The 144,179-nt window shown below is 34.4% G+C and overlaps 2 long non-coding RNA genes across 8 annotated transcripts; one reads left to right on the plus strand and one right to left on the minus strand.

The window, feature by feature from the left end:
* Positions 1–8,162: 8,162 nt before the first annotated feature.
* Positions 8,163–95,446, minus strand: LOC112641006 (uncharacterized). 7 transcript variants are annotated; one of them, XR_007411569.1, is made up of 8 exons: positions 95,257–95,446; positions 59,028–59,149; positions 57,055–57,150; positions 49,897–50,023; positions 26,444–26,511; positions 25,678–25,702; positions 20,679–20,759; positions 8,163–8,358 (listed from the first exon to the last, which is right to left on the minus strand). It is a non-coding gene; the product is annotated as an uncharacterized LOC112641006 (long non-coding RNA). The 7 variants fall into 7 exon arrangements; XR_007411572.1 differs by having other exon boundaries at positions 20,631–20,759; XR_007411570.1 differs by lacking the exon at positions 25,678–25,702.
* LOC112641008 (uncharacterized) lies at positions 33,504–118,793 on the plus strand. Its single transcript, XR_007411574.1, has 5 exons — positions 33,504–33,657; positions 52,236–52,334; positions 74,620–74,739; positions 103,426–103,599; positions 118,181–118,793. It is a non-coding gene; the product is annotated as an uncharacterized LOC112641008 (long non-coding RNA).
* The last annotated feature ends 25,386 nt before the right edge of the window (positions 118,794–144,179 follow it).

Raw genomic sequence — 144,179 nt, forward strand, 5'->3', positions numbered from 1 at the left:
GAGGTTGTCACCGCCATGGATCAGAGGGAATTGCACGTTTGCGATGCGGTGGGTCTGCTCGCTGTGGCCCTTTCATCCTCTACCGCTGTAGCTGCCTCCTCTTGTGGGGTGAGTCACACCGAGAAAGCTGCTTTTGAACCCAAGGCCAGACTGAGGCAAGCTTCTCCCAAAGGTCTTGGAGCCCAGTCGATTGCCCCAAGGGTTGCAGCTGCCAACATGACAGCTGACTCCTGGGCCTCCCCTTGGGGCCCCTCCTGGTCCAGGCCCACACCAGGCCCTGGGCCTCCTGGCCCCGATCACTGGTCCTCTTGGTACTGAGTGTGCAAGAGCCTGGGGTGGGGAGGGGAATACAATGACTAATCATTTCTTTTGCTGACAGAAGTCTTATTTCATCTTAAAGCAGTTGTGCTTCCATCCTAACACTGTCATCATTCCAAATATGGAGTCAGGGAAAAAGCGAAAAGCCTTTTGTTCCCGTCCTTTGGTCGAAATTTGTTTCTAGCAAATTGACTTTATAAAATTTGCGAAGCCTTTGATTGCACTCAGAGTTCATTTTTATTCAGTGCTTTGCATAAAATAAAGGCATGTTGTTTTGAACTGACAAAATATTGTTCTCAATTTCTTTAAATGCCTCAGAGTAGTTATTGGCTTATTTGTTTGGGAATATGTGGTGGATGTTTGATGTATTTCCTTCTCAGATATTTATTGTTGTTTATGGAAAATCAAATGTGCCCTCTCATTCTAACTTATTTTTCTCCCTTTATCCCCACTACTGTTTCTTCTCACAGGCCACTCCTGTTCTCGTGCTCTGAAGCGCAGTGCTGACAACCAGGAATAATCGAGTGCACTTGGACAAGTCCCATAGCTTACAAAGTCTTCCCCACACCCGCTCTTTTTTTTTTTTAATTTTTTATTTATTTATTATAGTCACACAGAGAGAGAGAGAGAGAGAGAGAGAGAGAGAGAGAGAGAGAGGCAGAGGGAGAAGCAGGCTCCATGCACCAGGAGCCCGATGTGGGATTCGATCCCGGGTCTCCAGTATCGCGCCCTGGGCCAAAGGCAGGCGCTAAACCACTGCGCCACCCAGGGATCCAACACACCCGCTCTTATTTTAGGTTTCTGACCACCGTGAGGAGGCCAGAATCAGATACAGTATGTGCATCCTAAGGCTAAGGAAACTGAGATATACGTGAGATTAAGAGACTTGTCAAGGACCAGGAAGAGGGAAATGGCTTAAGGGGTATGGAATCGCAGTCATCCTCACTCCACCCTTGGTGTCTCGGCTGGGTGGCCTAATTGAACAAGCATGGGCTTCAAGTCAGAAATACCTGGATTTGGGATCTGGTTTCACCTCTTTAACTGGTTGTACTACTTGGGGATACCTACCGTTTTATCTTACCTGAGAGTAGAAGACTGAAGATAGTTCAGCAGAGATGGAGTTTAATAAAATATGAAGCACAAAAGCAAAAATCAACACAAAATAACGAGGGCTTTAGGTGACTGGTAAGAATAACCAGCAATTATTGGCTTGGCTGTATTCTCTCTCCTTGCATATTTCTACATGGGCCTGCTATTCAAATAAAAGTACAGTGTTTGCTACCATATGGAACTGCAAAGTTTTAAAGAGCAAACGGTCAAGTATCAGCAACTCCATATGGTTCCATCTAATTCTTACAGAGGCTTGAAGCTGTCATCTTCTCCCCAGCTTTCATGATGCTTTGATTTTGTTTTTTTGTTTTGGCTTTGATATTGATTTACTTTTTTTTTTCTTTTCTGATAGGTTTCACATACATGTTCTAGAAAAAAATTAAAAGGTTCAAAACACTGTCCGGGACAAATTAAGTCTTTCACTCATCACTGGTCTCTAGTCACCACTTTCTCCTTTTGAAGCAATCACTGACAGAAGGCACGGTGCTTTCCAAAGATGCTTTGTTCATTGACCAGGAAACATTATATATCAGTTGTCTGTTTTCTTTTTACCGTATGTTTGTCTAATACGTACATTTTACCTCTTGACCAAATAAGGCCAAACAAGCTCAGTAGGTATTCCCCACAGATGCATGTAGTTTAGGCGAAGGGAATTAATTTCCCAGTAGAAAATTGATGCAGTATTCTTAAAGGGAGAAGGGATGCGTCAAAAACAACAGATGTTGACTTCTAACCAAAGGCCCCAGGCTGAGAGAGTAGGACCAAACCGGTGTTCCCAGAGCCTCTTTAAAAGCAAGTGCACATAAAATGCCACATATATGACAAATTCTCCCACCAGACTTGGGAGCTCTCAGAGGGTAAAAACTTGAATTTGTTCATCCCTGTACCCACAACACTGTGTACTTAGTTCTTGACAGATAGAAGGCATAAATGCATTCTGAGGGCATAAACCAATATTTTGCTACTAACTGAAAATTTTCTCAAGTTTTTCAGTAAGACCACTTAACATTGTCACCGTATTATCATCCAATGTTTATCTTTCCTACACAGATGTTTTCCCACGTGTAACTTAATCTGTTTTGCAATTCTTCTTATTTCTCCAAATCTTAGTAAACAATCTAAATTTCATGTACTTAACTTACGAGACTGCAGTGCTTATTTCTTTTGAATATATGTTACTGGCAATAAAGGCTTCATCTGGCAATATATATATATATATATATACATATATAATATCTGTTATTTATATAAATATTATATGCAATATAATAGATAATATTTTTTTATATAAATATTTTATAAAAATACTTATATTTGTTATATTGTATATATATAAATGCAATTTATACATATAAATATAATTTGTATAAATGCAAATATTTATATTTGTTATAAAAATAAATATTTAAATAAATATACGTAGGGGTGCCTGGATGGCTCAGTTGGTTGAGCATTGACTCTTGGTTTTGGCTTAGGTCACAATCTCAGGGTTATCAGATGGAGCTCCATGACAGGGCTCCATGCTCAGTAAGGAGTCTGCTTGATATTCTCACAACCTTTCCCTCTGCATCTCCCCTCCTCAACTAAATAAATCCTTAAAAATAAAATAAAATATAAAATGATGAAATAAAATAATAGTCTCAGAAGCCCAACCATAACTACTGCTGTGAGCTGCAATTAGGCTACTCTGTCAATGAGGCATCTGGTTCCAACCCTGTTGCTTTCACCCTAGGTCTTCAAAATGTAAGCTATAGAGGACAAAAGGGGATCATTATATATGTGGCTAGAACAAGAAGTACACTGTATAGGTTCTGAAACATTTCAGCAATTTCATAAATGGCCGGTAATTCAATACATCAAAACTTTCTTAGTTTCATTTTGGTTGAGCTATATAAAAGAGTTTGTTTCCTACTAAATCACTCATGTCCATGTTTTCCACTATTTTAGTGATAGTTGTTATCATAATGATGATGGTCTCTATAATAATTATATTAGACAAGTTCAACCATTCCTGTAACTAATATTTTTTTACATTAGACAAAGGATTTATTTTCAAACAAGCTTTCTTTTAAAATATATTGCTTTTGCATTCTTTTGTTTTTGTTAACTCCGAGATTAGTAAATCATTATTCATGGGTCCATTATTACAGGACCCATGTCATACAGGACTATGTCAGCACGTACTTCTTACATAATGTGCCCTCTTCCCCCCTCACACACACAGTTATGATACAGTTTCATATGCTTATTGGTTATGTTTTAAAAGATAATATAGGAAGGAAAGTAAAAAACTGTTAGCAGTATAGTTTAATCGACTTAAAAGATTAAAGAAAAAGAGTAAAGCTGGTATTGAGTTTAGTGCTACATTCTTTGTTGACTTTAAGCTTGTTTGTTTCCTAAATAATATTTACCTTCAGGGCTGTACCTATTTGTGATTTTGTAGTACATAGAAAATTATTTCTAATGGAAAATCTATTTTATTCTTTAAAGACAAGATTAACAGATGCATCCTTGGTATCACTATATAATAATATATAGTAATCTAGGAGGTACTATTAGATTTTTAAGTGATGATGTAATATAGATATCATAAATTGACCAAAATACATACTTATATGTGTTTGCTTTTCTGTCAGCATATACCAGTGATGGTAAAAAAGAAAAACACAAAAACCCCACATTTTTTAAATAAACCTCCAAGCCCCTGAACAATAAGCAGGAACTTATTTTGACATGTAATTTATCAAGCTGTGAGACTTCTACTACTATAAACAAAACAAGACAAACATAAAGGGTAAAAAAAAACACCAAAAAATGAATAATAAGAGTGCAATCTTGGGGAAATTTCTTTGAACAAAATGTGAATTTGGGTATTTTTGTTGTTGTTGATATAAACTCTAAAGCTGCCCTATAAAATTTAGCCTTTTATTTTTAGGTAAATAATTGAATAGCAGTAATTGGAAATAGTTGCCCTATATTTTCACTAAGTGTAGAGGAAGTCAGCTTTTGACCATGTATTTCTTTGTAAATCCTTTAAAAATGCTGATATTTCTCATAAACCTCTGAAATTAATCCTTAATACTTCAGAGTGCTAAGGCCAGATTGGCATAGGGTTTGAAACAGAAGGAAATTTAGCTGATTTTGAAAGGATTATTTTCTACAGCCTATACCAATGTTCACCACACCAAGTATTTCCTTGATGATGTTTATTCCTCTGTGCTACATAGTCTGTCTTCTGGTTAGATAATCACAGCTTAAAAAAAATCTCCTTTTAAATGATTCAAATCAATAATGCTGACTCTGAATTTGAATCATGTCATTATAGTATGAGGATTCAGCAGAAGGGTAGGGTTCCAACCCTGGTTTTGTTTGTTTGTTTGTTTGTTTGTTTGTTTAATTTGGGTTCTAGCTATCAAAATGTTGCCCTTATTTTTATGAATTCCTTCAGTTTTCTAAATAATAGTCAAAATGGAAAACTAGGACTCTTGGTAAAGCATCAGTTGGATATTATCAGCCTTGGAGAGTTGGTTTCTCACTTCTCAACAATTCAATTTTTCCTCTCCTTCAAGAAAAGAGCAAATAAGCTACCATTTTATGAAAATATTCTTTGTATTTGGAGGATTTTTACTAAATGTATTAGTCTTCTGTTTAAATCACATTCTAATTATGGAAGCTCATGTAATATCCAAAGGTCCCCTCATGGTCATTTAGGATGTTTTGGTGAGCCTGCTAATTTTAAGAATTTAATGGCCCATGATATTTTCTTCAAATCCGCTGTGATCTATGGCATGAGTATTCTGGAAAGACTATCTTTTTTTTGACCTTCCATTCTTTAGAGTTAGCCCAGCAAACACCTGTGTTACACAAATCTGAACACTAGACTGTATAGCCATTTTTAATTCAGTAAAATGAAACTCTTGGTTTATTCAGATTTCATATTCAGATTTGATTTATATGGATGGAGAAGGCAAGAATAAATTGACCTCACTATTAGATATGGAAGTGTCTCAGGAATTTCTCCTGATATGGCCTAATTGTATGCAGTTCTAGATATAAAATGCAACCTCATTAGTGCAGCTATTTGGAGAAGCTAAAGACCCAGCAGTCTGTGCTATGCCCCAAGTAAATGTTAGCAACCTCTCTCAAGAGTTGTGGAACTTACTCTTCGTCAAATGTATTAAATGCAAAAAATAGAAGCAGAAGACTCCCAGAAACAACTTCCCCACTCTGTAATTGGGGATGGGTGTGTGTGCCATGTGATGAGTTTATATTTATTATTTCCTATTTAAATATATTTGTGTTGTAGATGGGTGTGTGTCCCTGTGAGTGGACGCATCAGCGTTCCTTATTGAAACAAACATAAGTCAAATGTAAATATTCCCGAGTCTATTTTTCAGAGAATTCCATTTCTATTTTTTAAAGGTTATATTTATTTATTTATTTATTTATTTATTTATTTATTTATTTATTTATTCATGAGAGACACAGAGAGAGAGGCAGAGACACAGGCAGAGGGAGAAGCAGGCTCCCTGCAGGGAGCCCGACATGGGACTCGATCCCGGGTCTCCAGGATCACAACCGGGACTGAAGGCGGCCCTGAGCCACTGAGCCACCTAGGCTGCCCCAGAGAATTCCATTTTTTGCAAGTTATTCCAAGTAAGCATCAGGCATTGCGGCATGGTGTCTGGCACTACGTAATTCCTTATTTAATAGAAGAACAAGAGAGCATTTACAGTAAAATATTCATAAATTGTCAGCACATCTGTTGTTACTGCCCCCAGGGCCACATTCATTTAAGCCTCCTGTTTTCCAGACATTTTTCTATTTTCAAATATATGCTGCACTTTGATCTGGCACGTAACCAATCAAGCTGCCTTTTATAACCTGGCTACACCTGTTTCGGCAGGTGTGGTAACTAAGAAAGGGCATTTTCAGGATGGAGGGGAAGGACTGCCTGGGATTCATTTTGAGCTAGCCATTTCCTCACTGCAACCCAGCAGGCAGTTTGTGGGAATTTCTCATGAAGCATATTAGTAGAATTTTTCACTTTCCTATCAAGGTGGCTTCACTTACAATGAGAACGTCTTCTATAATGTTTTTCCAATGAGTTATCTATGACTCAGAGAGCAGGTATCTTAGAAGAATTATTATTTTTTTCTTTTTCGTGACATTTTGACTTCATTTTACCCCCTCTGGATTAATATTGTCATATGTGACTTTGTGTGCTAGTTTTTTTGAGTGTGTAAATGGCTTTTATATTACCACATTATTCAATTTTACATTATTTCATCCATTTATTTACTTATTTACTTACTAGTTTTTGCTGGTGGTGCGTGATCGACAGTAACACTCATAATAGGGCTAATTTTACCTGGCCTACATTTGATATGTTACTCCAAGATCAGGCACATTTCTTTCCTGCTGTAAAGCATGCTTCCAGGTGCTCACAACACACTGAATATCTGCAGCCATTTCATTGCCGCTAGTACATCTGTATGACTGTGCTTCTGCCAGTTGAGTTGTGTGTTTCCTGGGAGTTAGAAGCATTGTTTCAAACCATTTATACCATTGGAACTTTCTATACAATTAGGTAAACATGTAAACCATTGCATGAACTTAAAAGAGAAAATAAAGAATGTGACATGTTTGGTATTTTTGCCCATTAAAAACTCAAATGTTTTGTAATGGTCCTGCAAATTCATGCCACTGTCCCAAATGCTATTTAATTTAGATATGAAACAGTAGAGTATTTGATGGGGTGGGGGTGGTGAGTTGGGAACATCTAAATCCATACAATAGCCAGTGGCCACGTAGAACTCTTCATATTCAAATTCAGATTAATTAGAATGAAATAAAATTAAAAATGTAGTCCCTCAGTTTCTATGTTCAATAGCCACATGCAGCTTGTGGTTACCAGATTGAACAGCACAGACGTCTGTACAACATTTCCATTATCACAGAAAATTCTATTGGACAGCACTGAAGGGAGACTCAATGTTCAGATAAATCTACCATTGTCTAATTCCTTGCCCCAAATGAAAAAAAAAATCAAAAACAAAAACTGTGGATGAATAATATCTTTGTGTTTTGAATGATTCATAACTCTAAAAGATTGGCAGAGTGTACATGTATATATTTTAGGTTTAAGAATGTAAAAAGAATATTTTGTGTTTCTCCATTTTAACCCATGTTTCAATTAATTTGTTATTTATTCCTCATGCTACTACCAGATAAAGCACTTTTACTCAGATGTATGGGATAGTGATTAAGCATATCTGCTTCAGAGAGTGGTGATTGTGCTGTGGCTCTTTCACTAATGCCTTGTGACACTCCCGGAAGGTTTTGTTTCCAAACTTTTGTATCTTTACTCACAAAATAGGAATCTTAATAAAACTTTTGTGACAGAGGTGTTATAAAAACTGAGTTAAAGATTGTAAAACACTTGTCTATGACTAACATAGAAAGGGGAATGAATAACTAAAGGATTGCAAACAATTTGAAAAATGTATCCTTTATATTATTTCAGCTAATTCTCAATTAATTGACTTTGTTATTTTAGATAGAAAAGCGGTCCTACAGAGCTACAGTGAACTGCTAAGTTTGATGTTTGGTAATTCATTTCTCCGACTTCAAAATCTATATCATGTTCTTCTTGTGTAACACTTCCCCTCATGAACTACTCAAAAAAAAATAAGTACACTACTAAATTATTTTCATTTGAATGAAGCCTTCTGGTTTATTGTTCATTTACAGTTTTTATCAATAATAAACATGATGGCAAAATGTCACGATTTGAGTCACAGAAGCCTAGTAGATCTATTTCACTTAATGTTGCCTAGTCAATAGAGCAACTCAGTTGTGTTTTGAAACAGAGAGAATAACAAAATCATTTTCTTCCAGCTGATCATTCATCAATGAGTTTATGCAAACCTATTTTAGAACAGCAGAAAACAAAGAGAGTTTGAATCCATACTTATCTTAATTTTAAATCATATACTAGCTCTAGTATAAGGCTTTTAAAAAATTTTATTTATTTATTCTTGAGAGACACAGAGAGAGGCAGAGACATAGGCAGAGGGAAAAGCAGGCTCCTTGCAGAGAGCCTGATGTGGGACTTGGCCCCAGGACCTGACGATCATGACTTGAACCAAAGGCAGAGACACTCAACCACTGAGCCACCCAGGTGATGAAAACCCAGGTTTTCTATACCAAATCACCTAGATCCTTGCTGATAAAGACAGATATCTACTATAAGCCAGGTTAATATCACAATAAAGGAAAAGACAAACTCTGCAAGTGGCAGTGTTTGAATGTTGATTTCCTCACTGATACTGAAAAACATAATTTATCCCTGATATTTATGGTTTATACTAGTTGTCTCCCTCCCAGAAAGCTACAGACTAATGAGAAGAGATAGGACTTTCAAAAACCGCTATAATGCATTGAAGATTATGTTAAATCAGTAAGAGACGTGTGAGTTTAAACAACATGGAGTTTGCATTGTATTAGGGGCGTGAGATTGAAATTCATGGAATAAGTGGCCTTCAAGGTAAGTATAAAGACGAAGTAAAATGTGAATTGGAAGAGATAAGAAAAAAGCTGTTCCCTAATGTTTGGGTGAGCTAAATTTTCTTCTCATCACTTCTGACATTGTCTACATTTTTCCTGTATTTCAGAATCTGAGAAATTGAATTTCTCAGATCTCCTTGCCACCAAACTTCTGGTTTAAATACTACCCACGGGAGACCATCACGTGCAATCGGAAGGCAGAAGGTATTTTTCCCCCCACTTTAGTACTAGTGGCTGCAGTAGGCAGGCCCAGTTTATACTCATAGGGCAGTAAGAGCAGACCAGCTAGAAGGCCCCACAGCCTCGAAGTGTGGACTCCTAATGTGGCCTCCCCCAAGGAATGCAGATGCAGGCAGTAGCGCTCATTGCTTCCTATACAGCTCCTGGTCTCAGTAATAACACTCCACCTTTCGACTCTTTCCAACAATTTTATATCCTAGTTATCTTTCTGTTTGAAATGCTTAAGCAGATTCCTGTTTTGCTGATGGAACACTTAATGATGGAGTTAGGGAAAAGAAAAACAAAAAAAGCAAAAGCAAAAGCAAAATCCACTCGTGTAAAAAAAGAAAAATTGGGACATGTTTTGGAAAAAAAAAAAAAAAATCCTGGTTTTGCCTAGCAATTAAACTAGAAATGCACTTCAGAACTGTCTTAAATAGATATTGTAATGCTCAACTGTTGAGTTTAAGATTTAGTAGTTTTTGGTCCTACATCTCTGGCCATTTCTTTTTTAGAGTAAGTGCTTCTCATTTTATTAAGCCTCATTTTGTTTAGGTTTAAAAAGATGAGAGCTCATTAAATCTAAGGTAACTCGAATAATATTCAAAGAAATATATATCCATAAAAACAGGAAAGAAAGGGCACCTGAGTGGCTCAATTGATTAAGCATCTGCCTTCGGCTCAAGTCATGATCCCAGGGTCCCGGGATCCAGCCTGTCTTCTGGCTCCCTGTGCTCCTCAGGGAGTCTTCTTCTCCCTCTTCCTCTGCTGCTCCCCCTACTTGTGTTCTCTCTCTCTCTCTTTCTCTTATTCTCTCTCTGTCAAATAAATAAATAAAAATCTTAAAAAAAAAAAACAGAAGAGAAGATAACAAATTAATGCCTATGATTTAGCTCAATGAGTTTATATACTGAAGTGTGGACACAGTACAACTGGCAAAGTGTCATAAGAAAATTGAAGCCCAGAGATGTGAAGGAAATCAATGTTGATTGTAAACAAAATTTAAACAATATAAAATGAAATCTCCAGATAATATTCACAGTGGTTTGTGGGTTAGGTAGGGCAAAAAGCCAAAGTAAGTAAAAACATTCCACAAAACTTGTTTTGGTAAGAGACAGCTATAGATACACATTAACATTTGATGTTTGAAAAAATACAAGTTGAAATGTTTTATGTATTTAGGGATACAAAACAAAAGATTAGAAGAGGGAGGTATACCAATCAAACTATTAGAATGAAAAATCAATTCAAAGAGCACTCAGCACTTGCTGAGCCACTAACAATAAGACATGGCAAATAGAAAACACCAAGTAAGTATCAGTTGGGATAGAAAAATATTATGAGTACTCATTACAATTGTTAATAAATTAAAACCAACATTTCTCAGATTAAATAAAAACAGAACAAAACAAACAAAAAATTCACAACCAAATTCAAGGCCAAATGGCCTAAATCTGTAAAGAGATAAAATATATATTGCTAGAAACAGCAACATACTAAGATGATGCAAAATCACAAATATGTGTGCCCCTAAGGAAAAAAAAATCCTTAAAATTACTTTAAAATTTAAAAAGCAAGAGCTAAAATGAAAAATTGAAATCTTTAGTAAGATATCTTATTGCATTTTTTTCAGAAGCCAATAGCTCAAATAGAATAAAAAAGAAACAGCATATTAAATATCTCAATAAAACAACTGAGTCATCAACTGTAGTAGTAGATATGTTTTATTTCAAAACAAATAGAAATTTCACACTTTATAAAAACATGAAAACATTTTTGATACGTTTCAATTAACAACAATCTATGCATTTAACAGATAGTTACCAGGTATGTTCTATGTGCCACATACTGTTCTCTTTCTGGAGAAACTAATTATATTATAACTTTAATTTTAATAAATTATTAAATAAATAAATTATGACAAATGCCTTGGTAAAAGATTGGAAAAATGTGACCTACTTTACATTTCAAAGGGTTCAATCTACAGCAGTGGATCTTAAACACAATTTTAACATAAAAGTTCTATAATTTTTTTTCAAAATTATATAAAATGTAAACTAGAATAGAAAAATATGAACTAGAATATAAAATATATAAACATATATAGACTAGAATATTTAGCACTTCTCCATAACTTAGCTCAATTATCTTATATCGCAGGCAAGAGATACAATTTTTCTGACTGACTTATTGGAAGAAGGAAGGAAGGAAGGGAGGATGGAAGGAAGGGAAAAAATGTTCTGTCCTTGATTTCTCATGTAGAACTAAAGACGAGTAAACAATACTTAAACAGATTAAAAATAACATAGAGACATTGATAAAAACTTCTATGGTGTTGTATATACAAAGCCAATATATTTTTAGAGGTAAACTTTCTTCAATACACTATTTTCCTCTTCCTTGATGACTTTAGAATTTAACCCTCAAAAAAAGGCAAAATATTGTTTGTTTTCAATATTTACAAATGAAGTTAACTACTTATGGAGTAGAAAAGAGATCTCTTTTGGAAGTTAATTAAAATATGTATTTTCTTATATAGCGGCATGATTGAGCCATTCCAGTTCTTGATCTTCACCCTAGATATATGGTCATAAATATGAAGACAGGGAAATATTTACAAGAAAGATCATTCTAGTATTGTTTATAATGAAAAATTAGAAGCAGACTAATGCCTTTTAGTAGGTGGGTGCTTATATAAGTTATGGCATTTTCTTATCATAGAACAGTATGTAGCAATTAAGAATGAGGAGTAAAATGGAAAGGTCTTCATGACATATAGAGCAGTCTGTTTCACATAGTTTACCACTATTTAAGTTAACATAGGCACATATGGATATGTGTAAATGCATGAAAAATGTTACAGTGGATAAACACCAAACTAGTAACAGTAGTTACATTTGGAAAGTGATCTGGTATAGTGGCATAAGAGAGAGAAGAGTCGAAGGGGAAAGGATTTAGGCTTTATTTAGATTTAGGCTTATCTAGAATACTATTTTTTTTTTTCTCATCCTATCATTCTCATAGGAATGAGGCACTCACAGTATAGAAGGAACTAGAACAGACTTGTCAAGTATAGTTTCAAAGATTAAAAACATGACTCTCCTACAAATATAGAATGGACACATGTCAGCTGTTTTATCAAACTCTTTAATGAAAAAAGTAATATGATAAAGCTGGTTTCAAAATTCTTTGAGGATTGAGGTTTATATGGCTATCAGAAAATATATTTTTAATATGGATATTAAAATAAAGTTAAATTATATACAAAATCGATGAACGTCCTATAAGGCATTCGTTAAAACCACAACCTTTGGAATTATTTTATTCTACTGGGTAGAAGTCTACAAATAACATGGAATTCCAATCAAAGAGCAAAACCAAACACATACATTCACTAAGATTAAACAGTTCTTAAATGTGCTTGTAAAATAATAAACCAACATAACATTAAAAGTATGTGCCACACCCTTTTTTGCTTATCTCCAAGTTTTGGATTACTTTTTTTAATAAAGCACAGAAAAACAGTAAGATGCTGCACCTTTAAGAATGGTATTTGAAACAGACATTATTTTAATCATGTTTAGGGAAATGTGATTAATTCCAGGAAAAATCATGATAGAAGTATCCAAATACAGATGGTGGAGATATATCAGTATAAAAAAATATATTATCAATTGTAGAAAATAAAAATTCATCCCAGTTGATGTATAAGCCCTGATACAAGAAAATACCCACTCAAATGCCAACAAGGACATAACAGAAAAACATAAAAGTTTTCAGAGAATATTAGAAGAAATTGCTGTTAGCTACATGTAGCTCCTTTATTCCCAGTGAATGAGATTTACTGTCATTATGGAATCTATTCTGTATGTTATTTTTAGTTTATACATTTTCACAATGAAACTAATTATATAGTAAATTCCCATAGGTCATTCCACACATTGTGTATGTATGTGTGTGTGTGTTTTACACATTTTTCTGTCATAATCAGAACATTATAAATGTCTCCAGTTATAGATAAACCTGGATAAACCAATTCCCAATTACAATAAGATTCAGGTGACCACTTTGAGTTCTCCATAAGAAGAATGAAAAACTAAAAAATTTACACCATGCTTGGTGTGGCACATATCAGATAAATGTAAAACATTTGTTTAAAAAGTTTTCCCATAAATTACATAAACCACTATCTTCAAATATTAGGCTTAAATCAGGATTAGCCTAGTGAAATACTTCCTTGTACATTTTTAGTGAGCTTCTTACGTCTTAATTACTTGAAGAGATTTTGTTTAATAGTCTGTAATACAAATAAAGGTTGACTCAATGCAAAGAGATAAAAAGAACCCTACAGGTTCCTAATAATAAGGAAATATTAGTGTCTTTACATCCCGTGATCTTATTGAACTTTCTGATATGTTTATCCTGCATGCTGGAAATCTAGCAAGAGAGGCTATCAAAGTCACTTAATAAAAGCAGGGCATCAGGTTCTATCCCAAAAATGAGAAAAGAAAAGCTGAAACCTGCCTCCTATGAAAGTTAGTTGGAGGGCTTAGCATTATTGTTACAGGGTTGCTTTAAGTATCAAAGGAGATTCTTTCCCACTAGTATTGGAAGACTCAAGGAAAGCTCTTCTAAAATAAAGAATCTTGAAATCATCCCTTTCAAGGAATCTAGGGCACGCATATTTATATTGCTTTACAGAAAAAAAAAAAACAAAACCCACCCACAACATTGATTTACATAAATTTGCATATACTACTTAAGTATGTAAAACTAATTAGTACAACTGAAAACAATGTATTCAAGATTCACATTTAAGGTCATTCAAAGAATTGAGGTCAACCAAGATTTGCAAATTAGTAAATCTGACTCCAGCAGGGTATTTCTCCCAAAGCAGGGATCGTTTTCAAAGTGCTTTTGCCAAACAGGCAAGGGCTTCCAAGATGATGACTCTGTAAAAACAAATGTCTACTTCCCCAGTGTTCAGTAAGAACCCCCTAAACATTTTTAGCATGCTTGGGGCTGCTAATCTCATTGACTCCCTCTTGTCTTGAGATGGCATGGTAGAGCACTCAGTCTGGTGTCTGAGGAGGCTAAGTGAGCTGCCTTGACTGATCAAGTCCCTGATAGGAAGCATTCAGTGCTCTATAAATGGCACACAACCCCCCAAAGAGTCCAAAATTGTCAGCTCCACTTGTAAGCCTTAGTGGCTTAAGCTGTTTATAAAGGATCCTAAAATAAGAAAGTTTTCTGTTTTAAATAGATAACCTATGAAGTTTTAAAAGGTGCAATATTTGGGCATTATATTTTCTTTCCCTGAGTTATGAGGGAACTTTAATAAAAATGTCAGTAATCTCAAATCCATTTAAACTTGCGTCCTGGGATGTGCTGATTTACAGAGCCATGATCTGCCAGTGATGGATCATAGCTGATCAGGTCATTTGCTGATAAACATATTTCAGAGGATTTTCCTTTCCATTTTCTGTTGAAATTCTTACACTGTAATATGGTATGTCCTTGTAGTCTGACCTGACTCCCAACTTTTCTTCTTTCAAGAAAAGTCTATTTTCTGGAAATATAGCTCATCCTGTCGAACTACCTTTGCTATCTATTAAAGACTGGGACCCTGTTAAGGTTAATATGGTGCTAAACTTTGAGATTCAAAATACACTTAATCAAGCAGTCAACTTTTTGAGCTCATTGATGCTGTTCTGGGATATTTAAGATCATTAAGGTACTTGGAAGGAACTTTCTCTTTGCTAGGGGATGAGGTTTTTGTTTTTGTTTTCCTTGACCTGGAATTTAAGTATATGTTTTCTGATTTTCTGATTTTTTTTTTAAAGGGCTCCTTTCTCAGTCCATTATTGGCACTACCACCAAAATACTGCATTTATCTTGCTACCACTCCGTTTAAAAACTTTCAGAGGGGCCCTATTCATTACTGTTGGGGAGGAAAACATTTTCCTCCACCCTCTTGGGGTCACTGGCAATGTCAGAAAATTAAAATAGTAGAGACATATTAATACAAACAAAGCAGAAAGAGCTACTTAATATAATTTTTCAGAACATGGGAGCCCTCATAAGGATATGAAGATGTAAAGAAGCTATTAAACCTGAGTACTTTTAACGTTAGGTTTTGCTGAAGAGTGGACAGTGTCAGAGAAATAAAGTAGGGCAAAGGGTAGGAGCAGGCATAGTGAGCTGAGGAAAATTAGCTGTTTGTTCCTTCAGATTTTTCTTGGCATCCCTTTGTCTTCAGAGATAAGGATGCTCCTTTTCTGGAATAAAGGGAGGGCACCTCTCACATGGGGATTTTACACCTTTATCAGGGAAGAAGGACAGGGAGAGGGGAAAGTCAGAGTGACTCTCCTCCTTCTGCCATTTTGTCAATATCATTCGTTCAGCTTAAAATATTCAGTATGCCATGGTGCCTACTTTGGGGTATCATGTTCTGAACCCCATCACTACCTGTACACTCAAACCCCACTGTCTATCATTAGGAGGCCTCCATCTTCTGTCCTTGTCAATCTTTCTTTAGAACTTACTTTAGGCTTCTGCTGTCTAAATACCTTCACTAATTCTCCTCCTACTCCAATTCTTACCTATTTGTTTTAGGGTACAACCTACTTTCTACTTTCTATAAAAGACTTCCATAGCTACTTTATTTCATCTTTATCTTAACCATCTCTCAGGTCCCAGCTCACATTCTCCCTTTGTAATAAAAGACACTTCTGACTCCTCTTCTTTAGCCATATCATTACCTACAATAATATAGTCTCCCATTTATAAGCCACAGATTATATGGTTTTATAGATGAGAAACTGAGGTATAGGGAGATTAAGAAGACTGCTCAAAGTAACAAAGCTGGGGTTCACGCCTGTTTTGTTTTGGTTTACTCTCTACAAAGTCCTGCTTGTAATCACAATAAACCTACTGACTTCTGAAATAGTATTCATTCATTTCACCTTTATTAACATGCTATTTTTATCATCTAATAAAAGCTCTGGTTTTGTTTAGTAACACCTGTGCTTTGATGAAATGTTTACTACATCTTATGCTTCTTTTTGTTTTCTAAAACTTAGGCACAAAGTGACACAATAAAACATTAATATGTTTCTTAGCTGCATTAGTCATTTCAAAGTAGTGATATGTGCAACATAAGAAAATAAATAGGAGAGTATTGGGGTATCTTATAAACTACCAAAAATTTACTGAATTTTCTTATTTCTTAGATATTGCTGATTATAAAATTAATCATAAATTTAATAATATTTTCAGAAAAGAATCCTGAAGCATTATAAAAACACTTTGGTAATAAAATATACACACACACATGCATGCGTACACATACACATACATACATTTGCAGAACATTTGCTAATTAAATAGTGTTTAGAAAAATGGAAAGATAGTAACTAAAAATGACATTTTTCAATTTCTACCAGTTCTTTTGACTTATGTAAAGAATTTTTAAAATAAAAAATTTCCCCTCAAGTTCTGTATATTATTCATGAATAATATATCAAACTCGGAGTTTCCTGATTATTCCTGCCTGGGCACATAATATATCTTTAACTGTCATTAAGTGTTGTAATGAACAGTGTGAAAGAAACAGATGAAGGAATGTATCTAACTTCTCTAATTCTCTTCAATTTCATGTAGATAATATTGACTTCATCTTCCTTTGATGCTTATAAAAATATTAACTTCTGGATTCTAGAAGCAAAATCCTAGGAGGCCACAGAGCTGCAAAAGAACATTTTATCTCTATATTTCTGGTACTCTGTGTCTTTCTTAATCCTTTTGATTTCTTTCTCTATCTTCGCTCTTTTTCTTTATTGCTTAAAACTAATGTTAGCATACAGTCCAGTGTTTGTCATGACAAGTACCCTCCTGAATCCTCATCACCTCCTTAACCATTTTTATTTTTTAAAATTTTAACTTAAATTTTTTGAGAGAGAGAGAGTGAGCACATATGCATGACTAGAGGGTGGAGGGGCAGAGGGAGATAGAAAGAATCTTAAGCAGGCTTCCCACTCAGTGTAGAGCTGAAAAGATGTGGGGCTCAGTCTCATGACCCTGAGATCATGACTTGAGCCAAAATAGCTTTAGGCCCTTAACCGACTGAGCCACCCAGGGGCCTACTAATTTTTTAAAAGATTTTATGTATTTATTCATGAGATACACGGGCGAGGGGGCCCAAAGATACAGGCAGAGGGAGGAGCAGGCTCCATGAAGGGAGCCCGGGACTCCAGGATCACACCCTCGGCTGAAGGCAGGTGCTAAACCACTGAGCCACCCAAGGATCCCCCCCTAATTTTATTGTCAAATTCAATAATTGTATTTTGTCTCTTAATTATTAGCTTAGAGAACCACTAAGAAAATATTTGAAAAATTTTGTATATAACAAAGAAATATTACCTACGTATGTAAAGAACTCTCAAAACTCAGTAAGAAGCGAACAATCCAATTATAACATGAGCAAAAGACATGGAAGACACTGGAATTCACTGAAGAATATAGTAAACAAAGCATATGAAAAAGCATTCAATATCTCTAGTCATCAGGAAAATGCAAATAAAAACTATAATGAAATATCATTAAAAGCCCACTAGAATGGCCAAAGTGAAAAATAGAAATAATACTAAATGAGGATGCAGAGAAACTGGATCAATATTGTAAAATGGTACCACCACTCTGGAAAATAATTTGGCAGTTTCTTAAAAAGCTATATATTAAATTATCATATGACCCAGTTATTGCACTCCTGTGCTTTGATCCCAAAGAAATAAAAACACTCTCACACACACAAAAATGAATAATCCGATTTAAAAATGATCAGAAGACATGAACAGACATTTTTCCAAAGAAGACATACAGTCGGCTAACAGACACATAAAAAAGATGTTCAATATCACTCACCATCAGGGAAACGCAAACCCAAACTACAATGAGATATCACCTCACACCTGTCAGAATGGCTAAAGTCAACAACACAGGAAATAAATGTTAGCAAGGATATGGCAAAAGAGGAACCCTAGGAATGCAAACTGGTACAACCACTTTGGAAAAGAGTATAGAGGTTCCTCAAAAAACTACAAATGGAACTACCCATTATCCAGCAATTGCATTACTAGATATTTGCACAAAGAATACAAAAGTACTAATTCAAAGGGATACATGCATGCTGATGTTTATAGCAGCATTGTCTATAATAGCCAAATTATGGAAAATGCCCAGGTGTCCAAGAAGATGTGGTATATATACACAATGGAATATTAATAATAAAAAAGAGTGAAATCTTCCCATCTGCAACAACATGGATGAAGCTAGAAAGTACAATGCTAAGTGAAATAAGTCAGTCAGAGAAAGGCAAATACCGTATGACTTCACTTACGGGTAGAATTTAAGAAACAAAACAAATGAGTAAAGGGGAAAAGAGAGAGAGAGAGAGAGAGAGAAAGAGAATCATATCAAGAAACAGACCCGTAACTATAGAGAACTGATGATTACCAGAAGGGAGGTGTGTGTGAGGATGGGTGAAATTAGGCGTTGGGGATAAAGGGGTATATTTGTGATGAGCCCCAGGTGTTGTTTGTAAGTGTGGAATCACTGTATTGTGCAACTGAAACTAATATGACACTGTGTTGACTAATTAGAATTTAAATAAAACCAAAACAAAACAATGCCCCCCCAAAAAATCACACATTCACACAAAAACCAATATGTAAATATTCACGTAAAGGATGGTAAGCAGCCCAGATATCCTTCAATTGATGCGTAAAGTGTGGCACCTAAACACCATGGGATACTACTCAAAGATAAAAAGGAATGAATATTGATATACACAACACGAGAATCATACTGAGTGAAAACAGCTATTCCCGTAAGGTAATTATACTGTATGATTCCATTTATATAAGATTTTGAAATGACAACATTTTGGAAATTTAGAACAGATTGGTTAGGGAGTGGGCACGGTTGGAGAGTAGAAGTTGTGTTCATAAAAAAGCAGCATGAGAGATTCTTGTGATGATTGAATTGGTCCATATCTTGACTGTTTGGGGGGGATGCATAAACGTCTACATGTGATAAAGTTGTAGAGATTTAAATATACACTCTCGCATCCCTCACCCTTGCACACACAAATATACACGAGTCCACGCAAAAACTGGGAAAATCTAATTAAAATCTCTAGGTCGCATCAATGCCAAGATCTTGACTGTAATATTGCACTGTAGTTTCATATCTTCTTATTCTATATATTATTTTTACAACTGCATGTGAATCCACAATTATTTCAATAAAATTTGATTTAAAAAGAGTAAAATAAAAATATTTTACTTTATATAATATTTAATAAAAGTATAAAAAAGAATAGGTAAAATCATCAAATAATCATAATTCTGTGGTTCATTCTCCCTTCATAGATATTGGTTTTTAATAATAGGAACATGTATTGAGATATCCATTTTATAGGGCTAGAGCCAATATCAAAGTCAAGGGTAGATTTCGAAGTATTGCAATGCCAAACACATATACTGCGCGAGAGTAGGAAAAGAAAAAGTTTAGGATAAAAATGTAAAGGGTGTCAAATGAATCATTAAGAGATATTTAGGTCAGTGGCTCTGAAACTTTACCATGCCTACAAATTACTTGGAAGACTTGCTAAATATCCGGGGGCTAGGACACAACTCCAGAGGTCTTGATTCAGTAGATCTGTGATGGAGTCTGGCATCATCCATGGTGGTGGCATCAGTTCACAGATAACAATTTAAAAATCATTGATTTACAAATAATTAATTGCAGGACAATACAGAATGTATTTCTTAAGTTGGTAGAAATATATAGATGGTTACTACCATTAAGGACTTTAACATCAATTGAATCCTAAAATTTTGATTGAAAGAAATCTGTAATTTAACTACAGATTATACCTGTGAATAAATAGAACATCATATCTACTGATTTCATTAGAAAAGAAATGAAAGGCTGTATCTTTACATCAGAATTGCTTTTGTTTTTTTTCTGAATTTAAAATAGTCTGCTCCGTCTAGAAAAGTATGAAATTTTAATGGCTGGTGTCATAAAAATAGAATTGATAAATACTCAATTGATACTAATTCTGAAAGATCTAGATATAGTAGCTGATGAACAAATTTATTTATGACTATTTTCTAGACCAGATTCTGAAGCAATCAGTAGACCTGTTATACAAACAAAATAAGCACAGAGCTTTCATGTACAAAGTACATGGACATTTTTCTCTATTTTTTAGAACTTTATACTTTTGGGGATTTTTTTTTACACCTACATTTGTTTTTGAATATAAATGTACATTTATTAGAATCTCTTTTAGTAGCTATCATCACTGTAATACTGAAGAACAAATATCCCAAAACATAGTGGCTTACATTTATTATTATATTTATGGGTTGCAAGTGATCTAGAATAGTGCCAACCTGGGCAGGTCTGCTTCAAGAGGCTGATAGGTAGGTAGACTAGAACAAGTCTTCTCCACATGTCTCATTTCAGGACTCTATCTGGGAACAGAGGGAATGTTTTTCTCATGACAATGACAGAAGCATAAGAGGACAAGGCCAACCATATAAACGCATTTTTAGCATTTGTTCACCTCAGTTCTGCTAACATCCCACCGACCAAAATGAATAACCTGACCAAGCTCAAAGTCATGGAGCACAGAAGTTTGTTTCAACTACAACGATGTTATGGCAAGAAGGGAGGACGTATAGTTCTATTCCTAGGGAGTGTAAATTTAGGGGAGGTCATTAGCTCAAGTGACCAAAGGATCACATTCTCGGTAACAATATTATCATTTGGACATAACTTATTTGGGAATTATAAGAGATACCATATTTATTTCAATTGTTTGTTAACACGTGATTTTTATAATTAGTTCTTTAAACATATTATATTTTTTAAAGATTTTATTTATTCATGAGAGACACACAGAGAGAGAGAGAGAGAGGCAGAGACACAGGCAGAGGGAGAAGCAGGCATGTAGGGAGCCCAATGTGGGACTCCATCCTGGGACTGCGGGATCACATCTTGAGCCGAAGGCAGGTATGCTTAACTGCTGTGCCACCCAGGCGTCCCCAAAATATATTTTTTTAAGATTTTATTTATTTATTCATGAGAGACAAGGAGAGAGAGGCAGAGACATGGGCAGAGGGAGAAGCAGGTTCCCTGCAGGGAGCCCGATGTGGGACTTGATCCCAGGACCCCAGGATCACGTCCTGAGCCACAGGTAGATGCTCAACCACTGAACCACCCAGGCACCCCTAAAAATATTAATTTTAACTAAAATCAACTTTGAGCTTCTCACTCCACTCCATCTTTTACCCATGGAATACTTGCCCTGTATAACATTTGTATCATTTATCTTTTGCAATGTAACACGTCATCCCAACGTTAATGACATAAAACATTGATTTTTCTATATGCTTATGATTCTGTGGGTCACAATTTGGGCTCTGCCAAGATTGGATATCTTGCTAGTGTAGGGCCTCCACTGGGATGGCTGAGATGGCTAGGAAGACTGAGTCCCTTTCTCCACATGTCTCATCTCTCAACCTCAGAAAGTCTAGGTAAGACTTGTGTTTCTGGCAACAGTGTTCCAGAAGGACAAGAGTAGAAAATGCAAGACACCATGAGGCCTAGGATCAGAACTCACATAATGACACATCCATTACATTTTATTGATCAGAGCAAGGTACAAGGCCATTCCTGAGATGGAGAATGAACAGTTATGTTCCCTTGTATTAATGTGCTGATATAAACTAGGTGATTTTGATAAATGAAGTCTATAAAATGTCCTTATGTCTCGTACTTTTTCAGGCTTCTTGAGCTAGCATAACATTGTTAAAATACTCCATTCTTCAAATTTTCCCCAGTGGTTTTTTTTCTATACTTTACACCTAGAGCTGAATCTTTGATCAGAGATGTCTAAAAGTTTGTAATCATGTTTACCATCAAAATTCTTTTTATTTTCATCCCATACAAAATACGTAATATATTTAAGAATTACATATTACCAATAAAGCATATGTTAAATGGCAGTAAAGTTTTCTTCCTTTCAAATTAATAAAAATATTTGGAAGCTTTTACATATTTTCATTCCTTCTCAACAGATTATTTTGTTCATCCCTAGGAAGACCGGTGTGTTAGATTATGGCTTTCCTAATAAGCTAATTCTCAAAATGAGTAGGTATATTAATCTGGATAGGCTAACTATGGTCAATAGTGAATCTGAAAGTATCTGATACTTAACACAATAGAATGTTTTTCTGACTTACATAAGGACTTCTAGTGATTGGCAGGTGGTCTGTATAATAATGTCAAGATCAAGCTCCTTTTATATTATTTTTCTGTCCTCTTCTAGCTCATCTTGGTACTCTAGTCATCTGGTGGATGGATTAGAGGGGAAAAAAAGATACATGGGAGGAGATAGTCCAGGCCTGGAAATAGCACATATCACTTGTTTCTGTATTTCACTGGCAGGAACTAATTTGCATGGTCACATCTAAATGCAAAAAAGGCTGATAAATGTGTTGCAGCTACATACTAAGAGGAAAAGGACATGGCCTTTGGTGAAGGCATGACACACTCTGCCATGGTGGGAAATAAATGGCAAATTATCCTCTACTCTTACTAGTAATCAGTGATGTGTAAAGCTATTGCTATGTCCTTGAAGTTTGTCTGTCTGATTGTTCAACTCAATGAGTAGAACTTTTTAGAGACAAGGCAGGATATAAGTCTAGCCACAAAGAATTCCCCTCCATGTATGTTTCCCGGGACTTGTTAAAACAGACCCCAGCTGCTATTCTTTAGACTATAAAGTAAGTTTCTCATTAATTCTGCCCCTTTAGCAGCTGACAGGCAATTTGACTGCTTGGAAAACACACTGGGTTTTTATGACCCACACGTAAGTAATCATAACCAGCCATATGTAAAACCACAAAGCATAAATTGATGGAACTAATACAATTTTAACCAACAATATTACAGGTTATATTTTAGCACTACAAAGTCCCTTTTAACATTTCAGGATTGTCCTATAGAAGTGCACTGGATTTTGCTTTCCTACGAGAAAGATACACAGTTTTACTAAAATTGCTCTTTTTTTCTGTTTAACTTTTATTTTTGCCTTACAAATGTTTTATTTTTAGATTGCTGTGTAGTACACATTGAGAGCTTGTGTAAAAATATAATAATTAATATATAAACATTTTAGAGCTATTTCAGAGAGGAGTAATTGATATATAAATTCAATTTCCTGATTTCTTTTTTTTTTAATTTCCTGATTTCTGTCCAAGTATTATCTTTTTTTCACCTATTGTTTTTAGAACAAGTAACTCAGATATTTCACAGATTTTCATCTTGGTTTAAAACAAGTAGTTTTGAGAACAAGGACTCATTGATAATAGGGCCATAGGACATTATGCTATGAAAAAATACATATATATATGGGGTTGAATTGTGTGTCCCCAAATTCATATTTTGAAGCCCTAACCCCCAATATCTCAAAATGTGATTGATTTCAGAGATAAGGCCTTCAAAGAAGTGATTGAATTAAAATGAAGCTATTAGTGTGGACTCTAATTCAGTCTTGTGAGAAGAGGAAACTTGAACACACTGAGACAGACACGAGTGATGAAGACGCAGAGATGACGATGTGAGGACACAGCAAGCTGCCATCTACAGACAAATAGGAGAGATTTCATAAGAAACTAAATTTGCTGATACCTTCATCTTGGCCTTACAGCCTCTAGATCTGTGAGCAAGTAAATTTCTGCTGTGTAAACCACCTAATCTTCAGTATTTTGTTATGGCAGTTCTAGCAAACCAATAGTAAAAATATATGCTAATATTATATACGTATATGAAGAGCGAGCGACAGATTCTATAAGAAAAAAAGTGTTAAATATAATAAATATTTAGTAGCTAAAGGCCAATTCAATTTTGTAAAACCTTTTGGATATTAAATATTTGCAAGATGTTAAAGTTAGTTATTTAATAGCTGAAGTTAGTAATAAGTTTAGTTGCATCGCAGAAAAGAAATGGTGAAATTTAACAAGATGTCTAATGTTACCACAGATGTATGGAATTGTTGGTAATTTTTAGAGCAAATTGTTACTGATCTAACAATGTCTGACCTAACAGAAAATGAAAGAAAAATATAAAATACAAATTTTATAAGGATTTTATCTCTAATCCAATTTTAAGACTTGAACGCTGTTTAGAATGAACTCCTTCACATACACAGAAGAAAGTAGTTCTATAAAAACAAACACATTGGTGGAAAAGGATAAACCACTTATATATCCATTCCTAATCCCATCTACAGAGACCTGTGACTCTTTCAGTTAATAAATTTTATAGCAACTCTGCTCAAATGTTACCTACTCTGCTCAAATGTTACCTATCAAAAGAGACTGCCTGAAAGAAAAAAAAAAAAAAAGAGACTGCCTGCCCATCCCATCATATTTTGATCCTTATTCATTCTCAGCTTTCTTATTGTATTTATTTATTTCTATGTGATTTACTTGACAGCATATTATATGCTTGTTTATTTGTTTCATATTAGGGAAAGAAAGGAAAACAAGGATTTTGTGATTGCCTTACCCCTACATCCTTAACCTCTAAAAAAGTTTCTAGTGCAATGAAAATGCTCAATAATTATTTACTGAATTGATAGATTAATTAGTATTTACTCGTTGTTGTTTATGCTTATTTAAGTCAGTATACTGGTAATAGTCACAGAGTTTCCTAACTAAATCCCACCTAAAGCATGAAGATCACAATCTAATTGGTAAGATTAGAGGATGAATGGACTAGGATAATTCAATTTTTAAGAAGTGTCCTAGGGGGATCCCTGAGTGGCTCTGCGGTTTGGCACCTGCCTTCGGCCCAGGGAGTGACCCTGGAGTCCCAGGATCCAGTCTCACATTGAGTCCCACATGGGGCTCCCTGCATGGAGCCTGCTTCTCCCTCTGCCTGTGCCTCTCTCTCTCTCTCTCTCTCTCTCTCTCTCTCTCTGTGTGGGTGTCTCTCATGAATAAATAAATAAAATGTTAAAAAAAAAGAAGTGTCCTAGGTATCCACAGTCATATGGAAAATGGCAATTCCTTAATTATTGAAATATAATTACGATATAATCCAGCATATACCCAAAATAAATGAAAGAAGGGGCCCCAACAGAAATTTGTACAACACGCTCAGGGTAGCATTATTCACAAGAGTCAAAAGGTGGAAGATACCCACGTGTCTGTCAACAGATAAAGGATAAACACAATGGTATGGACATTCAATGGAACACTATTCAGCCTTTTAAATGGAAGGAGGTTCTGACACTTGCTATAAGCTGGGTGAAACCTGAAGGCATTATTTTAACTGAAGCAAGCTGGTTACAAAGGACTGATATTATACAATTCCACTTACATGAGTCATTTGTAGTAGTCAAACTCTAGTCAAACACAAAGTAGAATGGTGGTGCCAGGGTTTGAGAGGAGAGACAAATGAGGAGTTGTTATTGAACGGGTATAGAGTTTCAGTGTTGCAAGATGAAAAAGTTCTGGAGATTGGTTGCGCAACTGTAAGAATCTACTTAACACTACTGAATTATACAGTAAATGAGCAAGATGGTAAATATATGTATTTTACCACAATTTAAAAAAGTGTGCTATCCAAAAATGAATCTATGTGGTTCTTAAAAGAGCAAGATAGTTCTGCTCTGCCATTTGCTCTTAAAGAGTGGGACCAAAGATCTTATAAACATAATACATTCATTCCATTAAAATGTCCATATTAAGATCCAGGAATACCATAAGTTTTCATACCTTCTACTGGATTATGATTCCAATACACAAGGAAGAATGAAGTTGAATGACTCATAAACAAATACATTTTGCATCTCCTAAAAATAATTGTGTTTACTAAAATATTGAAGACTATTACATTTGAGCTTTTAAAAATTAAATGGATGAGTAAAGTAAGGCCCCGACTCTAAAGTCAGTTGAGATGAACCATAAAAACTAGGTCTCCAGACTCACAAATTCTTTCCATTAGAGATTACCTTTTTTAACAATATAAGAAAATAAGAATTAGAAGTTCAGATACATAATTTAACATGCATTTGAAATTTACAGTGTTATTAATACTTTTCATAATCATAAATGTTTTTGTTATTTTCAAACAGACTACTAACCAGCATATTAAGATGAACTCCAAACTGCTTCTAGATGTATTTATGGTGCTATCATTGGGTTATTGAAGCTGAAAAATTTTTTTTGAATAATTATTTATTTGAAATGAAAATAATTTTAACAATAATAACAATAAAATAGATCTAATATACAATCATTGTCATTGTTAGATTCTAATTAATAAATAGTATTTCAACAGATAGTTTTCCACTTGCCATTATACATGGTTTTCCTCTTAGGTCAATAAAAACATTTGAATATTACCATCTCACAAAAAAGTATAGTAACAGATTACATATTTTGCTACTTTTAAAAATTTTATGTCTCTCATTTTTTTTAAATTTTATTTATTTATTTGACAGAAAGAGAGAGAGAAAGAGAGAGCACACACACAAGTGACTGAGCCACCTGGGTGCCCTCATATTTTGCTACTCAAATCTGATTTTGAATAGATATTTTTTATTTTAAAATCTCCAGGAGGGAAGCCTGGGTGGCTCAGTGATTGAGTGCCTGCCTTCAGCTCAGGGCCTGATCCTGGAGTCCCAGGATTGAGTCCTGCATCAGGCTCCCTGTGTGGAGCCTGCTTCTCCCTCTGCCTATGTCTCTGCCTCTCTCTTTCTCTCCGGGCTTCTCATGAATAAATAAATAAAATCTTAAAAAAAAAAATCTTCAGAAAGAGGGGCACCTGGCTGTTCATTTGGTAGAGCACATGACTCATGATCTCAGGGTTGTGACTTCGAGCCCTACAATGGGTGCAGAGGTTACTAAAAAATAAAATAATAATAATAAAAAAAATCTCCAGGAGGAATAAAGCTAATTAGAGGTTTTCCTAGAAAACAAGTGTAGGTATAAATATATGCCATCATTGTAAATATATAATGATGTTGCATAAGGAAGAGATCAAGCCACAGGCTCAGTATTTGAGGCCAAAGTCTTCCTATTCGATTACAAAATTCTCTGACCTAAGATCTGTGCCTATGATAAGACCTTTGCCTTAGAGTGAGAGAGAATCCAGCTTCAATTCAGAACTCTCCTAGGCTTTCTCTCTAGTCTTGGAAAAGTCACATGGGAACATTCTGAAGGACGACCCCATGACCACGTGCAAGTCATCCAGGAGAAGCCCTTCAGTTCAAATAGGTTTCTGTTATTAAGATCAAATGTTGCCAAGATTACCTAATGCAAAATTGTTAGGACCCTTTGAAGACCACGAGATCAAGTGCTAAGTAAAATCCACTCTGAACATGTTTTGAAGACACCAAGCACATTTGGCAAGTGGAAATGTCTTTCTTCTCTTCAAATCGTCAGTACAAGTAGTATCTTCTTAATCAAGCCCTATGTTTCATGATGATGACAAAAGTTATAAGTGAGTCAAGTAAACTGTAACATCAGGAGAGAAAAACAACCAGACTGGGGACCAAGAATTTCAAAAATCTATGCCAGTTATCCAGTCTGGGGATATTAAGTCTTGCTCCTTCTCATGTTTGCTGTTTGCTCCATATCATTGATGGATAAACACCATCATCATCATCAACAATAGGAAAAAAAAAAAACTTAAAACAGGAGAGAAAGGAAGAGTAGCTAAAGGCAGCTCTTAAAATAGAATGGTTCACTCAAAAGAATTTACTCAAATGTAAGCACCTGAAATAACAAGTGGCAAAGCTCCTAAATAATAGATAACAGTAAACCCTAGCCCTGGTGTGCAAGCAACACAGACTACAAAGCAAGGAGAAGTCTTACCAGGAGTATCCTGTATTATCTAGAACTTATGATTTACACATATTGATTTCAGTAGAGAGGGCGATCGTCATATAGTATACAGGTAGATACACAGAGAGCACACGTACACACCATAGTGTACATAGAGGTTACATGTTTCCAACATAACTAACAGTAAGGGTTACTCTGCACAGTCATTCATTACATAGACCCCTAGATATGCGCCATATAACAAATAGTCCCTGTTTGTTTTTTATGCTAAATACAGGCAATGCACTCTGAACTTTGCTCTTCTCTTTAATTTTTTTTTTTTTTTTAATGTTGATGGAGAGCTACTAGTTGAATTCATGGTCCATTAAGGGATTGCCACAGTTGTTTGAAAAAAATAGTGTATACGCATTAATGTGAGCCAAATATGGATTCCCCTAAGTCACCTTCTTAAATCATTTTCAACTTATATGAAATTATGAGACATAAATTGCTTAATATTAAAATGTTATGCAAAAAACCTTCATTATGCTATTATTTTCAGTTCCAAAGTCTCCCTAATGAAGATTCCATCCCCTCGATTCACCCTTACCTATATCCACAATCAAAAGTACCCTTTGTCTCATTAAAATTCAAGAGTAGTATAATGGGCTTTTCTCTTTCACTAGGCACTTAAAGATCTAGCTTTTAATAAATCAACAGGTGTATTTGCCTTCTTCATTAGATCATAAGCTCTTTAGGACTTAATACACATTGTGTAACTCAACTTTGTATTCCTCGTGGTACTAACGTGATGATTTCCATGTAAGCACTTAACACATGTTTAGTCGATTCAATTTAGGAGGCAAAGAAAGAGCAAATAGTGAATGGCCATATGGAGATTTCAGAAAGTTATGATAAGTAAGAGTGAATTTTAAAAGGTCAGAATTAGGATTTCATTTTCCCCCATTTTAAGTACCTATAAATGTTCTATCTGAAGACTTTTTAAAGCCTCTTTGTATGTGAACATACTTTTAGGTGCTTCCTCATGATTCACATTGCACTACTCTACTTCTACATGGTTCACATACGAGCTCACACAATTTAGAGTTGCTTTTTTCCCCCCACCTCAGTAACCTGATCGTCCTCTCACTGCTGCCCTGCTATATTAATGACACCTCCATTCAATATGGAAAGCCGTTACCTTCCTTTGCTACCTGACTCTCATAGATATCTGACATCAGTCTTTTTGGTTTCAAATAACTCATTATGCAGGTATTAACTGATTATGTAGAGCCATATATAGATCTGTAACTGCTAAAATGTCCACATATTATCAGTTTCTTATTCCCAAAACAATTTCATTCTTTTAAATTACACATTTTGACAACAACTGGGATAAGAAAGGATGGTTTAAATAATCAAATAGGTTCTGAATTTACTTTATCTGTTTGTTTTACAGATCTATATTTCCAGGTGGAATATGTGAATATTCTGGTTAAATTGACTTATATAGTTAATTCATTTTGGGAGCCAAGCTATGTCAGACCCTTAGGCTCTTACTGACATAGGATGTGCACAGGATGAGCATAACTGACATCCAGTACTCAGTGATCGATGTTGGGTCATGAGAGAATTATGCCAAAGATCAAAAATAATTTAAAAGGAAAAGATACAGTAGGGGTTAAACCAAAATCGAAACAAAGCAAAACAGAAGATGGGCCCTTAACTTTGACCCAAGAGGACAGAAACAACTATTTAGGGAACAGTTGGAGTTCTATTCAAAGCATTGAAGGAATGATGTGGCATCATTCAAAATTAATCAAGAAAAAAAAATCCCTCCATCTATTTCAAGTAGAAAGGGGTTTAATATAGAAAATAATGTACTTAGGGCACCTGGGTAGCTCAGTGGTTGAGCATCTGTCTTTGGCTCAGGTTGTGATCCCCAGGTTCTGGGATCGAGTCCCATATCGGGTTCCCTGCAGGAAGCCTGCTTTTCCCTCTGCCTATGTCTCTGCTCCTCTCTCTGTGTCTCTCATAAATAAATAAATAAAATCTTGGGGAAAAAAGAAAAGAAGGTACTTCAACACATTAGGAAACATGGAGAACTAAAAATCTTCATGGGCCCTGAATCAAGGTCCAGCTATGGTCCAGGGAGTTGTTACCTTTATAAAGGTTAGGAACCTACAGAAAATTGCAGCTGACACCACAGCAGCTCAATCATGCATGACCTTCTGAGTACAGAAATTCAGTTAGAAAAAAAAAAAAAGAAAGAAAGAAATTTAGTTAGAAACTGAATAAAACTCACATCTATCCAAATATCTGCCGTATCTTTCAGAAGAAAAAAAATATGATTTCTACCCCTCCCTCTGTCTTTTAAGTAACTCATTGCATTTCATGTTTAGCAGAACCCGAAATATATCAGGAATTCTACAGGAAATTGGAGCTGGAGGGCAGTCGAGCAAACAAAGGCCAACGATGGTGTACACAGGAAGCCTGTTGGTGAGAACTCACAAAGACAGAGTGGTAGCAGATATGTGGGGGCCCCTGTTGCCATGGAATTCTAGGGGTAGCACACAGAAATCGAGCAGGGACAAAGGTGAGATTTTCAGGAAGAGGCTCTAAGCTTCAGCTGTGGGGGGGTTTATTAGAGAATCTAATTAGGAAAGTTACAGCAAGATGAGAGACAAGGATGCAATGGCAACGTGATGTGTGAGATCCTTGGCTGTAGTCTTCTCCTTTTAGCTCAACATACATGGGATTGAAAGCACTAACCCCTCACCTGGTATGATCAGGAGGCTGTGTGCAGGTCTTGTGACTGCAGGTACAAAATGTGTTGAGCAAATTGCATCTCTCATTGTCTTATCATGACCCAGTGAGTACTAGCTCCCTTCTTGGTGTAACTAAGGGAGCTGGAGTCCAAGTATTGCAACTGACCAGGATAGAGTGCTTTAATTATTGGGAGAGTAGCTGGCTTCCATGAAATCAGGTCTTTTCATGTCTTGGACAAGTTACTCTTTATTTTGTTCTTTTCCTTCCAACCTATATTTCTTTTATCTGTGAAGACTTGTGTTTCAGGAGCAGGTTGAAATTTTCCTTGCTTAAGATAGCATTATCATGCAAATAGTATGACTTAAGGCAAGTCTTCAAATCTTCCATTCCTTATCTATTCTAGAACTGTTCATTCATATCTTATGACATGTAACTGTACCTCCTGCTAGGAGGGCCAGAGTATATTTTCTTACTTTTTTTGCTATTGGACTTGGCCATATAACTTGCTTTGACCTGCAGAATGTTGGCAGATATTATGTAAGAGGAAAGCTTAAATATAAATTACTATCTGTAGACTGATGTGAGAAAATCATATTCCAGGGGAATATCTTGCTACCCTTTTAGCCTTGTTTCAGAAAACTCAAGAGAAGACCTAAACCCTTCCTGAACTATGGATCCAGCCTTGTTCGGTTGAGTTTAGCCCTGATCAGCCTAACCTCAGTAGACTTAAATACCAGGGAACATGTGAGTGTGACCTTTGTTTTTGTTAGCCATTAAAATTCTTGGGTTTGTTGTTCTTGTTTTATTATTACATAGCAAAAACTAATACAGTTTTGTTGGTTGCACTGACTGCTTTAGTCTTCATTTATCTTCACCTTTATTTTTCCTCTGCATCTGGTAAAAGGCCTCCTTCCAGGGTATTTTGAGTATCTGGCTAAGTACTTCTTGTATAGTAGTAACCTTACTTGCTGAGATAATCAGGATGAATTATTTCAACCAGTCATTTTTTTTTCCTACTAGTCTAGTGTCATGAGAAATCCAAAAAGTGTCAGTCTCTTTCTACTGCATGGGAGCATTGTTGTGTCTTCTGGTGGAATCATTCTTCTCTTGGTGATGATGGTCTTTGTGGCAGAGAAAATTAGGGCCAACAGATATTAACACCCTTCCTTGAAGTTGACTTAGGGCTTTGCAGTTGAGTTCTGGCTATGGAAATGTGATCGGAGACATATCACAAATGGTCTGTGGCACTTTAGTGATGACATGTTTTCTTTATTGTTCTTGTCCTGCTGTCAGCCAAATGTTGGAAGCCATGTATTATGAAAGAAGTGCTACAAAAAGGTTAGAGCCAGTCCTTCCACATAATAATATAGAAGACAGACTCTACCAAACTTTACACAAACAAGAAATAAACCTTTGTGGAATTAAGCCAGTGGTATTTTGGAGATGTTTGCTATATGACAAAATAATAAGCATAATTGCTATAAAATCTAACCTAGCAAAGTCCAAAGTTTTGAGGACAGTGAGCAAAAAGAAATATTTAATGAGTTATACACTACAGCTATACTGACTTCCATTCTTTGACACCCAGAAAATTATACTCTAACTGTTAAAGAAAGATTACCATATGTTAGTTTCTCATTTAGACATATTTGGAATGGCACCTGAACTTCCAATGTTTTTCTCCTAATTAGGACAGTAACTGAGTCTTCAATAAGCTTATTTCAATAATCTTTAGGGCCAGCTACATCTGGGTAGTGGAGTAAATCTTAAGACCCATATATTGTTTGAGATGAAATGCTTGCTTCATTTATTTTGCTCTAAAATCAGTTCCTTGAACAGAAGCAGAATTTTTCATGTAAAACTATAATGATGAACTATTTCTATAGATGTTAGAGCTAACAAAAGCTTTACAGGAAGAAAAGGCAAATACACATCCAGAATAATTTTCCTTTATAGTGAGGCATAGAAATCCTCTCTATGATTAAAGGAGTCAAATTCAATTAACTTGCCTACCATATGGCTGTCTAGTTCCAATGTTTAGAGAGAAAGTAGCAGCTAATCCAGTGCAAGTGATGATTAGCCCAATGTTATTACTTATTGGCTCTCTGAAGAGATTAATAGTTAATAAAATAATCATAAAAGTTTATTCCACCTTGATTATCCAGTATTTATTTTGGGAGATCAAGATTATTGGGTTTATGTGCTTGGTGGATATCTTATTAACTGAATGTGGGAGAAATGGGTTAGCTATTTCTAACCAATCTGTTTCTTGCTAGGCACACAGCTGCATTACCGTGGCAAGTCACATTTTCTAAAGATGATTGCAACAATATCTCCCATTGCCCATACTCTCATTATCTGTGATCTCGCCACTCTCCTATTGAAAAAGTGGTACATATTTCTCTAATATTGCCAATAAAATATGGCAGAGGCAACACTGTGCCAATTCCAGGGTAATTCTATATTGAACAGGAGGTTTGCTTTTTCCTGTTCCTTGGAATACTTGCTCTTAGATGTTTCCTCTAGGAATTTAGCTATAATCTTACAAGAATCTTATGTCACATGAAAAGTCTACTTGTGGATATTCTAATCAACAGCCACAGCTGAGCTACCAGTAAACAGCCAGTATCAACTGCCAATTATGTGAGGAGGCTATGTTGAATTCAAAGCCCATTGGCTAGCCAACATCAAATTACAACCACAAATGACTCTACATAAAAACCAACCAGCTGAATCTGGTTAACTTTCAGAACCATGAAAGGTAAGAATGAATCCTCCCTTGAAGGCATTACAATTTGGGCTGGTTTGTTTAAGATTTGGGGTGGTTTGTTAAGCAGTCATAGATAACCACAACAACTACCTTCTCAACCACCTACATTGTGCAGTATGAGTCTGGCCATAGGACTGTGTTCTGGCCAATGAAATATTCATTGGAGATGTTAAATACTATTTTCAGACTTGGCCCACTAAAAATTTCCATGTAATCCAATACTCTCTCTCTTTCTGAAAGTTGATACACAAGATTAATCTGGAAACCACATGGAGAACAAATGCGAGTCTAAGTTACCCTGGGGCTTTGAGAAACTATGTAAAGCAGAGCCCCTACCACCAGCACAAATAAATCTGGGACTAGCTTCACAAAGCAATTTTTGGGAGATTAAACAGTTAATATTTGAGGGTGTATATTATAGCAGATAGAGTTATACTAACGTATATTAACTTGTATTATGTGATAGTCTGGCATCTCCACTAACTTCCATGTCCACAACGTGGAAATAATAAGCCCTGACCCTCATGCATCACTGGCTTCCTATAAATAACCAATTGGGTACAGGTTCTTAAGATGCTTTTAAAGATAAAAAGTAGAAAAAAAATTAAAAAATGAATAAAATAGCAATCGTATTGATAATTATGGTTCTTGCTCTTGAAACGAAGTCTTTTAGAAGGGCCACAAACATGGACTTTGGAATCAAATGTATTTGATCCATCAATCCTTACTGTGTGCCTTGGGAAGTTATTTGGGGTTTTTGTCGAAATATAGTAATATTATAATGTATCATTTGTTGTAATTAGAACCCATTAGCCACTCAATGTATAAGCATTTCTTTCTTCAAAATAAATATGTCGATTACTGAAAAGAAATGTTATTAGCACCCATGGTCTTAATGGCAGAAATCCTAGTTAACTATGAGGTTCAGAACTTAAAACTATTCTGAGAAATCCTCACTTGACTTCAGTACCCCCCCCCTTTTTGTGGCTTAATTTCTTCTTTTTCATTGGGAACTACTAGAAAATAAATGAATATGAATTTTGTTTTTGATTGAACACTTCTGTAAACAGGGATAAAAAAAGAAAACAATCCAATATTTCACTCTTATCTTAGCAAAAACAGTATGATATTATTCTTCATCAATCTAATAAGTAATTAAATAATGCTGTATAAACAGAAAATATTGGTAAATGAGGGAAAGCCATTGTCATGAGGGTTGCAAGTCTGGAGAGATTAGCATCCCTCTGTCAAACACAATCCCTAAGGAAGAAAAGGAGAGAGTCCTAATTTGGGAAATCAGTCTAGAAAACAAACTGGAAAAAGGGTTATGTAGAATAAAGACATTTACTTCAGAAGAGGTATGCATTTAAAGGAGTTGGTTTTGAAATGAAAAAAGAAATACAATGTTTGGGATTTCAAGGAGACTGAATCATGAGTTATTGACTCATTAAAATGACTGTAGGTTCCCATCAATGCTGTTTTAATCTACAATATGACAAATTTTCAAGCTTATAAATATTTAACAATAATTTAAGTGATCATTATAAAAACTATGGCCAATTAAAAAAGTGCTATAGACTGTATAATACAGAATGCAGCAACTTTTTTTTTCTTTAGTTTGAAGTAATGGTATATTGCCAATAGTTTGTGACTCTACCTGAATAAAACATTTTAGCATTTTGTGTCATTTCACATATAATTAGGGAAAGGAACACTTGTTCTTGATGTGTGGAGCAGTGTAGAATCCATTTTATATGTGTGGTCTCCCTAAAATATTTTTAATTGGAAAGATACTTTACAAATTTAATATCTCTTCATCTCTGTTTCATAATTAACTTGAAAATGGGAGTCCATATGGCAGATGAGCAACATTTAATAAAAATAGCTGACTTGCTTGCCAGAAATGGTGATGTTATAGTGAAAAGATTTGCACATTACATAATTCATGATTTTTATGGGAGACATAGGGTTAGTCATAAGAACAGTTTTGAGTTTAGAACCTAACCAAGATACACCACCGTTTCAGTAATGAATAATGCAGATAACACCTACCTTCCCTGAACTACAGAGCAGAGAAAGCAGCTATCTACAACATCTCATTAGGAAAAATAAATAAATAAATGTGAAGAACATCTAGCTTGATGGAACCTGATGGAAATCTGAAAAGATTTTTTGTTGTTGTTGTTCTTGATTAATCTGTAAAAACAAGTTTGCACATTTTCTAGTTCTTAGAGTCTTTGGCAAACTAAAAGCTAATTAAGCAAAATGATTTTTTTTTCCTTTTCTTCAGATTATCTGATGCAGTATTTTATCATGAAGTTTTATTAGTGCAAATGATACAGGCCATCAACATGAAGCTTTTAAAAATAAATAAATAAAAAGCCTGGAAAGACACAATGAGCCCCACTCATTATGGTGCCTTCCTAGCACCCGACTGGGGTTTGCGTTGTGTCAGCATTTCCATGATTCCTGCTTCTGTTGATTACATGAATGGAATTCAAAGATTCATTTCAGATTCCAACTCAGACTTCAACAAACAAAGTGAACTTTTTTGGTCAACTTCTTGGGAAATTCAGAATATGGAGCATTCTCTTGTTACTATAAATTTGAGAAAGCATAATTCTTCCGCCCGAAAAAGCAAGGGCTTCCCTCCAAAAAGACAAAATTATTTTTTTCTCTATAGCCTTATTTATTGGATAAAATTTGTTAGTGTTTAAAAGTAATTCTATGTTTATTTATAAAGAAAAAATTAAATGGCACATCGAGTCATTGTCCAAAAATGTCTGTTGACAATTGTTGAGATGCGGTTTAATAATCCAGACATCACAGACAGATATCAAAAACTGTCTCCCTCCCTCCATACTTTTCCAAAAAGGTAAAACTGTTGATCAACATCTTTGCAGAACTTTTGATATACATAAAAAGGAATCACACTAGATGCACTATTTCACATCTTGCTTTTTTAAGTGCCTATTATTTTCATCCTTCTGTACCAGTATATATATAACTATGTGGCTCTTTTTAATGACAACATAATATTCTGTTGGTGGTGGAAATGTCAAAATTCATTAATAAGTACTATCCAGATGGATGATTTATGTGGATAGTGTTTCTTTTGTTGTTATGAGCAGTGATTTGCTGACCATACTTCAAAATCACACTACCTTCTGATTAGGATGTGAACTTGTCAGTTGGTTACACGTACTGTGTCAAAGGACCTTATTTTCCTTGTTAACCTTTCTCTTATCATCCCCCAAAATATCTCTGTTTCACAGGTGAACTTCAACAAACACTATATATTGGTAGGAAATACATTCATATAATTTATGTGAATCCTAGTTGAGTAAATTTCCAGCAGAGAAATCTAACTCAGTTGGTACATGCATCTTTAATTTTGATAGATATTGCCAAATTTTCCTCCAAATAGCTGGCACCAATAGTAGTTGAAACTGTATATTTCTCAATTCCTTCACAAGCTCTAAATATTATCAAACATTTGCATGTTTCTGCATGTCTTTGGTAAAAAATAAACAATAAAAAGAATATCTAATTTATATTTGCATTCATTAAATTTCAATGAGTTGAAAATACTTTCTAATGCTTACTGAACATTTGTCATTTTTTTTTTAATTCAACAAATCTGTTTCTCTGATAGGCTACTTTTCTTGAACGCATTGTAAACTTAATAAATTCTTTGTCAACATTTTTTTGGTGAGTTGTGTGTGTGTGTGTGTTTTTTTTTCTATGCTCTTCATTCCAATATTTATGTTTTTTCTTCTACACAGAGTATGTTATATAAATTGAATTTTTTCTCCTACTCATTTCATTTTTATGAAACATATACTTATTGACTGCTTTTATGTGGCAGATACTCTTCTGGATGCCTAGGATACATTACTGAATAAAATAAAAATGTTTACTGTTGTAGGTAAATATTTATTACATCAACAAATATGTGTCTTGATATTAGGAATAACATAGGAAACCCAGTTTAACCTTTCCCTAAAGTTGGGTTGTCTATATTTCAAAAAATATCAACTGAATTATTCTCATTAATTAGAAATATCTTTTTATTATAAATTAAATGTATTCTGACTATTTATAGCTCCCTATTTTGTCATAATTTCACGGTCAGCAATATGAAATCTAGAAGATTCATAAAACATTTTAATATATGGAGGTGCTACTCTTTCCTAATTATGAATCTTATTTTTCAAGATTTTCTTGCTTACATCTGTATTTTTTGTCTAAATAAGCCTCAATACTTTTTTCATTTCCCCCAAATATGCAAAAAGTTAATTTGTTATTTTTATTACGATAACAGTAGATGGATAAATTAATTTCAAGGGAATTATCTCCTGTTTCCAACTATGACTTTCTAACAAAAAACATATTATGACTTTCTGATTATTCAAAAGTTGTATATTTTTCTCATTAGTGTTTTAAAATTTTGCTCAAATATGTATTAGACATATCTAAGCAAGGCTAATTCTTAATTACATTTATTAAATTAAATTTTAACTTTTTATTTTATTATGAGTAGTGTTTTTCTTCCCCTACATTTTCTTCCTGGTTATTATATATATATGTAGAAAAATATTTACTTTTGTATTCTACATCACGTAAAGATATATTCATTTCTAGAACTACTGTAACAAGTTACCAAAAACCAGTGGTTTAAAACAACAAAAATTTATTTTCTCTCAATTTGGGAGGCTAGAAGTTCAAAGCTGTGATGTCAATAACGTTGCCTCCATCTGAAAGCTCCGAGGGAGAGTCTGCTCCTGGTCTCTCCAGATTCTTCTGGTGGTTAACAATCCTTAGCATTCCTTGGCTTGTGGGGTACATCACTCTCATCTGTCTTATCACATGGCCTTCTCTCTGTCTCTTCACAAGACTATCTTACTTGAAGAGCAGTTATAAGACTAAAGGCCCACCCTAATCCAGTATGATACCACTTAAGTAACTACATCTGAAAAGATGTTATTTCTAAATAAGGTTACATTAGGAGGTTCCAGATGGTCATGAATTTTGGAAGAGCACCATTTACCAACACATCATACCTTGTACTAAAGTTTTTTGTTGTTGTTTCATTTTGTTCTTTATTTATTATTATTATTTTTTATTTTTCTCTGTGCCTCTTTTCAGTGAAAGCCGCTACCCTAGAAACCACAGGTTTGCTTTATAGAACTCTAGATAAGATTTTCCTCTTCTAGAGTATCATATAAATTTTTCCTATTTTATGTCTGGCTTCTTTAACATTTTCTGCAACTCATCCATGTTGCTGGGTATATCAACGATCTGTCCTTACTAATGCTGAGAAGTGTCCCATTTTACTGATAGGCCACAGTTTATTTCTTCATTCACGAACTAAGCAGAATTTATGTTGTTTTTAATTTTTGTATATTATCAATAAAATTGCTAGAAATATTCATGCATAGATCTCCATGAGAGCATAGGTTTTCATTTTTCTTGGGAAAACTAGGATTGATAGTTATATAAGTATCTTTTACATTATAAGAAACTACCAGACTGTTTTCCAAAATTGTTGCATGATTTTACATTCTTACCAGCAGTATATTACAGGTCAGTTGATGCTGCATATTTATTTTACCATAAGAATCTGCATAATCTATAGTTATATACATTAATTTTATAATTATCTCCATGATTGTATATAAGTTTTATAAAGGAAAATAATTGGCTATTTTTTTTGTTTAGTCTAGTAAAATCCCAGACATGTTGTAATAATTCCTTGTTAATACAGAATGAGCTGGATCTAAATATTGACATCAAAGTTGAGGTGATGATGTGTTTTCAGATTAAAAAAAATACTTTAATCTCTTAGGTTTGATGTTTTCCACAGGTAGTAAAAAAATAATAATTAAAAAGCCTGGTCTTGCCTAAACTGCATTTGAAACCAAACTTGTGGCTTTAATTGTTAATCTTAATTGTATATTCAGTGTGCAGAGTATGGTTTGTGCAGCTCATCTCTTATTTTCTTTTGGCCATAACATACATGTCCAAACACAAAGATAATCATAAGCAACAAAGGCGTTGATTTCAAATTAGAAAATTATATGAATATTTAGAGATAATGAATTCAATCCATGAGATTGCCACCTAAAGTGCCTTGAAATGGTTATGATTATGGCACTTGTATGGGAAATTTTACCAAGAACAATGATAAAGTAACTAATTGAACTACTATTTATACCAGAATATGAGAGATGTATGTCAAACAGCTAAATAGTGATTTTAGAGCCAGCACTCCACTGAAAGCCTTCTTATTTTAACTGTGTTTTTTTTTCCCCTACAAAACAGTTTTTCTTAGGGGAAAAAAAGTGCAAATGTTTATTGAATAGAATTGTGTTTTACATGATGTTTTTTATACCCATGGCAACACTGAACAATTCAAGAAGTGACTTACTGAATAAAAATAGCCATGATTATCTGCTTAGTCACAGGACAGAAACAGCATTAAACATTATAAAAAATGTGTTTGAAGAGATGAAACCCTCAAAGAATACTTAAATCATTAATAATGCTATCAGGAGCTACTTTATTAAGTGTGTGCCATGACACTGGTGTTACTCACATTATTTCTTTATGTACCATGAGATCTTTAATATCTGCCTAGAGAATCATAGTAAACTGTTATCAATTTACTGACATATATTTAGGCCAAGTCTTGAAACAATGCAGAACTTTTCTCCCCCTTTACTCTGAAGTCTCTAGTAGACATGAATTCACGGCTTCATATGAATTTCAAACAAGGAAATAAAATTCCAAAAGAATGTCAGAATTCTTTGTAATTAGGTGTATGTGTCTGTGTGTTTATAATATTTGCTGCCTCTACTAGTGATTTTGAAGAGGAAATATGCTATCTTATTAATTTTACACTATGAGCACAAAGATTAGTCAGTAAACTAAATGTTTTAGCATACATGCTAAAGAGAATAGCCTGATTGATTTAAAAATGATATAATTTGAGAAAGTATATAAATTCCCAAAATATTGGGAATTGATAGTTAATTAGTAACCTGTGTGTTTTATACACATTAGAAGAAAAATCGAATACCCATGATTTAGATTAAGAGGTCTGTGTCTATAGACACAGATATAGATGATATATGTATCCAGTTTTTAAATTTACTTTTCTGCCTCATGAGATTCTTTTTTTCATCTTTGAGAATGAAAAACCAGATAAAAATATACATTGGGTACATTCAGAATATAAGAAATGCAACAAAAGAAATAAAAGAAAAAAGATTGGAATCTCCAGTTTTCTGAGTATTTCATTCATATATAAACCCTGTGAGTTGTAAATTCAGGACAGAGGTTGTAAAAGGCAAGACAATTTCTAAATATGTAATTTTATTTGTTTGTTTATTTTTAAAAGATTTTATTCATTTATTTGAGAGAGAGAACACACGAGTGGGGAAGAGGGGCAAAGACAGAGGGAGAAGCAGACTCCCCGCTAAGCAGGGACTCTGTTGTTGGGCTGTATCCCAGGATACTGGGATTATAACCTGAGCTGAAGGCAGATGCTTAATCAACTGAGCCACCCAGGAACTCCCTCTAAGTAATTTTATATGCTAATATTCAGGTGTACCAAAGGGATATTTTCATTTGAAGATAATTTTCTTTTTCTTTTTTCTTTTTTGAAGATAATTTTCTAATGTGTTGCCAATCTGTTGTCTTGAGCAACACACACCCCAAAAAATAGGAGTTGCAAGATAGTTCAAGATAGAAGTGTAGGTAAACAGGACTGAAACATATATTAGACATAAAAGAAAAGTGCCTTCAGTTAGTCTGGAGAGAAGAGTACAGTGACCAATTTCCAGTTATAGTGGTGGTAGTTATAGTTTTTCAGTGAAATCTCAATGCCTTACATACTTAGTGTGGGTTTTCCACTATAAAGATCCACGTGTACTGAGACATATTATCAGTAGTAGTAATACTGCATTTAAGTGTGTATTTGTAAAGGTGATGAGTTAATTTTCTCAGTCTTTTTTTCTCTTCTAAAGTTGCTAAATAATATCCTGTTTTCAGTGCGCTCAGAACATTCTCCAGAATAGATCACATATTAGGTCACAAAACAAGTCTCACCAGGTTGAGAAAGATTGAAGTTGTATCATGCATCATTTGTGACCACAATTCTATGAAATTAAAAATCAATCACAAGAAAAAAATCTGAGAAGAGCACAAATACATGCAGGTTAAGTAACATGCTACTAAATAATGAATGGGTCAACCAAAGAATCAAAGAAGAAATTTAAAAAAATTACCTGGAAACAAATGAGAATGGAATACAATGGTCCAAAACCTTTGGGATACAGCAATAGCTATTTTAAGAGGGAAGTTTATAACAATATGGCCTACCTCAAGAAACAAGAAAAACTTCAACTAACCTAAACTTACACCTAAAAGAGCTAGAATAATCGGAGCAAATAAACCCCAAACAAGCAGAAGGAAGGGAATAATAAAATTTAAAGCAGAAATAAATGATATAGAAACTAAGAAAACAAAACAACATCAAAACAAGCAATAGAGCAAATCAATAAAATCAGGAACTGGTTTTCTGAAAAGATCAACAAAATTAATAAACTTCTAGTTAGACTCATCAAAAAAAAAATGAGAGTCCTCAAATCACAAACGAAAGAGGAGAAACAATAACCAATACAATGAAAATATAAATAATTGTAAGAAAATATTCTGAAAAACTATATGCCAGTAAACTGGGCAGCATAGAAGAATCAGATAAATTCCTTTAAAACACACACACACACACACACACACACACACACACACACACACACATATAACCTGCCAAACTGGAGACAGGAAGTAACAGAAAATTTGAACAGACTGATTACCAGCAATAAAATTGAAGCAGTAATCAAAACACTCCCAATAAACAAAAGCAAAGGACCAGACAGCTTCACAGGCAAATTCTACTGAACATTTAAAGAAGAATTATTATCTATTCTACTCAAACTATTCCAAAAAATACGAGGAAGCAAAACTTCTAAAATTCATTCTCTGAGGCCAGGATTACTCTGATAGAAAAGCCAGATAAAGAAACTATAAAGAGGAATATAGGTAGATATATCTGATGAACATAGATACAAAAATCCTCAACAGAATACTAGCAAACCAAACCCAGCAATAGATGGAGGTTTTAAAAAAAAATACATTCACAATGATCAAGTAGGATGTGTTACTATAATGCAAGTTTGACTCAATATTCACAAATCAATCAAAGTGATACAACACATTAATAAGAGAAAAGCATTTAATCATTTCAATAGATGCAGAAAAAGCATTTGACAATGTACAACATCCATTTGTGATAAAAACCCCTTTACAAAGTAGGTTCAGAGAAAACATCACAACATAAAAAAGGGCATACACAAAAACCCATAGCAGACACAATATTCAATGGGGAAAAATTGAGAGTTTTTTCCTTAAAATCAGGAGTAGAGCAAGGATATTGAGTTTCACTACTTTTATTCAGTATAGTATTGGAAATCCTAGTCACAGCAATTAGACAACAAAAAGAAGTAAAAGGTATCCAAATTGGTGAGGAAGAATTAGAACTTTCACTATTTGCGGATGACATGACACTATATATAGAAAACCATGAAAAAAAAAAAAAAAAGAAAACCATGAAGATGACACCAAATATCTACTAGCACTGATAAATCAATTCAGTAGAGTCACAGGATACAAAATCAATGTAAAGGAATCTGCTGCATTTCTATACACTAAGAATGAAGCAGCCTAATGAGAAATTAAGAAAACAAACCCTTTAGAATTATAATAAAAATAATATATTTAGGAATAATAAACCTCTGAAAACCATAAAACATTGATGCAAGAAATTCGAGCTAATACACAGAAATAGAAAGACAGTCCATGCTCATGGATTGGAAGAACAAACATTGTTAAAATGTCTATATTATCCAAAGCAATCTACAGATTTAACACAAACCCTATGAAAATACCAGTAGGAGTTTTCACAGAACTAGAGCAAACAATCTTGAAATTGATATGGAACTCCAAAAGACCCTGAATAGCCAAAGTGATCTTGAAAAAGAAAACAAAAAATGGAGTCAAAATTTCAGACTTCAAGTTATACTACAAAGCTGTGGTGATCAAAATGGTATGGTACTGGCACACAACTAGACACATAGACACAGAGATCAATGGAACAAATAGGAAACCAGAAATAAACCCACAAGTACATGGTCAATTAATCTTCAACAAAGGAGGCAATAATATGCACTGGGAAAGACACAGTGTTGGAAATGGTGTTGGAAAAACTGGACAACTATGTGCAAAAGAATGAAACCGGACCACTATTTTACACTGTATACAAAGATAAACTCAAAATGTATTAAAGACCTAATTAAGACACCTTAATCATAAAAATCCTAGAAGAGACACAGACAGTAATTTCTCTGACATTGACCCTAACAACTTCTTCTAGATATGTCTCTTGAGGCAAGGGAAATAAAAGCAAAAATAAACTATGGAGACTACATGAATATAAAAACCCTCTGCACAGAGAAGGAAACAATCAACAAAATGAAAAGGCAACCTATTGAACTAGAGGTGATCTTTACAAATCATATTTCTGATAAAGGGTTAGTGTGGGAAAATATATAAAGAACTTACAAATATTCAACAACCCCCCCAAAAAAAAATAACCAAATTAAGAAATGGGCAGAAGATATGAACAGAAGATGTCCAAAGAAGACATCTAGATGACCAACAGACACATGAAAAGATGCTCAGTATCATTTGGTATCAGGGAAATGCAAGTCAAAACCACAATGAGATGTTACCTCACACCAGTCAGAATGACTAAAACAAAAACACAAGAAACAACAGGTGTTGGTGAGAGTATGGAGTAAAAGAGATCCTCGTGCACTATTGATGGGAATACACACTGGTGCAGCCACTCTAGAAAACAGTATGGAGGTTCCTCAAAAAGTTAAAAATAGAGCTACCCTCTGACTAAGCAATTGCGCTATGAGGTATTTACATAAAGGATACAGAAATTCTAATCCAAAGAGATACATGCACGCTGATGTTTATATCAGCATTATCTACAATAGCTGAATTATGGAAACAGCCCAAGTGTCCAACTGATGAATAGAAAAGGGAGATGTGCACAATGGAATACACAATGGAATATTATTTAGCCATAAAAAGAATGAAACCTCCCCATTCGTAATGACATAAATGGAGCTGGAGAGTGTAATGCTATGTGAAATAAGTCAGCTGGAGAAAGACAAATACCATATGATTTCACTTGTTTGTGGAATTTAAGAAACAGACAAATGAGCCAAGAGAAATGAGAGAAAAAGGCAAACCAAGAAATGTCCTTAACTAAAGAGAACAAATTGATGGTTACCGAAGAGGAGGTTGGAGGGAAGATGGGTGAAATAGTTGAAGGGAATTAAGATCATACATAGCATGATGAGCACTGAGTAATGTATAGAATTGTTGAATCACTAAATTGTACACCTAAAACTAATATAACACTGTATGTTAACTACACTGGAATTAAAATTAAAAATTGAATAAAAAATAAAACACACACAAATAATATCTTCTTTTGTTTTCAGATAATATTATTAAGACTAGATCTAATCCAATTCTTCACATATGAAATATCAATTTAATGAGCAACATACATTCTTCCTTAAACAAATTCTAAAGTTGTGTTTTAAAGTTTTAGCACTTTAACTTTTTAAGTAGCAGTTCCTTTTCTGGATAAGGTGATCTTTCTGACCGTGTTGTGGAATGAATATCCTAGTAAGCTGTAGAATATGGTCTTATTATTACATCTACTGTAATGGTTTATCGGCCAAAACTTAGTAGTGTTTGGGGCAGGGTGAGAGGGGAAATATTTTTGAGAATTGTTTAAGTCACATCAAAGGAGATTCTTGAGGGCAGGGATTTTGTATGAAATGAATGGATGGAAAATAAACCAAATGAACGTTGGATGGTGATAAGACTGATAAGTAAAATCAATAGACTCACCTGACTTTAAAATTTAAACTCTCTTCCATATTTTCTCTTTGTTCACAATGTTAATTCTTACACTGCAGCATATTTCTCTCATTTCTTTATTTGCTTAATGAAACTACGGAATTACACTATAAATTATTCTCATTTGCAGTTCAATGAATATGTCCTTTGTATTGCTTACCCTTAAGCCATGGTAAATTCCTAAGTATATGGATTTTTCTATTTCTTATGTTGCATTTCCCAGATGCATTAACTATATGCTTAAATGAGCACACATACAAGAAATATTTCTTGATTATAAAAACCAGCATCTGGTTTTTAGAAGGCAGAGGAGAATAACCTCTCAATGTCTCAAGTCCCGCCATCAAACAGAAGTTATTCAATTTTGGATATGGCATCTGACTCTTGTATTGTTTTCTAATAACTTTTCTCCTTGAGCTCTGACATTATTTTAATTGAGTAGTAAGAATTTATTTAAATACTACTACATGTCTGGAAGTATACACAAAAAACATCATGAAGTTACATCACCGAGATGTACTGCAACCTAGCTATACAAAAAGAGGCTATCTACATAAAAGTATAACTTCCTCAGAGAGTTCCTCACCTCTGACCTCAATCTCTCTGAGCTTTCTTATTCATCACTGATAAATGAGATTTCTTAAAACAAAGCTCCAGTCACAATAACTAGCTGCTCAAAGATCTTCAAGGTCTATACTGAGTGTAAATCCAATTAAGTGTAAGTATCGCCTTTGGGAATTAAAAGCTTCAACAGAGTGAGCCAATATATTTTCTATGTAATTTCCCTCCCTTCCGCAGACAAAGCTGTGATGTAGGTAAAGTAGGATTTTCTTATTCTTTCAACATTTTCAGTAAAGTTCCACTTTCCTGCTTAATTCTTATGTTTTTTTCTTCTTTCATTCTTCTATATGCCTTGTGTCTATCACTTCTTGTAAAAGCCTTCGTCAATCGTTCAAAATGGAAAAGTACCACATTTTTTGAATCTCTGTTTCCTCAAAATGAATGTAGTACTATTTCTTTACCCTGACCTCCGCATTTTTATTTTCTTGTAGCCATCTTTTTCTTTTTGTGAAATTATTTTATCTACCCATAGTAGTTTGCATCCTCTTTTCTAGAGCACGGGAGAGGAAAATATTGATTTTCAGACTTAAAGTAAGCAATTGATAAGATGAAGTAATATGAAGTATCAAATTAAAGTTCCACTCAGGAAGAAACATGATTACTAAAACAAACAAAAACAAACAAACAACAACAAAAAAAACAATAAAAACATTCCTTCAAGACAAAATCATCACATAAAAAGTATCCTTTCACAAGATTCTTCAGCCATGTGTATAGTTTTAATTGTTGGAAAGTTGCAGAATAAATTTCAGTTAGTTAGAGACCATATACATACAACTGTGAAGAAGTAAAGCAGAAGGCAGATTTGTGTGACAATGAGAACCTGATATTATTCGAATGGATGGGAAGAAACGGACAATTATCAAATACTTGCTGGGTAATAAGTTAAATTTGTTATATCATTGTGTTGAATTTTATTGTCTTTTGGAGTGAACAGTTAATGTAACAGAGGACAAATATGCAATATTGCCAGACTAGAAAGGTTGATTCGGAGAAGAGTCAATACCATGATGTGTTCTTTCAGGAAGAGTTAGCTGATGGACAAAATTGTTATTTTTTATATAAGAAGTCTAGAGATTAAAAAAAAAAAAAGAAGTCTAGAGATAAAATTTTTAGGCCAGGGTGATTATAAGAAATTGTGAAGACTTGAGTCTTCTTTTAGGCTGTTCCACATTCTCTTGACTCCAAATCAGGATCCCTAACTCAAACCATCATGTTCATACAGCCAGTATCAATTTCAAGAAAGAAGGACTGAACCTTTGCTCTGAAAGAAATGTCTTAGAAATATTTCAAGACATCTATGATTGAATCCCATTGACTAAATTCAGTGAGATGTTAAGTTCTATGTTCACGCTTAATTAAAAGGGAATTGAGACATGTGTTTATTCTGGGTTGTCATATACCTAACTAAAAATTAGAAATTTTCTTAATTTTAAAAGAGAGAATCTATTAAGGGATATCTTGCCATCTGTCAGAAAGAGCCACTGGGTCTTTTTTTTTTTTTTTTTTGCCACTGGGTCTTATAAGAAGATATCTTTTGATATCGTTGAAAGTATGTTTTTAGTAAAATGATAAAAATAAAATTGTGGAAATATTAAAGAGGGAATAGTCACAAAAATGAGGTATCACATCCTCAATGAAGAAGACATTTGCTTATGAAAGAATAACAAGAAATAGGAAGGCTTCTTAGGGAGGGCCTCAAGATTAAGGAAAAAGAAGAGGACTTTGCATTTCTGAAGGAAGTGCAGTTGGAGCTGTGAGGTACAGTTGGAAACTTGGCATGGAAAAGGATCTGAGAAATATTTCCTGTGGATAAATTGGAAAGGACACATATACAGACTAAAACATGTTGAAAGGAGGAGGATGATAGTTTGGTAGATTCTATCAGATAGCCAATATCGTCTCAGTTTAACAAAAGCATAAGTCATATATTATTAGTGAGGGGAAAGGGAAATAAAATAGCCCATGGAGTGAATGGAAAATATTTGAAATACAGATACAGAAGTTAAGTAGCTCTCTAAATAAAATCAAATTATCAGGCATGATTCTGAATATCCTCAGCTAGGCTGGGTAGGAATTGCCTCATCTAGTCTTTGAAGGAAACCCACATGTTTATTAAAAAAGTACTTTATTGAAGATTTTACCTGACTTCAGTTGCATGGATATTGCACAACTTCAAGAAATAAGCTCGTAATAAAGATATATATTTTACAAAACTGCAATTGGCTTCCTACAAGCACTGTTATTGTTTAATTACAGATTTCTCAAAAAAAAATTCTCCTTGAAAATCTTGCTGTCAGAGACAAATACTTAGCTGGCTTTGGAATGTAATGTTGGCTTCCTAAGCATAAAGCAAGACACACAAAATGTTGAAAACACACTACTAGCTTTTTCATTGAAACTATAAATAGCATCTATATTGTGCTTTGGAAAAACAAGCAGGGATTCAAAACTTGATTAAAAGTTATTTTTTCCCCTTAAGCTGCTATGTAACTCACCAATAGGCTGAAACTCATAACTTACGTTTTATCCTTAGCAGACAAAGATGAAAGCAATTGGTTCGTCTGACTATGCATCCACCCCCCAAAATATGTTTGGAGGTAGGCTGAGAAAACTTCTAAAAAGTTAGGTGACAATATATCTTTTCTATTAATCTTTAAATATGATTAGGGTCCAGTTTTTAAATAGCATTCTCCCTATTTCTATGTTTTCTGGTTGTTCCCTAATTGTTTATAAAACAGGAAACCGATTTATTATAATGTATGCTATTCTCCTACAGGTAATAAAAGAAATATGTCCTTTAATTAATCTATCCCAGACAAGATGAATATATTATTTAAATAAAAAAATATATTTCTTTTTATAACTGGCCCAAAACACCTGAGAAATAGCTGTTCAGTTTTGAATGGTGCATGAATGAAAAAACTGCCACCATTTACAAAAAAAAAAAAAAAAAAAAAAAAAAGGTTGTCACAATGTATTATTTCTCTGACTCAAAGTTTATCATTAAAATACTTGAAACCAATGCAGGAATGGAGTATTTGTGTATAAGGGATGAAAAAGAAAGACAAAGGGGGAATACAATTATAGTTACAAAACCTCAAGCAATAGGACTTGTTTTAATGGGTTATCTTTTCACCTACCCACTCCCTCTTACATCCAATAAATTTATTGGGAAAAAAGAAAGCCTCTTGATTCCTTTAATATAGTTTTCTTTTGAATTTAATAGAATTAAATTCACTCTATATATTTCTGACCCAAATCTCAGAAAATCTAATCAAAAAGAATCCATTTCCTCAAGAAGATAGGAGCAAATATCTGGTTTTCTTAGAGCTCATATAAAAAGGTATAGTCAGCACAATACATCATATCCTCACCGAAGGCTCATTTAGAATGAATTTGGAGCAACTGACCTAGAGGAAGAAGGCAGCTGTGCATGGAAGAGACTGGAATCTTGACTCTTTTGAAATAGCAAAAGAAGTGAAAGGAAATAACCCAGACTTTTGTTTGGAGTGCGGGATATGGTTTTTGAAGTGTCATTACCTTGTTATAGAACTAGCTGCTCCATTTTCTAATTTCGTTGTTCTGCAGTAGAGATTTATGCTAGGAAGTGGTTGAGGGACTTGTGCTCAGTTTCTAGATAGGCAGCAAAGTTTTATCACGGCAATTACTAAGAAAAAGAGAAACAGTTAAAAGGATAATCGTTTTTACATTATTTTGGAACTCTGAAAGGAGCTAGATTTGGGTACATTAATAAATTAAAAATAAACCTACAATTTCAGAATGCATTATTTTGTTATACCAAATATCACATTGGATTGCAATTATTTACTTACATTTCTTTCTCATTCAGACTTAGATGGTAAGAGAAAATAATGTGCTGTATTCATTTTTTATTTTTAAAAATTTTTTTGTATTCATTTTTTATTTATTTTTTATTTTTTTAATTCATTTTTAAATCCCCAACCTGATACACAAATTCTTGGCAAAAATATTTGTGTAATAAACTAACCCGTCTGTGTTTATCTTCCACTCTTTGTTTTGCTTCCCCAGCTGCTGCTGCTGCTGCTTCTTCTTCTTCTTCTTCTTTTTCTTCTTCTTCGTCTCCCTCTTCTTCTTCTTTTCTTCTTCTTCTTTATAGGCTTTTTCTCTTATAATTCACTAGTCTTAGATTTTTGCTTTTAGTGAATTTGTTTTTCATTTTATGAGAGTAGTTAGCAAGTATAGAATGTATATAGCAGGAATGAAAGAATGATAATGATATAAAAACCGCGTTTTATGAGGAAACAGTACACAAATGAGTCCAGTCAGTGCAGTGACAGGACGTGAATGAATGGTCTTCAAATTCCTGAAGGGCTGTATTATGAGAGAGCAGAGTCTGTACCTCTTAGCAAAAGATACATTCACAGGGGAGTTTAGATCAATCTAACAGTTGTCCACATATGTAACAGCCGCCTTTTAAGGTGTGAGATTCCTCTCCTGGTGGGGTAAAATGGAGACTGGAGGGTCTGTTTACAGGGATAATCTCAAGAGCATTTCTTCCCAGGAATGAAAGAAAGAATTTGTTGATTCTCTTACCCATTCCTCGTAGATATAATAGTTATCTCATCACTTGACCAGCTGCTAGCCACCTCATGATGATGTTTATGAATGTATATCTGATATAGACAATTAAAATGCTATTGCCATTCACTCTATATGTACTTTTATTTTGAGGGTGGGGAGTAGGTTTCTGTCTTTTTATTGTTGAGTTGTAAAAGATATAAGTACCTTGTCAGATATTTTCCTGCAAAAATTTCTCATTCTCTGGGTTATCTTTTCACTTTAGTTAACATAGAGTGTTAGTTTCAGGTATACCATATAGTGATTCAACAATTGTATACATTACTCAGTGCTCTGGATAAGTACTTTTGATAATCGCTATGCTAAGACATGGGGGACACAGAGATTAATGAAGATACTTTTCTCTTTGGATGTTCAGACTTTACAGTGAGAGGAAAGGTACAAAACATAATTTATGATGCAATGAGCACAATATAAGCAAACTTGTCCTCTTGTCATCCCCCCATCTTCTGAATACTTTGTCTGCCAAAAATATTGTTGTTCTGCAAATATAGGTGGACAATGCACATATCTATTCTTTGCAGACCTCCTGGGTTTTCTGTGTTCTGTTTTCAGGAAAGAAACCCCTTGTTAGAATGTTGTTGTGAAAAAGGGCTTTTGACTAAACAGACAATTAAGTATATGTTCATATAAGGAACCATACTTCACTTCCATACAGATACAATGAGTTTTCTAGAATCTGATTTTGGGATGTAGCAATGAAAGATAATTCAATCAAGGCAGAAAAATGATGGGCAAAATCAGGCAACAAAGTCAATATAAATTTATTGGATAGGTGACACCTTGTTTCTTAGAAAAGCCAAATATGTATGTTATTTTCCTATTGTAATATAAATTGATGCCCTACAGTCCAGTATTTGCCATCATATTTTAATACATTCTTCAATGTGGTAAACTCTCTTTTAACTTATGGACTTTGAACTTGTAATTCTCTGTTTTGAAGTTCTATCTCTCCCCAATTCTTTGCTGATACAACTCATCAGAGCTTAACCCTTCCTGCCCCTCATAAATTAAGCCTGATCTCTACTAATTGCTGCAGATATTGTTTCTTATCGTGATTTTCAAATATACACGTGGAGGGGAGGAGTTTCATATTAATAATATGAAGTAGAAAGCTATATGTCTATTTTTGGTTGTATCTTAAAAATCCTATTACGTTAGCAAGTGATTAGTACTCCATTTGAAAGCTAAATAAAAACAAATTCATTGCAGGTAAACTGATTTACTCTCATATGCACTGTTAACATTATTCATTTCAGTTACAGAGACTGTATTTTCTCAACTGTACAAAGAGGTGCTTCGACTAATGAACCCTAGTTCCTTACCTGGTTTACTATTCTGTGATACTACAAATTTCAGTAAGCTAATTTTATGTTTCATCTACATGCTAAGAATATCATAGCAGATAAATAACATTCTAGATAATTGTATTCTTTGGCTATTTAAAGTTCTCTGTTAATGAGAATGAAGATAAATAAATGATGGAGAAATCAACTCTTATATCTATTCTATGTGTCAGTAATCAGAGAAAGAAAATCTACATTATCAATTAAATAATAAAACATTAGCATTTTGGTAGAAGCCTTAATGTCTTTCATTAAGACATATATTGATATTCATCAATATAGGTTCTCCGTACTTCTTTTGAATACCTCTTATCAAGTTTACTATGTTATGATCGCAAGATCCATTCTTTCTTTTTACTGAGTATCATGAGGTCTTATCTCCCTGACCTACGTGTAGTGAGGCACCTCTTCCCTATTGGCCACAAGACAATTCTTGCCATGGGTTTGATTTATTACAAAGCATAAAAAAGAAACCCTTGTATCTTTGTATTAAGTATCTGGAGCATGGGCATATTCAGAATCCAGCTTGTGAATGCTCCCCAACCTTTCTGTAACAGCTGCAAATGTTAATAAACAAACAAAGGGTGGTTTAAAATCTAGATCTGTAGTCATCCATAGATTATTTGTCATCACATACTCCAAATACCTTCTATTTTACTTTCATGTAAAAGGCAAGTTGATTAGGCCAGATGATAAACTTCATTCTGTGAAGGTAAAAACTGATTGATCTCAAAGAGTGTAGATAATATCAAATCATGTTGAAAATGATTGTCTTATTATTTCATATGGCGTGACCTCAGATTCTTTGTGTTTTGAACTGCAATAAATCTTTCTCATATATATTATGAAATAACAAATGATCACTTTCAGAAGTCTAGGTAATGCATATTCTCTGTGTATTTCAAGTCCTGCATACATATCATATTCTTCCTAGCTAAATAGGTGTACTTAAAATTTCCATTTATTTTGGGAAGATCATTTAAATGTTTAGGAAGAGAATACTTTGATCATCTTGACATTTTAGTTATGACGCTTGACAAAAAGTATGAAATTCCAGAATATCATTAATCTTAATAATTTGACAACTTTCTAAGAAATACATCTAATAATATAAATTGGCTTTAATTTCTAAAAATACAGCTTGTTTGGTGTTTTTCAAGATATTTCCTTTAGAAAAAATGCAGATAAGTTAAAGAGCATTGCACTGTTAGTATTGCCCAACCAGTTGAATCAAGAAAAAATAATATGTGCCAAACATATTGGGATTATTTTTGGAGACTTATCATATGGAAGTTGTTTCTGGACCAAAATTAGTGACTAATGTCAAGTGAAAAAAATACTGAAAATAATATTTAATTTGTTTCTTTCTCAATGACCTAGCACATTCTAATCACATTTTTCATAGATCATTTCTAGTCCCAAATTTATATCATCCTATTTCTTATAAAGGAAACCTTATGATTATATTTCATTTATTTTATGGTATTATTAATGATGAAAATATATTATGTATTAATAATATATTCCTCAAAATTAAAGCTTATATCAGTTTTGGGAAAATGTTGTAATATTTTCTACAATGTCTATGTTATAAACTCTTCATTTGTTTCATATGCAATTATATAACAATCTAATAATGTTGGAATATATACATTTGTGTGGGTTTACTAATAGTACGATGAGGTCTGTAAAAGGTAAAGAATGTTTGTTTATAATCATGCTATATACTTTTACCCGGGTTATTGATTAAAGTGAAATCAAGAAGTGACAGTAATCTTTTACACAATACACTTCCCAGAATAAGAAAGAAGATGAGTAAATTAGTCTTTCTAACCCCCAGTAAAATTCAAGCAAGATTGATTTCATCTAAAATTTTCAGAGGCAAGATTTTTATAGAAGTTCAATTACAATATTGTCATTTTCTTGTACTGCATATTGTATTTACAAAATGAATATTATGAATATTTCAAATAAAGCATAAGCAGTAATATAATTTATGTGAAACATTATATTTTGCTTGCAAAACTGTCAGAACTTTCACTATGGCTATGAAAATATCTGATGATTATACTTTGTATTATTTAAAGTTTGTGGTAAAAATGAATGATGTTTATTTGATTATATTTTAGTGTTAAGATGAATGAATATTAAACCCAAATTTTTATGCATCAGAGAATCAGGTTTAAAAAAACTCTGGTTCTTGTACTAAACTGCCTATAAAAGTGTAAAATGTTGACTTTTGATCAAAACAGGACTTTGAAATACACTTTTTTGCATCTATTCAATTATTTTAATCTGAAGAGTTCTAAAAGCAGATAGAATCCAGATTTAAAGTACTTTCTTAATTGAACTTTACCTGTTTTAGAGTATCAAGAAAATAAGAACAAAAGCCAGGTTGAAAGAATGACACTAGTCTTAAACTTTTCATAAGGCCCATATCTTCTTCATAAGAGTCAAATGCAAAAATATTTCTATTTACAAAGAAAAAGGGAAAGTGGGTGGTGAGAGGGGGAGAGAAGGAGACACGGAGAGAAACAAAAGCACAAACATTATCTTTTAATTTAATCCAATAAATCTCAATTTGCACTTAGTTTGGAGTACCAGAAAATCATATGTCTTTGTCAGACTTCTTGGTGAGGTGATGATTATATTCATGGAAAAACATAAAGAAAAAAACACCATCCAATTAAAAGTGTAATCAGATGCCAAGAGAATATTAGAGCAAATATTGGTAGATAGTCAAATCTATCCAGCAGTACACAATTATGGAGAGTCTACTACATACTAGTTACAGTGCATGTGATTGGTAAGTGTTTCTAATCTCCACCTGGATAGTCATTAGGGTCTCATTTTAACCATTCATCTAGGAGCTCATTCGTTCAGCAAATATTTATTGTCAGGTCCTGTACTATTTAATGTGGATACGATAATGATGAAAAACAGACACATTCTCTGCATGCTCTGAATTCACAATCTACTGTGGTGACAGTATTTATCAATAAATCACAAAAGTAAATTTATACTGTGAGAAAAAGATGAAAGGAAGCAATGTGCAATAAGATTGTAAATTAGAAAAGCTAATGTTTTTAAAGAGATGGGGAAGGTTTCTTTAAATATATTGCATTGTTTTTTTTTTTTTTAATAAAAGTTAATAAGATGAACAAAGTTTAGGAGCTGAGAGAAGCAATTCAAAGAGAAGAATATGTAAAAACTCTGGCCGGAAGGAGATTAGAACTTCTCCCAATATGGGTAATCAGAAGCCACACTTAGTCCTACACCAGAAGGGTAAAAGAGAAAAAAAAAAAAATCCACTAACTTGTTAGGTAAGGTTGGCAGACATTTGAGTAGTGTTAGTGGTTGAACCTTTCTCTTTGGTGCAACCACATTGTGGTGACTTTTGCATTGAATGGCACTGAAGGAAACAGATGAAAGTTTAAGCTGAGATCACCAGTGTTGGAAATCACTTTTAACATGATCCAAGTACAACTGGCGTTGTGATATAGATTCTCACCACCTAGTCATGTCTGGAAATTGCTAATTAAAAATAACATTCTTAAACTACAGAAGGATTTAGGATATAATTAAACATTTGTCAATATCATTCCTGCATATTCTTACCAACGAAGCATGCTTCTAAATAATTTTATTTATTTAAATGAACTTTCATAAAGTTCTATAGTAGAAAAGATGAGTCATAATTCAAAATTTTTATTGGGAGAGTAGTAAATTCTTTATTGTATCATACTAATGTAGGATGTTAATGATATAGGAAACTGGGTATTGGGGTATATAGGAATTTTCTATACTGTTGTCACTGTAAACCTAAAATCACAATTCAGGAAGCACAGATTCAGGTGGAAACTTGAAGTGTCTGGCTTGTAATGTGGAATCATGGTTTTTTCTAAGGAAAAAAGAATGGGTGGAGCCACTATTACATGTATTAAGAAGAGAGAAAAAAATAGGACTTTAGGAACCTAAACTATTTTGGCTTATACCTCCATTGACTACCGACTCTCTCTTCAAAACCTCCACAACCTTCAGTCTTAGGGTCTGAGTGCCCTGTTTACTTCTCAAGTAATTGCTGAGAACAATTGTCATTTTGTCCAGTCCAAAGATTTGGTCCCAGTTTCTCTGCAGTGGCCACCCTGGCTCAGTTTTAAAATGGCACCATTCATGTCAGTTTTTCATGCTGGGAACTATAAGGAATGGGTTCTTCTTTTGCACTAGATCTGATTCTGAGACACCTAGGCTCTTACTGCTACACATATCTTGTCACCACAACAGAATGGGAAAAAAACAGAAAAGCAAACAACAAAAACAAAGACAAAAGGAAGGAACACCACTGATTGAGAAAGAAGGAAGGAAGTGCGGACACCTGGGTGGCTCAGTCAGTTAAGCCTCTGCCTTCGGCTCAGGTCATGATCTCAGGTCCTGGGGTCAAGCCTGGGATCAAGCCCCACGGGATCAAGCCCTTCATCTGGCTCCCTGCTCAGCAGAGTCTGCTTCCTCTCTTCTGCCTCTGCTCCTCCTCAGTCTCTTTCAAATAAACAAATAAAATCTTTAAAGGAGTCTTAACTGGCACAGAGGGATTTATAGTTAAGCAAAAGAAAGAAGTTCAGGTCATTGTTCAAACTTGGTTTCCTCAAAAATCTCTCAGACTTTTCCATACTTAATAAAGTCTAGTCATGTTTCTATTTCTCTTCTCATCTCTTCACTTCTCTTTTCTTCTTACCTCCCACATTCATATTTATTTCTAATGAAGAGCAAATGATGTCTCTTCTGTTGTGTTTTTATCTCATCTTCTACCTCATGAAGCTTACTTACTTTTCTGGAAGACAAAACAAAACAAGAAAATCCCAGAGTTACCTGAAAGGAATTGTGATAACAATTAAGGTACTACATTTTTCACCTGCTTCCTACTACACATTGTTGTTGATTTATTTGGGTATATCCACCAATAAGCTATAAATTCCTTTAGAGCAGGGACTCTGTTGTATCTGAGTTTTACTATCAATCCATAACATATCATATTTCCTGAAAAATAAACAATATTTGTGAGGTTGTACATTATCATCCAAGAGCAGACAAATAAATAATAATGTTTAGTGAAAAGATATCTGAACAGACTTGATTTTGCTGTGATGTTGCTGTACTTTATTTATGTAAAATAAAATAAATAATCCATTTTCTTCATTTCTGAAATAAAGTATTCAGGCAAAAAAATTATGGCTACTACAATTCTAAAATCTATGAATCCAAAAGCCTTTCAGGCAGCCTTTACTCCTTTAGCTATGATTTGGTGACTACAGGTTTATGCAAGTGAAAGTATTCCATTTTTCTCTATTCACTAGAGTCCTGACAATGCAAAAAGACTGGGGATTCCAAGAGTATTTTTAGAACAGCATATGCAGTACTTTTCACTTGCTAGCTCTAATTCTTCTAGAGCCAACATGGAAAATGGAAACATAATCAATGTATAGCCATTAGTTTCCATAAGATCAAATAAAAATAGTTATTCAGGAATAGCATGCTTCTTACTGATACTGAAGTCAGAATTGATTTGTTTAATGCCTCCTCCTGGAAGGTGGTATCAGGAAACAAATATCCCTATGCCCTTCAAGATCTTTCTAGTCAGAGTTAAGAATCAAATTTACATCAGAAAGACCAACAGGAGAAAATCATATTTAATGGCATATGTACAGGGAATCCATACAGACACAGAAATTCCAAAGACAGGCAACATGAGGTATAGATGTGATTCTGAACTAAAGAGAGGGAGGTAGGGGGCTGGGACTTCAAAGGGAAGGAATATAATTCACAAGAACATGGAAAACAGTAAATGTTTGGTAAATAAAGATTTGCTGAGCCTCTGGGAAACACTGAGACAGAGATCTTTGATAATCCCTGCTAGACCTTACTAGGTTACTCTCTGTCTACATACCAATTTTTTTTAATTTATTTTTTATTGGTGTTCAATTTATGAGAGACACAGGCAGAAGGAGAAGCAGGCTCCTCGAAGGGAGCCCAATGCAGGATTTGAACCCAGGACCCTGGGATCATGACCTGAGCCAAAGGCAGATGCTCAACCACTAAGCCACTCCGGCATCCCTACCATACCTAGTTTATATCATAATATATCCATGGTGCTAGCTCTCTTCCTGAAGCACGTTCTCTATCTGAATTGTTTTATGTCAGTTGAGGGAAATGGATAAAGAACATTTCCTGAGTCTGCCAAGTTTTGATTTTTTTTTTTTTTTTTTACTCAAAATAATCTTCATACCAAAGTGGCCCATCTTGGGACATCCTGCCCTTGGCCCCTATAGTGGGTAGAGAGACATGGGATACTTTATTCATAGACTATTTAAAAAATATATAGCAACACAAAATAGTCTGACGGCACCCAAATAAACAAGGTAATAAAAACAAATGACAGTAATACATTTTATTTCACAGATGCATTTTTTAATGCCTGAGATTCTTAAGATTCCATTTTTTATCTATAAAATGAGAAAGGGAACTGTACTTTCTAGTCTTACTGGGGAAAAGTAAATGAAATAATGCAATAAAGCATTTAGGCATGGCCTGGTTAATTGTTAGGAATCGTTAGCTAGTCCCTAAGATGATTAAAAACAAGTACCCAGATTTGGAATGATTTGACTTTAAACCAAATATTTTTTTCAATGCCTGGAATAATATTTATAGTACCTAGAAATAATTTCTTTATCTTGCTGATTGCTAACTTCTCAGTGCCTTTAGTGTGCTAACATGCTGTTGGAGAGATAACATAATTTTCCCTCTACCCTTCTAGGTTCTTCGCTGAGATACATCTGTAATAATAATAAAAAAAAGATTAATAGGAGACAAACAGAAGTTTAATAGCATGTGTACCACCTGTATATGAGAGATGGTTAGGAAAACCGAATAACTGCCCAAAACATTCCAAGCTGTCAGCTTAAATAACATCTTCAGCTAAAAACAAAAGAAAATATTGGAGGTGAGGAGTCAGTTATGAAGGTTAGTAGGAAAAGCACAGTAAATAAAGGCAAGGTTGTTGTGCAGATTTAGGTCATTGCCCTCTCCACCAGTAAGAGTTTTAGAAATTTAGAGTCATTTTTCTCTTCCTGCTACAGAGAAGGAGACAGTCTAACAGATGGAGATTGTACATTTCCCTATACATGTAAATGTCTCTTACAAAAGGGTAACTTCTCAGTTTTTAGATCATTTCCTATGCCAGATGTTTCTTTAAAATCAGCCTAAAATAATGCTTATGCCAAAGAGACATAGCTTGGGTGGTTATACCCTGCTCCCCTTCAGTGCCTAGCTCTTTTGGAGAAGCTATGGAATATATATGCACAGACTTCCTACATGTTTCTGTTCAAAACCCATTTTATTCAGAACATCAAGAATTCCTTAGATACATTTAGGGCTTTCTCACTAGAGGAATGGATGGGTAACATATCCTTCATAAAATACACCAAAGATCTTGTTTCTCTCAGCTATTTTTTAAAAAATGAGTTACAGTGATTTCGAGATCGTACTTCATTTAAGTAACAGGAGATCACATAGCCCATCTGACATTTGACCATATAGTGATATACTGCATTCATCAGTACAGTTTGAGGTAGGATAACCATTCTCTTGTGAGAAACGAAGGCTCTAGTTAAGCTACCTCAATTCTATTAAAAATAAGATAAAAAAAAAAAACTTAAAAAAAAAGTGGGATCCCTGGGTGGCACAGCCTTCAGCCCCGGGCGAGATCCTGGAGACCAGGAATCGAATCCCATGTCAGGCTCCCAGTGCATGAAGCCTGCTTCTCTCTCTGCCTATGTCTCTGCCTCTCTCTCTCTCTCTCTCTCTCTCTCTGTGTGTGTGACTATCATAAATAAGTAAAAAAAAACTTAAAAAAAAAAACTTAAAAAAAAATAAGATCCAAAGTAACATCCATAAATAGGCCTAGAATTTGCTTCATAGCACTAATTAGATTTTACTACAACAAGAGAAGAAGAATCATAAATGGCAAAATGTCCACATCAAGAAGAAAATGTAAGTAAAACTGAGATATGTCATAACGTCAGATGTGGAAGATGAAGAACTGGTATAAAAATGATCTCAAGTAATTTTTATGGATTTCAGTACCTGACCTAAATTATAAAACTGGCCAAAATGTCCTAATGCTTTCCTTCCTCCCTAGTTTATACAGATTCTGGAAGTCTTGACAACCAGAGTTAGATGCTTTATTGATATCTTGCTGGTGGCATGTCTACTCAAGTTTAACTTATAGTATCACCCATTTTTAACTCCGTTCCTCCTAATTGGCTTATCAAATAATGTGAAGTTGAAAATAGGTGAAGGATCGACCTATAGTTCTCAAACTCCTGTAATTTGCTACTCAGTGTGTGATCCATGGCACGGGAACATTAGCCCCATCTAGAAGTCTATTTAGAAATACTGAATCTGGGTTGCTGGGTGGCTCAATTGGCTAAACATCTGCCTTCAGCTCAGATCATGGGCCCAGGGTCCTGGGATGAGGCCCACGGCTGAGCAGGGAGCCACCGTCTTCTCCCTCTCCTCCTCACTTGTGCTCTCTCTTGCTACATGTCTCTCTTGAATAAATAAATAAAATCTTAAAAAAAGAAAATAAGAAGAAATGCTGAATCTTTGGACCCCTCCACAGAAAAACTAGTCATAATCTATATCTATCAAGATATCAAAGTGGTGTGTATGCACACTGAAGTCTGAGACGCATCACTTATTAAAAATTCAGATTCTTGAGCTGCATACCCAGAGATTCTGTTTCAGTAAGTTCCCAGTAGTGTCCAGGAATTTGCAACCAATCACCCTAGTTGATGAGAACTCTGGTGGTCCAGAGACAACACTTTCAGAAACATGAGCTTATTGTGAGGGTCATCCTAGCTGCATTAAAATAAATATGTAGGGCATTCCAGGAACTCGGCTTTTTAAGCTAAACTAATGCATCTCAGATGGCATGCGCAGTACTCCCAGAGCTGAGGGAATATTTTTAGCTGAAGCTACTTTCTTTCATGTTCTTTATGACTTGCACTGATACAGAAAGCCAGCTCAGTGGCAGTGAACAGTATAGGCCCATGCCCAGTCTGAGCAAATGTACAATCTACTTTGATGGAATCTCTCATGCACATTTTGTTCAATGAAGAGGATGGCTTGTGGGCAAAATTAGAAAGAAGCTTATAATAACATTCAGTTAAATAACAATCCCATTTTTCAATTTCGCCTCCATCTACTCTGATCTTGCCTTTTTTTTCTATTCTTTCCTTTAGCCAATCTGTGAGGGACCCAGAAAAATTCTTTGTTGTTTTGCATTAGAAGCACCTGATTTGTTACTTTCCTTATCATAGAAAACCATGTAGTCATGAAAGCAATGCGGAAGTGAGGGAGGAAAATCCCCTCGAGTGCTGTAAAAATGTGATACTATTAATTCCCAGTCCCAACCCCACCCCAAAGCAAATTAAAACTGCAGTGTTGGTTCCCTTCTGGCAGGAACATAAATTGATACAACCTTCCTGAAAAGCAATTTGGCATTATGTTTCAAAAACCTTTAAAATGTTCATACTCTTTAAACTAGCAAGTCCCCCTAAAGTAATTTTTCCTAAGGTGATGGGAGCAAAGATTTATGGACAAAGACTTTCATGGCTATGTTATTTGTATGAACAGGAAATGGGACATTACCTTATATTCAATAATAAAATAGTGGTTAAATATTGTGGTAGACACATGGCTGGGGCATGGACAATTATGTTAATTGATCTATGACAGACTTGGTAATTAGAAAGAAGGGGGACCAGTGTCTGCTCTAAATGGGAGAATAAAAGCTAACACGGATATGGGATGGATAAAGCAAAATGTTAGTGGAAAAAATACAGGGTTTGGGTTAAGAACTCTGTTCTAGTCTAGGCTCCAGGATATACAATCTCTGGGACTAAATCTAATAATTTATCAATGCGGAGACTCAATCTCTTACTTGAATTATGTGAATACAACCTACCTTAAATGTTTTTAAGTCGCTGGATCATCTGACCTGGCTGGACATCTTCCATATATGAAAGTTTATTTAGGTACAGTGTTCTGGGAATGTTTTAGCTGAGTGATAATGCTTATGAAGATTTGGAGTGCAGAGGGAAAACTACAGGTTGGGAGAATTTGTAGACTATAAGAGTTCTGCAAGTGATACTGGGAAAACCTGACAAAGTATAGCTATATTAAGGAGATATATTTATTACAATATTCCTACACTTATCAGGGCCACTGATGGTAGCAATTCAGGTCGGTCCCCGAATATGGCAGATAATAGCTCAAAACAAACATGCCCATTTTCTCCCCTTTTGGTCTGTGTTCTTGTGTTATAGTTGATTTTAATTGCAACATTCAAAGCCATTATATTTTGGCCTGCTTAGATGACAGATGATTATAGCTAATACTACTGTATTGCATACCTGAAAGGTTTTAAAAGAGTAGATTTTAAATGTTCTCACTGTGTGCATGCACACACACACACACACACACACACACACAAATGGTAACCATATGAGGTGTTGAATATATTAACTTGACCTTATTGTGGCAATAGTTTCACAATATGTATATGTGTCAGATCATCAGATTGTACATCTTAAACCTACACAGTGTTGTATGGCAATTATATCTCAAGAAACCTGGGGGAGTTGAGGGGTGGGGGCATGACCCAACCGGAGAAAATAGTTACAATGACTCTTTTGTTTAGGTTGTTGAAAGAAAAGATTTCCAGTTCCTGCCACCAGGCTTAACCCTGGTGCACATACTTGGAGCAACCCCCAGCCAGTTTGCTTTCATGTAGCACCTGGATGTAAAACAAGTGTGGGAGAGAGCTTTGTCAAAAGATGGAGGGAGATGGGTTCTTGTGATGTCATTTGAGTCAATCCTTCCCGTGCATCAAACTTTCCTTTTTATTCGAATAAACCAGCAAACATGTTTCTATCATTAGCCAATTTGAGTTCATCTTTTACCCCAAGTGTCTTAACTGACAATATAATATATAAATACCAGTTATTATTAAATTTAAAAGAAGATTCCTTTCATAAACATAATATCTGTGTAACATAGTGAATGATGTGATAGACAATTTATAAAAATATAAATTCATCAGCAAACATTTTATAAAAATAAATATCCAGAGAAGCCCAGTATAACCCCACAGGACAAGTCATAAAATGACTGAAGACACTAATTTTGCTACTATTTAAGAAATCTATAAAACTTCTCTAAAAGAGTTAAAGAAAATAAGAGAAAACAAGGGATAAATTAATTTAGTGACTATATTAGAAACCCCCTGGGAGACCTTATGGTCCAAGGGGAAGGCTTATGACTATTTCTGCTACATGCGAATCAGCATCTCTGAACTTCAGTTTCCCTCTAGGAAATCACGTTTAATTAAAATGTCTTCAATGTTTGAGTTCGTTCACATGAAATGCAGAGGGCAATGCCAAGTATGCATGGAAGCAGCCTCTGCTAGGTACTCAATGAGTCTTAATTTTCTCATCTCTTTCCAGCAGTGCTGTAAACATGTGATATTCTGACATTTAGAAGAAATCTTAGCACTCATTTACCCTTCTATTAATTCTGTATCTTCTCCCAATGCAGCACTTACCCAATATTCTGAAGGGATAAAAAAATTCAATATATACTTGTGGAAAGACCTTTCACATTTGAAATTCACTAAAAATGTATTGACAGCTCACATAAAACAGGTAGAATTTTCTTATGGATAAATGTGGATTAAGCTCTTTGAAATGAAGAGTGTATATTTCTCCAGAGGAAACAACTTCATAGCAGGGTGCTCCAGATGCTGATGGTAGGCAAAGGGCAGTTAGAGCCTATGAGGGATCTGAAGGATGTAGTAGACAGTGAGGTGTTAAATTTCTGCTGATCACCACAAATTATTTAGAGTAGTGAAAAAACATGCGGGATTATGAGGAAATCCAGAAGGATCTAATTAAACTGGGTGATTGGGCAACATGAAAACAGATTAAATATAGTGCAGATAAGTGCAAGGTAATGCATATTGGGGAACATAATTTAAACTTTCCATGCACACTGATGGGTTGTGAATTAGCCTGAACCTCTTAGGGAAAGCATTTAGAAGTCATTATGGATAGTTCAATGAGAAAGCTGCTCAATGTGCAAGAGCATTTAAAGTAGCCAATAGAACACTTGTAGGTATTAATTGGAGCATGTGGAATAATATGAAAACTATTAACATGAAATCACATGAATCAATGGAAGTCTCATACTTAGCTATATTTATTTCAGGTACTTTGACAGAAAACACGAAGGAACAACTGACAATGTGTTCAATTGTTAAATTAAAAGTGGACAAATAGATTGTGTATTTGTTTAGAAATACAATAGCAGCAAGACACAGATTTAATAGCCTCAAAAAATAATGAGTGGTTCAGCAAAAATCTTTGGAACATTTCTTTTCAATAAGTACTAAAATATGAGGATAAGATGACATTGGGGGAGCTAAAATCTACATTTTAACAGAAATACCTTTAATATGACTCAGAATCAATCTGTAATTCACTATTGAAGTAAATCATTGAGGCAAATAGCTTGGCAAGATTCACAGGGATTAGATATTTATATGACTATGAATAACATTTTGCAGTCATACTAACTATACCAGGTTCAGATGTCACAGCATATATCACTCCTTTTGCTCCACAGTTTAGAGAAGTTATCTCAGAGGCACAGGGGAGATTTGTTTTTCTCAGTTTAATAATGTAATTCATAAATGACTGGAAAAATAATGTAACAATTGGTTGTCACATTTATTTTTAAAGTAAAATATTTTAGGTGTCTTACCATATGAATTTATGTTTTTAAAAGTAACTGTGTAGTCATGTAATATATAATCAGGAATAAAATTGCTGATGTAGGTATTGCCCACCGAACTATAAAGATGATGGCAAAAATTTCCAATCACCATACATTCATGGGACAAAACAGTGGTATTGAAACTAAATGAATATAAAAGTAAAAATTATATCAACATTATTGTTATAGTGCATTCATTTAATAAATCTGTATTAAGCATATACTTTGTTCCAGGAAGTACAGAAGTTACTAAATACATAAAACAAAGTCCTTATGTATCATAAAGTGGACTATAAGCAAAGCATTTAAAACAGGTGCAAGTCTATAGTACAGGACCAGTGATAAAATGTTTACCGAGTTTGGACATAATAAATGGTCTAGTCCAATCTACTTGAGAGAGAAAATAATTTTTGAGACAAGAGCTAAAAGAATTTTTCATCAAGAGACGGAAAAGGGCATTTGGGTCAGGGAAAATAGTCTGAGAAACACTGGAAATCAGGTGTTGCAGGTTTTGAAGAACTGCATGTATCAGTAGACTGATTCATACAATGAAAGTCTTAATACTACGGTTATTTTCTTATAACACTTAATTTACCTGGTTCTGAACAGATAATTCACATTTTAGAAACCACTAAAAATCAAACATGTTAATTAAGACAATATTAATGGCCATGTTTTAGAAGTTCATTGTTCAACTCCCCAAACTACCTTTATTGACATACTTCTGCTGAAAAATGTTGGTGGAGGATGTATATTTCTTAGGCCCTTTGTCTGGTATTGACCTCGGGGCCAGTTTGGAGGTAATTACCAAGGTTTTCTAAACTTGACTTGTATTTGTCTGGAGAATCCTGGACCCAGGTTGACTTTAAAAATCAGCATGTCCAGGGTGAGAGACCAGTATTTATCACAGGTGTCACAAGGAATTTTGGAAATAGCTCCATTAGTATTTACCAGAGTTCTGTTTACACATGGCTATTATACTCAATACATACTTTGGTGATCCATTCCTGAAATTCAAATGTTCTGTGAAAATATGCTAATGGGAAGCCAGTTTCCTTTTAAAAAATGTTTATGTACCACAAAAAAAAAATGTTTATGTCAATCACAAATCTAAATATGAAAGAAATGTGTCATAAAATACCTATATATGTAAATAAATAATCATATTGGAAAATGAAGTGCTTCAAACAACCACTTACTGATTACCAAAAAATAATATGACTGTTAACAAATTGTTGACTTTTATACTGTGATATCTTCTTTTCCATTATAATGGCTTTCCTCATACATTTTGTTTTATTCTCCACTACTTTCTCCAACCATTTCCAAATCTGAATTATCTGTTCAGAACCAGGTAGCATCAAGAGCCAAACATTAAAGGCATTATGGAAATGTGTTCCAGAAAAGCACACATTGACAGAAGAGCTCACAGAGCATGACACTGTGGCCTTGAAAAGTTTTTATAACATGTCCGAGCAAATAGAACCTTCTGCCAATTATATCGATAAGGTAATTTGAGACTTAGTTTTGCCCATCCTTTTGTTTAAAATGTAACATTCGGGTGTATAACTATCACCATACATTCATGGGACAAAACAGTGGTATTGAAAAATATGTGCCTTTTGTAAAATTTGCCTATTAAAACTCAAGAGGTATTGGCGAGAATAGGCAAATCTTCCTTTCAGAACCCCTTATGTGTGGGATGCACAGTGACTTTCTTCCAGAAAGCATATTATGAAAACAGCACATTATGAAAAAAAGGAAAAAAAATAATTTTATAGCAAAGAAACTTTACAAACGCTACCTCAGCCAGGGATTTGGTCAACGTCAACAGAGATAATGCAATGTTGGCAGCATGAGCCCTTAATGTGATGCAATGAAACTGGTATTTCCACTGAAACTCTGTGGCCTTCCTCCCTACTCCCAGTGTAGTCAGGAAAAACACACCCAACAGACTCCAGGGGAGGAACATTCTACAAAATATTTTGCCTGTATTCCTCAAAACATGGTCCAGGTCATCAAAAACAAAGAAAGTATGATGAACTGTTACAGTCTAGGAGTGAAGGCAATATGACTATTAGATTTAATGTGGTATCCTGGATGGGATTCTGAAATAGGAAAAGGACATTACACAAAAAGTGAATAAATCTGAAAAAAAAAACATATGAAACTTAGTTATAATGATTATTATTATTGGTTTGTTAGTTAGGAGACCTGCTCATATTGATGTGAGATAATAACAGGAGGACCTGGGTCTGAGCTAGATGAGCACTCTCTGGAACCGTCTGTGGCTCTAAAACTATTCTCACATGAAAAGTTTATTAAAAGAAATAAAGTGACAGTTTACAGGGATACTTGTATTTGGTTGGACATTTCTGTGCGTCTCAAGCATCTTTATCCTATAGCTCACCTAGAACATTTACAAGAGGGAGTGAAAAAGTCTGTGTGTGGTAGAGGGGAGTTGTCACAGGAAGGGAGCGATGTTGGCAGACAAATCAACACTAGGTCACCCATTGCACTTTTTGTTCACCTCAACTTTTGTGAGGTTTGCTAGAAGAAACAGCAGTAACTTTTAAAGTGTAAAATGATCATGACTTTTCATTTCCTTAAATTAGCCTTTAATCTGTAAAATACAGACTCTACCAATTTGGAGCAACTCTTTTGTATTCAAGTATAAAAGCTCGACATTAAAAGCTGAAACCTGGATTCACTTGAACACATTCGTTTGTTAAAGCTTTTCACATTGGAAACTTGCTTAACCTTTTAAATCTCAGTTTCTTCATCTGTAAACATGAGGATGATATGCATCTCTAATGTAGTTATGAGGACTATGGAATTTGTTACATTCTTAGTGAATTGACTTATGTTTAAGACAAGTAAGTTGAATAGTGTTAACTCTACTGATTTTTATTGTCTGCTTTTTGGTATACTTCGTAGAAAGGTAAATTTAACCTGTATTTCCAAATACCTTATGCACATTTCATAAGTCTAAGGTATTACATAATGAAAATTTTCTTCCTCCCCCTTGGTTTTACACATTAATTTATAAAACTGTTAATGGGTACTTATATCCATATAACTAAGCCTGAATATAGATATTCATATAGAGATAGAGTTGCATCTTGACATAAATCACAGAAGGAATCATTAACATCCCTCATAATTCTTTTACCTAATGGTTAAATAATCTCTGCATTTACTGCTTCCATGTCCTAAAACATAATTTTGAGTCTGGAGGAACTTGCTGTTCTAATGGAATTATGTAATCACAGGCCCTCATAATTGGAAGGGGTCTATAAAATCGACCACTTTGATCTATTAATAATAATAATAGCTACTTTTTTCAGACCTATGTGTTGTAGTCATTGTGATAATTATTTTACAGCTCTCACTGAATTTCACTTAAGCTTCACAACACCCACAAAGGTCATTAACTTCTTTATTCAATGGAAAAATTTAAAGCTTAGAGATGTTGAGTATCAAGGTCACATAGCTATAAAATCTCTTAACTTGGACTTAAATATAAGTCCCTTGGTCCTTCTGTCTGTGTCTCAAAACTGTGGTCCTAATCATCATGCTGGCTGTTCCCTGATGGTTTTCCTCTACAATACGTATGTCAAACACTGCTTCTCCTGATCTCGCCCCATCCTGCAGGGTCGCAAAACTCATTACTTGTAGAGACAGTTCATTCTATCTTTGGACACTTTTGTTCTATTTTTTTTTTTTGGACACTTTTGTTCTTATGTTGGAACTGTCATCCTGTAGTTTATAATAATAGGTTCTAATTCTACCCTGGAAGAGGTTATTCACTATACCATTCATAGTAAAACCAACCCTCTAATGTTTGGTAAACAGTCATGGTAAAAACAAACAAACAAAAAAACTCTTAAAGATTTATGAACAACAAAAGAATACATCCCTGTGTCAAAGTTCTCTTAGCAAAGCTTCTCAAGCTTAGAACAAATGCTTGAAGTGTAGAAACTTGAAGATATGTTGCAGTGTTAATCTGAAGACAGGGACAAGGTTGAGCTAGCCATAAATGTGAAGTGGACATTACGTGCAGTAGTGCTATGATGAATGTGAACCAGATTACAGGGAACATGCTGCAAAAGTAAAATTATCAAGGTAGTAAAGTTTTATAAATTCAGAAGGAACAAGCTATGAGGACGACAAAAAAATAAGTTCTAGCTTAGATGGTAAAAGAAATAATAAAAAAGTTTCCGTAGAGAAAGAAGCTCAGAAGTGTGAGCTTATTGCTAAGAAGTCTAAAGCAATAGTGGAGAACTCTCGTATTACCATCAAAACATGATAAGTAATATGAAAATCACAGCAATGAAAGAAAGAATAATGTTAAAAACCAATGAGAGGACAAAAATATGCTTGTAAGTCCTGATTCCAATACACTTGATAACAACATTTATACAAAAATTGTAGTAAAACTGTTCTTCATTAACAATGACAACTGTTCTACATGAAGTGTAATTTGTTGTAAGTATAGACAAAAATATTAAACAACATAATAAAATGATAAAGATTATACATATATAATATGTAGAATATACATATATAAATAATGAGTGTTATATATATTATTTTTATCAGCCAGGATCCAAGTAGACAGAAAGAAACTATTCTGACTACTTCAAATAGAGAGAATTTGATTCAACCGTACTACCTCCCCTCCTCTGTAATTTTATCCAAAGGCATGGCTTACCATATTTAACTTGCAAATTTCTCACTGAAGCCTAGACTTTTCTTTGAAGTGCAAACTCATATATCCCACTAGCACCCAAAATCTCCACTTGGTTGTCCCAAATATAAATTTTTCTAAAATTAGCTTGTTCTAAAGAGAACATTTGGTTCTTCTATCCCCAAAAAATGTTTCTTGTGATCTTTTCCATCTCTTATTGATTTAGATTTTTCTCTACATTTCAAAAAGCTGACCACCCAACCATAATTCTTTGTTCTTGAACTCCTGACACAAATCTATTAACATCACCTTTCAGCTCTACTTCCAAACTATATGTAGAGTATAAGTATGCTTACCTTCTCCATTACTCCTAGTCCCTGTCAAAACCCTCTCAGCCACTGGGTGTTATATGTAAGTAGTGAATCACTAAATTCTATTTCTGAAAACAATATTACACTATACGTTAATTAGCTAGAATTTAAGTAAAAAATTTGAAATTAAAAAAAGGCTCATCTCTCACTAGGATCAGTGCAAAGCTTGCTAACTAATCTTCTATTTCCATTCTTGTCTCTTTATAGATCATTCTTCATACAATAGAGTAATATTCTAAAATGTAATTAAGATTATGTAACTCTCCTGCTTATGATTTCTTATTGCACTTAGCATAAAATGCAAACTCTTTAACATGACCTATAGAAATCATTCAAAGATGGTAGATATCCTATAGATAGTTTTTCCCTAATCAGATTTTTCCTTCTGGACATTCCTAGAAACAACAACTCACTAAATTTCTTTATCCATATATAGGTCTCTTGACCTAATTGCCTTCTTAAACTCCATATTTTTTAAAGATAATTTTTAAAAATAATCCAAAACACTTTAAAGGCAAGCAGCATGGCCCCATATCTTAAATTCCTTGAGAGAGAGAGCCTAGCAGTAGAACTTGAACCAGCTCTCCATTAACAGAGGTATGCCTTTATGAAAAGCAAAAAAGTAAGTTTGTTTGTTGGTTTCCTAGCTATCATTTTCAGCACTTAATGATGCAATTCCAAGGACTTCAGGCCCAAAAGCGATATCACCCCCATGTTAAAAGCAAGGAAATATCAAATGGAGATGAGAGAATTACATGAAAGATTACCTGTGACTGTGGCCTGCTGCCACTTGGTAGGACAATCAACATGCATGGGGGATTAAGCTATATAAACTCAGTTGAATTGAATCAGCTGTCTTAATGGGCCAGAAAATCAACCAGTCCGAGTGAAAAATTCACTTGAAATGGTTGACTGGCACTAGTTGAAGAAGCAACTGAAATTTGTGGAATCCTTAAAATGCACCAAAGTAGGAGGGGAAAAAATATATTTTTTCAATTTCCATCTGAGTGCTTGACATAGTCTAGACATGGCCTTGGGGTTCTAAACCAAAATATACACATACATACACACACACAAACAAAAAACAATCGCATCTCCTTAATCTCTAAAAATATCCTTTAAATTCTCAATGATACCCATCACCATGCAAGCCAAGGGCAGATGGGCCATTACTCTGAAGAGCTTCTGTCTTTATTTCATGAATAACTTACTCAATGATCTTACATATTCCTAAGTATCTTCCTTTATTATAATAATGTGTATTACCATAAACACTTTGCTCTTTATATTGAGTTTTCACATGCAATATCCCTTAAATTAAACATGGTTATTCTTATTCTTCAGAAGAGAAACTTGATGCTCAGACATGGTAAATGATTTGTTCAAAATCAACCAGAAACTGTGATAGTTTCTCAACTGTTGGCCTACAAGTAAATAAAGCCAGTCTGTAATGCCCACCTATTAAGCAGACCTCACTGTAAGAATCCATTAATTAATAAGTCACTTACAAAATGGACTATGATTTGATAGTCCAAGAAATTCTAAATCAAGCCTATATTTACCATGACTTAATAATACTGGGAAAAAAGGGGAGAAAATCCCTTGTACATGTAGGTGATTTTTTTCTAAATTATGCATTTGTAAATAGATAAAATTCTCACAGCTGCCACAGTCTTTCATTCTGAAAGCCTCAAAATGCTTTGCAACGAATCAAGTTCTATCTTGAATAGAGTAAATAAATAGTTCATTTTAGTAGAAACTATATTGTCACTACATCAGCAATTCACATTTTAAAAATGTGCATTACTTATTCAGCTATTTGAAAGATGGTATTAAAGAGGAGCTATTTTGTCAATTTTTTTCATCTATAAGCCTTCATTTTTAAACCTATAACATTTTGTGTTTTTAAGATATCAATTACCATTTTAAAATGTGCCAGTCTATCTTGAGTTTCTCAGCAAGTTTCTAGGCCAAAGAAAACACTAATCCTTTCAATTTATTGGGAATCAATGTTTAATCCTCTTTTTTTGTTCTCATACTTATTACAAATCATAAAGAATTCTGAGTGTCAGTTTAAGAAGTGAAAGCCTTATGTAATATTCCTATTAGTTATTGATCATTTTAAATTAAAAAATTTAGTACTTTTTATTTGAAAAGTAAAACAAAAAAATTATGTTTCACATAGAGATGCTTCCAAAACATAATAAGAAGAGTGTGCTTATGGGCAAGTTTCATTGTATATTTTCAAATCTATAAAAATGAAGGTCCCATTATTAGTTAAATTCATGATGATTACTTCAAACTTTCATAATAGACAAAACAACTTTTGTTGACTTTACTAGGAATAAAGAATATGGAGAATATGCTAATGGATATTTGAAAGCAAACTTTAAAATAGTAAAAACATTCTAAGATTATTTTATATATAGCCTTTTAAAAACTTTAAAAATCCATAACCTTTTAAAACTTCAGATAAAAAAATAAAACTTCAGATAACAGTAATTTCTTCATATTGTTCAAAATCTCTCAAAGGTTCCAAATTAATCTATTTTCTTATGTTTCTCTAAAATACCAAACTGTTACTACGTATCTTCCTTAGATCAATATATTTTATTTTTAAGGTATGGAAATTATAGAAGGTTCTATATAGACATTTGTTTTTATTTTATTTTTAATGTTCCTTTGTACACATATATATACTTTTATGATAACACATACTTTAGGTAGTATTACTCCTTTGTTTCTTCTCTAAACAAATCCTTATTAATTACCGACCACGTGTCATGCATGGTTTAACAACAGAGGATGAAACGTATGAAAAAGTCATCCTCCTTATGCTCCATTCTAAAATGGAAAGCAGACAATAACCAAAATCAAAAGGAAAATATGTTATGTTTATGGAAGTAAAAAAACTATGGATAAAAATAAAATGGGGAAGAGGGAAGATGATAGGACACAACACTATAAACCAATGTAAGGATTTTGGCTACTGCACTTAAGCGGATGGGAAGCCTAGAGAGGCAAGCCTAGAAGTTGAGCACAGAGAGACACATCTGGCAACTCCATCCACTGACAGACAGAACTGAAATGTGGAAGAGCAGACTAGTTAATAGATGTTGCAAACTATTGACTTCTAAAAGTCTGGTGGCAGTGGAAATATGGAAGGTGGTCAGATCATAAATTTTTACTGAAAGTATGATATATAGGATTTACTGATGATTAAATATGGTATCTAAGGGGGGAAAAAAGCAAAAGCAGGGATAAAATGATAGCATTGTCAAAACTGAGATGGAGAAGTTGTTTTAAGCCTGAGGAATAGATGGATAACCAGGAGAATGGGTATCAGCAGTAAAGACAATAGGTCGAACATTTTAGCTTGGAATTCTCCAGTGTTGGAAATATAGTCAGATGCAGAAGGAGTTGCCAGATCAAAAGACAATATATTAGTAAGCATTCAGTCCTGGAACCCAAGAGAGAGAAAAAAAAAAGTGCTTGACAAAAAGAAATGACCGAATAAATTAAACAGTATTAACTGATCAAATAGAAAATGAGTCATTGGATTTATCAATAGGAAGGCCTTTCCGAATTTAACAAGAGCATATCTGGTAATGTGCTGGAGAACTTGAATTTTGCTCTAAGTGGAGATAGGGTGTGGTTGGAGGTAAGAAGAGTCTCAAAGGAAATTGGGAAAAGAGAAAAAAAATGATGATGAAAACTAAAGAAAGAAAATTGGTAGGGTGCTTTTGTTACAGGGTTCTTGTCTCACAGGGTTGAAGAATGAGTCTCATGGACACAGAAGGATGAAGTGGTTGTTCATCAAGTGAAGGAAGAGCTCTCGAGAGTGAGATGTGTCGCCACGGTGGGCTTCTAGTAGCAGTCTTTCACTGACAACTGACTAGGAAGGTCGTGGCCTAGAAATTCTTATGACGTCTTGGTTTGACCATCCTTAATGGCTTCTTCTTTGAGGTCTGGACATTTTCTGGGGTTACAATGGAGCCACCATAAAAATATCTTGTGATAGCCAGGATGGGGTGGTCTGGTTTGTTCCTTCATCTCTTGTCTTCCTGTCTCAGTGTCTCCATCCACATGCCAGGAATAGTTCCAGAGCCTACTTGGGGGCCTCCTACCTCTCCCTGCCTATATCCCAATCCTTTCCCTACTCACTAGCAGTATTTGAAAAAGATAGATTTTGTGGACAAAGAGAAACTGGCTATTGCTAGAAAGATGGACAAGACAAAAACCAGATACTAAGGGCTAATCATATACATACAACCATATACGCTGGGCTCATTTTGTGATGGGTAGGTCTTTATTATATATTTTTAACAAGACTATTTACTTATTTTAGAAAAAGAATATCCTCAAGCAGACACTCCACTGAGTGCAGAGCCTGTGGAGCTTGATCCCAGGACCTGAGCTGAAATCAAGAGTTGGACACCTAACAAACCGAGCCACACAGACATCACAGGTCTTTATTATATTTTATTGCTCTTTGTTTAATTTAGTTTTATGTGACTTTTATCAGTAGCTGCTCACTATCAATTTTCCTGTTCTCCACCTACATCAACACAAGAACAGCTCTCCTTCTTTCAAATTGTATATTGAAAAAATATATATATATACTCAAACAAAGGCATAAACTCTAAGTATTTAACAGAAATGGAGTCATTTCTATACATGTTTATGAAGCTTATTTTTCTCTAAACATTTTATGGAACTACCATAGCTCAGCTCATTCTTTTAATAGAATTATAATATTCCCTGGAGTTGTACCAAAATTTATTCGTTTTTCAGCTAATAAGCATACTTATTTTTAGTGTTTTGCCATTTCGAACAATGCTTCTACCAAAAAATTATTTCATGTGTGATTGTTTGTGTTCCCATCTCCATATCTGAAAATTGAATATCTTCCAATCCCCAGAATGGTATTGTGATATAAGAAACAATTTTTATTTTAACATTAATTTTGTTTAAACACAGTTTTTCACCTTAAACCTGTAAAGTCTACATTACACCAGCTTTAATAGTTTTCAGACATTTGGATTAGCATAAAATGATATATCATATACTTTATTTAGCACTTTCTTGAATACTGTCAAATTTGAACAATTAACTTAAATTTTATGCCCTTTTGGGTTTGCTCTTCAGTGAATTACCTATACTTCACTGGACAAATCATATTCATTTTTCTATTATATAATTTATCTTTCTTTGGACAATATATAAGATAATTCCCTATATTAAAGGTATTAATCTATTGCTAATCAGTGGTAAGTATTTTTCTAAGATGAATCATTTATGTCTTAATATTTAGAATTTTTCCATATATATTTTTCTATAATCAGAGGTGACAGCCTCAGGGAGCTGGGTCAGTCAGCATTTCAACACCATTTGTGCTATTGCCACTAAGATTAGACATGTCCACAGAAGCCTTATGCTAAGGCCTTTCTTATTCCCATATCTTTGGGGCAATATCTTCCTGTGTTTTCCCTCTTTTATGTTCTACTCACGTGTCCAGAGGTTCCTCCTAGGCCTTTGCCCAGCACAAGGAAAAAAGAGAGGAAGTCCCACCGAATTTCCTGGTGGAGAATCCAAAGCTGATCTTGGTCCCCAGGAGTTACTGTGACTCAGGGAAAGAGAGACTGAAGTTGAGAGTGGAGTGAGTAGCTGTATTCAAGCCATGCTCAGACAATCTCCTCACATACACTATTGTCTAAAGTACGTATTTCTTTAAGCTGCTCCTGAAGATTTATTTTGAGAATTTTTACCTGTCATACACTGATTATCAAGTTCACAATCCCTATGTCTTGAGAAAAACAGACTTAAAATTTATGTTTTTTAATGTGTTTTTCCGATTGGATGAGATCTGGATATTCAAGCAACTGAAAATATAATGTAATAAGTTTTCTCTGTGATTACCTATGGTAAAACTCCTCAAATTTAAGTATCTTAAACCTAACAAGTTAATGAACTTTGTGATATCACCACAAAATTTTTCAGATTTTCTGTTTTGATTTACTTTTTCCCTTATTATTTCATTTAATAAATGATCTGAATACCACCTTTAAGCAAAAACCAAGACCAAACCAAACAAAAATAAAAAAAAAAAAACTATGCTAGGTCCTAGGTATGTAGAATTCTAGACCCTAGGTATACAGAGATAGAGATTACACAAACAAATGAATATAAATATAAAGGTATAAAGATAAATTTTGATAAGTATGAAATTAAAGAGTCATTTGACAGAGATAAACTGATCTTGAAAAAATAAAAGTCAGCATTTAAATTGGAATCCAAAGGTAATCTAAAAAATTAGATTATCCAAATCAGAGTATTTCCAAATCAGGACACCCCCCCCTTTTTTAAAAGATTTTATTTATTTATTCATAAAAGACACAGAGAGAGAGAGACAGACAGACAGACAGACAGAGACAGAGACATAGACATAGACATAGACAGAGGGAGAACAGGCTCAATGCAGGGAACCTGATGTGGGACTCGATCCCAGGACTCCAGGATCACTGGGCCAAAGGTAGACGCTCAATCACTGAGCCACCAGGTGTCCCCAGGATCCCCTTTTACCCGAGGGATAAATGCATATTTTTTTATAATTGGTTTTATGTGTTTACAATTGTACTGTTGACAATATGTAGAGAGGAATAGATGAACATATATACAGATATATATTACATGTGTATACATACAGATATATAATAGTATACATACACATACATAAAAATAACATATACATGTGCATATATATTATATTGTTAAAATATATGTTTACATGCATAAGTATTTGTGGTCACAGCGAGGATTAAGTCAAATAATATAAATAAATAATAGCTAAAGTGCTTAAAACAGTGTCTAACACAGAGTAAGCACCATGTGGACATTTTAAATATAAACAGAGAAGTAATAATTTGTTATGGTTCAATTAGAAATAAAAGGTAAAAAAATGAGAAAGTCACTGAAAATAAACCAAAAAGATGCCTAAATGCCCAAGAAAAATTTATAAAACATTTATTATCTTTTTACAGTGAATTCCAACTTATGTGTGTTTAAATGCATCATTCCATTTCATTTACCTAATGTGCAAATATCAGATAGTTTTTATGCAATAATATCTGGTATATCAGATAGGCGAGTGAAAAATGCTGTCTTATGCACATTTCTAGTCATTTTTTTTTTGAAGCATAACACACAGGAAAGTTTGCAAATCTTTAACATATAACTTGATAAATCTGCAATGTAAGCATGTTTGTGGACCACTACCCAGGCCAGAAACAGAACATTAACAAAGTTTCAGAAGCCTCCCTTGTGCTCCTTCCTACTCTGTCCCAGTGGCACCGCTCCTCTGACGTCTATTACCGTAGATCACCTCTGTCTGTTCCTGAGCAGCAGGAGTGGAGTCATCCAGTATCTACTCTTTTGCATCTACCTTCTGCTGAGTGTTAGGTCTGTGAGTTTCATCCATGTTGTTCATATAGAAAAAGCTCATTCATTTTCATTGCATACTAGTTTTCCATCATATGAATATATAAGAATTATTTATCTGTTGTTTTGTTAATGATTATTTGGGTTGTTTACAGTTTGGCTGAGACTGCTTTAATGATTCCACTATGAATATCTATGAATGTGTCTTCCAGTTCACATATGAAAGCAATTTTGTTGGATATTTCTTGCCCATAGGATTGTACATATTAAGTTTTATTTATTTTTATTGTTTCTAAGATTTTATTTATTTATCATGAGAGACCCAGAGAGAGACAGAAACATAAGCAGAGGGAGAAGCAGGCTCCCTGCAGGGAGACCCACGTGAGACTTGATCCCCAGACCAGGAATCACACCAGGAGCCAAAGGCAGACGCTCAGCCACTGAGCCACCCAGGCGTCCCCCTGATAAGTTTAAGTGAGCCCTGCTGAAGACTTTTCCAAAGTGGTATGCCTTATTTATTTTTTAAATTAAGTGCTGAGAATTGATATGTAAGATTATAGAAGATCGAAAATATATTATCTATTACCAGGCAATATTCAACTTCTTTTGTTCTTTAATTTAAAAAAAAAAATCAAGTTGAGTGGGGAGTTATTGTTAAATGGATACAGAGTTTTTGTTTTATAAGAAGAAGAGTTATGGAGATGGATTTTGGTGATGGTTGCACAGCACTAAGAATGCATTTCATACTATTAGGCTGCACTCAAAGAAGTCCTAAGGTGGTAAATTGTATATTATATGTATTTTACCACAATAAAACTAAATAAATAAATAGCTCAAGCTGACTCAGTCAAAGGGACAGATGGTAGGATTTTAAGCCTTCTGAGGAGTTGTCTATTTGTCCTGTTTGGTTTTACTCTCAGAACATTATCTTTCAAGGGTCACAGTTGAAAGCCTGATGTTTTTACTAGAGCTTCTTTTTTTTTAGTAGTTCCTGAAATACAATTTATCTTTCTTTCAGTTTGGGAATCTTTGGAAAATTCAGCTTATTTCATGTGTTTTTTGTTTGTTTTTGTTTGTTTCTTCCCTTCAAAAGTTATTTTCTATTTAGTTTCTTGGCATCAGGCTACTGTCCAGTTTAGAATTTCATAATGAGGCTGCTAAGATCTGTAAACTTTCACTCTTTAAAAAAAATATTTATTTATTTATCTATCTATCTATTTATTTATTTATTTGAGAGAGAGAGAGAGAGAGAGAAAGAGAGTGAGTAGGGAGAGTGTCAGATGGAGAGGACAGAAGCCAACTCCACACTGAGCATGAGCCTGATGCACCCAATCCCTCCACTCTGAGATCATGACCTCAACCAAAACCGAGAGTCAGACACTCAAATGACTGAGCTCTCCAGGTGCCGCTGTAAACTTTCACTCTTTGCATGGTTTCTATATTTCAAGTTAGGAATTAGAGATCTCTCCAGATGGAAAGTGGTAGAAAGAGTTGGACTCAGCTCTGTGTATTCCATTCTTCATAGGATAATAACCTCCCAGATCCTGCCTATCTTGTTTGTTCTTCAGTGTTCTCCATTTTTTAAAGAAATGTTATCCAGTTTTTCATTAGTCCTTAATGGAAGGGTTTATGTGATACAAACTATTTAATCATACCCAGAAACAGAAGTCCTAAGGTAAACTATTTTAGTTATCATGGGTTAATGATATTAAAGATAATCAAAACACAAAAAGGAAATATTTAAACATGGTTAAAGCCAAGTATTTTCACAGATACCAGTGAGATACATGCTTTGGTTCCCAATAAATGCTGTTTCATTATAATTTAGTTGATTTTTCCTTTATCTTACTAAGTATAAGTACTACTTTTAGAGACTATATACACAGTCTTAATATTATCTATAAGGATAATGTTTACTGCTCATGGATAATCAGACTATGGATTTTCATTTTCACATTTTAATCTAAAAATAATGTGCCAGAATTAAATATATTATTGTAATTGTAAATATACATTTGTAAACTTCTAAATATATATTATAATTACAAATATACAATTTTGTAAACTTGTAAATATATAATATAAAAATTATAAGTATATAATTGTAATAGTAAACTTCAGTGGCTCTCATTACTGCAACAATAGTGTTTAAGACTAAAATTAATGTTACTGACTGTAAAATAATTCCATAAACATTCTTATAACCTGATGAGTTGAATGGTGTATTATTGTTTTTCTGGTTTTATGGAAGAAGGTTTATAGATTTTAATTGCTGTGTCCAAATGATACAGTTTATTAATCTAAGGCCAGGGTTCAATCTCACTTCACTCTCCAGATTCTCAGATGGGTTCTCCTACCAACTACAACCCACTGGGAAATTAAAACATCCAAAATTAAAACATCTTTATGTGAATAACCCAACCCCCTTAGGTATCTCAAAATCAATAGGTGTAAAACTGATCATCTTCTCTTAGTTCAGTTTCCCAGCACATGGAAATTGATGGAAAGATGGTGTTGAAGTCACATTGCCTCCGGCCTCCCTTCCCTTCATCCCTGACATCAAATCATATTTTCTTTCTCCAACTAGCTCTTTACCTTTGATTCCCTATCAGGATAAAGACAACACACAGTAACTTGTCGCTAGATTTATTAGTGTTCACTAGGGTAAACATATAATAACTGGAACTTTTCAAGGCACAAGGAGGGCTTTTCGTAATTATGATAGTGAAAAAGAAGAAAACTGGGTCTGTGTCAGGAAGATCCAAATGTATGATCAGTCTTGGGCACTGATTTGGCTTAGATTATGGTCGGGAGTACATTCATATTTGTTATTTTGAACTCTGGATTGTTTGAAAACTTGGCAATAGGAATCATAATGCTTAAGAAGTTGAGATGATATATTAAGATCATTTTAGTTTAGCACCTGGTTCTACCACATAATAGCTGGGAAACTTTGAGCAAACGTTAACTTCCTTGTATTGATTTGTTAGTCTTGCTTGAAAATCCTGTCCAAAATATCATTTAAAAGTACAATAATCCACTGTAATTCACACATTTTTAGGCCAGCTAGAGTTCATCTGATTTAGACTGGCTTTAGCTGGAAATCCTTCTTTCAGCCTATAATAGCTAAGCAGCTCTGCTTCTCACTGCAGGTCTGTGTATCAGCAGTGGCAGCTCCGATCCATTTTTTTCTTATTAATTTCGGACTAGTTGGCAAGCTAAGATGTATACTTTATATTATAATAGCAATGGTGCAAGAAGTGGATACATGCCAGTCCTTGTAAAGCCTAGACTTAAAATTTCACACATTATATTTTCCAAAGCAAGTCATTCATGGTCAAAGAATAGAAAAATATACTCCACCCCTTTATTCAAAGACACTGTCCCAAGACAAAGTTCATGGATGCAGGAAGCATTAAGGATTTAGGAATAATGATACAATTTACCATTCAGTTTGAGGCCGTTTCTTCACCTATGGAATGAGGATAATAGTAGATCCTTGAAGATGGCATGTTATGTATATAATATAATGTAGCCCTTTGAGGGCTACTTGGTTACTATTTGTTGGAATATTTGGGATCATGTCCATCCAGTGTCTAGTTCATACTAGATGTTTGATACCTGGACGCTATTTCTCTAGTTTTATTATTACTGTTAAGATAGTAAGATATGATGATAAAAGGGTCATTTAGGGAAAACAACATCAACAATTACTTTTAAGTATCTTTTTTCACCTTTCTAACTGTGTTCTTGGTAGAGATCAAGGGAAAATGATGCTCAGATCTCAATGCTATTCATCAAAGGAGTTCCAAAATCCTAACATTTTATATTTAAAACTTCAGAAAAAAATGTTTTATTCCTGGCTTATTATTTTTTGTGATTAAAATTTCATAGAACATAAAATCAAATGCATTTTTAGGATGTTTGTTTTGCTGTTAATTTACTTTTGATGAAACAGGTAAAAATGTATCTAAAATGTAATTATGGAAACACCAAAAATTCAGAGAGCATTTAAGTAATCTAACAGAAAAGTGGAGACAGTTTTATTCAGAATGCTAAGGTTGAAGCATTTACCTTTACAGACAAATTCATATAGATTTTTCATTTCTAAAATTGACTTAAGAAAATTCTACTCTGAATTACTAAATCATGACGCACATAAGATGCACTTAATTAATATGAATAATGTCAATATTTTCCATCAAAGTATAATCTGCCATGGTGCTGGTACATACAAATAGGATTTACTTTCTCTTTTACATCATTACTTTGGTTGTGTTACATGTGAAACAGAGATATTCCAATTGCTTTTGTATTCCTAATACATACTTTAAATGGATTATTACCTTTTAAAAGTTTTCATTTGGTACTTGAATCAATGATATTAAACCACACTACAAGAAGTAACAAATACATGTATTTTCAGTATTATCTAAATCATAGGGTATCAGAAGTAGTGAGACTAAGTGTTGACTTGGAATGATTTAGCACTCTATAGTGCCAGGTAATAATGTACCAGTAATTAATTAGGGAAAATATTTTTATCCTCATCTCTGGTTTACTGATAGTTCATACCATATTGATATACTCAAAGAAAATGGGGTGAGAATTATCATCACTTTTGATTGATGAACCTCAAAAATAGTAGCCATGATTCCAAGTGCCAGTTCTAATTAGTTGGAACATAAGGTTCAGGTTAAATATATGCTTCCAGAGTAGTAAAACCATTTATACTTACTCTATTCTCTTTACTGGGGTCATTGCTCTTTATTATTTTTTAAATAATAAGATTACCTTTTTTTTTTTTAGTCTGGCTTTGGACTAAAATATATTTCACTCATTTATTTAAGAGTGGTGTTTGAGTATCTACATTATGTAAAGTATTACTTTTGGTACTAGGATACTACAATAAATAAAGAACAAGAAGAAAAAAAAAAAAAGACCTGTCCAATCCAAAGGGAAGAGATACATGTAAAATAAAATAGCATACTTCTTTCATGAGACAGTGATAAATTCAGTGGAAAAATAATACAGGTTAGAAATCCTAGAAGAGTCCATCTTGGTGGCAATTTGCACGGTCACAGAACTATTCACTGAGTAGGTGGGCTTTGAATAAAGACAAGATAAAAAAGCACAGTCACAGAATTATCTGGGACAGAAGTGTTACAGGCAGAAAAAAAAAAAAACAATAAAAAAACAAATGCAATGGTCCTGAGGTCAGAGCTTATATGCAGTGTCTGAAGTAAGTCGAGGAGATCTACACAAGTATGTAAAGACAAGTGGTGAAGACAAACAGGTGGGAAAAGTGAGGTGGTGATGGTGGTGGTGCTGGTGGTATAGATTATGGGGGCCTTGGAAGCTACTAGAGTGTTTCATACTGAGTGTGAGAGAAAGCCATTGGAGAGCTTTAATAAGAGGAACAGCATGATATGACTTCATTTCCAAAAGATAATTCTGGCTTTTATATTAAGAATAGACTCTAGGGCACCCGTGTGGCTCAGGGTTGAGCATCTGCCTTTGGCATAGGTCATGATCCCAGGGTCTTGGGATCGAGTCCTGCATTGGGTTCCCCTCCGGGAGCCTGCTTCTCCCTCTGCCCATGTCTCTGCCTCTCTCTCTGTGTCTCTCATGAATAAACAAATACAATCTTAAAAAAAGAATAGACTCTAAAGGAACAAGAATGTCAAGAAAAACACCAGCTAGTGGCACGTGTGATGAACTGAGGCGACAACAGCCCACAGCTTGAGAAGCGTGGAAGTAGTAGAAGTGATGAGAAGTGGTCAGATATTGACTCTATCTTTAATTAGACCCAATAAGGATTCCTCACACATTAGGTGGGAAGTGTACAAGACAGAAGTTAGTGTCTGCTACTGGAAGGATGAGATAGATATTTCCGGACATGGGAGTAAATATGGAGAAGCTGGATTTAGAGAAATGATCAAATTAACTGTGAAAGGTCATTAAGACATGGAGATGGGCATGTCAAGTTCATAACTGGGAAATCCTGGAATCTGGAGGAGAGGTCTGAATAAAAAGTAAAAATGTGAGCATTGCCAGTTAGAGCTAGTTCATTAAAGCCACAGCTGTGTTTGATCACCAGAAGAGTGAGTGCAGATGTAAGAAGAGCTGCAGGAACTGAACTCGGGGCAATCCAATATTTAAAGATGAAGAGAAAGGAAGCAGCAAAGGAAACTAATAGCAATAAGAGAAGTGGAAGAGATCAAGTGAATCCACATTCTGAAAGCCTGAAGAAGGTATTTCATGTTTCAAATACTGCATATAGAACAAGTAAATCTCCCATTGGATTTTTAACACATGATCATTGGTAACATTGATAGTGAGATTTTCAGCTGGAGTTGCATGGATGAAAGCGTAACTAGAGAAGATTCGAGAAAGGCCAGGGAGACAATGCCTAGACACAGAATATAGACACCTACTATATTTCATCAGCTCTAAGATATGTGCTATTTCATATTTTAAATCTCTGGAATTGGGATATATATTAAAATTAATCACATTTCATGTCTATTACTACTTAGGCAGCTATTCTTATGCAGTTGTCATTGCCTGCTTATGCATGAGCTTTGTCACAGTTGTTTACATTTTCATTACTGTTACATAAATAAAAACTAAAAAGCTCTTCCACTATACATAAAATAAAAATTCTAAGTGATAAGAAAGCTTTGATCAGAGCTTAATTAGCATTTTCCTTTCTTAGTGGTACATACATTAACTGCATGCTATAATCAATGTGACTCAAATACAATAAATATGATTATTATGGAGTTTAGCCATAAGAGGGAAAAAGAACAAGGAGATAGAGGGGATTAGAGGTTAGGAGTAGGTTTGCTTATGGGATTTTGTTATTTAGGATGGTCAAACTTTGGAGGTGTTTTCATGCTGATGGGAATAAGTTCACGGAAAGTAAAAATTTGATGCAGCATGATATACTTGAAGTATGTCTTCTTTATACTTCTGAATGTAAAAATATGGTTGCAATAGTGCTTATCTCCCAATGGTACTTTGCTGAAATCATTTAAGATCTCCCTTTTGTATTCACAAGATAGAGGTTGCTTTAAAAGCCTCTGTACATTACAGATATAAGGATCAAACCCAATGAAAACGATATTCTCATGTATTTGAAAAATATCAACCACTGATAATAAACATTAACTTACAACACTTCCACACAACACCTTAACTCTATACTCATTCAATATTTTATATAACTGTTATAAATAAGTAATTTAAAGGTAAAAGGACTTCAAAAGGCTATACTTTTTAACTGGGGAGAAATTATCTTTAGTTGTATGCTGATTTTATATGCATTCCCTTATTTTACCTGAAAACCTCTATATTTTATGCCCGATGCACAGGTTAAAAGGTCTTTTCCAACTTACAGATACACTTACATAAGCCATAAAAATGATAATAGAAGTATTTCTAGAGAAATGAGTATTATTCAAAATTATGATTAATGGTATATGTGATTTCCTATAATTCTAAAATTTTGCAAAATAAGTATACTAAAATAACTGATTTTGCCAATAATGAGCTTGAATTGAATGTAGAGTATGTTTCTTTAGAATAACAGTGGTATATAAGTGGTGGTTAGGTCTTAGTTCAGATATATATGTGGTTTTTGATTTAGTAACTTCTAGTTCCTTTGCATAGAACCACCTAATGTAGATATTTTCCAATTTCTGTTGCTGGATAATCAGTATTTCTGGAAAGTCTAATGGGTGTTTCAAAAGTGTTACATATTTGATAATCTAAAAAAAGTATAAAAAGTACAACTGAATGTGAAAAAGTGGTCATAATTGTACAAGACAGCTATGACAATGTGTGATTCTCCATTCATGAATATATAACATTAAAAATCTGGGTATAAATTTACATTTTATCTAGTAATCATCCTTTTAAAATGCATTGATTATTTGATACTCTGTTGGGTTTTTTTCTTCTGCTTCTATTTTGATATTTTGTTTTCTTTGTTCTTAATAAAATGGCTATGATTTAATTTATTTTACATAATGTTTTTTGAATGTTATAAAAATGTACAAGATAAAAATCATGTTTTGACTATTCTTGGCAGCAATGAATCTGTGCTCATTTTTCTTGTGCTGTGTATCTTATCACATTAGGTATTTTATGAGTTCATGTTGTCTTGTCAGTATACAATATACTATTAAATATTCTGTGCAAAGTAAATTCAAGAAAATCTCTTGTTATTGATCTATGGTTGCTTAGAATCCTTCAGCTCATCAAGCTACACACTCTTTCAGGTTTATGTGGTTTGTCAAAGATTTTAATTATCTGTAATGGTACTAGTTCCATGAGAAAATTCTTAATAAGTAGTTCTTAATACTACTACTGATACTGATTCAGTATCAGTACAGATACATCCTCCTCCTCCTCACTAAGTGTGTATGATGGATACCGCAGAAGTAGTGCCAGCGAGGGGGCATAGGACAATCTTTAGAAATACAGACTCTAGAAGCCTGAATAGGTACCAATACTGACTAGCTATAAGATCATAGGAGACTCATTTTACCTCTTTATCTCTCCTGGCTTCAAGTTTTATACTTGTAAAGTGAAAGTTATAATAACATCTGTATCATAGACATTTGAGAATTAAGTAATAATGCATTGCTTGGCATACAGTTAATGTCTAGTAAATGTTGAAAGAACAAATAGAGAGACGATATGATCATCTCGGGCATATATTACCTTATTCTAAACATATCTGGATGAGCAAAAATTCTTAGGTTAGAAATTTTAAGTGCATGCTGAAAATATATATTAATATGTATATAAATTGAGTTTGTTTTTAATACTCATATTTCTAAAGAAAATTAAGGATTCCATTGTAGCTCTATGTGCACATTAACCATCACAAATCTAAAAATGATTGCCAACTGATTACATTACATTCTAGTAGAAAAGCATATTTTAAACAGACTAATTGAGATACATTATGAACAGTATAGTAATCTATTTTATGCATTTCTAGTGTGAGATGAGGTATATAATTTTTCCTTAATGACTCTACTTAATGGGGAAAAAAAGTTTGATTATAGATTCCCAAATAATTGAAGGTCTTAAATAAGCTACCTATGAAGTGTTCTTATTTGAATTTGAACAGTCGCTCTAGTACTTTGCTAAACTGTGCAGTTTTACATGATAAATGTATAAGAGCAGGTTTGTAATATACTAATGAAATTGAGCATTAATGTTGTACAATATGAAAACATGTGCCTACTAGAATAAACATTCTGAAAAAGAAACACTCATGTAAATCTTCTTGAAACTCAATGTTTTTCTACAAAACTCATGCAGCCACAAGGTCATCAGCTATAAGCACTTTCCTTTCACTTCCATCAACTTGATATTGATTCTAGTTTGTGTTTGCTTATTTGTTTTTTGCTTTGCAGTTAGGCAGACTTTGAGATCTACAGTTGAGATTAGCAAAATCTTTGTTTCTGTGAAGTTCGCCAGGTACCCAGATGGTCAAGTGCAAAGGAAATTTTGCATAAATGACTTAGACATCTTTGTGCTGGATCTGACTATGATAATGCTTTAACTACAGTGTGTGTGTGTGTGTGTGTGTGTGTATGCACGCGTGCGCGCGTCTTTCCTGCCTGCCCCACTCAGCCTCCTTCTTCAAAAGAGGGCTTTTAGTAGTCACCCCCTTTCTTTCACCTAGGCTCGTTGTTTTTCTGTTGCCCAAACCTTTGTATGTCCAAGGCCTATCTTAGATTCTAGCAAAAAGGGAAGTTTTAAGTCAATATTGAATTAGAGCTACTATTTGCTGAGCATCAAACATACCAGTTTATATATTTTATTCCTAATCCTTAAAATAATCCCAGAAGATAGGTACAATTTTCTCCCTTATTATAGAATTATAATATAATCTCCCTATTATAGAATTCTATTATTATAGAATTTGAAATTAAGAAGACCAGCCAAAACCATAGAGCTGGCATTTACCATATTTGGACTACAAATTCAGTTCTACTTGGCTCTGAAGATTATTCAGGATTCCATGTTGGCTTGATGGGTAATCTGAGAAGCTAATTTCTACAAAATATTTTTTTTTGGTTGGTTGGTGTTGATTTTTTTAAATGAAGAATGGAGAGGATGGCTTTTAAAGGAGACCTATATTGTTTGACACAGGCAAAATCATAATGAGATAGAGCAATCACTGACCTTGAAAGCAAAGCTATAGCTTATTTACTAGGGTATGTGTTTTTTAGTGAATCCATGCTTTAATTATTTTTTAGAAATACAGATATTTTATTGAATTCTTTTGAAATGAAACTTAAGGGTTTATACAACATTGTCATAATATTATAATAGATTTCTAATAGTACAATGCAGTAAAGCATCTAATTTTTTTGTACCTTTTGAGCAATCAGCTGACTTGTTTCTATGACTCAAGAGCAACATAGCCATCATTCATCAGGAGTAAGATAAATTGATCAAGGTGTTTTTGCTATTACTTACAGGTTAAAATAAATTTCAGGTTACAAGGTGCTAAACTCTAACCTAAACATAAACAAGCAGTGTGCTTTCTACCTCAGATTTCATCACTCAAACTGAGTCGATATTGTTAGTGTAATAAGTTTTACTAAACGTGCAGAACTTGGAATATGAAATACCTAACGGTTTTAAGGTATATTGTTTCATTGACTTCCCTTATTTAGTAATACAAGTGGAAACTCCAATCACACATTCAAAATCATTAAAATATACAGTACAACAAAAGAAAAATGGTCTTTATTCTGATTTCCACTTAATATAACCAGAACATTTCAGATAATTTGAAAATATCCACAGTTGAATTTGTCAAGACAGTTCAAATAAATGGAGATCCCTAAAGATAAATGGAAAATTATTACACTGGTGTACATTTCTACCTCCCTAAAAAATTAACCTTCTAAACTTATATATTCAATTTCCACATAAAACTGAAATATATTCTTATACAACAAGCTCAAGCTTTTTATTTTTATTATTTCACTTCTTAAAAAACTGAAATCTCTGGTTAAGATTTCTTTAGTGACATTTTTAATATTGAATAAATCAAATCCCTAGTCTCCAGAGCATTGTATGTCTTGTATTTTGAAGTTGTGCCACATAAATAAATTGTTTTTCTAATCCCTTTATATTTTTTAAAGTATATGAAAAGTTTAACCTAATTTGTACAAAATCATCAAATTTTTATTTCCTAACTCTTATTTTATTTGCAAGCAAAACTCAATTTCCAAAGATATGGATTGTTACTTATATAACTGGATTGTGGACTACAAATCAATATATTTGATATTATTACAGTTAACGTTTCAGAAAATTGTGTCATGAATGGCACTATGCATTGGTTGTATTTTTATTCTTTTTAATAATTCAGTTTTAGTTCTAATATCATATTTTTATTTTGAAGTAATTTTTCTAAGTAGAAGGAAATGACATGGTGAAATGGGATGTAACAAATCATACAAAATAATTTATCTACCTGGCTAAGTTATGTTTTTTCTCCAATATTAGTTTTTATAATGTCAGTATTTATATCCCCTCCAAAAAATGAAAAATAATTTTATTAGTTTATTTCATTTACATGCAAGTGTCAGAAATGATTCTTTAAAGATAATTAAAGAAGAATAAGTCACTAAGTTCGATAATTAACTATAATTTATTAAGCACTCCTATACACGTTATCTCATTCAAACAACTCTGTGGTGTAGGCAACAACATTACCATGTCATGGGTTATAAAAAGGACTTTCACAGGCTTGTCTAAGCCAACACCTTACATATAGCTGATCTGAGATCCAAATATATTCATCTGACTAGTGGAATAATATTTCTTCCACTGTATTGAGCAACTAAGAGCCAATATTTATTGTGCACCTGTTGTTTGTGTTTTTGTAAAGCTTTGGGGTTTTAAATCAAACTTCATCCTCTCTGCCTTTTTGGCTCTCTCTCTCCCCTCTTTCTTGCACACATGAGTGCATACACACAATGCCTATCATTTTACAGATGAGGAAATTAAGCAACAGAGAAATTAAATAACTAACTTGTTGCAATAGTTAATAACCTAGTATGTGGCAAAACTAAAATCAAAGCATACAACATAGTATTTCAAGTTCAGGCTGTGGAGAAAAAAATGCCTAAATCCTATCTGTGATTTACCATATTATTCCTGTTTAGTGTTCTGGGGGTGATAGTCAGTGTTTCAAAAGTGCATGTCTTGTGGTTTAGCTAATTGTCTTTATTTTTTGTAATTATATTGAGCCTCCCTTTCTAGTATATAGACTCTGATTTATTATATTGATTTTCCCCATATTTTAGAAATGATTTACATTTCATGAAGTCCTGGTCATCTCTTTACTAATTGATTTCTATCTCAATGTTTGATTTTAATCAGGTAGTTAATTTATAACTACTAGAGTTGACATATAGCAGACCTACATACAGATATTCTTGTCTTTTCTTACACTAAAAGTGTTTCCTAATCAAAAGAGACACTCTCCAGGATAGATCACAAGGTAGCCCACAAAACAAGTCTTAACAGATTTAAGAAGATTGAAATCATATCAAGTACCTTTCCAACCAAAATAGAATAAAGCTAGAATTCAACGGCTAAGGAAAAGTGGAAAGCTTGCAAATGTGTGGAAATTAAACAACACACTCTTGAACAATGATTGGGTCAAAGAGAAACTCAAAAAGGAAATTAGAAAGTATATTGAATCAGATAAAAATGAAACACAAAATACTAAAATATATGGGATTCAGAATAAGCAGTTATAAGAGAAAAGTTTATAGTAGGAAGAACCTATAAGAAAGATCTCAAATCAACAACATTTACATCTCAAGAAACTAGAACAAAATAAGCCCAAAAAGTTTTGCAAAAGGAAGGAATTATTAAGGATTAGAGCAGAAATAAATTAAATAAATGATAGAAAACATTAATAGCACTAAGATTTGCTGTATTGACAAAATTGGCAAATCCTTAGCTAACATAAGAAAAAAAAAAAGAAGACTCAAAGAACAAAAATAGAAGAGGGGAGACATTATTTCTATGTCCCAGAAATAAAAAGGATCCTAAAAGACTACTCTAAACAATTATATGCCAACAAATTGAATAATCTAGAAGAAATGGACAAATTAGTAGAAACATACAACACATAATGACTGAATGAATCATGAAGAAAAAGACAAGCTGAACAGGTATATAATTAATTGAAGACAGGAAATATACATGTAATTTGTCATGTTATTGTTTATATATGATCAATTATATTTTTCTTACACTATTTCCTCTAAATTAGAAAACCTGTATATATAATATATATCAACATGCATGTATATATAAACATATATTTTATATATAAAATAGGTTTTAAATTATGCATTCTATTTTTGTTTGACAAATGTTCCTGTTCTTTAAAGCCATAATGGAATCAGAACTTTCCTTTTTTTTTTTTTAAAGAAGGGATGCAATTTTCTTTTTTTATTTATTTTTTATTTTTATTTATTCATGATAGGCACACAGTGAGAGAGAGAGAGGCAGAGACACAGGCAGAGGGAGAAGCAGGCTCCATGCACCGGGAGCCTGACGTGGGATTCAATCCCGGATCTCCAGGATCGCGCCTTTGGCAGGCACCAAACCGCTGCGCCACCCCAGGAATCCCAGAACTTTCCTTTTAATACTCATCCTTTTTGTTCCTTCTGGAGGACTTCTGGAGCTTTCCAGATAACTTCTAGACTTTGTCTTTAAACTCACTAGACTTTTATAGTGAGACAGATGGATTATCTTTTCCAATTCTTCTCCCCCTCCCTATAATTAAATTAGACATCCACATCCTTTGTCAAGTGGTCTTGCCATGCCTGCCTTTACAATAGGTAAAATATATAACACAGTCATACTGACTTTCAGTTTAGCCTAGAAATTTTCTTTAACTGTAGGAATGTAGTGTAAGTAGATGTGAAATAAGCAGAGTTGAGCTGAACTTGTTTGTTTTGACTTGTTCTTTTGTGATTCTACCAACTATATTGAGAATAGGCTAGAATTAGCAGACACGTGTGAGAAAAATAAATTTCAATTGCTTTTAGCTTTTGAAATTCTGAGATTTTTAAGAAACATAATACTAGACAACGATTAAACCCACCAATAAAGTTATTTTATAATTACCTTTTTTAAAAGATGTTACTCATTTATTCATGAGAGACACACAGAGAGAGGCAGAGACACAGGCAGAGGGAGAAGCAGGCTCCATGCAGGGAGCCCAATGTGGGACTCGATCTAGCATCTCCAGGATCATGCCCTGAGTCAAAGTCATATGCTCAACCACTGAAACACCCAGTCAACCCTATAATTACCTTCTTATATAAATATTTCACATACAAAACCAAAACATATGAAATATAACAAGACGGTCACTATCAGTGAACTCATTATCCCACTTAAGAAATAATTCATTGCCAAAGCCACTGAAAATCCCTATTGATTCCTTCCTGATAACTTTATTTCTCTTTTATTAGGCATTTTGTGTTTATCATTCTATTGCTTAGCTGTAGAATGCTGTCATACATATATACGTACATTACATATGCAAAATAAATGTATATTATATGTGAATATGTCTCTATACAATTTTTAGACTTAACCATATTACTATGAATAAATTTCTTAGATTTTATTCATAGACTTATGATCAATTGATTTTTTTGACAGTAGTTGTATTGGTTGCTGAGTGTAGCTCTAAAAGCCATCAATCTTCTCTCTATTCTCTGTATTGAAATGTGGAAAGAAAACTAATTCGTTAGCCTCAACATGCCTAGAATAAGTACCCAAAAAAGAAACTTTATTTTATTTTTTGTATAAGTTAAAGACTCTCTTTAAAGTGTTGTTCTTTTGATATCAGGATTTAGGATTTTAATGGCCTAACTGATTATAATTACAGACATTTGTTCCATTATACTCATGAATGATGAATGATTAAAAAGGCAGTCTATTGAATTCATATTTTTCTAATCTATTTTTAAATTAGAGAACTCTGAGGCAGTAATTTAGAGTAACAAAGCAAAGATTGTTTTATGGTCCCAGACTTCTCCTTTATTTAATTAAAATTGCTTTAAAAATAATTATTGGAATAGGGTGTTTTGTTTAACAGGATATTAGAGCACAACACCTTACTGAGTATGCTTTTGAAAGAAGTAATGCTATTTTTCCCAAAATTATATGAGGAAGGTTGCATATAGGATGCACATTTCCAAATGTAATGTATACAGTGTTTTTCTTTGTTTTATGATAATGTAAATATTTAGTTTGATTTCAGGGTTTTGGTAGGTGGAACATGTACCTGAAATCAAAATTAAATTTGTTTTGTGAGACAAAGTTTTCTTTTTCTTTTTAAACTAAAAAGAAAAAAAATATCATATCACCAAATTAATTTCATGAAAATATTATCTTTTAATTACAACATGTAGTCTATGTTTAATCACAACATATACTGTATGTGTTATATGTTATGTAACATACATATTTTGTAAAGAAACATGTTTCTATTACAACATGTACATATTAGGACACATATCTCAAATGGTGATGGTCCTTATTGCATTTGTATTGAGATAGAAATGTTCAACTAAGAGTAGTTCAGTGTTTTTGCTAGTTTCTGAATGCCTTTTGCCGTAATTATTGGTGGCACTTTGGTGTGTGTACTCCACAGCTTAGCATCAGCCACAGAGAAGATGATAATGAACACAATTTAAAACATGAAACTTGGGGCAGCCCGGGTGGCTCAGCTGTTTAGCGCTGCCTTCAGCCCAGGGCTTGACCCTAGGGACTTGGGATCAAGTCCCATATCCGGCTCCCTGCATGGAGCCTGCTTCTCCCTCTGCCTGTGTCTCTACCAATCTCTCTCTGTCTCTATCTCTGTCTCTGTCTCTGTCTCTGTCTCTCTCTCTCTCTCTCTCTCTCCTTCTCTGTGTCTCATGAATAAATAAGTAAATAAAATCTTAAAAAAAATAAAACATGAAACTTGCAAATGCCCTGTGAAAGGGAGTATGGATTCATCATTGCTTGTTACTTTATTTGGACCTTCTTTGGGTTTTCATATCAGGTAGTACTACAAGATACAGGGATGTTCAAAAATATTTATTACCTTATTAAAGTAAACTGTCTTCCCTGCCGGTGGATGATACTTTATAGAAAAAATTCAAAATCCTATAAACTTCACGGTTGGAGTCCTGCCACTTTTTAGCTGACAACACTGTAACCATTACTTTTATTCTAATTTTAAGGACAGTAGTAGCAGCACTTCAATTAACCAATTAATCAAAATAATATTCAAGTTTCTGCACATCTAGTTCGTAAAGGCTCTCCCTATTGCACATTATTTCAAATGAATGCCACCTCCTGCTATGGTGGGTGTTCAGCTGTCCTAGAAAAGCACAGTAGTGAGCTCTTTTCATTGCAGTGAAAAAAGTTAACAACATTGACACTTAAGTGACCATAATTAGTCCATTGAGATGGATGTGGGAACTTTGTACCACTCCTAATGTCATTGTCACAGACTTATGACACCCTTTAAATTGCTGGAGTTCATTGGTTCATTTTCCAAATGGTTTTCTCACTTAGAATGCCTAGAAGCCCAATTTAAAAAAAAATAATAATAAGGTCTAGGCTACTTTCAAAAACAGCCTCAATTGAAGAAAGTCTAAAGGGAGGGCTTACATCTTTCACATTGCAGTGTTTTTCTCAGCGTTTGTATGAAAAAGACACATCAAATGACCATATAGAAAAAACACATCCTTATAATTGATAACATTAAATATTTAGCAGTGCAGAAGTGAAAATTTAGAGATGAGTTTTCCATGAATATGAGTTAAAAAACATAAAAAAGTAATAAAAAGGCAAGTTCTGCCCTATTCAAACCAGTTCTCCAAAAGGTTTGACATGTTTTATGAAACTAAGCTTGTAATAATAATAAGATATAAAATATCTTTTCAATTTACATATCGTGCAACTAACATACCAATTTTATTTTAATTCCTTTGTATAGTAGTAGAGAAAAATATGCTAGTGTGTAATTGTTTTTTATATGAATATTCCTATAAAAGTCTATTTTTAAAATGCAAATACTACTTTAAAAACTGCTTTAGCTAAATTTCCCTTAAAACGTAAGGAACTCAAAATGAACTATCAGTAAATACACCCTAAAATTCATAAGCAAATTATTGTGACTATAAAGGAAAGCAGGAAGTAGAAAAACAGAAGAGACAGGGTTATAACACACTAATAAGTATGAAAGAAGTGAAATACTGACTAACATCATGCAATTTCTCAGCTGTTCACTGTCTCCTTTGAGCTGGCATGGAAAGCAAACAAGAGCTATCAGAAATCAGAAGAGTTGGTCATCAAGTGAAGAAATGGTTGAATTCTTTGATTTTCCAAAGCAACAATATTATTTGTAAGGACTCCAGCAGTTACTAGAGGCACCCAAAGGTTTTAGAGAGGTTCAAGAACATAATATCAGACTCACACTTTCAGAATGTGTTGCTTCACATCAGAAGGAAACTTTAGTATGCAGCTGATTGGAGAGAACCTGGGACACAAACAACGTTATCAGAGATCTGTTTCTCCCTCTCTCAGTTCTGCGTATCTGGGAACATAATCTTCTGACTATAGTGATTTTCCATCTCCTGGAAAAGAGAACCACCCTCACTCTCAAATTAGTCACCCATCTTTATGATGCATGCTGTTGCCTCAGTAACCTCAGAAGAAAGAGCTAATCGTTCCATTTATTTATTTATTTTTAAAGTCCTAGCATTGACCTATCTTTTGTGATGTACCCATTCTAGAGTGAATTAGACTGGACAGAGTCACAAGAGTATTCTTGGGAAAATACCACCCAAAAACATGTTATTGATTTCGTCATGAAAAAATAAAATTCTCCTACCAGAAAAATGATGAAAGAGGTACTGAGTCAATGAATACAGAAATTGAATAATCATCCCATAGAAAGAGAGGGATTCTGGACACTAAAATCACATGAAGTTGTTATTGGTCTTATGCAAGATTTTAATACAGATTAGCTTATAGATGTTTTGACATTAGACAAAAGTCACAAATAATTAAGAGAAGTCAAAAATGCTCACTCACATGAAAATAAGACATATCAAACTACCTTTCTTTATACTTTGGATGGGATGTCCAGATTGGTAAGTGAAAAATACCTTTAGAGATACAGCACTAAAATTTTAAACTACTGAGTAACAGGATGACATTTGTACTTAACTATTTTGCTAATGGCAATTTCTTAAATAGACTCACCAGAAAAATATTCACGATAGGGTCAATATTAAAGTGAAAGAAAGAGGAGTGCCTGGGTGGCTCAGTTGGTTACCTGTCTGCCTTTGGCTCAGGCTCTGATCACAGGGTTCCTGGGTCAATCCCTGCATCAGGCTCCCTGCTCAGTGGGGAGTCTGCTTCTCCCTCTGCCCTCCCCCTGGCTCATGATCTCTCTCCCTCTCTCAAATAAATAAGTAAATTAAAAAAAAAAATCTTCAAAATATGTAAAGTGAAAGAAAGAGTTTAATCCTAATCTTGATTAAGATCAAGATTAGGAGTTTAATCTTGATCCTAATTCAAATTCTTTTCTCAGTATTTTGGATGAGCATATGAGAAATAGGCTAGTAATATGTTATAGAAAGCTTGGAGGGAAATGATATACTATATATTGCATACTGTCATATGTGAAGTCTCAAAAATATCTGAAAGGAATAGATAAGTAAAATGAACCTGATGAGATAAAAGTTAATCTAAATCTTCATGTTAAAAAACAAACCAACAAACCTTTTACATACACCATGAACCTTAGAACCTTAGAAGTAAACAATGAGGATTAACGGGAAGCTTTATCAAAAGGTCAAAGGAGGGGTGCCTGGGTGGCTCAGAAGGTTAAGCTGCTGACTCTTGATTTTGGGTCAGGTCATGATCTCACAGTAGTGAGACAGAGGCTCATTTCAGGCTCTGCGCTCAGCTCGGAGTCTGCTTTAGATTGTCTCTCCCCCCAGCCCCTGTTCTGTCAATTTCTCTCTCAAATAAAGAAATCTTAAGAAGAAAGACTAAAGGACATTAACCTGAAGCAATTTCAGCACACATTAGCGATGTTATATTTTCTGCTAAAATGAATTAAAATTATCATTGGATATATCAACAAAGTCTCATTTTCTGATAATAATAGGTGGTACTGTCATAATCTGAGAGATGTACTGATAGATTTGAGTATGTGAAGGGATGGATTATTGAGACAATATAGGATGTGACCGTATCTCGATTAAAGGGAATAATATTTAACAGAAAAGTAAAAACCACTTTACATACTTGAAAGACTTTTACACAGACTTGCTCTGTGTGCTTGTAAAAGTTATATCCAGAACTTGTATTTGGGTTGTAGAAGTCAGATGCACAATCAAAGACACTTTTCCCCTGAATTATGTATTTTTAGTTTTGAAGATATATTTTTATAATGGCTTTATTAATTATTTAATTTTCTACAATAACATGATTCAATATGATATTCAATATAATTCAATAATGACATCTTCTGGTGTCATTTCAAGACAAATCCACACAAAAGGTATATGGTTAGACGAGATAACTTTGAATCCCAGTTCAAAATATTAATGCTTTGGATTTCTTATAAAATTATTCATGACTGAGGAAGCAGGATATTGGAAGTATCTGGTTGAAAGAGTAGTTTTCAAGGCAGGTCACAGAGAAATGGCCTGGCTAGCTGGCAGTAGGAATTTGTGATCATTCCACAAAGAAATATATACCTAAAGACTGAAAAGCTCAGACTCTTTGGAGGTTTATGAGATATGAAAGAACCTTCTGTCTCTAAAAATTGTTTTAGGAAATTCCAATACATAGACAGTCTTTAAAAAAAAAAAAACAGCTATGAAGAACAATGAAAATAGAGATTAACAGTTGGAGTTACAGTTAATAGCAATTAGGGATTGTTTTCTTCTTATTAATGAATACTTAGTACATTGGCATTCAATATGTAGGTGAATTGAAAATATATTTTTTTAAAAAAAGGAATAGCTGACATCCATTTGATACATCCTAAAGCACACATTTAAAGCCCTGTATGTTTTGTTTCATTTATATCCCCTATTCCCCAGCAGAGATAATCACTATTCTTAACTATATATGTAACTTCCCCTTGGTTTTATGCATTGTTTTTTTTTTTTTGTGTGTGTGTGTGTGTTTAAAAAAGATTTTATTTATTTATATTATTTACTTATTTATTTATTTATTTATTTATTTATTTATTTATTTATTTATTTAATAGTAAGATGGATAGCATAAGTGGGGGAAAATACAGGTGGAGAGAGAGAAACAGATGCCCCACTGAGCAGGGAGCCCAATGCGGGGCTCATCCCAAGACCCCAGGATCATGACCTGAGCTAAAGGCAGATGCTTAATTGGCTGAGCCACCCAGGTGCCCCTATGTATTGTTTTATCAAAACATTTATGTTTGTGTATATGTTTTGCATGCTTTGGTATTTATATAAATTGATTTCTGTATATATATTTTGCACATATTTTATATATACTCTTCTGCTACTTGCTTTTTTAGCTTAGGGATTTATCCATGTTGTTGTATAGCTGTAGTTCTTAGATTGTCACTACAGCACTGTATTCCAGTGTATTTTATAGACTCAGTCTTCTCCTGATGGAAATGTGTTTGTTTCCAGTTTTATGTATGACTCTTTGCACAAATACAAGTCCATTTTTACAGTCTTGGTTCTCAAAATATGTTATCCTGCCTGACCAGCAACATCATCTGGGAACCTGATAGATATGCAAATTCTGCATCACCACTCCATACTTTGCAAAATTAGAAATTCTTGGGGGAACTGGGGGCAGGGAGGCCCAGCAGTCTTTAAGCAATCTGTGTGGGTGAATCTGATACACATTCAATTGCAAAACCCATTGACTTAGAGCATATGTGAAGGAAAGAAATTACTAGGTCATAGTTCTTAAATCCTCAAGCTTATCAGACAACCTACATAGTTTTCTAAAATGCTGATACCAATTTCCAGTTTCATCAACAGTTATATGAGTTCCTATTACTCCAGTTCTTCAAAACATCTGGTGTTGTCTGATTTTTCCAAAAGTTTGCCTACATAATAAGTGTAAAATATTATCTCATTGTGAATTTAATTTGCTCTTCCACAATTTAAATGATAGGTGTGCATATTTTCTAATTTTATGAGATATTTTTACTTCTTCTTCTACGAACTTCTTTTAACTTCATTTTAAAATTGGATTCATGGGCAGGCTGGGTGGCTCAGCGGTTTAGCGCCGCCTTCAGCCCAGGGCGTGATCCTGGAGACCCAGAATCAAGTCCCACGTAGGGCTCCCTGCATGGAGCCTGCTTCTCCCTCTGCCTATGTCTCTGTCTCTCTCTTTGTCTCTCTCATAAATAAATAAATAAAGTCTTTAAAAAAATAAAATAAAATTGGATTCATTGTCTCTTTTGGTGGATGAATTTTTTAAAAATTGCTTTTGCTTTTTTTTCTTCCTTCTTTGGAATTGTAATATATCTCTATACTAATCATTTCTTGATTAAATGTGTGGCCAATATTGTATCCCAGTGTATAGCTTATCTTTTAGTCCTTTTTACAATGTCTTTTGATTCATTGGAGTTTTTTATTTCAATAGAGTTGAACTCATCATTTTCTTCTCTGATGGTTTGTACAAATTTTTAAAAAGGTTTTACTTTCATTCCAGTTATCATACAGTGCAATATTAACTTTCTCTGTACAATATAGTAATTCAACTCCACCATAGGACACCCAGCGCTCAACACATAACATGCTCCTTACTCTCCATCACCTATTTAACTCATCCTCCACCCACTTCCCCTCTTAAAAGAGGTTAAAATGGTTAAAACCATTTGTTTGTTCTCTATAGTTAAGAGTGCATTTTATGTTTTGCCTCTCTCTCTTTTTTTTGCTCTATTTGCTCATTAGTATTGCTTCTTAAATTCCACATATGAGTGAAGTCATACAGTATTTGTGTTTGTTTCTCTGACTTAGTTCACTTAGCATCATACTCTCTAGCTTCTTCCAGGTCATTGAAAATGGTAAGATTTCATACTTTTTATGGTTGAGTAATATATACATATATCACTTCTACCTTTATTCTTTTTTATCTTCACATCAAGTGTTGGGATAGGCATAGGGAAAGATTTTTTTTTTAAGTAAATTCCAAGCCCAATGGGACTTGAATTCATGACCCTGAGATCAAGACCTGAGCTGAGATCAAAAGTCCAATCCTTAATGGACTGAGCTTTCTAGAATTTTTTATCTTGTTTAGAAAACTTCTTTGAGGACATGAAAATATTCTACACTTTTTTATTATAAAAATAAATTTCGAGGGTTCTTTAAATTTTTCATCTCTGAAATTTTCATCTGAGTGCTAAGTAAGGATCCTTTTTATTTCCATAAAAATATCCAGTTGCTCAAGAAAATTTTTTTTCAACAGCTCATCAGTCTCCAGTAATCTTCAATGGGATATTTCTTACATGCCAAGTTTCTGTATGTATATATATATATATATATATATATATATATATATATATGAACTTTTTAAAAGATTTATATTATTGTTCCATTGCTTAATACTTCAATATCTACTACAGTCTCTTTCTGCCTTAAAATAACTTTATACTAAGCCATAATACTATAATTCATATTACTCCACCATATATTTTTCATCAGGAGCTTCTTGGTGACTTATGACTACAGGCACATACACAGACACACAGACACACACACACATAGCATTTTATTTAGTTGGGCATTTAGCATGTAGATAATGGGAGAATTGATATCTTCATGATACTAATATTTTATCCATGAGTATGGTATATTTCTTCATTAATGGTTGTCTTAAAATCTTACCATAGACTTTCATAATTTTCTCCATAAAAATAAAACACAGTTGTGAAATACTACTGGGTTCTTCATATTATTTTTTATTGCTCTAATAATTATCGATGTCTATAAAAACAGTTGTCCTTAGGCTTTGCATTTTATTCAGAATGTTAATATATTCTCAAATAACTCTAGTAATTTATGTAAATTATTTTGAAATTTTAATGTAGACAAGTTTTTTTCTTTTTTCTTTAAAAAAATCTTGATAGTTTTTGTTTTTATTATTTGTTTTTGTTGTTGTTTGTTTGTTTGTTTTTGTACTGACCAGGACTTCCAAAATCATTTTGAAGAGAAGAAGTAATACTTGTATATTTTCTCATATACATCTTTTTTAAGTAATTTTTTTCAGGTTTTGGAGATTACACTAATAGTGTCATAAGAGTCTTTTTTAAAACAGATATAGATGACTGATCTTATTGAATGCTTTTTTGGTATCTATTATTATAATCATATTTTTCATTGTTAGTGCCCTAATGTAATGAATAACCTAAGTAGATTCCTTAATTATAACTTATAGTAGCATTCCTGGTGTATACACCTTCCCCACTATATATATATATATATATATATATATATATATATATATATATATATATATATATTTTATACTTTGGTGATTCTATGTCCTTATATCTTTAAATTTTGCTTCCATGCTCATAATTCTGATTGGTCTGTAAATTTTCCATTCTCTTAACATTTACTTTTGTCTGGCTTTTAAATGAATTGAGACTAGTGAAGATTTTTTTTGTCTTTGTTTTTGTTTGGTTGGTATTGGTGTCTGTTTGGGGATATATTTATAATTATGAATTTAATTCTTTCAATAGTTTCAGATTATTCAAATTTTGGACTTGTTTTAATAAGTTTGATGATTTACATTTTACTAAGAATTTCTCCAATTCATCTACATTTTCAAATGTACTGGCTAATATTGCTCACAGTTTTCTCCTCTTATTATCTGATATATTTTGCATCTATATAAATAAGTCTCTTCTTTATTTCAAATAATCTTTATGTTCATCTTTATATATATTTCATTAACATCACATTTTACTTCTCATTTAGTCTTTTCTAAGTACTGAAAGTATCAGAACTTTTTGTTCAGTGACATCCAAAAAAAATAAATAAATAAAACCAAAAAAACAAAACAATTAATTACAGATTGCTACTTTATCTCTTTTAGATTAGTGTCTACAAATTGTGGCTCCCCAGTTCTCAGTAAATATTTTTTAAAAGGAGTTGATTTACTGAAGACTATGTACTCCTTGAAATTCAGATCCCCTTTCCTTTGGAAACTAAACTAAAAATAAGCTCATTCTGAAAATAATGGTATAATGATTCAGCAATGGATTACCAGAAAATCTTTTGTGTGTTATAATGAAAGTAATATAAAATAAATTTGCACATACATAATAAGCACATTACTCATTGATTTAGAAGTTCTACTCTGTCTAATATAAAGATGGTAACGCTAGCACTAGCAAACATGAATTTCCTTTTTTTTAACATTAATTTCCTAAGCATGTTCACCAAACCCAGTGTACTTACCCCTGTTTGAATATTAGAATTACCAGAGGAGCTTTAAATACACCAGACCAATTGAATAGAAACATCCCAGTGTTGGGTCTGAGCCCAGGAGATTCAAATATCCAGCAGAGTTGAAAACCACCACCATAAGTTATATATTTGTGAAACCCTATGCCTTAAATTCATTTGTAACATTGACCTCCATGGTTCTTTATTAAAAGAACAGACTATTGAGGTCAAAAACCACTGCAGCTAATAGCAGAGAGTTCTTCCTGAACTAATTCGACCATTATAAGACACTTCAAAAGTAATTTCCTAATCTGTATTTTTACACTGTTTAAAATGCTTAAATGGTATGCTGCATTTTGTCAAATATTTTCTCATGTTGTAGAATTAACTGTTTTATGTTTAAGAGTATATTTATCTTACTTTAAACTCTTTCCTGACATTAGTGAATGCTAATATATTTTTAATAAAACTAGTCAGTTAATCTCAGTTGGTTAAGGCATGTAGTCAATAATACAAAAAAATGACAGAGGTGGGGGTGTTGTGTGAAACTGACATTTAAAGTCCTTGTAACAGGATATCCTCAGACTTCAGTGACAGATGGGGCAGAAGGAATGGGTGAGTAAAACATAAATTGCTTTAATCCATAAAGAAATATACTTTAAAAATGCATGTATTTATTTGAAAGAGAGTCCATGAAAGGGGGAAGGGGCAGAAGGAGAGAATCCTCAAGCAGACTCTCAGCTGAGGACAGAGCTCAATATGGGGCTGGATCTCATGACCCACAAGATTATGACCTGAGCTAAAACCAAGGGTCTGAAATTTACTCAACTGAGCCACTCAGGTGTTCCAAGAAATACATAGCTTTGTAAAAGAAAATTTATAATGTTGATATAGTTGCTTCTGTTCCAATTTAACTTGCATTATGTAGCCATTTGTTTTTCTTAGCTGAACGTGTTTTTATCAATTGAATCAGGTAATTTCATTCCATTTTTTCAGTAATTACAAGACATAATGTAATCATTGTCCTGATTACTTTCATAAACTAAAAGGAGTTGGGTCATATTTTTTATGACAATTGTGCTGTAATGTAATTTCCTTTTTATTTTGGAGGGGAAAATAGTGTAGTCTTCAGTAACAATTGTCTGGTTTTCCTATTTACTTTTGAGGAACCCCTCCTGTTCTCAGCAATGATGAGATTTGTGTCATTATCCAGCAGCATAGATGGGAACTGTATCCGGCCTGGCTATCCAGCATAGTTCATATAATTGTACGTATGCAGTAGAGAGGCACAGTGTGGGATCCATGACCTAAAGCAAGCCAAGGACATTCATCTCTTACAGGTAAGGTTATGAAGATGGCAAAAGATGACCATCTTTACAGATGAAAACAAACAAAACAAAACAAAACAAAACAAAAACAAAAAGCTTGACCAATAATGAAACCAAGCAATGAAAGCAGAGCTGAGAACTAAATCTTGAAAGAGCCCCAGTGATATAATTCCAGTCTTTGGAAACAAGGGTTTCCCACATGCTTTTTAAGAATGTTAACAATATATCCCCTTAGTTGGTTTTTGTCACTTGTAAGAGGGTTTTGATTAAAAAATACTATTAATGTTTAACTTCCATCACTTTTATATATTATAAATATATTATATTATATTTTATATAAGTATTATAAGGAGTATTATAATACTTATACTTAATAAGATACTTATTATAGTATCTTAAGGACTAATCAGGAAAGAAAAATGTAAAAGTTGCCAGTTAAATGAATCTCAGTTTCAAAATTGTTAGTAAAACTAGTCAAATAGAAACAAAATTGGTAATGCAAAAATTGAGAAAGTAGGTTTTTGGGAATGACACATGATAAAATGTGAAATTATAGACACTGAGGCAGTAGATGGTATGCTCGAGGTTGTAAAGAGTCACCCTTTCTCCCATGGTAAATTGTTGGATACTGCAACTCAGGGCATGTGTTTATGTAGGTTGAGACATTAAGAAAGTTGATATAAAATGAAGATATTTAAATTAGTTGGCTAATTATCATGTCTGACCTTAAGTAAATTCCTGAAAATGAAATAATCTGACTTGAGTGGAACATTGAAGGAAGAAGAAACAGCTCCACTTAGAATTTTTTTGTGTGTCCAGTGTTCAACATTCTAAGAAATCTGATTGTAAGAACTTCATGTATATTTTAGGGCTGAAAACCCCACATGCCAACCTCCATAATAAAGAAAAAAAATGGAAATAAAACATGAGGTAAGATGGGTTCCAAGATGGAAATAAGATCTGGCCATGGGTAACCTCCCAGGTATCTTCGGATTTACCCCGACTACCTACACATGATAAAAAAAAAAAATAAGCCCATGATTTAAAAAATGATAAAAATAAAGAGCAGCAAATAAATAAATAAATAAATAAATAAATAAATAAATAAATAGCAGCATACTGGGATTCACTGAGGCAGGGATAGATCAGCTTTACTGTTTTAGAGGTGAAGACCCAGAGAGAAGGTGGAGACCCATTACACTAAATGCAAGAGATTTGAGCAAAATATTTTCAAAGGCTATTGCAAAAAAATATATATATAGACTATATATATAGACTATATATAAATATATATTTATTTTATATTATATTATATTTTATTTATATTATAATATATATACTAAATATATATACAAACTAAATAAATATATATACATAGACTATATATATATATATATATATATAGAGAGAGAGAGAGAGAGAGAGAGAGAGCTTTTAATCTTTAATCCAAGCATATATATATATATAGTCTAATACTAGGATTGAAGATTAAAAGCTCTAGTCCTTGGCTCTGGTAATTACTCCAAGGAGTGTACAAATTGATGGGAGGCCAACATACGTTTAAGTGAAATTCATTGTATTGCCCAATAAATTCCCAAGCTGGGAAACAAAATCTTATGACTATTTAACTAACTCCTAAAGCAATCCCCAGCCCCTGTAATACAAAACTGCACCAATAGAAAATATAGAATAAAATAAAAATACAATAAATAATAAAGGGGGTGCCTGGGTGGTTCAGTCGGTTAAGTGTCTGACTCTTGATTTTGGCTCAGGTCATGATCTCAGGGTCGTGGGATCAAGCCCAGTGTTGGGCTCTGCACTGAGCATAGAGGCTGCTGAAGATTCTCTCTCCCTCCTCCTCTGCCTCTCTTCCCCTCACTCTCTTTCTCCCTCTCAAAACAAACAAACAAAAAAAGCATATCTGTACCAATAGGAAGGCAATGCTAAACCACAGCAATCACCAGAAAGGTATTTTTTTCAAATATCATTCTCAAAAGTGATGTTCTGGACAATGCAATTGTGAAAACTTCTGAAAGAACCAAATCAAGAACAGGAAGATTGATTGTAGAGAGCTTTCTTCACTGCACAGCAGGGAGTCTTTGCTATATGCACACAAAGGACATTGTGCCTGGTAGGAGACATAAATACTACATATTCTTTCTCTACTTTCCCTGTCCAAATTAAAGTTTTTATTGAAGATGTCCTCCTCAGTCACTGTAACAGTACATTGAGTATGATGAGGATGCATTCCAGGCCAGAAGAAGTCACTCTGACCCTAAGCAAAAGAATGGCTTATTAGTTAACCAGATTAGATTAGGTGCTGGCTGCAAGTTAAGTGCATGAGATAGTAGGTAAGACCATACTAGGAAGAGTTTGAAATGTGTCTGAATTAGTTTACTGTATAGTTGTACCATTGTCAAGAAAAGATGCTTTTATATTATCCATGTTGAGGAAAAGATGGGAAGGTCAAACAGTAAAAGATTAATGACTATTCTGTTCTGTTTGACCTAATCCCCACAAGCACAGCTTCCAATTGGTCCATGTTGTTCCAGCGATGCCTGAAATCTAGGGCTGGCCATATGACCAAAGCCTCATTGGAGAACTCCAAACACTAGCCACAGTATTCATCTGGAAAGCAAATCATGGTTCTCATTGAAGCCGGTGGAAGTTCTCCCTGAGATGTGTTGAAGATACTTGCAAGAGATGCTCCCTCGTCTCCTAAATCTCTGGCTGTGCAATTTAGGTGAAATATTGTTTAAACTGTGAATGAAGCCAAAGGAAAGGAAAGCATAGTCTAATGAAGAGAAAAGGGTATCAGACCTGAAACAAAAACTATTGAAGTCTTGCATCTCGGTATTCCTCAACATAGCTTCATCCCTGACCTTTTTCAGTTATGTAAGCCCATAATTCTCTTTGTTTTGCTTAAACTAAACAAAGGGATTTGTTTGATGTGAGTTCTTTTCATTTGTCATCAACCTAAGGAGAAACATAAAGGCGTAGTCACAAATTCAAAAGCTATGTGGACCAGAAACATCACACACGTTACAGTTGAGAAGCTACGAAGGCAATAAAGTCATAGGAAGTAGGAGGGACACTGGACAACAATACTTTGCCATATTGATTGTGAGAATGCAGACCACGATTTGATTAGTTTTCCTGATTTTTAACAAAAGATCTAAAGTTTAATATGAGGTCTTCTAAAATTGAATTATTGGCAATGAATATTATTTATTATTTTATAAAATGAATCATGTAGGCCATTTCTTAATAGACTATTATTTTTTATGCAAACACTTAAAATGTGCAAATAATAATTTATTCATCTATATAAAAAATGGTAGACACCTAAAAATTAGTTTTTACCTCAAGTCATATATACCCAATGAGCCACCCTAATGTTTCTGAGTTTCTTGCAATAGAATAAATAATTGATGTTCTATAAATATTTATATGCCATGGATTGCCTGCCCTTTTAAACATAGAATGTGAGCTTTGTATATCTCTATAGGGTAGGAAGGTTATGTAATAGAGCTAGTAGAAAGTAGGGGTTAATGTAGTGAAATTTATCCTTGACCAAAAGGTAAGGATTATCCTTGCCCAAAAGCATTCTATGTCAATTAAAAACAAAACAAAAGACAAATTTGTGTGTGAAGCAAATTTGTGTGTGAAGCTTTATTTCTGAAACTACCAGTTTCGGGTATTTGTAATATATTTTAAAAAATCACATATCAACATTTCTCTTACCTGTTTAAAATGCGTCGTAACTTTTCAGAACATCTTTTAATAACCAGCTGTTTGAACACTCAACAAGGTAAAGTTTTCTGTGCATGTAAATACTTACACCGATACCCCAGAGGTCTACAGGCTTTTTTGAGTACAGTACTAGGTGAAGGAGGAAAAGGTTACTACATCAATATAGAAATGGCCTCATGTGAAAAATACAATGAATTCTCTGGACACTTTGGTAATCCTGCAAAATTAATTATGCCCTGGATATGTGTTGCACCACACTGAGGGAGAAAACTAAAAATTATTTTTGAATAGTTGAAGTACAACAAGGGCACACATATAAGTTTAGAGAATAAAAATTAAAAGTTATATTAGTAGGAGGACTATGCCTCATCTAACAAGAGCCAAGAGCTCTCTGAAATTCTCCTCCTTCCTGTAAGGTGCAGGCATTTATAAATGTTTTAGGAGGGATTCAGATACCACAAGGAAAGTGTTATGGTTTGCTCTGTGTACCCCTCAGATTTCTAGCTGAAGCTTTAACCTCCAGTATGACTATATCGGAGATAGGGCTTTGATTTTTGTAATTAAGTTTAAATGTCACCCTTGTGAATTAATCATTAATCTAACAGGACTGGTGTCTTATAAGGAGAGGAAGAGAAAGTAGGACTACACACTTCACACTTACACAAAAGACCATGTAAGGACACATGACGAGGCAACGATCTGCAAAGCAAGGGGAGAGACCTCAGGAGAAACCAAACCGGATGACATGGCGATCTTGCACTGTCAACCTCCGGAAACGGAGACAAGAACACCTTGTCTCTGGTATTGTGTTAGAGCAGCCCTTGCAGACTAATACAAAAAAGGAAATGGAAACCCTCTTCCCACTGCCTCCCCATCCAGCCCCAAGAGGTAAAACACCTCCCTTCTCTGCTTCCCAACAATGGATCCCCAAGCCTTAAACCAGACTCATCCTTTTTCTTGTTATCAGGGGTTCATCCTTTTAGTAGAGAAGAGTGGAAAGTCCCAGGAAAAGAAGGGAGAAGAGGAATAAAGGGGTGCAGGATGGTAGAAAGTGGGGAAGAGAAAAGTTAGTTCTAGATGGGAGTTGGTGTATTCGAGACTTCTTGGGAGCACAGAGATATTGATGGAACTTCTCTAAAGTTCTAAGGAGTGAGATGTCACTGCCATCTAGACACAAGGACACTTTAACCAGGCCAAGAGCCAAGTATCACAGCCACCTCCACACCAGTGGACGCTCTTTCTGGCTACCGGGACAAGAGGGACGGAGGGGGAGAGAAAGAACTCAAACAACAAAATAATAATCCAGTTACCCCAGATGAGCTATCTTTGGAAACACTCTTTAACTTAAAGACACAAATCTAACAGTGGACATTTTAAGCATCCTCAAGAAGCAGCAGGAATTCTAATCTGTGGCTTTAGCCCATTTCTCGTCACATCACATCTGCAAGTGACCTGACCACTTAATTGAGTTCTCACTCATTTATTAATTTCTTCAGCATTGTTCATTGAGACAATTAGGAAGGCTCCAACATTACAGGTAGCACAGAGTAGATGATCAGTATAAGCACCCTCATTTATTTGTGGCCAACAATTATTAAGTTCCAAGTATGGACCCAGCCTTATTTTGATGATGGAAATACAGTGATGCACAAAATACATGTAAAGAGCTATATTCTGCAACAAGTTACATTCTAATGGGAAGATGAATAAGAAGGAAGGGGAAAGATGCAGTTATCTTAGGCAGTGGGAATGAGCCAAGGGTGCGCAATAGGAGCACCTAGGAGGGATGTTATATGTTCAAGCTTCAGCGCTCTTGGGAACTGCAGAGCCTGGGACTGGATCCTGGCTCTGCCATTTATTAAAAATGCAAATCTGGACAAATTACCTAACATCTCTATGTGTCAGTTTACTCCTCTGTAAAGCAGAAGCAATGATGATACCTCTTGCAAAGTGTGAGAATGAAATGAGTGAATATGTTCAACACCGAGAGGAGTTCTTAGCATGTAGTCAGTCCTCAATACAAGTGTTTTGTTTCCATTATAACCATTATGAATGTACCAATAAAACCCCCAAGGGGATTTTAGCAGGGAAGTAACATGGCCCTCGGTTACACATTAATTTCTCTTTGCCTAGCACCAAATCTGATCTCCCGCTAAGACATTTCTTGCCTTTTGGACTCTCTTATTGCTTTTGTGTGTATGAAAGTGAGTGAAGAAACACATAATGACCTTGAGGGAAAATGTACACTTAACCCAACTTGTAAAAATGACCCTGATCCTTAACTGCAGGTTTTCATAATGTGAGAAACAAGGCTTGATTCCTTCAGAAGATGACATTCTGGAAAATCATACATGTCTGTCTTACTGTGTCACCGAAGGAAGAATTTGTAAAAGAATGCGATTCTGAGGCCCTGGCAAACATGGCCAGGCTACATGCTTCTTTTGTATTCTGCAGAATACTTCAGACTCCCCTCCCACATTTTTTTTTTGGGGGGGGGGTAATTTGTATCTAGTGAATTTTAAGAAAAACTGTGGGCCTAGAAGCCTGCGAATCTGTTTCTCCCCTCTCACATATCCATCCTGATGGGGACTTTGCATGTTCTCCTAATTTTGAACATCTACAAGCAGCTGAGGTTGTGCACTGGTGCCACAGTCACAGCCCACCCCCCCCATAAATGCTCATTTTGTCCTGATCTCTCCTGCCAGCTTATGTGTCCCCTGCCTCTGGTCCAGCACCGTCGCCCTCTTTCCACATTCCTCCCTCGCTCAGCCCTCCTGCTCTATTTTTCCTTTGCCTGTCGGATGGTGCTGTTTCTTCCATGTTCCCTCTTCACATAAAGTCAGTCCAAGGCACAAGAATGCATCTTGTAAGAGCTAGGCTCTAAATGTCTTTAATTTTTCTTGATTCTATTTTGTTATCAGCATCAGCGCATTGTGTACCTCTACACTAAGATACAATATTCCATCTTTGAAAAAGAGGCTTGTTTTATTTTAGTTTTTCAAGATAACTGGTGGCTTTTTAAAAATGAAAACGACGGATTAAATGAAGGCAATCAGACAGCCAGGTTTACAAGCACGAGTTACTTACAAAGACTGCAAATCGCCAAATAACTGCTTTCTATCTGATATTTTTCTTGACTCAATTCCAAATACATATTAAGTAATGGATTAACTGTTTCCAGGAGAAATGCTGATAATAATTATATCACAGACAGCTTATGGGTGATAGGAATGCTAAATGCCACTAGACTGAGCCCTGGTTGGTTTTCAATTTACTTTTTGAGGCAAACTTTCGGATACCTCCATATGCCTTTTGATATCTGTGCATTTTCATTCATTTTCAGTTTGATGAACTTATAATACGGTATTAATTAGAACTACACTGATGGAACCATTATATTCCGGTCTCTAAAGTCCACCGCCAGGAAATATTTACTGCTTACTCATTTTGTGCTAGGCATAGTTTGAAAATTTCAATCCCTTTTCTCGTGTAGCAGTGGATTTTTATGGAGAAAAAGAACACTCTGTGAGCTACAAGAATCGCAGCTTCAGTAAATAAACTTCTTGCCTCTCATTATGCATAATTTATTTGACTTATATGTGATCTTCATTCTATATTTATATTATGAATAGAGGAGTTTACTTTCTTCATTTAACTTCTCCATCTAAACAAGCAAGCAGTCTACACCGCATTCAACAGCAGTTAACACAGAGGCCATAACCTGCAGAATTAGAGATTTTTACATTCAAATTTTCTAGAGATTATAAATTAGGTTTTAATAATTCTGTACCACCAATACACCATTTTTTATGCATTTTCCACTTAGAACTTTATTTTTGCAGGTTTGCTGACAAAATATCTCAGATTTGCCCTGTGTAAAAATGGCATTTCTTTTGGAATTGTTTGAGAACAATCCTTTTCATCTTTGAAGGGTATTTTCAATAGACATAGAAACCACACTTTTACTGCTGCCAATAAGACATTCCATTTTCTTCCGGTTTCTGGTCTTTTCACTGTTTTGTTTTCTTGTTGCTTTTTTTTTTTTTTTCCAAAGAACTATTTTCAAGATTTTCTTCTTTCAACAGTTTAACAAATATATATGTCCTAAAAACTTTGCTGTTTTTGTATTGTAAATAATGCATTTACAAGGTTTTCTGAGTTTCCTGGAACTATGAGTAAACGTCTTTCATGAGTCTGAAATATTCTTAGCCATCATCTCTTCTTTTTTTTCTCTTACTATTCCTTCTCTTCCCTTCTGGACTCCAGTTAGACCTACATTGTACCTTTTCGCTCTGTATCACATGTATCTCACAGACTCCTTGCTTTATTTCCATTCACTTTGGCTCTGTTTATTTTACTTTAGATATTTTCCTATTGTCTTCTCTTTCAGTTTGTTACCATGGCTTTTTGTGACATCTAATCTTTTGAATTCATCTAGTGAGTTCTTAAATTTCAGATGCTACATTTCTCAGTTGTAGACTTTTCTGTTGGATTCTTCACATGGATTTGAAATATCTTATGCATTTCTCCATTTTCACCTATCATTTTCCGTGTTTCTTTCTACTGTATGAAACATACTTACAACAATTATTAAAATTGTTAATCTGAAAACTCCAGTATCTATAACTTATCAGTGCCTTTGTACTTTCAGATTCTCTCCCTCTCTCTCTCTCTCTCTCTCTCTCTCTCTCTGTGTCCAAATGTTTCTTCTCATCCTCAGGTTCAGTGACTGAATTCTCAACATTGTATAAAAGAGGTTAAGAATTCAAATGTTGTTTTCTTCCCTCATAGATGTTTCAAGTTTGATAGGGCAGTGAGCTGAGTTGAGGAAAGTTTACTGTTAGGGTAATACTCAATCTACATCTGATTTTTACCTGTGCCTTGGATGAATCCCTATAGGATTTTTAAATGAGAGCTTGGACCTCACAGTATCTTTTCTAATGGGTGCAGAATTCCAGTCACTATCTTCCTACTGCAAGGCTACTGTAAACTTTGCTATAATAAATAATAATAATCTTAACTTTTCTTTTTTGTTTCTGCTGTTGTTGTTCATTTGTATTGTTTTATTTTTAAGCCTTCCACCTCATCCCATTTCTAAATTCAAAAAATGTTAGTGGGAAATTAGCCCTTTGATTATGCTCCTCAAGTCTCCTAGATCAGCTCTCAGTAGGCTTGTGATGATGGCAAGTGTCCTGCTAGTTTCTCAGTCCCCCCAGCAGGGCTCCTTGATCAGGACAATATCAAATCCTCAGCCTCGTGCCTGCAACCAAATTCAACAAAGTTTTCCAGTGAAAAACAAGTTATAGAAAATCAGTTCCCTTCTTCCCATGTCTTTTCTCTGTGGAATCTAAATTTCACTACTCCTAGTTGCTCCTGCAGCTCTCTGCTGTTTTTCTGGTTTCGTTTTCCCCCTAGATATTTATAGCTAGAGCCTTAGCCTGCCACAAATTCCATCTTACCTAGAAATAGAATTCCTCTTCATTTTTGAGTGATATTTTTTGAAGGATAAAGGAATTCTAGTTTGGCATGTTACTTTCATTAAGCATTTTGAACATATCAATTGAATACATCTTACATCTTGTATGAGTGGTCATTTCTCCACAAATTCTTCAGCAATTGGGGTCATCACAATTTCTTCTTTTTTTTAGCCATTCTGGTGATATATCACTGTTATTTTTATTTACCTTTCCTTAATATTAATGATGTTGATAATCTTTTCATGTGCTTTTTTTTTTTGCCATCTAGTTTTCTCTTTAATGACATCTTTCTTCATGTCTTTTTCCCCCCACTTTCTTTTTTCCCCCCACTTTCTAATAGCATTTTTTTCTGTTGAGTTTGGAAGTGTTTTATATTTTTCAGGACTAGTCCTTTGTCATATTTGATTAGAAAATACTTTCTCCCAGTGTGTAACTTGTATTTGTATCAGCTTAATGATGTATTAACTGGAGAAAAATGGTTTAAATTTTGATTAAGTCCAAATTTGACAAATTTAAAAAGTCCAATAAGTTTTCCTTTCCCTTTTTATTGATTTCAGTTTTGATGTTAAGTCTAAGAACTCTTTACCTAGCCCTAGAGCCCATTAATGTTTTACATTTTTTGCTGTTGTTGTTTCATGTTTCACACTTAATTTTGTGGTCCATTTTACATTAGGTTTTAAATGTTAGAGACTTACATTGAAGTTTCTTTCTTCTTTCTTTCTTTCTTTCTCTTTCTTTCTTTCTTTCTTTCTTTTCTTTCTTTCTTTCTTTTCTTTCTTTCTTTCTTCTTTCTTTCTTTTTTTCTTTTCTTTCTTTCTCTTTCCTTACTGATTTACTTTCTGCCTGCGGATGATCAAGTGGTGTAAGCACCATTTATTGATATTGTTATCATTCTTCTACTACCTTTCTATTGCAACTTTCTCAAGAATAAGTTGGGAATAGTTTTGTTTCTCTAATTTTAGATTTTCTATTATATTCCATTGATCCTTGTATTTGTACTTCTTACAATACTACACACTTTTGTTTACTACAGCTATATATAAGAAGATTTAAATTTAGATAAACTGTTCACTCTACATTGTTGTGTATTTTTTAAAAATTTCTATTTTAGTTTCTTTGCCTTTCCATATAAAGCCTCACTGGGATTGTAATAGTAATCATGTGAAACCTGTATATCAATTTTGAAACAGCTGACATCTTTATTATGTAGAGGCTTCCAATCCATGAGCACAATATGTCTCTCTATTTCTTAGATCTTTATTTGTTTCACTGTAGTTCTGTAGTTTCCAACTTATAAGTCCTGTACATGTTTGGTTTATACCAAAGTATTTCTTTTTTTAAGTGATTTTAAAGGATAGTGTATTTTAATTTTGATGTCTGTACATTCAATGTCACGACCTTGATGAACTTACTACTCTTAAGAGAGATTTTGTAGATTTCTTGTGATTTGTTATGTAGACAATTATTTCCACTGCAAATAGAAATAATTGTTTATTTCTTCTTTTCTTTTATTTATTTTTAAGGATTTTATTTATTTATTCATGAGACACACACACACACACACACATACAGAGGCAGAGACACAGGCAGAGGGAGAAGCAGGCTCCATGCAGGGAGCCTGATTTGGGACTCAATTCCAAGACTCCAGGATCACCCTGGGCTGAAGGTGGTGCTAAACTGCTGAGCCACCCAGGCTGCCCTATTTCTTCTTTTCTAATCTGTAAGTTTTTATTTTATTTTCTAGCCTATTGCATTGACTAAGACTTCTAGCACTCTGTTCCACTGAGTAAAAATTGTGAGAAAGTGTATCTCTGCCTTGTTCCCAATCATAGGAAGAAAACATCCAGTCTTTCATAATTAAGTAAAATATTAGGTGTAGGTTTTCAGTAGATGTTCTTTATCACATTAAAGAAGTTCTTCTTGGGAATCCCTGGGTGGTGCAGCGGTTTGGCCCCTGCCTTTGGCCCAGGGCGCGATCCTGGAGACCCGGGATCGAATCCCACGTCGGGCTCCCAGTGCATGGAGCCTGCTTCTCCCTCTGCCTATGTCTCTGCCTCTCTCTGTCTCTCTGTGACTATCATAAATAAATGAAAATTAAAAAAAAATAAAGAAGTTCTTCTTAATTCTATTTTGGGAGTTTCTATCAAATGTATTTTATGTGTCAATTAATATAAATAAGATTTTTCTTCATTAACCTGTTGTTATGATGAATCACACTAATTAAATTTGGAATCTTGAGCCATACTGACATTTTGAAATAAATCCCACTTGGTTATGGTGTGTATTTCTTTTTAATATATTGCTGAATTCTCTTTGAGAATGTATTTTTCCAAATTTTTCTTGTATTTATGACAGACATTGCTCTGTATTTTTTTATTCTATCATTGGTTTTGGTGTTATCAGGCTAATACTAGATTCATATAGTGAATTAGGAATCATGTCTTCTTACTTTTTGGAAGATATTGTGTAGAATTGATATTCTTCTTTACATTTTTGGTAGAATTCTTCAGTAAAAGCATCTTGGCCTGGAAATTTTGTTTCTGAGGAGTTTTAAAATTATAAATTAATTTTCTTGATAGTTAGAGGAGTATTTAAACCATCTATTTCACTTTTTGTGAGTTGTGGTAATTGTATTCTTTTAAGAATTTTTTTATTTAACATAAGTTCTCAAAATGTTGTGTTTAATTACTCATAGTATTTCTTTATTATCATATTATCATTTTGATATCTGTATATCTGTAGTAATATCCTCTGTTCCATTTCTTATAGTTATGATCTGTGCCTTCTTTTGTTCTTTGTCTTTCCAGAGTTTTGTCAGTTCTATTGATCTTTCTTTCATTGAGCTTTCTCTATTTTTAATTTTTAATCTCATTGATGTTGTGTTCTTATCTTTATTATTTCTTCTACTTGCGGAGTTCATTTCACTGTTTTTTTTTTTTTTTAATGTTCTTGAGATGGAAAGTAAAATGATTGATTTGGAAATTTATTCTTTTTTAATGTATGCATTTGATGTTATTCATTTCATTTTCAGCATTATTTTAGTATGTCCATGGATTCTAATGTGCTGTATTTTCATTTTGATTCAGTTCAAATATTTTTTTTTATTTTTCTTGGGAAAATTGACACATGTATTTCCTCTGTTGCTGGATGGAGTTTTCTATAAATGTCAATTAGGTACTGTTGGTTGAAGATGTTGAGTTTCATTTATACCCTTGATGATTTTTTCCCAATTATTCTACCATTCAAGAAAGAGGTGTTGGTGTACTCAAACTGTAATTGTGGATTTGTCTGTTTCTCCTTTCAGTTTTATCAGTTATTGTTTCCCGTATTTTATAATTCTCTTGTTTTGTCCATAAACTTTCTTGGTGTATGGACCCTTTTATCATTCTGAAGTCTTTTTTTTGTGGGGGGGGGGGGTCTCTAGTGATTTTCTATGCTCTGCAGTTTAGTTAATATTACTATATCTACTCTTGCATTTTTATTTTATTTTATTTATTTATTTACTTTTTTTTAAGATTTTATTTATTTATTTGACACAGAGAGAGAGCAAAAGCAAAGGGAGTAGCAAGCAGATGCAGAGGGAGAAGCAGACTCCCCACTGAGCAGGGATCTCCACAGGGGGCCCAATCTCCGGACCCTGGGATCATGCCTGAGCCAAAGGCAGACACTTAACCAACTGAGCCACCCAGAGGTCCCATACTCTTGCATTTTTAAATTCAAGTTTGTATAATATCTCTCTTTCCTGCTGCTACCTCCCTGGTTAGGAAAAATATATAATATGGATCATACTAGAAACTAAGCTGTATAGAACTTCTGAACGAACAGTGTTTGTTTGGTCATTCTACATTTCATTTGGGAAGACCCAGGCTTTCCAGTGTTAAACTGTATATGGAATAAATTTACATCAATAAGGTCTAACTCAAAAGTGAGAGGAATGCTAGGTATTTGGATTTGGCTAAAGGGATATTCTCATTCTCATAATGCTTGGGGCTATGCTTCATGAGTCTTTTCTTTTTCTTCAATTAGCAAGACATACAATCCTTATATGATTGTGAATTAACAAGATGACTAAAACTGCATAGGCATTCAGATGAATAGAACACATTAAGAAAACTTTTCTCTTGTTTGCTCTACTATTTCGAGAAGACCAGAAAATGATTTCTTATACTAGCTTGTCACAGTCTGTGCTGTTATCCCAAAACAACAAATAAAACACTAAATAAAAAGTTTCATAAATGTTGCCTTATATTCTATACTAACCTTTTTCCAAAAATTATAATCAGTATTATATGGTCTGATATTTTATACCAATACAACACTCTAATAAGTATGCTTTGCTGTTTTTAGACTTACTAATTTGAAATTATGGATTCTATATATCCTCATATTATTTAAAAATCATTTTTAAATATTCTAATAGCTCTTGCAATATAAAAATAAAGTTCTTATGAGGATCAAAATGAATTATTATGAGTTTTTTATGGGTGACCAAAGCCCTACACAGCTCTACAGATTGGTCTATGCCTGGAACTGTAAAGTTATTGTTTTATAAGACTGTAATCTTACATGTTAATCTCTCAAATGTTATATATATTTACTTCAGAGCCATTATTATAATAATGTTATCCTTCATTTAACATTTGATTCATAATTCTTTGTTCTGAGAAATTTTAGTCTTTTTAATAAATATAATGGTGAGGTTTAATAATTTCTATTAGAATAAGCATTTTTTATATTTTATCTCTCTAGAATAAAAAATATTCATATTATAAACAATATCAAAAATACTAACTAGTACATAAGTTCAAAATTTACATTTTAATAGATGTATAGATGAAGAAATTTGAATGATTCAATTAATTTTCCTTATGGACAAAAAAGTTTATTCAGAGCATTATTTCATATGGATTTTAAGGAATATATAAAATGAAGTAACTGCCTTTGTGTTATAAAAAAGGTGAACTTTTACTGATAATTAATGAATTATGCATTGGGTAACATGATTATATAATTATCATGTTTATTGATTATTTAGTACTTAGTATTTATACTTGGTGCTTCTGTTTTGTTTTGTTGTTTTTTTAAAGAAATGTAGCTTTTATACTGTATAAAGCAATTCTTTTAGACATTCTTTCCTGGGCTTGCCAAGAAAAAAAAGCACTTTAAGGGAAGAGAAGAATTGCTATTATCAGACACCTGTGATGAGTCAATCACTGTAGATAAACACTGAATTTATGTCTGTTCATCTTGGCAGCCAAAGCAAAAAAAGAAAAATGTGGTTCTCCCAAGGTTGTCTTCAAACACAAACATTTTCTTGGCTCAAAATTGAAGGAAGACTTTAACATGTGGTTTCTTATGTTTAGGGACATGAGGATAATGGAAGATGTCTTCACACATTTTTATGAAAACATGGACATTCACATTAGAAGTAATCCAATGAAGACCTTTCTATGGGATGCTGAGATAATGAAGTCCACGTATGCTGCATCCTGAAAATCTGACTTAAAAGAGATTGAGTTTGCAAATCTGGAGGAACAGATAATTAACCTGTCCAAAAGACAGCCTCTTTCAAATATCAGATGTCTCAAATGAACTTTTGGCAAGAACTGTGCCACTGTCAATTTAGAGGTCCTGAATTACTAATATTTGTTTTGTTAATTAAAGATAGACCCCTCTCTTTGCTTATCTAATTTACAGCCAAAAAACAACAACAGCAACAAAAAACCCAGTGAACCAAACGAATAAAAAGCCTGTCTTGTCCACAAAAAAAGACAGTTTATACAAAACATGTAGATCCCAGTTTAATGCATTTGATAAATTCTTACAAAATCCATTAAATGGTAGTGGGATATAATGAAAATTAATGAGATTGCTCAATATTGCAGTTATTTGTGAATTTTTCTTATGTGTACCCTGCTTCCATTGAGGAAAGATTTTTTTCTTATCTTTGCCTTTTGTACATTGAGTAGAGGGACACCTGGGTGGCTCAGTGGTTGAGTGTCTGCCTTTGGCTCAGGGCGTGATCCCTGCTTTACCCTCTACCTGTGTTTTGGGTTCTCTCTCTCTTTGTCTCTCATGAATAAATAAATAAAATATAAAAAAAAAAAAACAATGAGTAGAGATACCTTCCATGGTACATATTCAATAAATACCATTTAATCTGACCAAATTGTCCATTCCTTTGCTAAGATATCTACCAAAATATAATGCATTTAGTTTTCATATAATTGTTTCTTAGTTGATTTTTTAAAGACCAATAATCACTCAAAAATCACATCATATTAACTTTAATTTCTCCCTTTGAAATATGAAAGGAATGTAATAATGTATTTAAGCTAACTATTTAAGAATCTTTTTACAATATTGTTATGTAAGGTACAGCAAAGTAAATTTGAAATAAATTTAGTTAACATACAAGAAGACATTTATGGGGAAATAGTAGTAAACAAGATAAATGTAGTCCATAGCATTATGGAGATTAAAATATAGTGGGAGGAAACAAAAATGATTTATCAAATGTGATATACATTAAGAATTAAGAAGTATAAAGAACATGGTATAATAGAAACATGTAATGATGTGATTTAGGCTATATTAAGGATTCAGAAAAATGATGAGGAGTAATATTTAATGTGAGATTTTTTTAAAAAAGATTTTATTTATTCATGAGAGACACACAGAAAGAGACGGAGACACAGGCAGAGGGAGAAGCAGACTCTTTGCAGGGAGCCTGATGTGGGACTCGATCCCACGATCCCCAGGACCTTGGGATCACAACCTGAGCCAAAGGCAGACATTCAACCACTGAGCCACCCAAGTGCCCCTTAATGTGTGATTTGAAGAATGAGTTGAAGTTACTAGAGTAATGGGACATTGAATGAGAGACTATTCCAGAAAAAAAATGCAAAATCTATTTTTGAGGAAGAGTTGGGCAAGTTTCAGATCAGAAATCCAGAATGGCTGAGGCTTAGCAATTGAGAAACAGTGCGTGTAAGAAAATGAAAGAGTCAGCTCTCAGAGGATCTTGAACTCAGGTTTAAGACTTTGGAATGCATTGACAGCTAAAATGCAGACTGTTGGCAGTTTAGCACCATTTTCCTCTAGCATCTTCTCCTTTATTTCAGGGGCTGGGCATGTGAGCATTATATTTCCCAGAATTCCTACCTTAAGGATCTGGATCAGATCTACAACTGAGTAGCAATTGTATAAGTTTTGAAAGGTAGAGGAGAAACAGAAATTATTATTATTTTTCCTTCTGCTTGACAAATGGGTTTTGTCAGAGGTGAGATTTCATAGTGGCTTTGTGGACTTCCATTCCACTTTGATGTTGAGGGTAATTATAATCATTGCTGGCAGTTTCCTGTGCTTCTGGCAATTTCCCTATGCCCTAAAATCTAGTACACTTTTGATTTATGTATAGTTTTCATTGATATTTAATTACATAAATCCCTATATTAAAGTCATTGCTATTTTCTTAACTGAATCCTGATTGATACAGTATTTGGTGTGTAAAAGATGGTGGGTAAAGTGCTATAAAAATAAAATAAAATTTAGGAGGTGTACATTGGCTTAGTCATATAAGGTAAGACAAAGGGAAATTAAATATAGCTGACTGAAGGATAGAGGATTTTGCTATTCTGTGAAGAAATATATGGTGACAGAGGCACATAATTATGATAGCAGAATAATATGCTCACTCTGTCTATAGTCTTTGGAAAGCAGTTTGAAGGCTTTAAAATTATAGTGTGTGCTGAATACTAGTTGCCACACTGACAAAGAGCTTACCAAGAAGAGGTAAATTCATTCAAGAATTAGCTGATTGATTTCAGAGATAGATGAAAGTGAATGGAGAAAATTTAGAAATGATGGGCCTTTGAGTGCTATACAAAACAAACAAACAAACAAACAAAAACACTAATTGTTTTAGGACTCTGGTTATGAAGGAAAGGGCTAGAAAAGTCATCAAGGATAAAAGTCCAGTAAGACTTCTCATTGAACAAATTGACCAAACCAAATAGCAAATATCATAGTGAAAGTTCTACATTTGCAACAAAGTGATTGTCTCAGGCATCTTTAGGATAGCCAGCACTAATCTAAGAGAAGGGGTCAATTGATAAAGGCATGGGGATCAGACTTGGGAATTATGTCTAGGAAAATGAGATGTAGCTATTAGGATGTGGATATGAGTAGAAAGAAATGGATTAGAGATCAGCTAAGTGTTTGAGAGAATTACATTGCCAAAGAAATCATGAGACTGCACTTAAAAACGTTGTTCAAGTATTAAGTTATTAATTGAAAAGCTGCATTTTTACCATTAAGGAACAATATGCAAAGTCTCTTCAGACCTCAGAAAGCTGTTTTCCCAACACATGCTGGTGATGCAACTGTAAAGGATGGACAAGAAAGAATCTTCCAAAAAATAGACTAGAAAACAATGGAAAAGCTTCTTCCCAGATAGAATAATCATTATCTAATTAAATTTTTCCTTACACTTCGAGTAAGAGGTCTTAATAAGGTCTGATCATCAGGACGTCTCCCATCCTTTTCCTTGCACATCGGAGCTATTACTGATGTTACGGTGTCCCACTTCTGTGTATAATAATGACTGTGTGGTTAGGGATGGAAATAATTTGTCTTTTTCATGAGCAGTTTCCTATACTTGAAAAATCCATAACTGAATCTGAGTTTTCTGAACTTTGAGTTGCATATTGACTATGACTAGAAATACCTTATATTGTCACACATGGGGAAGCAAAGAGTGTTTTAAGTGTGTGAGAAGAAATAAACTCTACGTTTAATGAAAAATAGAGTGGACTATAGAACGGACTCCTCTAAGTATCACAAAATCCTTATCATCTTCCTCCATCCCATATGATTGATTAGATTTTATTTTCCAGTCTTTATTGTAGCTGGGTGGGATGGCGGCCCTAGATTCTGTTCCATGGGATGTGAGGTGACACATGCGCAGCACTTGTAGGTCAAGCTTATAAAAATCTCTGATACATGATCCCCCATTCTCACCCTTTATTCCCTGTCCATGAATATCTCTGGAGGTTCTAGAGAATGGAGGAACCACAGGATGCAATTTGAATTCTCTCTTTATTTTTTTATTTTATTTTATTTTATTTTTTGAATTCTCTCTTTAAAGACAGCCACACAGAAGTATTATGTGACCAGAATAACTAGCACAAATGCTAGATGATTAATGAAAGGAACATCCTCGCTGTAAGACAGAAGTGGACAATAATAGGTGTAGAGAGACCAGTTAAAGCCTTGGGCGACCAGAAGTTACTGTGAAGGAGATTTTTGTGATGGTATTAAGCACTGTCGAAAGCTGCTGAAAGGTGGTATTAGTTTCTTGGGAATGCTATAAAAAATTACCACAAATTGGGTGGTTTTATACAATTTTTGGGGGTCACAGTTCTGGGAGCTAGAAGTCCAAAATCAAGATGTAGGCAGGTCCTGCAGAACCTCCCCTGGATTCTCAGCTATCCTTGGAGTCATTCCTTCCTTTTCTTGGAGAATGACACGAAAGAGCCCTACTGGCCATTTCCTGCTTATCCAGAAGATCAGCACCCTTCTCTCATCACTTTCCATCTCTGCCCCTTTCAGTTCAAATGTTTCCATGGAGGTGATTAATGAGACCCATGAGTCACAGTCCAATCTCTCCAGCAAAAGTTAATGCAGTCACATCGCTGGTGTTCTCTTTAGAGCACGCTCCATCACTTCTCGCGATTGGATAGCAAATCTTTAAGTTTTAGTTCCTATTTCCTTTCTAGCTTCTTCCTCAATTGCTTTCTTTCCTCTTATATTTTACTATAAGCTACATAGAGTAACCAGGTTGCCCCTTCCACACTTTGCTTGGAAATTCCCCCAGCTAACTATCGAGGTTTATCACCTGCAAGCTCTACTTTCCCCAACAACGGGATGCAATTCAGTGAAGTTTTCTGCCAATTTATAGTAAGAGCTGCCTCTCCAAAGGCATTTCCAAAATCATGACCCCCATTTCCACCTGAGACCTCACCAGAAGAACCTTTAGAATACATATTTCCACTAACAATGTCTTCAAGGCAATCGAGGTTTGGTCTACCATGGACCTCAAAATTCCTCCAGCCTTACCCATTTTCCGTCTTCCAAGGCCACTTTTATACTTTTTAGGTATTATTTTAAAGATTTTATTTATTTATTCATGAGAGAGAGAGGCAGAGACACAGGCAGAGGGAGAAGTAGGCTCCATGCAGGGAACCCGACATGTGACTCGATCCCGGGACCCCAGGATCATGTCCTGGGCCGAAGGCAGGTGCTAAACCGCTGAGCCACCCACGGATCCCCCTTTTTAGGTATTTTTTACAGAAGTACCTCACTTCCTGGTACCAAAATCTTTATTATTCTCCTATGGCTGCCATAACAAATTACCACAAACTGTACAGCTAAAATACAGAAATTTATTATCTAGAAGTGGTAGAGGCTAAAGGTGCAAACCCCAGGTAAAGACAAAGACAAGTACAAACCCCAGGTAAAGACTAAAGACACTTTAGTCTTTAGAGGAGGATTTGCTCCATGCCTTTTTCTTTGCTCTGGTGTTTCTGGCGATTCTTGGTGTTTCTTTTTTTTTTATTTTTTTTTCTTGGTGTTTCTTAATTTGTAGATGCATCAGTCTAATCTCTACCTTCATTATCAAATGGTCTTCTGTGTGTGTGTATGTGTGTGTGTGTGTGTGTGTGCGCGCGCGTGTTTGGACTCTTCTTTTTCTTTAAGATTTTATTTATTTATTCATGAGAGAGAGAGAGAGAGGCAGAGACACAGGTAGAGGGAGAAGCAGGCCCCATGCAGGGAGCCGGATGTGGGACTCTATCCTGGGTCCCCAGGACCAGGCCCTGGGCCAAAGGCAGGCGCTAAACCGCTGAGCCACCCGGGCTGCCCAGACTCTTCTTCTTTTTTTTTTTTTTTCTTCTTTTTATAAAGAACATTTTATAAGGTCATTTGGATTAGGACCCACCCTAATTCAGTATGACTTCAGCATGACTTGATTGCCTCTTCAGTGACTCTATTTCCAAATAAGGTTACATTCGCAGTTACTAAGGGTAGGATTTCAACATATCTTTTTCTTTGGGGGGGGGTACAATTCAACCCATAAACTGGGTCAAATAAGACATGGTCTAATTGGTTTCATTGGTTTTAGTAATATGAAAATTATTGGTGACCATCGCAAAAACAATTAATAAATGTGATTAATTACAAAAGCAATTAATACATTAGAATCAACAATGTGATATGACCACTAAAATAAATACTGCACTTTAAGACACTTATTACAGTTATGTTATTAAAAGAAAAGATTGATATAATTCTGTGCCACTTTTTTTTTTCCTGATCAAAGTGGCCTATATCACTGATTTCTGGCATCACAAATTTAGAAGGCCTAGGAGAATCACTAGGGTAGTTATGTCTGGAAACAGTGATATATTTAAAAATAATGTGCTTAGACTGGAAAAGACACAATTTAAGAGCCTTTGATAGCTATTTTTGATAGCTGTCTCTGATACTTGATAAACTAGCATTTAGTTGAAAGATTAGGCTTATCCTGTGTAACTTCAGAAGATTGAGTTAAATTGAATGTAGGCAAAGAATACTTCATCTCAATATGAGAAAGAATTTAATCATTAAGGTGACTAGAAATGAAATGTGCTTATTTAAATGATAGCAACATCTACGTGAGTGGAGAACTTTCATCTGGTGTAAACAAATAAAAAATGGATTTTCACATTCTCTCAAACTGTGTACTTTATTCTTTTTAAATTAAGATGTCGATTAAGCTTATTTCTAGCTGTAATACATTATATGAAAGACATAGAAATATATGTATTTCCCTCTATTGGCTATAACTAGACAACTTTCATTCAGTGTACTGCATACTGATGCTAAATTATTTTCTAATGTCTATAATTTTTAATTGGCTATAGCCTATCTCTTAAATGATATTTATCCCTACACCTTCAGTCTATTTTCCTTACCATAACACTTACTTAATAATTCTTTTTAATATCTGCCTCATACCTATATTGTAAGTTTCATTGAAGTCTAGACCATGTCAGTTTAGATCAAATCTCTTACTTCCGTGTCTATATCTACATTCTGTCTGATGTATAAAGGTGATCCAACAAGTTTTTGTAAATAATAAATGTAGTTTTATCTGACTTAAGAGGTTTTAGTCAACTATAATTATATCAACTCTTATGAACAATTGTGATGGTCTTCTGTTGATTGCCTATATATGGAATCAAAGCTAGAAGAGAAATCAATAAGGTATTAAAAAGCCACTTTTCTTTCACTTGTGATATTTATTGCTTAATTTTATTATCATACCCTATCGTTTTGTTGTTGAAATTTGGGGTAAGGGTACCTGGCTGGCTCAGTTGGAAAAGCATGCAACTCTTGACCTCAGGGTTATGAGTCCAAGCCCTATATTGAGTGTAAAAATTACTAAATAAATAAATAAACCTAAAAAATGCACCAAATTTGGGGAAACATGAAAATTGAAAAAGACAATTGAAATACGATCTTGAATCTCTTCACACATAATAAACCACTGTTACTATTCTCATGTACTTAAAAAGTAGAATAATAAGTCATGGGAATAGAGACAATATTATCACAATAGCACTGTATGGTGACAGCTGATAGCTACTCTTGTGAGCATAGCATAATGTAAGAATTTGTTGAATAACTGTGTTATACATCGGAAACTATTGTGACATTGTGTGTCAACTGTAATCAAATAATTTTTCTTCAAAAAAGAAAAAAAAGGTAGATGATTTTCATAAATAAGATTGTACTTTATTCCATAATTTTGAATTTGTATTCTATGATAACACAAATCCTAACTACTATATTTCCTACATTACTGAGACTCTTATATAAATGAAAACATCCCATCTATTTAACTCTTCTAAATAATTTCATTATGTACTCAATATTGAGATTGTCTCTAGTTTTAGCAGATTTTGTTTAATAAGTATTTATATACTGTCTACTAAAAGCAAGGCACTAATACAGAACTATTCAAAAAACAAGTCTTTCTTCTCATGATATATATGTTCTATTTGAGAAAGATAACAAATAAAATAATCTCACCAAATGTAATGAAAGATATTAAGCAAAATGGCTTAATAGAAAATATAAAATGGGACGAAGCTACCTTAGAAAGGAAATGAAAGAAAAGATCTTGGGAGGATGACTCCAGATCTGAGATCAAAATGTAGAAAAGTAGCCTCCGTGGGAAAAGTCTGGGTGAAGCATTCCAAGGAGAGAGCATAGTAAGTTCCCTCGCTATACCTAGCTTGATTTTATTCAAGGAGCAAAGAAAAAAAGTTAGGGCCTGGAGCACAGCAAACAAGGATGACGTGGGAATGGTGGTGGATATGAGAGTTCTGGGCACGGTGCTGCTCATGTTTAGAAATTTGAATTCTATTCCGAGTCAGATAAGAATTCATTAAAAGATTTAATAAAGCTGTGACATTATTGATTTGTTCTTTTAGAAACTAAATTGATCTGCCCTGCAAAGAGGTAAGGGCACCATTAAAACTAGGAAATCAGCTCAGAGGTGTTGAAGTAAGATTGAAGGCAGAGACTGAACTTAAGCCATGAAAACTATGGCCTTGTCTATGAAACCTGGACCAGAAACAGCCTGCTCTGCTGTTTGTTGGTAACATACAAGTCCCCAAGTAGGATGAGCTCACTAGCAAATTTATAATCCAAAAGAAAAAAACAAACAAAAAACAAACACAAAAAAACAAAAACAAAAACAAAAACAAACAAACAAAAAAACAAACATTGGATGAGGGAGTTAATTAAGAGAAAAAAATGAGAGATTTGTATCTAAAAAACTAGATTATAGAACAAACATGAAAGTAATCTAAAAAGAGTTTGCCAAATCATATGAAACTAAGTCTTATTTTATCCAATGTTTTTCATACTTTCAAAAGACAGAGATAGCCAACCATTTCATTTTCTGAAGGTAATATAGCATTAAGTGAGAAAAAATAAACTACTTAACAGCATGCAATTAAGATAATAAAAATCATAGTTTAATGTCATTATAAATTTATAAATTTACTTTTAAAAAGTAAAAATCATACTTTAATGTCATTGATAAAATGAGATATGATATTCTTAAATTTAAAAATTAGCAAATCAAATTCTACAATGTCTAAAAAATAGTAATATATGATCAAGAGTGCTTATCCCAGTAATGCAAAGACAATTTGTTTTTTTGTTTTGTTTTGTTTTGTTTTAAAGATTTTATTTATTTATTCATAAGAGACACAGTGGGAGAGAGGCAGAGACAGAGGCAGAGGGAGAAGCAGGCTCCATGCAGGGAACCCAATGTGGGACTCAATCCTGGGACTCCAGAATCATGCCTTGAGCCAAAGGCAGACAGACGCCCAACCACTGAGCCACCCAGGCATCCCGACAATTTGATATTAGAGAAAATTTGAATAATATAATTTCATACATGTCATAAATATAAATTCCTACACTATCAGGTTAAAGTAGTCGTAGTAGTTGTAGTCGTAGTCGTAGTAGTAGTAGTAGTAGTAGTAACAATAGAAGAGGAAGAAGAGGAGGAGGAAAGAAAGATGCAAATATAATATTGGATGAAAGTCAGAAATCATTAAAGGTAAACAGCAAATTAAAAATAGAGGGTGCATTTAGAAAAATCTGTATTTTCGTTCATAGAAAGATGTAAAATAGTATATCAGTTAATATATCCATTTTAAATAGAAGAACTAATAAATGTATTTGATTAATTAATTAAAAGAGCAATTCATTTGGTCAATGTCACTCTGGTAGAAAATTAACAGATTTCATACTTTGACTTTTAAACTAAGATGATTTTTTTTCCCATATAGCTTGATATCTACTAAATTCCTTGACTATATCTATTTAATGTTCAGGAAATGCAATTTAAATAGCTCCCCTTTAGAAGTACCACATAAGAGAATTAAATTAGTTCATTTTAAAAAGTTTCCTAGTGATCCATGAAATGTCTACACTATTAATAGGAAATTACTTATGGATCAATGCTATGTGTTTTGCCAAAGAAACAATTTGAAATGCAATGGGCCTGACTTCACCTAGTTTATCCACCAATAGTTAAATAGCTAAATAAATAAATAAATAAATAAATAAATAAATAAATAACTCTCTCCATTTTTAAATGCTTACTAAATTCCTCCAGGACATGAATATTTTATGCACTACTTTGACACAAAAGATTAAGTTGAGTTTTTTAAATATGGAGATTTTTTTCCTTTGCTTGGTGGTTGACTCTTTGATGCCGAAGCAGCCATAGTTAATATGAAGAGCTAAACACATTGTAAGTACTTAATATTAATTATTCCTTTCATACAGAGACATGGTTTAGGCTAATGAATATGCTATTTCAAGTATTTGAGCGTTTCTTTTTTTTAGACCACCAGCCAAGGAACATCTGCTTTATACTATTTTCTGGGACAGGTGATGGATTTCTTCTGAGCTCTCCAGAGCTTATTCATTCCCTTTGAACTCTAGACCATACCAGAGATGAAGCTGATTTAAGTCAGGTATCCAACTCAGCAAAGTTCATTGTCCTACAGAGGAAATAAATATCCCATTACCTTTTCATTAAATTTTTCCAAATAAATTATGACTTTATAACTTTACATTCTACCTAGAATTGTCTCAATTTCCAAATGCTTCTCTCTCTTTTTTACACAACCATTTGTTGGTTATGCCTATCTTTAAAAATTTTTATTGAGAACTTATTCTGTTCCAAGCAATATTTGGATACTGAATTATGATGACAGTCTATGATCGCCATGTAAACTGTCCTCTGGAACTTAGATTTTACTGTCACAGACCAAATTTATTCAGGTAAACACAAAGATGAATACACTATAACAAGTATGATATATGTGACTAGTTCTTAGAAGAAAAGTATGTGGTGACGGGAGGATGGTTATAGAAGGAACTAACCTATGCTGTGAAGCCAAAGAGGTAGAAGAAAGGAGTTGAACTGAAGTTTAAAGAGGTAATAGAAATTGAGTAGGCGGAAAGGTGATGTGGCCAGGGAGACTGCTCCAGACCAAAGAATACCATGTGTTTAGGAGCATATACACTGCTGCTTAAATCCGCCCATCAATACAGAGGATGTAATAATCAAAAAATAAAAATGACACCCATGTAATGCTTCTGCCTCAGGACAATTATACTTAGAGTTCCCTGCAATAACATTTTCAACATTTTCTTTGCCTCAAATATCTTACAAACATGGACAAACCTTCCCTTTGAATGAAATCTTTCTTAAACGCCCTTCTAAAAATAAAAATTGGGTAGCCCGGATGGCTCAGCAGTTTAGCGCTGCCTTTGGCCCAGGGCATGATCCTGGAGTCCTGGGATCAAGTCCCACGTCGGGCTCCCTGCCTGGAGCCTGCTTCTCCCTCTGCCTGTGTCTCTGCATGTCTATTTCTCTCTGTGTCTCTCATTATAAATAAATAAAATCTTTTAAAAAAATAAAAATAAAAATCATTCCTTCAGCCCAATAATTGCTACTTTTAGCATGAAATATTTTCCAAATACACTCCATCTGACATATTCTACATTTATTTATGTTTATTGCTTATTACCTTCTAATTAGTTTCCTGAGAGCAAAGACTGTATTCCCTGAATCATTGTCTAGCAAAATCTGAGTGTTCAACAAATATTTCTTGAATGTTCTGATGAATAACCTAAACTTTCAGAAGGTATACATTATGCCAGTTACTCTGTTGTTGTTGTTAACATACATTCTCCCATTCTATCTTCTTAAAACTACAAAATTTGTATTATTCCTATTATACTAATGGGACATTGTGGGCTTGGATAGTTCTACAATTTGTCCATGGTTAGACAATTAGTCAATGGCCAAGGTAGGAATTGGACTTAGCTCTATGTGACTCAAAAACCCAGACTTACAAAACAAGCAAACAAACAAAAACTACACTGAACTGCATTTTAATTTTTTACTCTGTTGCCAGAAACTGTGCTACTAAAATATGAAATAACACAAAAAGAAAGAAAACAAAAAGAGTTCCAGGATATAGATTTTTTTTCTCAGTGGGCTTCCTTTCTCTTTGTACAAAAGAAATAGGTGTTCTAGTAAAGCTACACATTTTGTGGCAATTCCTCATTAAGCGACTTCAATCTACACGTTAACTAACTAGACATATTTACCTAGTTCCAAATGAGCGGTGTATAAATCCAGTGGATTTTTTTGCATTTAATCCAAGTCTTAACTTAGGCCTCAAATGCCCGGGAAAGAAAGAAAGAAAAGAAAGAAAGAAGAAAGAGAGAGAGAGAGAGAGAAAAGAAAGAAAGGAAAGAAAGAAAGAAAGAAAGAAAGAAAGAAAGAATGCAAGAGAGAAGAAAGAAAGAAAGAAAAGAAGAAAGAAAGAAGACATAAAGAGAAAGGAAAAAGAAGAAAAGAAAGAAGAAAGAAAGAAAGAAAGAAGAGAAGAAAGAAAAAAAAAGAAAGAGAAGAAAGAAAGAAAGAAGAAAGAGAGAAAGAAAGAAAGAAAAGAGAAGAAAAGGGGGACTGAAGGAAGTAAGGAAGGACGAGGAGGAAGAAGGAAGGAATGAAGGAGTAATGAAAGTAAGTAATTAAGTCAGTCAGTCCTTTACCTTCATTCGTCCCGACTTTTCCGAGGAGAGAGAAGGGAAAGAGAATTCTCTGTCCAATGTCTTCACAGTTGTTTCAGCAGAGAAGGCAGGAACTTGCTTCTATAACCCTCTAAAGTAAGGTAGACATTGCATTAAAAGGTCTTTTTCAAATGATCTGTAAATCACTGCATCACTGTATCACAATATTTTGTTGTCCTAGTTGGCATAATCTTCCAGTCCTTTCTCCTAAGCTGGCTAAATTCTCACACCAACATTTCAACATTTCCAGTCGATTCCTTTTTGGCTTTCATACTTGTAAAGATGCCAGTACATCCCTCTCAGCGTATGAGCCAGACCTGGACAATCTCCATGAACATGGGAAGAATCTCCATGACACTAATACTGAGGCCGACTTGGCAGAAAGAAGTCAGTGTTTTCCCCCAAGCGTGGAAAAGTGCACCATGCCCATGCCAACCTCCAGGCTGCCCGTGTGTTTGGCACAGTTTTCAACCTCCAAACTATAGATTCTCTGATATTTGTTATCCATTTTATTATCTTCTTGAGCCAAGTCACCTTCTGGCATGTGTATCACCCAAAAAGAGTAAAGAGTTTGTTTTGATAGATGTTTGTTTTCCACTTTTAATTTTCATTGTACAGGCAACATTTTTCCTTTTCTTTCCCCCTATGGGCACTAATTTTCTGCTCTCCAGAGCAAGATTATAGACATACTATAATAACATCCATAATTCACAATGATAAACCAATAAAACAAATTGTATATAAATTTATAAAACCAGCAGTTTGTCTTCAGTATTCCTCATGTGATTCATATTTTGCAACTTTTTTGGACATTCCTTATCTTAAATTAAACCTACAGTAGTGTCAAAACTTGGGAAAAGAAAAGGAGACAGTGAAAACAATGAGCAATGAGCAATGACCAAGAAAAAAATGCTTATTATTGTACAATATTATTGAAAATAGGTCACCACTGCCCCATCTAAAACATCTTTTCTGTACTCTTCTTATCTGTAAGTATTATTATTTCATGAATGCATTAGATTACCTCTTGTTTTCAGGGTGCCTGGTGGCACAGTCAGCTAAACAGCCGACTTGGTCTTGGCTCAGGTCATGATCTCAGGGTCATAGGATTGAGCCCCGATCTAGGCTCCAAGATCAGAGCGGAGTCTGCTTGGTTTTCTCTCTCTCTCCCTCACTCTCTACCTCTGCCCCACTTTCAAAAAAGTAAATCTTTAAACAAAATTTTAGAAAAATAAACTACCTCCTGTTTTCTCATGCAACCCTGTACCTGAAAAAAAAAAAAAAAAAAAAAAACAGAAAAGTTTGTTGTGGCCAATTCAAACACCCATGATCAGAAATTTTTATTTAGGAAAGTTAAAACAACAACAAAAACAAAAACCAAAAGCACTTAAAAGCTACTAAATTATTTGATTATAAATAAAAATTCTTAATGTCTTTGGGTAAAGGAACTAGATGAATATTATAGCACTCAAAACCTAATGATAATCATATAAGATAATATATACACCCCAGAGGTTAATATACAAAATTGTTATTCTACATAATATTTCCATCCCATTATTCAAATCAGTGTATAAACTCTTGTGTTTTCAGTGTAGTAACTCTCCCTTCAACTCTCAACAACCCCTTGTCGACCCCCCACCCCAACCCCACCCTCATGTCCCTGTTCCCAACCAACTTTATGTCCCTGGCATCTCATGCCTCAAGGAATGCTGCTACAGCAGAAACCGTGGACTATATATTGGAACGAGAGAAAACATTGTAAGATTCTGTGACAGAGATTACCTGGACTGGGAGAAGAAAAATAAAATTATAGTCATTTAGAGGGAAACATAAGTGAAAGGGCATTCAGAAGGACCCCTAAGAGGTGCCCCTGATGTCCACATGACATCTTGAGGAAAGGTGAAAATGACAGAATAACAAAAATGGTTTGGAAGGGTCTCAAATCATAGGAAGTGTGTGCAATCCTTTCTAAAGTAATGGCAAGCCTCAGAATTATCCCTCATCCAGACTTGTAGTGTTCTCTGCACAGTGTGGCAGGAACGATTAAAAAAAAAAAAAAAAAAAAAAACTACCGGGAGAGTGGCCAGTGAAAACTGCAACAGACTTTCATAATTTTCCCATGCTCACGAGGACTTGGAGAGCAGCAAATATGTTCTGTGCTCTCAAGAAGGGAACAGAAGTAGCTGGGACAGTCAGACTTGGAATCTCACTGCAACAGGTAAAAGGATAACAGAATGCATGGACTGGCACTCAGCATTTACCCTACCTAAAGCCAAAAGAGATCATAATTCATCTAGACTTCCAAATTACTTGTCATAGATAGTGTTTACAAGGGGATTGGGGTGGGGGGAGTGAAGCTAGAGAGAATTCTGTTCTAGAAGCCAAGAGGAGAAGGTGTTTCAAGAGAAGAACGAGTATAGAAGTTAAGACAGCTAAGAACTGAAAAGCATCTTGTGGGTCGGCAGCACCTTGTGGGGTAGCAACACGGTGAACTGAGTGACAGCAAGAATAGTCCTGAGAGGTACAGACAGCAAACTGCAAGTTTTTGGAAAAGTGGAAACAGGATTTTAAGTGAAAAGAGCCAGTGATAATTTCAATAGCACCACAAATGTTAACAATGAGGACCCACAAAGGAAGCAGCCTTTTCGGGGGTACACAGTTGAAGGGAGATGGTATGGTCACCGTCCTTTTGACTGGTGGAAAACCATGAAAATAATCAATAGCTGTTAAAAAGAAGCGGAGTAGGAGCACTTAAAGGAACCAAAGAGAGACAGAATAGTTTATGGAGTAAGTTGGCAGTGGCTGTAATTCAGGTCACAAGAATAAAGTTGTGTCTGAGAAGGGGTGGCCAGTGACCATTTTTTTGTATTAGATTTTCTCTTGGGTATTCAGAGATTTAGGCATTAGCATAAATAAGCCCAGAGAATTGGAGGAGTTATGAAAGCACATTTATAGGGAAGCTTCTTTTTGGTCACTTTTTATTGAGTTCAATTCTTATAATCTCATTTTGATTTGCCATGGACTTTCTGTTTTATTGATAGCCTTGCCCTTCTAAATATTTTGGATTTCTGTTTTCCTTCCTTGCTTCTTTTCATTTGCCTGATCTGAGATCCCTTATAGCTTCTGCTTACACCTAATGGCAGTACATAGTGCTGAAAAATGCCATATTATGTTTAAGGTGGATGTGCATCCAAAAACAGTTAGAATATGACTTCAGACATTTTGGAGACAAAAACCACCATAGCAAAATGCCCCAATTTGCTGGAAATCTAACCAGCTTTTGAACCACAGACCATCAATTATATCTCTTGTTATGAAACTCATGACACTGGAACTTGCTAATAAAAGTCTCTAGTATTATCCATTTTATTACATGGACATAATTAATGCAAAAGTGTTATAGCTTCTCAGTCTTTTCTTTCCTCCCTCCGTCCCTCCCTTTTTTTCTTTCTTTCTTTCTTTTCTTTTCTTTTTTTCTTTTTTCTTTTCTTTTCTTTTCTTTTCTTTTCTTTCTTTCTTTCTTCTTTCTTTCTTTCTTTCTTTCTTTCTTCTTTTTCTTTCTTCTTTCTTTCTCTCTCTCTATCCTTCTTTTTATTTTTTTCATAACAGATATGTATTCCACAATGACCTGGATGTTCAGGTAATAAAAATTTATAAATAAACTTTATCCAACAATTCTGCATTCCATAGCGGCTCATGGGTTAGTACCAGGAACCCAGTTACAATAGATAAGGTAATGGTTGTTTGGCATTTGGATTGAATGACATGGTCAAAAGATCAGATACCATGGTGACCAATGTGTTTTTACCATTCAAATAGAAGCAATACCAGAGTATTACTTCTATCACTATAAGAAAACTGAAGAGAAATAAGCTTGTGTGAAGACATTTTACAAGTATTAGTCAATATAAAGCTTAAAAATATGTATTAAATACTTATTAAATCAAACTTAAATCAAGTGTAACAAGAAACATAAATATTGTATTAATTTTAAATATCTAAATTTTGCCTTTTGCCTTAAAAAATCAGTTCCAGCTTTCATAACAGTAATATAGGAGTATTAAAAGAGACTAAGAAATTTTCTGCCAAACCACATCAAACTGTGGTAATTGTTCACTGGAACAAACAAATTTGTAAAAATGCTTAAGTTGAATAATAGCTAAAGAGGATAGTTAGTTGAGTAATATTTATATTTTTCTTTGTTATTATATTTTTGTTGTGTTGAAAGCACACTTGTACCTTCACAGGAAAAGGAGAATCATAACTTGCATTTCACATCTCATAAACACAATACCAATGGTTGGAAAGAGTTCTCTCTGAAATTATGGAAAGATTAGTACCATTTTTTTTCTCTTTTCTTACTTTTGTCTTCCTTTCTCCCTCTTGTCCTCTTCCTTCTTTCTTATCCTCCCCTTCTTTTCTGTCCTTCCTTCCTTCTCTCCTCCTTTCCTTCCTCTTTTACTCTCTCCCTCCTTTCCTGTATTTTTTTTTAAAGATTCAATAGTATATTTACAATCCCAAAACTTGGTTTTATCTATACCAACTTTGGTTTTGAAAAAAGTCCTAACACTCTTCTGTTTATTTTATTTTATTTTTTTTTACTTTCATTTTTTTTTATTGGTGTTCAATTTACTAACATACAGAATAACACCCAGTGCCCGTCACCCATTCACTCCCACCCCCCGCCCTCCTCCCCTTCTACCGCCCCTAGTTCATTTCCCAGAGTTAGCAGTCTTTACGTTCTGTCTCCCTTTCTGATATTTCCCACACATTTCTTCTCCCTTCCCTTATTTTCCCTTTCACTATTATTTATATTCCCCAAATGAATGAGAACATATAATGTTTGTCCTTCTCCGACTGACTTACTTCACTCGGCATAATACCCTCCAGTTCCATCCACGTTGAAGCAAATGGTGGGTATTTGTCATTTCTAATAGCTGAGTAATATTCCATTGTATACATAAACCACATCTTCTTTATCCATTCATCTTTCGTTGGACACCGAGGCTCCTTCCACAGTTTGGCTATCGTGGCCATTGCTGCTAGAAACATCGGGGTGCTGGTGTCCCGGCGTTTCATTGCATTTGTATCTTTGGGGTAAATCCCCAACAGTGCAATTGCTGGGTCGTAGGGCAGGTCTATTTTTAACTGTTTGAGGAACCTCCACACAGTTTTCCAGAGTGGCTGCACCAGTTCACATTCCCACCAACAGTGTAAGAGGGTTCCCTTTTCTCCGCATCCTCTCCAACATTTGTTGTTTCCTGCCTTGTTAATTTTCCCCATTCTCACTGGTGTGAGGTGGTATCTCATTGTAGTTTTGATTTGTATTTCCCTGATGGCAAGTGATGCAGAGCATTTTCTCATATGCATGTTGGCCATGTCTATGTCTTCCTCTGTGAGATTTCTGTTCATGTCTTTTGCCCATTTCATGATTGGATTGTTTGTTTCTTTGGTGTTGAGTTTAATAAGTTCTTTATAGATCTTGGAAACTAGCCCTTTATCTGATATGTCATTTGCAAATATCTTCTCCCATCAAGACAGTGTGGTACTGGCACAAAAACAGACACATAGATCAGTGGAACAGAATAGAGAATCCAGAAGTGGACCCTGAACTTTATGGGCAACTAATATTCGATAAAGGAGGAAAGACTATCCATTGGAAGAAAGACAGTCTCTTCAATAAATGGTGCTGGGAAAATTGGACATCCACATGCAGAAGAATGAAACTAGATCACTCTCTTTCACCATACACAAAGATAAACTCAAAATGGATGAAAGATCTAAATGTGAGACAAGATTCCATCAAAATCCTAGAGAAGAACACAGGCAACACCCTTTTTGAACTCGGCCATAGTAACTTCTTGCAAGATACATCCACGAAGGCAAAAGAAACAAAAGCAAAAATGAACTATTGGGACTTCATCAAGATAAGAAGCTTTTGCACAGCAAAGGATACAGTCAACAAAACTCAAAGACACTCTTCTGTTTATATGACAGGGTCACATTTATTCTGCCTTTGAAATTTTGTGTTTTACTTATCCATTCTATTTTTATCATAAAAAAATAGCTTAGGCACAGAAAATTGTCTGAGACATAATACATACAAACTTGAAGAAAATAATGTAGGAATTACTCATATTACCCTGAGGATATCTCTCCACAACCATCTCTTTCTTCCCTCCATAAAGAACCACCAAATTTTGGGAAAATCATGTTCTTGCTTTTCTTTATGGTTTATAACACCGTATGTCCTATGTTCTTGAATGTTATATAAATAGAATTATGCTGTACATATTCCATTATCTTGCCTCTTCAATGTTATATCACTGAGATTCACTCAAGTTAGTACACATTAATTCAGTCATTCATTTTCACTGTTGCATTATGATTGACCTTGAAATATTTATCTATTCCACTGTCGATATACACTGGGTTGTTTCTTTTTCTATTATGAACAATGTTGGTTCTGGGAGTGGTAAAAAAGTAGGAAACTGAATCCAACAGGTATTGCAGAGATATGGGCCATCATTGATATGGTGCTGAAAAGAACAGCAAGCAGACAGAGGGGAGCAAAGTGTCGTTCCTTTCCCTGCCCCAGTCTGCCCCAGGGTCCCCATCGTCAAACCTAATAGGAAACCAGATGACAAATGATAAACGTATCGTCACTGTCCCAGCCCCCAAACACAAAGGTGATTTTAGAAAGACAAATTTATAGCTGAGAGATAATAATAGTTTAATAATCAACAAAACAGTTGAAGTAATTAATGCAAAAAATCTAAAGGCGGTGCCAATAGAAGATTAAAAATTAATGATAGAGATTGGAACTTTCAAAAAGATATGAAACAATAGGAGATAGAGAAGGCAAGTAGTGTGATGAGAAATATCCTGGGAAAGAAAATACATAGGGTTTCAGAGGGATTTGAATCCAGGTCCATGTGAGTCTATATACCAATATACCATGTATTTTCAGCTATCTTGTTGTCTACCACAGAGGACTTTGAATTTTTTAGAAATATTTCCCTATTTGATTAAGCAGGCATGCCATCTATTTTTGAAGTAGTGGAAATACCAAACTTACACCAAACTTAAAGAGAAAATGTTTCTTCACAAAAATTTTCAGATGGAATTGTGTTTAAAATGGTCTGGTCTGTTTTAGGGAAGGAAAATGACAGAAGTAAAGATCTTATTATTAACATTTTCGAAGAGGAAATAAAATTATAGCTCCTATAAATGAGAGTGTAAAGGAGGTTGATATGAAAGATATGTCAAAAAATAAACTGACATTTATTTTCAACAGAAGAAAGAGGGGAATGGGAAACACCCAATAACTGGCAAATCCTCAGTCTCCATAATTGGACTTTTCTTAATAAATTAAATAATTAATGAATCAGTAATATGAGGTATGATGCTATGCCTTGATCGTTATGTCTTGTTTATTTTTTTCTTTTCAAGAATAAGACAAGCTTTTTCATTCATTCAGTTTTATAAAATTGAATTAAAATATTCAATTTTTTCTTGACAATAAACAAAAAATTATTCAAAATAAAAATTATTGTTTATATTATGCATACTTAATTTTTCACACCAATCCTGATTTCTCTCTTTTGTACTTCCCTGGAGTTCAAATTCATCCTTCTTAAACTGTATTCTGTGAATTTTAAGTGACGTCTGTCTTCGGTAAAATTAACTTTTGTATGTACTAAGACGAATTGTACCTGCTGAGTTAAGTTTTCTTTTGTAAACAATTCTAGTTTAAACTTGTTTTTCCCTTACACACAGCACACCTTCAGCTCATTATCTTTTGCTTTTTCCTTTTGCTACTGAGACATCTAGTATTTATTTAACAGTAATCATTAAAGAATATTATTTTTTCTATTTTATTGTTTTATTTAAAGGGTTTTTTTTAAAGATTTTTATTTATTTATTTATTTGACAAAGAAGGAGGGAGAGAGAGAGAGAGAGAGAGAGAGAGCGCACACACTAGCACGGGGAGCGGCAGGTAGAGGGAGAGAGGTTGCCCAACGCAGGGCTCTATCCCAGGGCCCCAGGATTATGACCTAGCCTGAGGTGGATGCTTAATTGACTGAGCCACCCCAGTGCCACTTGTTCTTAGTTTTTACTTAAATTCAAGTTACTTAACACACAGTGTAGTATTAGTTTTGGGTGTAGAATTTAGCGATTCATCACTTACATAGGATACCCAGTGTTCATCACAAGTGCCCCCCTTAATCCCCATCACCCATCTAGGCCACTCCCCCCTCACCTCTCCTCCAGCAACTCTCAGTTTGTTCTCTATAGTTAAGAGTCTGTTTTAGGCTTTCCCCCTTATGCTCATCTGCTTCATTTCTTAAAAATGTTCTATTTCTTTGAGTATTTTATAGTATTGTCACAAGTTTCCCAGAGTAAACTTCTTGTAATTTATCATACTTGAGGTTTGCTGTTTTGACAAAGGCTATAAAAGCATTACTTTATTATGGTCTAACAATTATCTGTTAATACATCATCATAGAACTTTGTATTATTTTCTTCTGAAATAGATAAAGAGATGATTGATAGAAAGATGACAGATAGATAAATGATAGATAAGATGATAGATAATAGATTGGGGGAGAGAGATTATTTATATATATAATTATATATATACATATATATGCTTATATATAATATACATATGTTAGACTTCTTATCTATCCTATCTCCTCAGCTCTCATTTTTTTTCTATTTTTATCTCATGCTTCATTTTAGGGAATTTTCAGAGGGTCAGTTTATTGAGTGTTTTTTCACCTGTGTCTAGGATATTGTTTTACCTGATTATTTATTCAGCTTAACTATATAAAATAGAGACTCCTGACAACATAATGATGCATAGTTTTATACACTGAAGGCTCCACATCCCCGAATCCCTTAAAATGTAGCAACACCATTCAACTTCAAAAAATGATTTTTGTTCTTTCCACAAGATCAGAAACATTGTATTACAATAATTTGTTTTGGTTTTCACAAGACTAGAAATATTTTTTCACACTTATATTGTGTGCTATGCAGAAAAACATAGCTTGATGCCGTGGCAGCTCCTTACTTCCTTGAATAGTCTGTGAAAATAACTTTTGAAGTTAATAGACCTTATATAATCCCCCCCCCCAAAAAAAGAAAAGAAAATTGCTAAAAATAAGAAAAATGTGCTTATATTGCAGCAAAGGCTAACAAGAGCTCTAGATGATGTGTATTATTTTCACAGAAACCAAGATGATACAATTAGAAAATATGAATCCATAGAGGGGCCATAGGGCTGCCAACAGGGAATAGTTCTAAGAATCTCCATTTACCTTAGCTGTACATGCTGCTTTCCTGCGGTTGTAAGATCTAATTTGGGTTATTCATATTCCTGGAGTAATTTCTGTCAATCACAATGCCTTAACACACACACACACACACACACACACACACACACACTTCTAAACAGAAGTACTCTACAGCATAGATATCTAAAACTTGTAGCAAAGAAAGTAACACAATGACTACATTCTTAGAATTTGAACACACTTGACAGCTTTAATCACTTTATCTTCCCACCACTTTTAAATGTCAAAACCATCTCTAGAGGTCTCATCAGAACAAAACATTACTTAACTTGAAAATGAAATTCCCCAAACCTATGTCCTTATTTGGAAGCAGAATGCATTGCTTTATTTTGAAAAAAAAAAAAAAAATCACTATTTACAAAGCCATTTTAATAAAGAGAGTAGCACTATTTCAAAATATAGGTAATCTGTGAGATTCTTTTCTTTTCCCCACAGATGCTACAATGTGTTATTTTCCCTGGTTAGACCTTGCACAATGGAACCAAAAGACACAATTTGGATTCTTGCCCTGTCACTTTTTTAGCTGTGCTACCTTGAACGTGTGACTTTATCTCTGTGTTTGTATATTTATATAAAACATGATGACATCCAATATCTCTCTGAAAGTATTACTAGTTAAGTAAGATAATACTTGTAAGGTGCCAATCATATTCTTCATACCACATTGATGTTACTAGTTGTGACACTATCGTTATATTCAGATGCGGTGCTATTGACAGCTATTGAGAATCTCCACTAGAAGTTACTGTCTGGGACTATTTGGTCGGAATAGAATCCCTGACCCTAGAAGATCTCTTAAAAGTAAAGATTTTGTTAAAAATGCCATCTACAGAGTTAGTTCCTGCATTTCAAGTGTCTTCAATTATTGCAATCTTGGTTTGCACAAAATAAAGTTTTCTTAACAATCCAATAGTGATTGTTCAATTACTGTTTCCTTTCTACAAGATCTCTTCTTGTAGAAGAGACTGCTTCACTGCCTATGAGCAATATTCAGACCAGCCGTGATTTGTGCCTCATCTCATCTCAAACCAGCATCACTCCTGAATTTACCTTTATTTTTAATGAATAGCTTACATTTTTTTTTTGTGAGCTGATATTAAAAAGTACGTTGTGCTTCAAGTGAATATGCTTTTAGTTTTATGAACTTTGATAAGAAAAATAGAAATGGAGGGGAGGGGCACGATGGCGGAAGAGTAGGGTCCCCAAATCACCTGTCTCCACCAAATTACCTAGAAAACCTTCCAATCATCCTGAAAATCTATGAATTCGGCCTGAGAATTAAAGAGAGAACACCTGGAATGCAACAGTGAGAAGAGTTCGCGCTTCTATCAAGGTAGGAAGACGGGGAGAAAGAAAGAAAGGAACAAAGGCCTCCAAGGGGGAGGGGCCCCGCGAGAGGCCGGGCTGAGGCCGGGGCGAGTGTCCCCAGGACAGGAGAGCCCCGTCCCGGAGGAGCAGGAGCTGCACCGACCTTCCCGGGGGAAAGGGGCTCGTGGGGAGCTGGAGCAGGACCCAGGAGGGCGGGGATGCCCTCGGGCTCCCGGGGACAGTAACAGCAACTGCGCCCCAGGAGAGTGCGCCGAGCTCCCTAAGGGCTGCAGCGCGCACGGCGGGACCCGGAGCAGCTCGGAGGGGCTCGGGCGGCGGCTCCGTGGAGGGGGCTGCGCGGCCCGGGAGCGCGAATCCAACAGCGCAGGCCCCGGAGCACAGGGCGCCGGGACACAGCCCAGGATCCCGCCTCCCCCGGGACAGGCAGAGGCCGGGAGGGCCCAGGACAGCGAGGACGCTCCTGCCCGAGCTGAGCAGATCAGCGGCTCCGCCCCGGAGCCTCCAGGCCCTGCAGACGGAGTTCCTGCCGGAGCTGAATCCAGGTTTCCAGAGCTGCCCCGCCACTGGGGCTGTTCCTCCTGCGGCCTCACGGGGCAAACAACCCCCACTGAGCCCTGCACCAGGCAGGGGCACAGCAGCTCCCCCAACTGCTAACACCTGAAAACCAGCACAACAGGCCCCTCCCCCAGAAGACCAGCTGGACTGACAACTTCTAGGAGAAGCCAAGGGACTTAAAGTACACAGAATCAGAAGATACTCCCCCGTGGTTCTTTTTTGTTTTGTTTTGTTTTGTTTTGTTTTGTTTTGTTTTGCTTTTTGATTTGTTTCCTTCCCCCACCCCCTTTTTTTTTCTCCTTTCTTTTTCTTCTTTTTTTTTTTTTTTTCGTTTTTTTTCTTCCCTTTTTTTTCTCTTTCTCTTTTCTTTCCTTCTTTCTCTCCTCTCTTTTTCTCTTTTTCCCAATACAACTTGCTTTTGGCCACTCTGCACTGAGCAAAATGACTAGAAGGAAAACCTCACCTCAAAAGAAAGAATCAGAAACAGTCCTCTCTCCCACAGAGTTACAAAATCTGGATTACAATTCAATGTCAGAAAGCCAATTCAGAAGCACTATTATACAGCTACTGGTGGCTCTAGAAAAAAGCATAAAGGACTCAAGAGACTTCATGACTGCAGAATTTAGAGCTAATCAGGCAGAAATTAAAAATCAATTGAATGAGATGCAATCCAAACTAGAAGTCCTAACGATGAGGGTTAACGAGGTGGAAGAACGAGTGAGTGACATAGAAGACAAGTTGATAGCAAAGAGGGAAACTGAGGAAAAAAGAGACAAACAATTAAAAGACCATGAAGATAGACTAAGGGAAATAAAAGACAGCCTGAGGAAGAAAAACCTACGTTTAATTGGTGTTCCCGAGGGCGCCGAAAGGGACAGAGGGCCAGAATATGTATTTGAACAAATTCTAGCTGAAAACTTTCCTAATCTGGGAAGGGAAACAGGCATTCAATTCCAGGAAATAGAGAGATCCCCCCCTAAAATCAATAAAAACCGTTCAACACCTCGACATTTAATAGTGAAGCTTGCAAATTCCAAAGATAAAGAGAAGATCTTTAAAACAGCAAGAGACAAGAAATCCCTGACTTTTATGGGGAGGAGTATTAGGGTAACAGCAGACCTCTCCACAGAGACCTGGCAGGCCAGAAAGGGCTGGCAGGATATATTCAGGGTCCTAAATGAAAAGAACATGCAACCAAGAATACTTTATCCAGCAAGGCTCTCATTCAAAATGGAAGGAGAGATAAAGAGCTTCCAAGACAGGCAGCAACTAAAAGAATATGTGACCTCCAAACCAGCTCTGCAAGAAATTTTAAGGGGGACTCTTAAAATTCCCCTTTAAGAAGAAGTTCAGTGGAACATTCCACAAAAACAAGGACTGAATAGATATCATGGTGACACTAAACTCATATCTCTCAATAGTAACTCTGAATGTGAACGGGCTTAATGACCCCATCAAAAGGCGCAAGGTTTCAGACTGGATAAAAAAGCAGGACCCATCTATTTGCTGTCTACAAGAGACTCATTTTAGACAGAAGGACACCTACAGCCTGAAAATAAAAGGTTGGAGAACCATTTACCATTCGAATGGTCCTCAAAAGAAAGCAGGGGTAGCCATCCTTATATCAGATAAACTAAAATTTACCCCAAAGACTGTAGTGAGAGATGAAGAGGGACACTATATCATACTTAAAGGATCTATTCAACAAGAGGACTTAACAATCCTCAATATGTATGCCCCGAATGTGGGAGCTGCCAAATATATCAATCAATTATTAACTAAAGTGAAGAAATACTTAGATAATAATACACTTATACTTGGTGACTTCAATCTAGCTCTTTCTATACTCGATAGGTCTTCTAAGCACAACATCTCCAAAGAAACGAGAGCTTTAAATGATACACTGGACCAGATGGATTTCACAGATATCTACAGAACTTTACATCCAAACTCAACTGAATACACATTCTTCTCAAGCGCACATGGAACTTTCTCCAGAATAGACCACATATTGGGTCACAAATCGGGTCTGAACCGATACCAAAAGATTGGGATTGTCCCCTGCATATTCTCAGACCATAATGCCTTGAAATTAGAACTAAATCACAACAAGAAGTTTGGAAGGACCTCAAACACGTGGAGATTAAGGACCATCCTGCTAAAAGATAAAAGGGTCAACCAGGAAATTAAGGAAGAATTAAAAAGATTCATGGAAACTAATGAGAATGAAGATACAACCATTCAAAATCTTTGGGATGCAGCAAAAGCAGCCCTAAGGGGGAAATACATCGCAATACAAGCATCCATTCAAAAACTGGAAAGAACTCAAATACAAAAGCTAACCTTACACATAAAGGAGCTAGAGAAAAAACAGCAAATAGATCCTACACCCAAG

This window comes from Canis lupus, chromosome 6 (assembly GCF_003254725.2).
Source record: "Canis lupus dingo isolate Sandy chromosome 6, ASM325472v2, whole genome shotgun sequence".
Classification (NCBI taxonomy): Eukaryota; Metazoa; Chordata; class Mammalia; order Carnivora; family Canidae; genus Canis; species Canis lupus.